Here is a 144,179-nt window from a genome sequence, read left to right as displayed (position 1 = left end):
GCCTTATTTACGAACATCGCAAATGATAAAGGCAAAGGATATTGTAATCTTTTGAATTCAAATGGCATATCAGTTGGAATCATAAAGATACTCGGTATTAAACACACTTCTCCTTTTAATTTACCAGTTAGGATTGTAGCTTCAATCAAATTTGGAAATATCTTTTACACTGCCAATCTGGTGCCATTACACAGTTTAATATAATAATATAATCAAAGAACCAGTTTTCAGATTCAAGCAATGTGGTGGTATACCAGCCGGTTCCAATGAATTTAAAAATTCAATTGGATAATTCATTGGTTCATCTTGATTCATAACACTGTCAATTGATTTATATGTCGTGACTACACTTGGAAGTATCGATTGAATTTGAAAATTAATGGCATTGATATGATTGTTTTTCGGTACTAAACTGGCGCGTTCTCTAAAACAATCATGATTTCTGTAATTCTGAAGAAAATTCGGATAAACACATTCAACCAACTCATCTATAGATTGCGCAATTGTACAAAAATTGTTCGGTAAAGTGATCAATCCGTTGGTACTGTCGATTGGTCTTTTGATATCACCAATTTCTAAAAATTGTTTTGATAACTCATGGGCAGTGCAGCATAATGTAAGTGAATACGCATATTAATGTTAAGTGTCAATTTTTGTACATATCTCCAAAGAACTGATGACTTCAAACAGGCGTTTATTTCATTAGCAGAATTTGTCGAAATATTGCAAGTTGGAGTTTCAATCACCCGTTTTCAATGGCAATTTTAATACAGAGTGTGCGGTCCGACCATAATGTTACAGCAATTCCCTAAGATGCAAGTGACAATGCAATTTTTTGTTCCGATCGAATAGTCGCTAAAATCAACGATACAACGAAAATTTTGCCTGTACCACCAGATGCATCCAAGAAATATAATCCACCTGTATTATTGGAAATGGCTTGCATGATTGTGTCATACACATGTTTTTGTTGAATATTTAATTTAGTTAAATCCGATTGTACAAATAAACGTAAATCACGTTGCAAGTCACAGTAAAAAAAAATCATGTATCTTACGACTTGGTGCGGTCATACCCAATTGTTCTAACGCCTTATTTACAATCGCTAAACTCATATCTTCAATTATTGTTACAGCTTCATTCTACATTTTCAAGGTAATCAACAAATCGGGATTTCTTTAAGTACAAAATGTTTGAATATGGGAATATAGAAAGATGTTGATTTTATACCTTTTTGAAGCTTTTTTTTGAATTTTCTCTACGTACAAACCTTCTCTAGACTTCCACGAATAATTCAAGACCAAAATTATCCAAATCGGTAAAGGCATTGTTGAGTTATAAAATTACAACGAAAAGTGGCATTGATTTTTATATATATAGATATAAATTGGATGAAGAAAATTAATTTAAAGTCAATGTCTTCTATTATTCACGAGATATAGAAGAGAACCGAACATCAATTTTTACCAAATTTTCGTACTATTTCTTGTAAAATTTATTTTTCTATGTACTGTTGGATTTTTATAACAAAAATATTGAAAATCAAAAACAACATTTTCTGTGAGATAAAATAAGTTTGAAGCCACTATTTTCAATTTTTGAAAAAATATTTGTGTCAAAAGTAAATGTTTACCAAACTTTGTGTATACCCCTAGCCTCTTAGCATGTCTTCCTATGAGGCTGTGTCTTGTTATTACTCCAATTGTAGAGCTTATACTTTGTCTGCTCAGGGATATCAAGCTTTTTGACCCTTTTAAGTCTATGCTTGGCCATATTTGCTTGGTTGCTAGGCAGGTGGTACTCTGTGACCATCTAGCATTTGTGGATTCTAGAGCATATTGTTTGAGAAGAAAATTGCATGTAGCAAGTGGTGTTCCTGTGTTATGTTTTTGTCTAACATTAGGCAGAAGTGTTCCGTGTTTGGTGAGCGCATCGGCTTTGCATTTCCCAGAATGTCTCTGAGACCCGGCAGCCAAATGAGGTGAATATTAAACTGTTTCGTCATCTCATTCAGAGATAATCGGCAATCGTGGACTATTTGAGAGTTTGTGGGGACAGACGCGAGAGATTTAAGAGCGGCTTGGATATCAGAGAAGATTCGTATATCCTTGCAGGATATAAAGTTTTCTTTGAGCCAGGATAATGTCTCTTTAATCACCATTACTTCTGCCTGGAATACACTACATTGATTGGGAAGTCTGTATGATAGACTGAGATTCAGTTGTTCCGTATAGATACCACTTCCAACTCCGTAATCCGTCTTTGAACCGTCTGTATAGAAGTGTACCGCATCGTCTTCCAGGGGTGTCTCTTCTTCCCAGGATGATCTTGAAGGGATGGACACATGGAAGCTTTTACCGAATACTTTTTTTTGCGGTGGTATAGTCTTAGCGATCTGCGATAGATCTGAAATTGTCTAGAATACTAGTATGTCCAGTATTGTTACTGTTCCATTGAGAGGTGGCTCTTAGCCTCACACATGAGTTGACTACCAAGATTTTGGAGAAGATGTCAAGAGGTGTTAGGTCTAAAAGCACTTCGAGTGCTGCGGTTGGTGTTGAGCGAAGTGCTCCTGTGATGCACATACCTGCTGACCGCTGGACTTTGATGAGCTTATTTAGATTTACCATCTTGTCCAGTGCGGTCCACCATACGACAGCTCCATAAATGAGTATCGGTCTAATTACCGAAAGTATATAGCCAGTGGGTTATTTTCGTGGTGAAGCCCCATTTTGACTCTATGGCCTTTTTACAAGCGCTACAGTAGCCTTTTTGACTCTTTCATCAATATTTGCCTTCCAATTTAGTTTTTTGTCTAAAATGAGGCCTAAATATTTAGCTTGGTCGGAAAAGCTTAATGGTATTCCTTTAATCTTGGGCGGGCTAATCTGAGGAATTTTGTACTTTCTCGAAAAGAGTATTAGTTCTGTTTTATGTAGATTGACGTTCAAGTCACATTATGCTAAGCCCATTTTGTTAGCCTATTTAAGGCATTTTGTAGGAGTTCCGAGAGAACTTGGGGGTGTTTACCAGATACGGATATTGCAACGTCGTCAGCATAGGCAATAACCTTGAAACCCTCTGCTTCCATTGATGTTAGTAGGTCGTTTACTACCATGTTCCATAAAAGAGGCGAAAGGACCCCACCTTGGGGAGTGCCTCGATTCACCGATCTGGTGGTAGTAAAACTTCTCATGCTAGAAGTTATTGTCCTGCTTTTTAACATGAGACTTATAAGATCTATGATTTCAAGGTACCTAGAGTCGAAATAAAAGATATTTATAGAGATGTCCGTGCGTGAGAGTGTAAGTTAACACCCTGTACCTCCGATCTGAAATTCAAATATGAATTATTTCGCAGATGACTTTTTTTGTCAACACATGACTGAAATGTGTGCATTGGGGTCTTAAGTCTGCAAAAGAAGAAAGATTAACACATCACTCATCATTTGTATGTTCATATACGATAGCTGGAAAAACTAAAATGCTGTGCTTGTATCAGTGATATAAATGACAGATTTAGCTGACCGTGAGAAAAAATAGTCTTGTCTTGTCCATCTTAAGTTGTTTAGTTTAGTGTTTTACAGGGCTAATAAAGAACTGTCATTTAGATGTTCGAAACTGGAACCGGCGAATTACAAAAAAACGCGACCTTCTTGAATTGAAATAGGTTATATCATTAAACAAGTATCATTAATACTAGTATCACAAGTAATTAACGTATTTTCACGGGTGTATAGTACTGCCTAGACCAAAGCGTGCAGAGAGCACTGTATGTCTTACCAACAATTAAATCGATGTAAGTATTCGGTTAAAAACTACACGACAACAATTTAAAATGATAGGGGGATGCTCTATCTTATTCCTAGAAATAACAACACATCAACACTGTTTGATTTATTTGAGTTTAGCACTAAACCATGATTCTGACCAACGCTTAATAACTTAAGGTCTTCTTTCAAAGTAACTGCAGTATGTTTGATGAGTCCCAACGGGCAACTTATGCATACGTATCTGACTGACTAAGATTGTGTAGTGTTTTACAATAGAACGAAGTTCATTGACATAAATTGAAAAAAAAACAGAGGACCGAGAGTAGATCTCTCTGGTACTCCACTACTATTTAATAAGGAATCGGAAAAAGCTTAATTGAGGCTATTGATTAAGCAAGAGTTTGTTAGCCCGACTGCACTAAAAGGAAGTCAAAACGAGCTTAAGAGTTTTTCACAAAGTAACAAATGGTCTTTCATATCAAAAGTCTAAGAGCTTGTAACTTGTAAAAACAATTGAATTAAATATGTGAGTTATGTATGGTAAAGCACTCGCAATAAAAGTTCAAGAAATGGGGAATGCATTTGATCAAGACCTACTGCGTTTGAATTATTAGAGAGACCAGCTATAGTGGCATTGAAAAGGCTGTAAGAGAAAGAGCTAGAAACGAATTTCCTGTTCAAGTTGATAATATCCAACTCAATGATTTATAATTTTGACCAAGCTGATGTTTATGTTTGATTTGAGAACAATTAAGTGGTTATTCTCATCGGCTTTGTTGATCTTTTTGATGGTTAAGAAAACAGTTTTCATCTGATTTTTCCCAACGTTTCGACGGTGATTGCCGTCTTCTTCAGGGGATCTATTTATTCACATAAATGATAAAAGTGTTTATTTAATACATACGAATATTATGTAAAGCGTACAAGTATGACTTACATTGATTTAAATATTACAAAAACATTAAAACAAAAACAATTTAAACAATTAAAACAAATAAAATTTAAAGCGCTTCCGACTTTGAAGACTTGTTACTGTTGAATTGTTTGTGTCTAAAACTAAGGAACAGTAAACGGCGCATATGTTTTGAGTGTCTTGTTTGCGGTTCATATTATTTTTGTTATTTATTATGTGAAGTGTTTCTAATGTATAGCGTTTGGATGTATGTTTCTCCGTTGCAAAAATTTGGACTCCTTCAAAGTCTGGTTGATGTCCTGTTTCGATGGTGTGGTATGCTAGTGCTGTCTTTTCCGGTTTTTTGTTTGCGAATGTCTGATTTATGGTTAGCCATTCTTTGTCGAAGGAGTTGTTTAGTTGTGCCAATGTAACAGAGATTGCATGATTCGTTCGGTTTTCCTTTGCAGTTTATTTTGTAAACTACGTCTGAGCGGCGATCCTTGACGGTTTTCGTCTTTAGGCATGTAAATAAAGATGCAACTGTCTGGTTTGACTTATATGCTAAGTTCACGTCAGGGTTGTTTTTGGCGACAACTTCTTTGAAATTTTTCGAGGGTTTGGGAACATACACAACACTTTTATAAACACCATTTTTCTCTTCCAACTTATTTCTATTTGCTTGAAGAATGTTTTAAACTAAACTACAGACCTAAGTTTATAGCAAAATACGTTGATGATATTTTCGCGATTGTTACAAGAGAAGAAATTGATAATGTGCTACGAAGCCTCAACCAATTCAACGAAAAGATCCAGTTTACTGTAGAGAAGAAAGAAAGTGAGTCAATAACATTCCTAGACGTTAAAATCTATCTGGTATCAGCAGGATACTCATTGACAAAAGCTTTCCGATAAAAATCATAAGAAACTTGATACTTCGTCAAAAACATCAAGTTTCTTATTAACTGCAACTTAATTGAATGCATTACCCACAAACTGCAGTCCTTACAACCCTGCTGTATAGGTGGTTTTAAACAAATTATTTGAGACCATATTCCTTTCATCAATCTCATGAGTCTTTGGTTTTGTTTTAAATAAATTGTTACATTTTTGTTTCAAATAAGTTTTTCAAATATTGAAAACAATGCTTTTTTAACTTAATTGATATCTGTCAGTGTTCTAGATAAAAGCGAGAGTTTTTCCGAAGCAAATATTAATAATTAGCTTCTGGATAACATATCAAAGTTTATAATTGTTTAATTTTATTAAAACATTCAAAATTAGTATCAAGTAATTGAAATAAATCAAGATAGACCCAGGATACCAAAAAGAGATCATTTTTAGAAATTATTAGTAGAGAATTTAGATTTTGACAAAATAGAGATGTGACTATCAAACGTCTCTTTACCTGCCTGGGCCCAATTGGGGTTGTAAAGATAGAAACAGAAATACCACATTTGTCAAACATTATGTCGTATTATGTTTTCTAGACACATTTTATAGCTTATTGTAGGAAAAGCTGTTTGTTTTATATCACTCTTAAATTTGGACATTTAATACTGGTGGGTTGTAGTTTCAAAAACCTCATATCGTCAGCAATTTTTCACGATAACTTAAGATTATTTTACGCGCACCACTCTCCTGTACATCGTACTTATTATTATAACACTTTTTTAAAATAATAATAACATTTTACGATCTTCTTTAATACTTTTGACAAATTATCCAAACACAAGACATCCCTTTATCAAACCTTTTACACTAAAAATGACTAATTAACTCTATGAGCTTGGTCACCTCTATAGAATAAACGAAGAACTTTCATCTATAAAAACGTTTAATAACGAACAACTGACTCATAAAACTTTTGTTGTTGTTGTTATTTCTACCATTTACTAACACATTATACTTAGTCGAAAAGTCGCGAAAAACTACCATCGTCACTTCATTTAATTAATAAGTTTTCTAATATTTTAGCATCAACATCAAAACATTTCCATCCAAATTAACACAAGGGCGCGGGCGGGTGGAAACGCGACGCATGACCCGCGAAGAACTTCGCATTTGACATCGCACTGGAACTTTTACTTTAACCCCAATCACTTTCAATCTCTGTTTATTCAGCTGAAAAACAAAATCTCTCCCAACCAAGTCCCAACAAAATCAGCACAAAATTTGTGATTTCTAACAAATAATTTAATTTCAAAATAAAGTAAAAAGTAAACGTAGTTTTTCGTTTGTTTCAAAAGAGTATAAGTTTCGTCTCGTTGAATAGTAAAGTTTCCATTCATTTTCCAATATAACTTCGAAGACGAATCTACCCTCCGTTTGTTTGTCTTATAGGGAAACTTCTTCTAATTTTCAATTTTTAAGTCAGCAGTCCGCAATTCAAGTGAATACGAAAGTATAACTTTTGTTTTGGCGGAATTGTGCAAACTAATTGGCCATTTAGTTGACATTTCAGTTTAATTTTCATTATCTTCCAGACGATAGAGTACCAAGTGAGATTTTATGTACTATACTGTCGCGAGCGAGGGTAAGGACTTAGGACATCGACCTGTCAAGCAAATTATCTGAAAAAATTCACTGGAAATTTTCGGGATAGGCAATATATTGCGTTGAATAAGGTTCCCAGATTAAGAGTAGCCTTAGAATTGTACCTTCTCTTAAAATGACCTTCATCGGCTAAGGATGGAATTTATGAATAAGTTACTGTGGCCCTGTCATATGTTTGAAGGGTAGGGTTTTTCCTTTGAGATTTATCGCTCAACCATATAAGAGAAAATCGGAACTAATTTCCGAGGAACCTTCGTCACATTCGCACTCCGACTCCACACATTATATTGTGTGTTGGTCTTTTAAGGATCATCATCGATTGGAAACAGAAAATAAAATAAAAAATACATACGAACGGATGGATTCGTCGGACGGACGGACGGAGGACACCACGCACAATATGCGACATCTTGAGAAGAAAATTTTTCAAATGCCACCATATCCATTCATCCTTTGGAATTCGAATTCGATGAAGGAAATTGGAACACTTATGATGCAGAAGCGTGTTTGGAATACATTTCATAGCTTGCGAAGGGTATTTCCTTTATTTATCTTATACGTTAAGAGTTAACACATTCAATTCTTTAGAGAGCGAGGGAAAGAAAAAGAAACTTGGACGCCAGAGACAGATGGGAAGCAATATGAGGTCAAAGGTTGATGCAGAAGTCAAATTTTGCATTCTTAGTGAAGGATGTAGGGGCATGTAATGGTAGGGTGCTCTTATTGCACGTAAGTTAAAACAATATGCACTTGAACTATTTTACGGAAACGGTTTAATAAGTGTGCATGATGTGGAAATAGAATTAGTGTTGGGATAAGTTTATATTAAAATTAATAAAGAGCCTGACGACGGGTGTGATCAACACTGGTAACTTTTTCTATTTATGCTCGTGAAAACCCTATGTTTTTTTGCTATACCAAAATAGCCAAAAGTTATCCGCAAGGATTTTATATTGAAAGTCCAAGTTGTTTATTATAAGTCATGAAAAAAATATATTGAGATAGGAAGACGAAAAAGTAGGTCTGGTGATTCTGTCTGTTTTGGGGTCAGAATAAACTGTGAGGCAATTTTTCTTACCGGTCAAGGTTTTAGGTTGTTTATGGGACCAATCCTTGCAAATGGTTTTATTTATAAGAATTTAGTTTGGCTTTATTTACTGTTGTGAGTCACAATATTCAATACACACATTTTAAAATAGTTATTATATTGTTTACTCTTTAATGACAAATTTGTTGGACTTAGATATTTAGAAAACTTCCTTAATTGATAAAATTAAAATGAGTCAATACAATGCCATTGTATTTGCTTTTGATATTTGTATTTAATTAATAATTTATTTTTTAACTTCAATTAGTAAGCTGTTGTAAACATTCTTATATCGAATTGAAAATATTGACGACGACGTTTCAAGGTCATAAAATCTAAATTCAAAGATTTATAAAGAGATGTCTGTGTTAACGGGATACCATTCTAACATATATGAAGATAATAACACAAAAGATTTAAAAAGCCTTTAGAAAAAATTGAGTTAGTAGCTTTTGTTATAGCAATTTAAAAAAAGTGAACATTTTTGTTTCGACAACGGATTCAGGATCATAGATTTTACTGCGGGATGAAGCGTCATGGTAGCCAGTACACGTTTTCCACACCTCAACATTCACATAGGAACTTGGAATTCTTCAGATCAATCTACCGTCAACCAGATTGACGATATTGCTATCGACGCCAGATACGCTTTCACGGACCACTACCTCATAGCACTTCGGGTTTTCAGACCCAAGGCAAAACAGGGAGATGATGCAAGTAGATACAACGTCAAACGGCTACAATCGCAATAGATCGCCAAATTATTTTCTGACCGAGCTACTAGTAACCTCTCTCGAAGTCTTGGAAACCAGTGGCAACATTGTGCTGGGTATCAAGAAACTACCAACAAGGAACCCCTGGTTTGATGTCGGCATGCAAATGCAGCCAAGCAACAGGCACGCAAAGCGGCGCAGCAGAGGCGAGAGCAACACCGACTTCTCAGAAGGAAAAAGAGAGGGAATATGGAAGGACCACTTCTGCAGACTGTATAACGGCGACCAAAAATCCCGTCCTCCCGACTTAGACGAAGTAAAGATTGCCATATCTAATCTTAAGTCTAATAAAACCGGTGGAGCAGATGCCTTGAATTTCGAGCTCTTCAAATCAGCTGAAGATAAGTTGGTTAGGAGCATGCACCAACTTATCTGTAAGATATAGTCGGAAGAAAGCTTGCCCGATGAATGGAACCTCAGTTTTTTCGCCTGATCCTGAAAAAAGGAGACTTTCTAAACTGCACCAACTATAGAGGAATCAGTCTACTAAACATCACTTACAAAATCTACTGTGCCCATCGTCAACAACCTGATGGGTCCTTATCAGTGTGGTTTTAGACCAGAAAAGTCCACGTCCGATCGAATATTCACATTTCAGCAGATCCTGGAAGAAACTCAAGAGCACCAAATCAACACCCACAATCTTTTCATCTATTTCAAGGCCACATATGACAGCATCTAAAGGAACGAGCTGTATAGAGCCATGTCTAGTTTTGGCATCTTTAAAAATTTGTTCTGTTTGTGCAGGATGACCATGGAGAATTTACACTGCTCCATTAAGGTTGGAAACAACTTAACAGACCCTTCCGATGTCAAAAAAGGTTTTAGACAAGGTGATGCGCTGTCATGCGAATTTTTTAATATCGTACTTGAAAGAGTAGTGCAGAGCTCACACATCAACACTAAAGGCACTATCTTTCAAAGGTCTGTCCAATTACAAGCATATGCTGATGACATTGACATAATCGGAAGAACTCAGCATGATGTCATTGGGGCTTTTGAGAGTACTGAGGCAGAGGGGTTAAAAATGGGTTTAACGGTTAATGAGGGAAAAACAAAGTACATGACGTCGTCAAGAAAGGGCCTACAACACCGACGTCTTGTTCAAAACGTCACCATCGACAGACGTAACTTTGAGGTAGTCAAGGACTTCGTCTACCTAGGCTCCGCTATTAACGCAGAAAACAACACCAGCGTTGAGATCAAACGAAGATAACCCTTGGTAGCCGCTATTTCTTTGGGCTAAGAAAGCTATTAAGTAGTAAGGTCCTCTCTCGAACGTACGAAATGTAGCTGTATAAGACCCTCATCATCTTTGTCCTGTTATACGGTGCAGAAGCATGGACTATGACAAAAGCAGATAACAGCACCTTGGGTCGTTTCGAGTGAAAAATTCTTCGTGTGATCTAGGGTCCCGTATGCATCGAAGGGGAGTGAAGGAGAATATGGAACGAAGGGTAAAAGTCCAACGACTAAGATCACGTAGAACGCATGGAAACCAATGATCCGGCCCGGAAAGTTGAATCCACACCCACAGAGCAGTGCAGTAGAGGAAAGTGGAAAGTAACCTCACCCAACTTGGAGCGCAAAAATATAGGAGCTAGATGGAGAAGTTTGTTTTTGGAGGCCTTATTTCACACAGGACTGTAGCGCCACCTAAAGTAAGTAAGTAAGTAGCATTACTTTTTGTCGGTTACTAAGCTAAGGAAATGTTTTTGTGAATTTAAAACAATTTTGTAATTTACTTTCTATTCACATTTTACAAAACTAAAAATAACCAGAAAGGCTCCTTAACTTTAAGTGAATTAATTCCGTATAACTCTAAAGTTTTTGATATTTCCAACTAAAATTTCCGTTAATCAGATTTAGGTTTTTTTTCATTTTTTAAAGTTGTTTAAACCTATCAAAATAAAAGGAAATTACTATTTTCCTAGTTAGCAAATAATTTTGGAATTTGCAGAAAAAATACTTTTCAATTTTTCAGACTTTATTTGAAAAGAGAATCTTAAAATAGAGCTATGATCGATAAATAGTGCACAGATTACTTTACCAATTAAAAGACGTCCGATTACTTTGATGATTCAAAAGAGAAGAAGGTTTATTATTTGACATAAGATTAAATGACATTTGTAATAAGCTTTTATTATAGTTATCCGGATAGTGCTATTAGACTAAGATAAAAGAGCTGTTCAATGATAAATCAGAATAGAACTAAATGGAACACTATTATATTATTTATTACAACAGAGAAAGAGTATAAGTGTTTCAACAATTTAAACTTTTCACTTATTGTAAAACATATACCATAATAGCTATGACGGTAGTCAACGCATTCAGCTACATAATGTAATCTTCCTTGAAAGCAAAATTCCGAGGCTACATCTGAACAATTTCGTGCCCGGCAAATAGTGTTAGAGAGAAATTCATCAATTATAAAACTTGACACTCAATAAACTATTCTGCAGAAAGTTGCTAAGCTCATTTAGTGCATGAACATTGCACATCTCGATATTTGGCTCCATTCCCAGCCCAATATAGTGTTCACAAAAGTTATTGCAAGGGACTTTAACACAAATTTCTTTTGACTGGTAGTTTATTTATAACTTAAGATCGCACAAACACGATGGTACTTTTTATTAATCGAAAATTATCCTTTGTCATAAAAACATTTCCGATATCGACGATAATTCTTAGTTTCATTACTCTTTTGTCATTATTTTTACCTTCTTCGTTTTATTTACAACAGCTTTTCAAAGAAAAATTTTTTCTATATAAACTGTCTAATTCCATTTTAGACCGGCTTAGATGTAGGTGGATTATAAAAACTTCTACAATAACAGACGTTTTTGGAAATTGAGATGAATCAAAACGTTGACCTTAAAATCCAAAATTCATTGTCTTTGGTAAGATCGTCAAAATACTCGTATACATACAAAAAAACCTATGTCCATTTCCATTGTATTATTAACTTTTACTTACTCAATAATTTTCAAAAAGGTTCAATAATTTTTGAAAATTGTAAGTAAAATCTGCGAAGTTTATTGTTTGGTGAAATGTGTTTCAATTCACCTTTTCATTTTCCAAGTACGGAAAGAATTTTCAAATAGCGATCAAATTACTAAATATTTGATAATTGCTAGTTTTTAAAATCATTTGCCTTCAAAAATACATTGTTAAACATGATTACTTGTAGTACCTGTAGCATGATGGTTAGTTGGGTACTGCCTCTTGCGAGGACTTGGCAAATCCTCCAAGAGTAATTCTTGTCATGAAAAAGTGCTTTCTCAAATTATCCGTTCGGATTCGGCATATAAACTGTAGGTCCCTTCCATCTCTGATAACATTACTTGCACACAGAAATGGTTGAGAGTTGTAAGTCATGGTCTGTTGCGCCACCTAATTTATTTATTTTTTTAAACATGTTTACGCAATTCTAAAATCAAAATAGAAAACCAAATAATGTCTTGTGAGAATTTCAGTCAGTAAAATCACAATTAAATGGCATAAGCTTTAAAAAATATAATAGACCTGTGTTAGATGGGCTAATCTTTACTTAAATCCTCAAACGTATCAATTTTTAAAACTCTTGTTCAGACATAACAATATTTTTTCCCGGCAGACGGCTTATAAAGCCATGCTTTGTATATCTTTTATCATGAAATATTGTACTTATAAGAAAATTGAAAAAATAAAGAACTTATCTATCTATCTATCTATCTATTTGCTAAATAGTATTAAGTAATAAGGTCTTAAGGTTAAAATGCAATTTTTACTGTCACAACTGTCGTTTTCAAGATAAATTCACTGAGTTAGTTTAATTTGCTACTTTGTTACTTACTTTGTTTTTATTGCTTTAAACCTATCTTAAAGCTAAAACTAGCCTAATTAACCATAACCTACGACTGACTTACTGGTCCCATACGGACACTCTAAACTATAACACTCAATACTAATGAATGTCGGCCCTAAGATCTATTTTACTTCAATTAAATTTTATTTATTTTTGTATTTATTAGAAAATTTGAAAAAAAACTAAGATCAATATCCTATTTTAATTTTTACTTAAAAACTACTTAAAATTAGGTCCTTAAATAAAACTTAAAACTAACTTAAACTACCTATTCTACCCATAAACTACTTAAAACTAGAACAACCACAGCAGCAAATTTTGTTTAATTATTTTTGTTGCAATATGAGAAACCACGTCTGACTTCTTTCACTTTTTTTTTAAAGAACTGTAATGTATTTTATTTAGAGTAAGCTTACAATGATGTATACTAAGATCGTAATTAAGCAAGTTTAGGTTTACATATTATAAGAGAAGAGAAAGTGGGAGATAAAAGAAACAAGGAAATAAGCAAAGTAATTATTCAACATATGGTTTACAGTTTTTTTACAAAAAATAAAAACCTAAAAAAATGTATAAAAGTTGGTAAAAATTGATTTTCGACTCAAATATCTCTTTAAAAATTTTAAGTATTGGCTTTAAAGTAATTTTATCTCATAAGAAATATTGTTGGTAAAATTTTTAAAAAATCGAATTGACAGTTTTTTTTACAAAAAATAAAACTCTAAAATAAAAACAATACTAAAACTTCGTAAAAATTTACTTTCGACTCAAATAGCTTTTCAAAACTTAAAAATATTGACTTGAAACTTATTTTATTTCACAGAAAATATTGTTTTCGATATTCAGTAATTTTTATATAAAAATCCAACAGTCCGTTTTTTCATATAAAAAATAAAATCTACAAAAAGAGTACGCAAATTTGGTAAAAATTGATATGAGTACATAAAGACAAACTTTTAAGCAAGACAAATCGACAGACGGGATGGGAAGTCATCAGTGTGGGTCGCATCCCAGCCTCTTTTTTATTTTGTTTTTGTAATCATTTTTTTTTTGTGCCACCATGCCTATTCTACTAAAAACTAAATCATAAAACTATAAAACAAGCATGTTAGCCGGCCAAGGCATAGAACCCTATCCCGACTACCCACTATCAAGTGCCGATTGAAGCCAACAAAACTGGTTCTCCTGCTTCACCCTATCAATTCGGTCCCATTCGGATATAGCCCTACTGAACCGAAGGCGCTCTGCTTCGCCTTGTGCCATGACGTCCCGATTGTACAGGAGTTGCCTATCCATTGTTCGTCGTCTGACGTGGTAGATTAACGGGACTGCCAATCTATCCTGTATCAGACCGCATCTATCTAAAAAGAGGAATGCCTCTGGTGGAATGAAGCCGCTTAAGCGTGCACTCTCTAAATACTCGTCGTTCGGATAGAACTCCCAGAAAATTGAATTGTTGGTCGAAGACATAGTTCTTATAATGTAACATCGAACAGTTTTTATCACGTAATTGTCAATTCTGTTGATTCGAACCCCGTTGTATAGGACCTCTTTGGAATAGTAATGCAAGTGAGAAGAATCGGCTGTTCGATATAAGGCGGTGAAGCGTCGTAAGCACTGCCGTTTGAACACCCGCAACTTCTCCATCTGGGAAGGGGCAACGTTGAACCACACAGGACAACCATAAATGATCATCGGCCGAATGAGTGCCATGTAGTAAATTACCTTCACTCTGGGGTCAAGCCGACTGCTGTAAAACAGCCGTTTCGTCAGAGCGAAGGGTCCTGTAGCCCTAGTCAGAGCAGTATTTATATGTCTGTCGAAATATAAATACTGATCTAACCAGATACCGAGGTACTTCACTACACTTTTGTTCGCTAATCGCTGCCCGTGAAGATCAACGATGACCATCTTGCGCCAATTCTTGCACGTATCCCTCGTAGCCCTAGCCAACGGAGTCCGGAACAGAATTGTCTCCGACTTCTGGACATTTGTTTTCAGTTTCCAGTCGTCGCAATATCGCTGAATCTTGTCGAAATCACGCTACAAGAGAATTCTAATAACCTCAACCTTTCGGAAGAAGACTTATCGACCGAAGATTTGACGGGAGATGATGAACCACAGCGGTCTTCCAATGCACTGGATAATATGCATTATTTAATGCTTTATTGAAGAGTGTGGTGTAAATGTCAATTACCTCCATCGGTTATTGTCTTAATACAATGTTGGAAAAAACCATCGACACCTGTTGACTTTTTGTTTTGTATTGAGTTGAAGATGAGATGAAGCTCAACCTTCACCACTAACAAGGGTCCCGTTGGCTCGGCGATTATGGCATTTGCCAAGGAATCGTCATTGAACCCCATGAAACCGCGGTTCTCAGATCGCCATTGTGTCATACCAGTCCAACACACTAACCATCATGCCACGGGTTCCACATATCCTACTACTACTTTAAGGTATTTTAATATTTTAAATAAAATTCGTTTTCGAATCCTAGACAAGAATATCAGTTGTTTTTTGCAAAAAGAAGGGCTAAGTCAGTTAAAGTTATTTTTGATATGTCCTAATAAAAATCAACAAATTTGGCCAAGGAAAGGTGATAATAACAAGTGATAGTTATTTAAACAGCTACTAAAACAAAAACATTTATTTCGTCAATATTTATTTAAATTCTTTAATTTGAATTGAATTGGGTTGAATCACATAACATAAAATACAAAAAACGTTACAATTACTTATCATCTTTTTTTTTTTTTTTTTTTTTTTTTTTATAATAAGCGCACACTCAAGGGGATATATTACCCTTATTATGTAGACACAGTGTGAGCACTAGGAAAGGGAGAGAGGGGTTGAAAGGAGATGTCGGTGCACATTGGTTTTGAATTCCTGAATATTGCAATAGCTGGGAAAGACAGAGTGTGGCAAGGCATTCCACATTCGCATAGTACGGCTAAAGAACGAATCTCTGTACTTGACAGTACGACCGAAGATGGGCTCGAGGGTATATTGATGAGCATTCCTAGAAGCGCGAGTATTACGGTTGAACTGTTTAAGGGGAGGAATGCAACTGGCTATTTCTCTAGAGCATAAACCATTAAAATAACGGTAAAACAGGGTGAGACAAGAAACATTTCGACGATGTTCAAGTGACGTAAATGATCTTATGATGGTAATATCACCAATCAATCTAAATGCTCTACGTTCAATACTATCCAAGAGGCTTAAGTAAGTTGTAGGAGCACCGGCCCAGATATGGGAGTTATACTCAAGCTTTGGACGTATATAAGTCTTGTAAATAACAGCCAGATCAGAGGGGGAGAAAAACTTCTTGCATCGCCTTAGAAAACCCAAACATCTTGCGGCATTTTTGGCGACATCGCGTAAGTGATCATTCCACAAAAGGTGGTTGGTTATACACATACCAAGAATATCGAGATTTCGCTTTAACGATACAAGACAGCATTGCGTTTTCGAAGCATTAAATTCCACGCGGTTTCTTATTCCCCATTGTACAATGCTGTTTAGGTCGGAATTTAATGAGCTTATCATATTTTGTCGTTGCAGTTCCACATCCGAAGAAGAGGGGTGTGAATCTGAAAACGAATATGAAAAGCTAAGAGTACTATCGTCAGCGAAACAATGTATTGGATTAGATGTTGCAGACAGGAGATCATTAATAAAAATGAGAAAGAGTGTTGGAGATAGAACAGAGCCCTGGGGCACACCAGCATTTATTTTGTGGTTTTCAGACTTGAATCCATCCAATACAACTTGTATTGAACGATTCGAAAGATAATTACTAATCCAATGAAGTAGGGATTCATGCAAACCGAAAGCACGCATTTTCGATAAGAGAGCCTGATGCCAAACCCTATCAAACGCTTTTGAAATATCTAGTGCAATAATCTTACTTTCTCCAAAACTATGTAAAGATTTGTTCCACTGTTCGGTGAGATGAACCATGAGATCACCAGTGGACCTATTGCTACGAAAGCCATACTGTCGGTCATTAAGAAGCTTCCGTTCTTCAAGATATTTCTTGAGCTGATAATTAATCAGCGTTTCCATGACCTTGGAAAGAAGGGACGTAAGTGCAATCGGTCGATAATTAGACGGTGAGGAAGATTCGCCTTTTTTAGGAATAGGCTGGACAAATGCCGTTTTCCATCCGCTCGGAACGAGACCTGAGGAGTAGGACAGATGAAAAAGCTTACGCAGTGGTTTTGCCAGCGATGAAGAACACCTCTTCAGAACAATAGCGGGGATACCATCCGGACCAGCAGATTTGTGTATGTTAAGATCTTTTAGGACTCTCGCTACAGTACGAGTGCGAAAAAAGATTTGCCCCATAGAATCATTAACTCGCTCAAGTACAGGCGGAGTCATAACACTCACTGGCAGAGTTGAATTGGCGGCGAACTGCCTAGCAAAGAGATTTGCTTTCTCTAAAGAGCTAACAAATGGAGTGTCATTCACAACGAGCGTAGGAACCGAGGAAGAGGAAGAATTCCTCATATTTTTTACAAATGACCAAAAATTTTTACTGCCTTTGGGACATTGCAGTATTTTTTGCCGTAATTGTTGGTCATGTAAAAATTTGGTCCGTCGAATATGAGCGTTGCAGGCCTTCCTGGCTTGCTTGAACTTATTCCGGTTTTCCTCAGTTGGATTGGCTTTAAAACAACGGAAACTTACCTTCTTAACCCTAATAACCTCTTTACAGCTCGCATCGAACCATGCGTTTTCCTTAGGTCTGATGCTTTTAACCCTATTCGGGATAAAAGTTCTCATTCCCAGGAGAATCAAACTTGTGATAATATCAGCGCTGGCGTCAACGTCACTATCGAGGAAGCATAGTGACCAGTTAAAGATCCTAAAGTAATTGTTGAGACCGTCCCAGTTGGCTTTCTCGTATTGCCAAACGGTTCTCATAGGAGCTCTTTCTTTAACTGGAGAGTTTTTACACGAGAAATTTGCTGATATGACACAATGGTCAGATGTGCCTAGAGGAGATAGAACATTAATAGTGTACTTACCAGGGTCAGAGGTAAGAAACAAGCCAAGAGTGTTTTCTGCTCGACCTACGACGTCCGATATTCGAGTGGGCTCGTTGACCAGCTGAGTTAGGTGGTTTAACTCAGCGAAGATCTCAGCACACACTCCTTCTGGTGTTGACTGGCCCGAATGTTGAAGCCATGAAGAATTGTGTACATTGAAATCGCCCGTAACAACGATTTCAGTGCGAGGATAGGACGAAACAATTCTTTGGATGGAATCAGACAAAGCATCAAATTCACGAGAAGTTGATACTCTGTCTAGATTTGGGCTTCGATAAAGGAAGCAATAGTGAATGATTTGCTTGTTCACGGAAAATTTAAACCACATGAAATTGAAAAAAGAATTGGTGCAGAGACCATATTGTGGCAAAAACTGATAAGCAACATCATTCCTAATGTATATGGCGAGACCATGGTGAGAAAAGAATAATAGCACCAAGTTATACCCTTGAATAAAGAATTCAGTGCGATCGGAATCCTCACCCACTTGGGTTTCACTTAGTGCCAAAACAGCTGGCCTGTTTAAAGCAGTATGGGAGTACACAGAAAGAAAATTCGCTCTAAGCCCACGAATATTACAATAATCTACCCTGAAATTTCCAGCCATTGCAAATAAAAGAATAACAAAAACCAAAACAGACGAAGACTTTAAGAAAAATATTACTGCGTTGAACCACAGAATGCTATTCGATACACGCCACTACCAGTGTTATGCCTTAGTAGTGACAAGAATAAAATCCGGCCCTGTTAGTACAAAACAGTAAAATTTTTGTTGTCAACAATCTGCTATCAACGATGACGTAGCTGTGTATCAATTGCATTAGTAATTAAACACAATGCAATTTGATACACATGCTAAGCCATGCGACTGTACGAGAGAAGGGGGAAAGTGAAGGATGGTACTCACTGTGCTATCGCTATGCTGAGTTGGCTTAACATGATATGTATTATTTTTTTGTTGGTTGTTTTTGTTTTATTGTAATTCATTTGGTGTGGCGTGATTTATTGTTTTTTTTTTATTTTTGTTGTTTTTTTTTTGTTTATCACTTTTAATATTTTGTTTGCTATTTTTTTTGTTTCGTTTTGTTTTTTGATTATTTGTTTTATTTAAATTTTTTTTTTATGTTAACATTAAGTTTTAAGGGAAAACAATTAGACAGATATCACGATAGGCACTAGACTCGAACAAGACGCGCATGCGCAACGGACGCACAACACAGGGGGACCTTCCCCAACGAAAGTTCACTGACATCTAAAGTGATTCTATGTTAATTTTTGAAGCTTTGAATTTTGACTGTATAAAAATCCTATGAATAACTAGACCTTTTATTTGCAATCCAATAGAATCAAACAACTTAATAATAGAAATTCTCATCTCAACAATATTTAATATGACAAAATGGATACAGACTTAGTAATTCTCCTATCGTGATAGGAATGTCATATACTTTATATATTTTTCTTCTTTAAAAATAAACAAATCCCTACATTTTTTATTAATTCAAAAAAAAAAAGTCTCAAAACTTTACGTATCCTCTAGATTTATTTTTCCAACATTTGATTGATAAAATCCCAGATTATTGTGAACATCAAGATAATATCAAAAGTTTTTCTTCTTTAAAAAATAAAAAAAAACCTTCTTTTTAAAGTCCTTGATGGGTAAATATAGGTTTTCTTGGAAAGTGGACTTTCAAGAGTTCACTGTCTCATGACATGGACTAATTAGAGCAGATACTTAAGACTTGAATAAATAATGATGTCCATAGTCCAGTTGTAGTCTAGTGCTAAGCTCATGTCTGATGTATAAGTCCTTCACTGAGAATCAGAAGTGGGATATCTTTACAATGGCGTAATGCTTCTTTTTAATGATGGTCAAGGATACTTCAAACTTCTACTGCAATATGGCAAAGATGAGTCAAGAAGTGCCATCGCGTACACATAAGTCGCACAGCCAGAATGAGAAGTGATGATAATAATTGTGATTATTAATCGTCGCATCATCAGAATCAGAATCTTTAGTCATAGACATCTAAGTCGTCGCCGTCGTCTTTCTCATAATCATCATGATATCAATATTTAAATCCACTCCAACGGTATTTATATTTATTTGAATATTTTCAGATGGAAAGTGCCCCCGATTACAATTAACATTACTCACGGGCAACAAGATTCCATTTAGACGGGGCCAAAAGTGTTTTTTCCTTTCTAGCGCCACGCCACCAAAAACCCCCATAGATAAAATGGTTTCTGCGCAAATGGCGAGGCATGTGTTCAACCATCCCTCTGGATAGGATATTGAGTTCCGAAAGATTGACAGATGGTTTCGATTTGAACTTGATTTAATATTATGGAATAAAAGCTTCAACACGCCAAGTGTTTTATTCTGCATATATACTCGTATTGTGATTGTTAATGAGAGTGTTGAAACAGCAGCGATTATATACTTGCGAGTATTTATATCCCATAGCAGTTATCGTTAGCCTTGAGTGACTAAAGATAAAATTGAGTGCTCACGAAGATACTCTAGCCTATAACAAAAACAACAAATTACGACTGAAATTATATAGAAAACCACTTAATGTTCGACCTAGTAGAACAAATGGTGCGTGGAGGTTTTCGAATGTAACTTATATGAATTTGTATGTTTAGAAGTAGGTAAAGTTGTAAGGTCTTTCGTCATTAATTGACAAAGGGCTCTTGAAAGCGTTGCATTTCTGAGTGCACAATTTGCACTTGAGGGTGCTCATATTATGTTGATAGACTGTTTTACCCGGGGACAGTTTGTTAAATAAATCAAAAAGTTGTTCCACTTAACTTTTGTTAACATAGAAATAAGTGTGTCATATGTTATCATATCAAAGTATTGTATTTTTGGAGAGTTTTAAAATTCAATGATTTTTAAATTTGAAAAAATTCGTATGGTATTTAGATAAATAATTTCGTGTCATTGGAACACTGATATAATTAAGTGGAGGATTTAATATTTTCTGTCTTTTTTATTTAAAAAAATATATTGACAATATTTAAAAAATTCGGAAAAAAATAAAAAATGATTATAATTTGTACATATACCGTTAAAAATACAAAATTAAATTGCGTTAATACTTTTGGAGGACATTGCCTTTTTGCAAATTTAAACAAAATTTAATTCTGAATACAAAATTATTAATATTGCTTACATTTTTAAAACTGAAATTGCTGGAGTCTGCACGTTTCGTAATTTTTAATAAATAGATATTTTAAATTTCTTAGGCTAGCTTAGATTTAATATAACGAACTTTATAAATTTATTTCAAAACAGAAAGTCAACAATTTTTAAAATCGTCATCTAGGTAAAATTTTTTCATAGTTTTAAGAAAACTCATTTTGAATAGAGTTTTAAAAGGTTGATATTGTTGAGACTTCAGGTAAAGTCTAAAGCCTAGCAAATACGTGGTGCGATGGTTAAGCGATCCATTTAAAATTATATTTAGAATTTTGAAAATCTTTCAGTAATATGCAAAGAGAAATTTTCATTTGCAAATAAGAGTTTGTTTAAAAGAGTTGTTGAAAACGTATAAAATAAAGTGAACTCATGAACTTGCTCTTGTATCCAACAACTTTATTTAAGAAAACAAATTATTTTACAAAATTTTAAAATTTACCAATAAAATGAGTTTGTCTTAAAAATTTAAATCTAAAATAAAAATTAGGTAATGCAACAGTCCGTTGAGAACAAGGGCGGATCCAGACTTTCAAAATGGGGGGGGGGGGGGGGTCACACACTTAGATGAGTTTTTACTCACCGCTTACAAATTTTCTCTAATGTTTTGTAAAGGAAGCTAACAAAATTTAAATAACATAATGTGTATATTAACCTTAGATTTACAGATTTCAATTGCTATGGTGCCAACTTTAGGTCTCAAAATCCAGAATTTCCAAAAATAAAATATACTTTTCTTGTTTCCAAACGGTACAAAAATTCAAAAATCCAGAAAATGAGAGAGGTATGATATGTAGAAATGTCGTTTTTTTTTAAAGTAGTTTTTTTCGAACTCAATGTTCAGGAGTCTCTTATTACTATCAACAAAACTTAAAAATTGTAAAGAGAAAAATATTTAGTTTTTGAATTCAAGGAAATAGGTTCATTCAATGAAAGTTCATAATTTCTCTGAAAAATTAAATTAAAACAAAATGAGGGACGTAAACGAATAAGTTGGGAAGAAACGTTTGTGTGGCACTCACAAATTACACGTTATAGAATCTCTTTTCACTTTAAATCTTAAGACTTTCAAAGCTTTTATATCAATAGATATTAAACATTTATTATGTTTTTCATTTAGCCATTAGTTTAACAAAAGTGTCTCTTTATTTTGTTCTATTGGAATTCGTGTTTAAATATCAGTTCCAAAGCATCCAAAGCAAATTCACTTCAAAAGTAGGTTCCTTTGCAGGAAAATACATTTTGAATGAAAAAAAATGCACGACTGGGTCGCTAGAACTTGCTAATTTCTTCTAAAAAGTCTGTTTTAAAATACTTCAAAATAAGTTTTTCTTGTAGAAAGAACGCAAATTAAGAACACAAAATTTAAAGAAAGTTTAAAAAATATTCACATATTTTAACCAACAAATTTTGTATTAATAAAATAAAAAAAATGCCTTACGCTGATGGGATAACAACCTTAATTTTAATCAACACAATTGTTTGGACTGTAGGGGCCAAGAAGAAAAAAGCAGACCTACGGAATCGGGGTACCCACTTTTTTCGACTTCTCTACCGTCGTAATGTAATGTTTGATTATAAGCTCTAGTTCGAGACTTTTTACTAATGCAAAACTTGCTATATAGTTCCAATATATTACAAGTAAAAATAACTTTACCGGTCACTATTTATGTGTGTCAACAAAAATTAATAATAAAATTGAAGGTTAATTTTGGGAACTTAAAGGCAACTCAATATAAAATTGATGATCTTTTATTGAAGGTTTCTTCTTAAGAACGTGAATATTTGCTCTTTTTCTTCGAAACAAATTTGATAAAAATAATTTAAGGCATGACTTAAGTTTTTTCAAATTCTAAATTAATTGAAAACAAAAATTTTAGTTCTTTTTGACAGCAAGCCACTTTTTTGTGAATGTCGTTAAAATACTTACAAATTTTTAGTTGAAATCTTTACTTATACAACTTAACTGTCCAAGCTCCAGGGGGGGTCATATGAGCCATAATAACCCCCCTGGATCGCTCACTGGTCAAAAGTTGATGAACTTGTGCTGTGTTTTGGGAATAGGGCTGAATATCCGATTCATTAAATGTTATTGGTCCAGTCTTCAGTTAAAAGTAGTACTTTTAGCAACAAAGTTTAAGGAAGTAAAATACAAATATTGTTTTTATATACACTAAAAAAATGATTCAAAATATAATGTGGGTCATATCTATTAACGCAATACGGATTCTTATGAAAAAATAAACAACTTATCTCCCAAGGGTGGGGGGTCATGGCCCCTGAGACCCCTCCTTTAGATCCGCCATAATTTGAGAACTAGGGCTTAGTGACTAACAACTCTCAATCATTCCCGTGTGTGCATAATGTTGCACTTATCATGACAGGAATTATTTTTGGGGGATTTTTTATTTGTTAATTCCTCGTATGATTTAAATGTTATTTGATTAATCAAACAAATCTGGACAAATTATTTTTTTTTTGAAAATCGTTGAAGCAGTTCTCTTTTTATCAATTTATACAATAATACAATTTTTCAATTTTAGTTTAATAATATTTTTAGTATACGGTTTTTTAGGACGTAGTAATATACAGGGTTGTCCATTTTGCGGTTTCAAAAGTAAACGTAAGTAAAACACATTTAAAATATTTTGTTCATATTTCTTTATTATTGTAAAGTTTGAGCTTTGACGTTATATATGAAACACTACATCATTCAAATGATAACCACTCGAATTGTACCAAGTATCTTTTTTTTTAAGTAATTTTCGACTACTGTTAACCACATATTGGGCGGTATCTCAGCCATAAATTGACGAATGGTGGTGCTCAAGAAGTGAAGGTTTTTCTGCGTAAACACGGTCTTTCGAGTAGTCCCACAAAAAAAAAGGCCAAAGGTGTCAAATTGCATGATCTTGGTGGCCAGTTAATATCGCCACGAAGTGAAATTACGCGTCCAAGAGTTGTGCGGCGTGTAGCACCGTAAAACTACGTATTTTCCAAGTCGTATATTCTTCAATAGCAGGCCAAAATAAACGGTTATCGTATGACTATAACGCTCTGAATTTTATTTTCGTTTTCGAAGAAGTACACACCTCCTGACCAAAGAGCGCACCAAACAGTGAATTTTTGAGGATGGCCTCTCATCAATTATTTGATAATTCTTAGAACCTCAATTATGAAAATTTTTTTTATTAACATACCCACCGAGTAAGAAATGTGCGTCGTGACTAAAGAAAATTTTGTTCAAAAATCGCTTTCCACATTTCGACATTTCTACGACGACGTTTTGAATGGTCATCTGGCTTCAGTTGTTGTGTGAGGTGGGCTTTATATGGATGTAAATAGATCCAAATGCAAAATACGATTTAGTGTGCCTTAAGAGAGTCGTAAATCCTGAGAACGACAAGGAATCTTTACATTCGGGTCTTCGGCAACACTTTCACTTACAATATTTGTAAGCATTACATTGACCAGAGACTTGACATATTCTATAAAAAAGAGGCTGGGATGCGACCCACACTGATAACTTCCCATCCCGTCTGTCGATTTGTCTTGCTTAAAAGTTTAGCTAATATATTTGCGTACTATTTTTTATGAAAAAAAGGACTGTTGGATTTTTATATAAAAATTCTTGAATATCGGAAACAATATTTTCTGTGAAATAAAATCAGTTTAGCGAATATTTCTAATTTTTGAAAAGCTATTTGAGTCAAAAATAAATTTTTACCAAGTTTTAGTATTGTTTTTATTTTTTTTTTTTTGTAGTACCGTGGCTTGATGGTTAGTGCGTTGAACTGCCCTGCAAGGGGTCTTGGTTTCAATCCCTGCCAGTGCCACCTTAATTTAAAAAAATAATTTTCGCGGGTACTGCCTCTTGCGAGGAATTGACAAATCCTTCAAGAGTAATTCTTGTCATGAAAAAGTGCTTTCTCAAACTAGCCGTTCGGATTCGGCCTAAAATTGTAGGTCCCTTCCATTCCTGACAACAGTGCTCGCACACAGGAATGATTGAGAGTTGTAAGTCACTAGGCATTGGTTTTTGAGTATTTTTTTTTTTAGAGTTATATATTTCTTTTAAAACTGTCAATTCGATTTTTTTCAAAATTTTACTGAATGTTGACAACAAAATTTTTTGAAAGATAAAAGTGAATTTAAGCCAATATCTAAAAGTTTTGAAAAGATATATGAGTCGAAAATCAATTTTTACCAACTTTTATTAATTTTTTTAGGTTATTTTGTGTTAAAAAAACTGTCAATTCGATAGTTCTCAACATTTTCCAGAATGTTAAAAACAATATTTCTTATAAGATAAAATAAATTTGAAGCCTGAATTTCAAGTTTTTGAAAAGATATTTGAATCGATATTAAATTTTTACCAACTTTGAGTATTGTTTTTTTTAGATTTTTATTTTGTATAAAAAAGTGTCGATTCGATTTTTCTCAAAATTTTATCAGATGTCAAAAACATTATTCTTCGGTGCACAAAATTGTTTTAGAGATGAAATCATATTTAAGTAGTAAAATTTTGGAGGTGACAAATTTTTTTTTCCAGTTTTTTCGATTTATAAAAAAAACCGTTGAATAGATTTTTCTCAAAAAATACACTTCTTTGATATCATGTTACAATATATTATATAAAATTTAATTTAAGTCTCTAGCGTTTTTGGTTCGTAAGATATTTAGGGTTAACCAAAATTTTGACCTTTTTTTCAAACTGCTATGGTAAAAAAAATTTAAAATACAAATTTATTTGAAGTCGATACCTCTTCTGGTTCTTGAGCTATGGAGGACGAAAAAATGTCGTGAACGTACGGACGTACGGTCTCTAATCTTTGTCAATCCTGGCTATGTCTTGTCTTGGCCTGCATAGAAGATCGTTTGTACGGGTTTTGTTATAGGTGGGCCATATCTTCCTAGATATAATGCAGTTGGGTAAATTGCTCCACCTTCGGTTTGATTCAGTTTGGTAGATAGAAAAGATTTTACCCTTCATAGCTTCAAGAGGAATGTTAACCGTTTCCACAATTGAGCTTTGAAGGGCCGATCCTTGCCTGGCTAGCTCGTCAGCCCGTTCATTTCCCACGATACCACTATGGCCCGGAACCCAGATCAGGGTGGCACCGAGGTTAATATTCAGGTTCGCAAGCTCATCGCGACATTGCTGGACCAATTAAGATGAGGATATGGCCAAGTTAATGGCTTTAACAGCTGCCTGACTGTCTGTAAAGATAGCCACATTCGGTTTTGGTTTGAGTTTTGTTTAAGTATCTTATATGCCGCCCTTATTGCCAGCAGTTCAGCCTGAAAAACGCTATCAAAGTCAGGAAGCATAAAGGATTTGGCTACATTTAGGGACTCAGAAAAGATCCCAGAACCAACTCCGCACTCCATCTTTGAGCCGTCGGTAAAGATGGTTGTGTCGAAACCTATCGACACGATGTCATCCTTCCAATCTTCTCTCGATGGGAAAATAACCTTAAAACCCTTACTAAGGTTTAAAGTAGGAGTGCAGTAGTCAGTGTCTACCGAGATAATATCTGAGGGAATTAATTTCGTAGTGTTGCTGTGACCTTAAGTTTTTAAACTTTAATTAGTTCTGTTTCTTATAGAAACTTTATGGTTTCAATGAACTGCACACTTCATTAATTTTTAATAATGCGTGCAGCGTTTTAAGATCAAACAAACGATTCCTTATTAATAAAAGTTTGAACCAAATTGTTTAGGTATGTTATTTAAGTGAATCTTTTAAATGTTTTTATAAATGCCAAGATAGCTTTTCACTTTTTTTTAGTGAACATTTGATAATTTAAAAAACTATATTAATATTATAAATGGCAACGTTAGTTTACTTGTTTGTTTGCTTGTTTGCCCACCCTCCACGTCTCAACGAAGCAATATTATGATATAATTTTTTTGGTGGAGGTATATGAAAAGCTAAAGAGTGTTTTAACCTATCTTTTACCTAGGTAATATATCTCATTCATAGCTCATTCCACTATATCAGCTGCTAAAACTTATAATTAGTTATTCCATATATTCCCTGCTTTTTGATCTTTCAACTTTGCCTATCACTAGGAGTTTCTAATAATGAAATTTACTCAGGAAACTATGCTAAAACTGTTTTGAAAAAAGCAAATGGGCTGTTAAAAACCGATACCAAGGCTTTGAAAAACCAACGAAAGACGTTTGCAATATAGTGCATAGCAATACTCAACGTATTGCAAGTGTTTAGCCTTATTTACAAATAACATACATGACGAACCACTTCTCTGTCAAATAACGATTCTAGCACCAAGAAACTTTGTTGTTTCGAAAATAAATTCAAACACATTGCATGAAGTCGCAGGAGATATGAAGTATTTGCCATGGACTCAGAACAGAGCACTTCATACCCAGTAGAGTTTACTGACTCACTTGAGCTTTTTGATGTGTCCTTACATACGTTAATATCTCGTCCATAATATAATGGTACAAGACTTCCTGTCACTCAACTTTATCGAAACATTATAAAGGCTAATAGCTTTACCGGCGGCCGGCGTTGGCGTTGAAATGGGTGAAAATGTAATTATTCCTTGAATCCCAATAATTCCTACGGATTCAAATTCAATGGCTTGAATTTCCCGTTAAAGTAAGTTTCGTTATGCCAATAAATAAGACACAAGGGTGAACATTTAAAGTAGCAGGGTGAAGCTAGAAAAGCCGTTCTTCATAACTTTCACAAAAAGCAACCACATTTTTGGTTCCACCTAAATCATGTTACTTGCCTCTAGAGTTTTTCTTTGTGATATTTTGATTTTCTTTTACTACTCGGGCAAAGACGCAGGTAACGACTAGTTTTATAAGCAAAAGTATACTGTTGGACAAACTTTTCAAAGTTTGACCTGCCTTAGAATATGTTTTTAAATAAAACTGATCTGATATAATATGATTTATTTGTGTATTATGTTTACTCTTTGTTGGACAAGAAATTATATTATTTAATTATAGAAAACTAAAACAATAAATCAAACCTCCTCATTATAACTTATCTACAATCTTAAATTATCCTTTTTCACTTTCATAACTTCCAACATCGCCGCAGAGACCGAAGCGTCGCGACCAACTGAACTATCAGGTTATTTAGTTCAAAAGAGCAATATATTTAACTTGACTCATCAATTGACTTTTAATTTGGCGCGAAAATGACTGGCGTTTTGATTTATTTTTATCTTAATCTTTTTCAAAATATATCTTAATTTATCCGCATTTTCTCAGAAAGTACACCCAACTCTATATGTATGTTCATTTGTTGTTGGGCCAAGTCATTCTTCCATTACGCTGCTCGACATCGTCGTTGCCATCGTCGCCACGCAGCTCTTTGCGAATCACCGGAACATTTTAATTGTGAGCTCAAAAAGTCCGTGAAAAACTTGTGTGTCTTCATTTGTTCCTCACGAGACGCGACGAGGTGAAAATACATTAAATTGTATCATTTTTTTCGAATATGGATGAAAAATGAGCGGGCGGTCAAGAGTTGGAAAATTCCGCCCAACAAATGGGCCGCATACAAAATTTTGCTACAGAATAAAAACAAACAATTACCACCAGATGTCTGATGTGTCTGTCTGTCTGTCAATCAACGGAATTGAAAAAACCATCCCACCCTCTTTTTGGCTCTACAAGATGACAGCTATAGCCCATAGCTCTGTACAGAGTATCTTTTGTAAAGCGCGTCATATTATATTGATGACGTTTAGTTTGTTTTATTTTATTCTGTTTGTTGTTCTGTTTTTGTTACGTATACGCCCTGGATGCCGGCCAATAAGTAAATATAAAAATTGCAATTCAAATTCAATTTGAAAAGTTTGTTTATGTAAATATAAATTCTAGAAGCAGAAAATTGATTTATAATTATTTTATAATGAAGATGTTTTTCTATGGGAGAATAATAATAAATTGTTTGTAATCCTTAGACACAAGTTGTTTACGCGAGCAAATGATACTCTTTTCAAAAACGAATTTTAGAAAATTAAAAAAATACAAAAATCAAAAAAAAACAATAAGAAACACGAAAAAGGAATTATGTGTGCACTAATTAGAAAAACGTATCTTCTTAATCCTGCAGAAGCATCTTCAGCTTCTATAGGACTTTTTTTCTTAGTCATTCTGTCAGACGGAATTGATGAGACACGTATTTGGTTTTTGTGCGCTAAAATCTGTGAATGACATGTCTTTTAACAAAAGAACATTGTTTTGGGTTTTCGGTTTTTGGGGGAAAATTAATTTGAAGAAGCTGTTATTAATTGTATGGATAGCTGCGAATGTGATGTGGATGACTGGTTTGTTTTTTTGAGATAGTCATTTAGATAGTTTTTTCGTTCTTGTTGTTGCTGTTGTTGTTGATTGATTGCAAGCCAAAAAGTTGTAATTTTGTTCTTGGATCAGTTTTTAAGTGTTCTACTTTTATAACATGGTTCCTTATATGTAGCCAAGAGTTAAGCTTTGTATAAGTTTGGACTTGAACAAAAAATAAAAACCAAAAGATGAGAAAACAAATAATTTCTTATAATGAATGTTAATTAATTTCATATGGGAAAGGATCTTTCTGTTTATATATTTCGCCTTGCTTTTTAGCACCCCGTGATAATAGAGAGTCACAACAACACATAGAGCTATTTTAGGGACAAGTATACATGAGTATGTTGGTAAGCTTTCCACAATGAAAAGCAACAAAGAGGAAACAAAAGTTTAACTGTCTATTCTTCAAGCAATGAAGCACGACTTTTTAGGTTCACACCCGCTACTCATTAATTTTCATAGCAAGACTTACTTGAAACCTTTTTTTGAATCAGAATGCTACATCTGGGGGAATAATAGAGATTTGAAGCAATGTCTGTTGGCAAGTCTATCTCATATCTCATGCGACTTCATCAAATATGATTGAATTTATTTTCAAAACAACATCGTTTCCTGGTTTTTGAATCGCTAGTTGACAGAAAAATTGATAGTCATGTATGTTATTTTGTGAATCGCGATACAAATTTACAATAAGTACAGAATTACTCTTTACTAAATTCCCAACATTTTTCGTTGGTGTCACATAGCCCTCGGCATTGGTTAAATCTTCCATCTATTATTTGTTTCGTGCGTAAATGTCACTATCAAAAACGCCCTATGATATGTAGCGACAGCATCTAATGATATACTAATAAAAAGTTTAAAAAATATAGGAATAACCTAATTGAAATGGTACCAGTAGATCTGTTCGAACAAGCCGATAATGAGATATTTTACCGCTGTAAAAAGTAACTTAAAACACTCTCCAGTCTTATAACTATCTCCAAACTAAAAGTATTGTTATTATATTGCTCCGTTGCGACGTGAAGGACGGACAAACAAGCAAACAAACAAACTGACTTTCCCATTTAAAATATTAGTAAAGATTTGTATTCTTCCATCAAATTTCAATATAATGTAGAATTTGGGGATTTTGAAAAAAAATTGTATAGGGTTTAAATTATACTGGATCCCAGCGATACGGGTTCACACACGTGGTAGAGCGATTGGATGCTATCTTTTTGGGTTCAAATCTTTTTTTTTCAATTTCTTGTAGTTTTGTTAATATTGAAAACTTTACGGTTCTTAAAGTAAACTCTGAGGATAAATATTACTATATTCTCCCTATCTATTTAAATTGGGAGCAGGATTTTTGTAGTTTAGAACGCTTTCTTAATTTTTCAAATATTAGCAATATAATGGTTATTGGAGATTTCAATGCTTGAGTAGCGGAACATCAGATAGAAAGTAATACAATACCTTTTCAAATCGGTTAGATTTTCGAAAGATAAAGTGTTGAATGGCAACGGTAAAAAACTATTAGAACTCCTTCAAATTTTTGATATCTTTTTACTTAATGGGTCAACTAGCGGGGATTTGTCCGGAGAAATGACTTTTGTTGGAGGACCAGGCGCATCAGTTGCTGATTATTGTGGCATCAGTGGTAAATGGTTTGAGAAAATAGATAGTTTTAATGTTGGTTCTTCTCATGGGAGAGTAATGAACTTAAACAAACCATTTCGTAATTGTAATAAAGTTAGAGAGACTTTTTGTGTCAATCGTTGCCAGTTCACTGGTGTTATCGAAGAAGGGATTACCGAGAAAGTTATTTCTTCTAATGGAGAGTGCTGGACATGTACATAGAAGATGTTGGACTGTTTCCTCTTCCTCCTCGTCCATGCAGCTTCTACAGAAGTTATTTGTGTAGACCCCAAGCCTCAGAGCATGTCTTCCTATGAGGCAGTGTCTTGTTATTACTCCCTTTGTATAGCTTATACTTTGTCTGCCTTTTGACCGTTTTAAGTCTATGCTTGGCCATATTTGCTTGGTTCCTAGGCAGGTGGTACTCTGTGACCATCTAGCATTTGTTGTTTCTAGAGCATATTGCTTGAGAATATATTTTGAAGTGTTCCGTTTTTGGCGAGTTCATCGGGTTTTCAATTTCCCGGAATGTCTCTGTGGCCCGGCACCCAAATGAGGTGAATATTAATCGGTTCCGTCATCTCATTCAGAGATGATCGACAATCGTGGACTGTTTGAGAGTTTGTGGAGACAGACGCGAGAGATTTAAGAGCGGCTTGGCTATCCGAGAAGATTCGTATATCCCTACAAGATATAACGTTTTCTTAAAAAAAAAGAGTATTAATTCTGTTTTATGTGGATTGACGTCTAAGCCACATTGCTTAGCCTATTTAATGCATTTTGTAGGAGTTCCGAGAGAACTTGGGGGTGCTTCCCAGATACGGTCTTTTACTACCATTTTCCATAAAAGAGACGAAAGGACCCCACCTTGGGGGGTGCCTCGATTCACCGACCTGGTGGTAGTAAAACTTCTCATGCTAAAAGTTATTGTCCTGCTTTTGAGCATGAGACTTTTAAGATCTATGAATGATTTCTCTAATTTCAACTTTTCCATTGCTGTTGTGATCGCCTGGTAACTGACGTTGTTGGAAGCTCCTTCAATATCTAGGAACGCTACTAAGTTATATTCTTTGTATTCGAGGGAATATTCAATAATACGTACCAGCGAGTGAAGTGCTGATTCTACTGATTTTCCCTTAGAGTAAGCATGTTGAGCTGTGGAAATGAGACATGGTTTTAAGTTATGTCTGATGTAAATTTCAATCAATCTTTCCAAGGTTTTAAGAAGGAAGGATGATAGGCTGATTGGTCGTAGATCTTTAGGGTTAACTTGTGTGACCCACTGTCTCCTTCTCAACCTTTGGTACTTTCTAGTCGTACGTAGGCAGTTTCGGATTACTTGCTCTGATCTGTTTCATGATCATATCTGGGCAGTTGTGTAGAGCCGGGACTATTATACGTGCTCTTGGCCGGCAAGGAATATTCTCCCTTGCAACAACCTCTAGCCTGGCACCCGGCCAGACTTCTGGCAAGCCATTGACAGCAGCCCTGTATAGATCGAAAGATCTCTGATCACCACAGGCGATGAGTTTGATACGATTTTGGTACCATCCTGCATCAGCTGTGTCTGGGAGAGGCCCCGGATTTTCCTCGACGACAGATAAAAATCTGAAACCGAAGTGAGCCTTGACTTCTGCCCAATGATCATGAGAGATGTTACCATCCACATGACTCCTGTCAATCACCGCGGCAATGATCTTGCCTTTGAGCGCATCGGTAGAGGAAAGATCTTTGTTGAAGGCTGTTGTGCTGTTGGAAAGCATCTTCTGCCTTTTTGGTTCAGGCTTGTAGCCCTCGAAAGACCTATTGCGCTTTGATGTTGAGTCGCCGCAGGTCGGTTTAGCTTTAGCTTTAGCCCACTCGAGTTTACGCGTTTGCTCTGGGGTTCTTTCCACCGCCGGTATGACACCGACTATGGCTAAAATCCTCTCAGCATTTCGTTGGTCTCGATTGGCCTGTGACTTCTTGGACTTCTTTTTGGCCGGCCCAGAGTTATGTCCGTGTGACACAGATGTGGGTCCACCTCCAGACTTAGTCGCTACCGATACCAATCCGGTAAGTCAATCAAGCACGAGCCACTAGATTGCTTCTTTAATCCAAGCCATAAAAAACTCGATCTCCTTTGCAGAAAGGAGAGATTTAGCTAAAGGCAAACAAAAGTGGTTTGACAAAAATTGCGAAAGAGCCAGAGCTAAATCCTTCTAACTGTTAAAACTAGCAAGAATGAGTTTTTTCCGTGAGGCTTATGTTCAGGCAAATAAAAAATTATAAAAAACTCTGCCAAATAAAGGGAAATGAATACTATTTAGGATAAGCGAATAATTTAAATAACTCCAAGGATTCTTCTGAATTTTGGAAAGTAGTGAAGGAACTATATGGAAAAAAAATTCAAAATTAGTAACAATTTGGATGCTTATATTTTTGAAAATCATTTTAAAAATCTACTTAATCCATTAGAGATTGAAGAACCAATACAATTCCCTGAAAATCTCATAATCGTTGATTTTTTAGATGGGGATATCACCTTAGAAGAAATTCACATTGTTTTACATAAAGCTAAGAATAGCAAAACCCCAGGTTATGATAGAGTTCCTTATGAATTTTTCAAAAACGCCCAAAAGGTTTTTTTGGAAAATTCAGCAATTTTCAAATATTTTGCACACTCTGAAGTACCTGAAACTTTTAGAAAGCCAATTGTATATCCACATAAAAGGGGACATAAATAATGTGGAAAATTATAGGCGCATATCTTTCCTAAATGTGATTTCGAAGATATTTACAAGAATTATAATGAAAAGGCTTGAGTTTTGGGTTAATGAAAACAAATTGTTGAACGAATTTCAAACAGGTTTCAGAGCAGGTTATTCAACAACGGATCACTTTCTCCATCCAAAATATCGTAGATTATTACGCAGAAAAAAGAACAAGTTGTATTCAATATTAATTGATTTCAAAGCTGCTTTCGATAGCATTGATCGAGGAGCATTGTTTTATCTTATCTGGGTTATCCTCTAAGATTTCAAAAGTAGTAAGAAAACTTTACGAGAACACAGTATCAGCTTGTATGGGACGGTGAACAATTATCAGAATGGTTTGAAACCAAAAGTGGAGTATGTCAAGGTTGTCTTTTATACCCCCTGTTGTTTGCTCTTTTTATCAACGCCATAGTTGACTCTTTGCCAAATGGTATTAAAGTTGCAGGACTTGTTATAAAATGCCTCCTATATGCTGATGATATCGTTTTGTTTGCAGACTCCCCAGAAAGTCTTCAGCTCATGATAAATAGGCTAGATAAATAGTGTAAAATGTGGAATCTGGTAATAAATACATCAAAATCGAAAGTTATGATATTTAGAACAGGTCAAGGACGACACAATAGAAATGAAAGGTGGTTTTTAAATGGTGAAAATATTGAAGTTGTGAATGAATTTACTTACTTGGGAATGATTCTCACACCCCAACTGAACCCTAAGAAAAACTTTCAAAGAAATCGTTATCTGCAATAAACTCAACCTGCAAAACTTGTTTAGGAACACAAATGTTGCACATGGTGTCAAGTTTAGAGTGTTTAAAGCGGCTGATGATGAGAACTATAATGACATATGGATGTCAGGTATGGGGATATCAGCAGTATGATGAGGTTGAAAAACTGAAACGACTCTTCTTAGAAAAACTATTTAGATTACCAAAATCAACACCTAATTACGTGCTGCTGCTTGAAACAGGTCTTCCTTCCATTTTTATTTTCACCTTAAAAATTGCACTTTCTTATGATGATGATCGATTAACAAAATTATTAGCAAAATACAGTATACAAAAAAATATGAGTTGGTTCAGAAAATGGGAGGATATAACCATATTAAACGGTATTTCAATGCATCCTGGGGATCTGGAAAAGAGAAGTATGAGAGAAAAGATCAATTGTATTCTGAAAAAGCTAGATGACGAAATAAGACTACAACTTTTTGCTCTCTCTGTAATTTGCAAGAATAAGAAAACTCTTATTTTATTTATCATTATGTTGAATTGTAAACATTTGTTTAAGGTTCAATAAATAACGCTATTATTATTATTATTAATGTGGAATTCTCAAAACATATGGTCGTAGTTAATGAGTCGAGAAATAAGCCGAACAATTTCATTAAAAAAAGTCTCTTTAAACACCCAGGAAACAAAGAAAGTCCAGTTTGTTTAAGTTTTTCACCTCAGCCAGTAAAGTCCACTTATTAATATTCGAACATGAATTTTGGTCGCCTCTCGTTTTTTATCTGACTAAATGGAATTTTATTTTTATAATTTATATTTTTATTATTTTTTGAATATCCCTTTACTCCAGCTTTATGTTTTTATGTCTATGTGTAGCAATAGCCGTTAAGGCAAGTATAATGGTTATTTGAATTTGTTTTTGATTGTTATCTTTTTTGTAAGCCTTTTCCTACATTAATGCTGGGTTTTATTATGGGGAGGAAGGGATAATATTGATTTGAATTGTTGGTTGATAGTAAAATTTCCTAAAACTTAGGGTAAACTAAAGAGGAAACCTTCAGTTTTTTAGTGCAATGTTCCTTATCAAACCATAATTTTGATATAAATTGTTTTGGGTTTTGAGTTTAACATATCAGTTATGACATTTTTATATTTACTAATATAAATTAAATGTAATTGAATGTACTTTTATATGACCATGTTGAAAAAAACTATGAAACTGAAAGGCTTGATATTTTTTTCTCCTCTTTGTTTGGATATTAAAATAATTAAGGTTGAAGTTTTTTCCCTTGATAACTTCAATAAAGTACATTTATTCAATAATACCAAAGTATTGCTTTAAGCTGAAATCAAAGATACCATCTTTATGCTGTAAATTTAAATTAGGTTTCCAAAGAGATGCTGTAAAAATGTATGAGAAACTATGTACTAAAATGAAAAATTCGAATCACCTCTAAGGTAGATCAAAGTCTCATCAAAATTTCAGTGGATATGGTGGTATCGGTGTTTTTTCGTTAGCCAGATTATAATTCAATATTTTATTTTTAAAAACGACATGGAACTAATTTTTTTACATTTGAAAAGTCATACCTGTTTGAGAGGCAGTAAAGAAGTATAAAGGACAACTATTTATACAGTACCTCTAAGAAGAAGTAAGATAAATAATAAATAAAGATGATTTTCAGAAACGATACAGCTATTTATTTCCAACTATTGGACCTTTTAGAATTCTTTAATTCTTCATTTAACAACCATGTGATACTTGAGACATCCAAAGGCATAGCAAGTCTATTAAAAAGAAACATAATTGTACTATGTTTAATAAAAAATGAGTAGTATTTGATGCATAATCGTTAGTGTGTCGGACTATAATGCAAGAGGTCTTGGATGCAATCTTTTCCTGAGTCATCTAAAGTTTTTTCATGGGTACTGTCTCCTACGAAGAATTGAAAAATCCTCCAAGATTAATTCTTGTCATGAATAGTGCTTTCTCAAATTAGCCGAACGGATTAATAATTACAAAGATTTTTTAACTTCCCTTAGGAAAATATTGTAATGGGTCCGATTTGTCAAATTCAAAATTTTGACATTTCTCGACATTTCCAGGTCCCTAGAGTTAAAATAAAAGATTTTAACCATAGCAGTTTGAAAAAAAGGTGAACATTTTGGTTAAACCTAAATATCTTACGAACCAAAAATGCTAGAGACTTGAATTAAATTGTATGTAATAAACTGTAACGTGATACCAAACAAGTACATTTTTTTTTTGAAAAATTCCATTTAAAGGTTTTTTTATAAATCAAAAAAACTGAAAAAAAAATTTTCAACTCCAAAATTTTACGATTATAATATGATTTCATCTCCAAAACAATTTTGTGCGACGAAGAATAATGTTTTTGACATCTGATAAAATTTTGAGAAAAATCGAATTGACAGTTTTTTTTTCAATCTTATTAAATTTTATAAGAAATATTGTTTTCAACATTGTGAAAAATTTTGAGAAAAATTGAATTGACAGTTTTCTTACAAAAAATAAAAACCTAAAAAAAATTTATAAAAGTTGGTAAAAATTGATTTTTGACTAAAATACCTTTTCAAAAATATGAGATAATAGCTTCTAACTAATTTGTACTTATAAGAAATATTGAAAAATATTGAAAAAAATCGAATTGACAGATTTTTTTACAAAAAATAGAAACCTAAAAAAATGTACAAAAGTTGGTAAAAATTGATTTTCGACTCAAATATCTTTTCAAAAATTTAAAATATTGGCTTCAAACTTATTTTATTTCACAGAAAATATTGTTTTCGATAATCAGTAGTTTTTATATAAAAATCCAGCAGTCCGTTTTTTTCATAAAAAAAAATCTACACAAATTTGGTAAAAATTGATACGAGTACATATAGACAAACTTTTAAGCAAGACAAATGGACAGACGGGATTTGAAGTTATCAGTGTGGGTCGCATCCCAGCGTCTTTTTTTGTATTTTTTTGTTGTAAAATCTATTGCATGGATATTTATCTCTTTTGGAATACCTCAAGAATATTAATGAAAGCACAGAAATTTGTAAAAATTTTACTATAAAATTTAGCAAATCTTATAGGACACTTTATTCTTTAAATCGTCTTCAGTTTTACTATCAGAATTGTTGTTTTTAAGACCGTTCATAAATTTCATAAGATTCTTAAAACACCATACAACCGAAGTGCGTTCCGAAAAAAGCTGTGTTTTGGTTTTTATATCTGAACAATGAACATGGTTTCAAATTTAACACTTTAGGATAAGCAAAACATTTAAAAGAGAAATAATTACAGGTGTGCTCGCAGAAGTGATGAAAAATAGAATATGTATTTATATTTTGTATTTCAATTCCCTGATCCAAATCAATAAAAATAGATGCTCTCCTTAAGGAGTAAGGATCAAACATTTAATCAAAAATAATTTGACCATTCTTGCTTGTAAAACTTATCGTTTTATTTTTATCAATATTCAAAACGAAACGAGTTGTTTTGCACCATTCCTAAATAATATTGATTCTTCTTGTAAAAGTAGGGAGTCAAATGCAGTGTTCATTATTTTGCCTAAAGCAGGACGAATTATTTATCATCGATACCAATTCATTTATAAATAAAATAAATAAGAATAGAAGTAGATGACTACCCTGAAAAACTCCAGAGCTAACAATTAATGCACTAGAACAATTATTACGAAATATTAAACATTACTGTCTACTTTTGTAAATATCATGAAATAGAATTTAACAAAGTTTCGTTAAAACGCTTACGAATCAATTTTTAATTAGTATTTTATGACTAGATGCGTGACTAGAATAAAAAAAATACAAAATCTACTTGTTCAGGTTACTCAAAAACATTTAAACAAAAGGCCAACAAATTAAATAAATTGGTAATAGTAGGAAGTTTACCAACAAAGCACAAATAATTAAACTACAATGAAAGGACTCTACATACGATAGACAATTAAACAGTTTAAAAATCACAGATGTCTTAACAATTGGCCAGTAGTTCAAAATTTAATTTTTAGGACCCTTCTTGTACACTCAAGAAATAAATGAAGTTTTTCAGATATCTGGGAACCGAAAACTTTTTAAAGATAGAGGGTACGACAAATAAGAAACGCATCCTTTTCAAAATAGAGGACTGCACACCATGAAGACTAGGACTAAATTACTCAAATAGTTTAAATATGTTTTAAGCAACAGTATGTTCACTTATTTCAAAATTAATGTTGTTTATTTGTTAAGCAGTAAAGGTCATGTGCCATAAATTAATTTTGAACATTAATTGACTTGAAATTTGTTAGCTAATAAATCCAACCTGTTCGTCATTCCATATAAATTCTCGTGTTTTATTTAAAAATAATTCCTTGCTTCTAAAGATATACAAATCTTACATTAATTTAAATTTTTAATTTTAATTGAATCATACAAAAAAATCAAAACACTGTATTTCTTATATTGAAGAGCTTTGAAGTGCATACAATTTTGTTCAAACAGAATTTTATAAGTGTTGTATGTCGAACTATATTAATTTCACCGTTTGATATTTTTTTTAATATTTATATTTATTTAAAATATAAGTTTAATATTTTTAAAGTTTTTATCGTCTGATTGTATAACAAGAATACATGTTTTAATAATATTGATTTCCATAAAATAAGACTACCTTTAAATGATATTCAAATCGAAAACCAATTTTGAGTAGTTTTAAATAATTTTTTTCTAAAAATATGAATTTTTTTTTTAAATTTACCACAAGCCAAAAACACGTATTTCGTAGTAGAAAATTATTTGACTGATCACATAATTTTGTGTTCTTAAAATATACAAGCTGAACAAACATTTTATTATTTTTTTATTTAAACAAAAATTCTATGTACAACGTATTATCGACGATATTCAGATTCTTGCTTTTGGAAGAAATCTGCACAGAAAGAAAAACTTTAAAAACTAAAATAATGAAGTATTTAATAAAATTATAATTTTATAAGACAGATAAAATAAATCAAGCATTAAGAGTTTACCTGGCTTTGAGATTTAAGTATTTTGTTGAATATTACGAGTATTACAAAGCAAATAGATTCCTGTATTTGTACTTTAAATTTCTAAGTGCAAGTATCAAAAATCGTGTTAAGCTTTATACGAAAAAAAATAATTCACTTCTGTTTTCAAAAATGATGCGTGCATTTCCCAAAGCTCAAACTCGAAGTGTGCAGTGAAATATTTTATATTCACGAACTGTGTTGGTGTATTCAACAGTTATTTGCTGATTTTTTTTCCTGAAGAGATTATCAACACCCTATATATTGATTCATTATTTTTCCCTAATGTACCTATATCAACTTAAACTTTACAAGAAACGTCTACAAATCTAGCAGTAATTTCCTATTTGAAAACAAAATCAACTTCGGTATACCATGGCGTAGACGCATTTTTCTTATTATTTGAATTATATTAATGCTATTGATTTTTGGTTAAATGTCCTTGTTTGCAGTAAAGTACATTAACCTACTTGCATATAAAAAAACTTGAAGTGATAAGAACATATCTACCAAATAATCTTCTTCTTCTTGTTCACAAAAACCGCAGAAACCTCTCAAGTCTTAAATTAAAAAAAAATCTTTTGTGGGTTTTTCAAGGCCAGGTTGTCAGAGCGAAACAAGGATATTTATAAGAAAAATGTGATTCGATGCGAATATTTTTTTTAATTAGAATTGAAAATTAATTGTTCTTAAAGTAATTTACATATAAACTGCAACCCGTCCTGTCACAATTAAGCTATTAAATTGAATGAGTTGCAAAAGAATCTAAAGAAAAAGTTTTCCGAGTCATAATTTGCCTACTTATTGACATTAACGAGAAAGCTTTTTTTCATTGTTTCCTACAGGTTTTTCTGCAAATTCACACATTCTACATTCACGCCACACACATCCCCTCATCATCACCACAATAACCGTGATGGCGCCAAAAATAGCACTGTCAAATATTAAACTAGGATTCATTTAAATATTATGTGTGTGTATGTTCTGTACTTTGCAGGTTCAATGAATTTTCAGAAAAAAATAAAAAACAAATGCTGTGCGGCATTACGAGGGGGTGTTTTTTAGGAAAAATATAAAACAACGAGAAAAATAAGGGTAGGAAGGCATAGAGACACGGTCGGTAGTTAAAAACGTAATGGAGACACATAAATTTAAAATGCAAGCGTATACAAAAAGAAAGACTGAGAAAAAAGGACGACAACGACTTGATGATGAAAATAAAAACATTAAAAACAGATTTTCACTTGATGATGGTGTAAAAATAAAATATTTTTAGGAAATTGTTTATAAATGTGTTTTCTTTGAAACTTCTTATTGCAAAGCATTAGATACTTTTAAGGATTTAATACCATTTGTTAACTTTATGTTAAATATTTGAGTGCTAAAACTAATTACAGTTGGTGAGAAAATAAATTAGGATTCTCTTCAAAATTTGAGGTAATTATAAATAATTACAGCAATCAAAGAAAAATTTAATGTTAAGGTATGCTAAGTTAAAAATTATTAAAAATTAACAAATTTAGGCCAGTTAGCTTTGATTATTTTGTTAAAGTTTTAAAAAATCAATTGACTAACTTAATTGTTTAAATAGATGGAAAAGATTCTGAACGAAATAATTGGCATCAATCAAAAGAAATCATCGGACTTCTTTGAAATAGGACAACAATTTCTTTTCTTTCCCTTATTGTAGTAGACGCATAATTTTAACGTGATTATTCAAATTCGTTTATTTGCATTTAACTGAGCTCGATAACACCCTTTATCAACGCTTTTTAATGGAAACTCAAGCCAATGTTTGTAAAAATTTTGATAAAGCAACAAAGGGCTGCGGTGTTTTTTTAATTCTATCCAAGGGTATTTAACTTGTTTTTGAGAATTGGCTCAGATATGAGAGTTATATATCGTCTGTCGATTTTTCTAAAACTCTTTAAAAATAAAATAACAATAATAATAAATATCTTTGTAGTCATAATACTTGAGTCAAAAGTAATTTCTTATCTGTTTTTGTTATTATGGTAGATTAGTATTTAGTCTTTTCGTAAAATAATTAAAGAGAATCATTTTTTTAATTTATTTTAAATTTGCTATAATAAAAAACACCTCCCAAAAAATTTTGAAAATCCCTTATGCATCTTTCTTTGTAGTTATCTGTATAACAAAATTTATTTGAAGTCAATATTTCTACAGGTTCCTTAGATATGGATAGCAAAACGTACGTTATCGTACGGACATACATACGTTCGTACACACCATACACAAATATCTCTTTAAAAGTCTTCGGTTTTGATTTTAGGGACCTTTAAGCATTGAGAAACGTCAACATTTTCAATTCGACAAGTCGGACTAATTACAATATCTTTATTTGAAACGTTAATAAACCAGGCTTGCCATTTTTCCTAAGAAGTAATAGATAGGTAGATAAATGATAGAAACTCTTTATTCTGTGATTACAATTTTGATGTTTTTATAACTTCTGAATAAATGTTCAAGACATGACATGGACTGTCGTCTGCTTGTGAGGCATACTTATTTACATTTTGTAATTAAGTAATTTAACATATTAAAACATAGTTATTATTATTTTAATTTTTTTTATAATTTGTATTTCCAAGGATTATAAGAAACAAATTGTAATGGAATAAGGACTTTTAGATTAGTTAAATCAAAATATTTTCCGGAATTTATTTCAATCCCAATGAATTTAATCAAAATAAGAACAACATTTGAGATGATTTTCAATATAGTCAAAAACATTTTTAAAGGACTTTTAGATTAGTCAAATCAAATTTATTTAAATTTAGTCGGTAAACGGATTCTTATGCCTGTTATTGGTTTGAATTAAAAATTTTCATTAATGATTCGGTCTCTTTATTTTATCGTTTCAATGATAGAATTGTTATATTCGCTGGTGAAATAGTTAATGTCGCTGAGATTAAGTACGCACTTTGAAAAATATTGCTTTTCCGTTAATGAGCGAGCTTTTTCAATATGCCCATTCCTTTCATTCTCATCAGTGACGGATATTACTTGGTAAAGCATCTTATTCAATTCAACATTCAGTTTAAGGGTTGAAATAAACAGTGACGGCAGACCAGTTTCCAAATAATACATATATGGAGGGGCATTTATCGACAGAAAGAATATTTTCCTGAAGAAAAAAACGTAATAGGCTTTCAACTAGCTCAACTTCTGTACTCCCCATACCTGCACACCATAAAACAGGATAGCTTGGGCAGTAGTATTAAACACTCTATATTTTAAGTCAGTCGCTATTAGTTTGTTATTATAAATTCTTTTACAATTTATATATATTGCCGATTTAGCCTTATTTAGTTTGCTTTTGAGATGTTTGTCTTATTTTGAATTGAAAATGACCTCCGTTCCAAATAAATATAAGACTTAACTACGTCTAAAGTTTTTTCGCCATATTTCCATTGCTCGTCTCTCGCCGTTCGTTCTGCCAGATCCATTCTTAAAAACCAGGACTTTTGGTTTTTCCGGATTAACTTCTAGATTCCACACTCGGCAATAATCTTCCAGTTTATTGATCAATGACAATGTCATCGGCATACATGATCACTTTGATCCATTTGTTAGCAAACTCCACTCCACAATTGAGATACTCAACCAAATCATCTAGAAAAAGTTAAAATAGCAAGGGGCTTAGATTACAGCCTTGTTTCAATTCTTGGTTCACTTCAATCCTCTCTGATTTTACCTTTCCATTACAAATGTTGACAAAATGAGTTGACAGTCCTAGGTTAAATAGCTTGTATAGTAAAGCGTTTCTATTGATAGAATCAAAGGCTGTTTTGAAATCGACAAAAAAGGCGTACAGTTTTTTATTTTGGTCGAGTTTCCACTGCTCAAGTAAACGAAGCACAAAGATATTATCCACTGTGAAATATCCTTTACGAAAACCACTTTGAAATTCGCTATGCTTGTTTTCATTTTGCACTCAACTGTTCGTAAAGAATGATTGTGAATATTTTTAAAGCTGCACTCAGAAACAATATTCCTTTATAATTTGCAGGGTCTCCTACATAACCCTACTTATGGATTGGCATTATTAGGGCTTCAAAGAAGTGATCGGGAAACGTTCCAAATTTAAGCATAATGTTAAGCACTTCTGTCAATTTAATCTTAAACAAAATTGTGCTATTTTTAAAGAACTCAGCTGGTATACCATATGAGCCAGCTGCCTTGCCATCTTTAAGAATTTGTAGAACACAATTAACTTTATTTTCTGTTATATTCGTATCGAGTTTCTCAATCCAAGTTGATGGTTGTGCATAACTCCAAGATACTTGTATTGGAGAATTTAAAAGCGGAGTAAAATGATAACTTAACGCCTGCAATGACAATTTTGCTGAAACTCTTACTGTAGAATTTCCATTAAGTTTCACGTTATATCCCAAAACTCGGCTGAATTTGTATTTCGACTCAAGGAAACCGTTTGATTTTCTTCATGCTTCTTTTTTTTGTAATCTAACCTCACACTTGGAATATCATGCCCTCTAAGAAGTGTTTGGATCTCTATCTTCCCCCCTCCACTTGTTTTTATCATTTTGTAGTTAAAGTCGAATTTCTTCATGTATGAAAAACCATTGTTGGAACTATGTATGTTCACAAAATAGGTCTGAAAAGTATATTATTAGAAACACAGTTTGCCTCTCCCAGATTCTTAAACTTATTGAAAAGCATCTCTTTCGATTTTTTGAGGTTCTATTAAGAATCTTTTATTTTCCTTTGGCCAAATGGCTTTCAATTTTTGTGAAGTTTGTGCCCGTTACACTCTCGGCGCTTAAAAAAGTAAACGGAGTTGAGGCTTTGTTCTCTAATTTTAGCAAGGCATTGTACAAAATATTCCACAGACTTATATTCATTGACTTTTCTACTTTTGACATCAAACCGATTTTGTTTCAATGTATTTCTTTTTACTTTAAACGCTGCATTTATAATTATCGCTTCAGGTGCGAACTAACCCTTTCCTGCTACTTCTAGAATGCCCCAAGATTAACGACATGAAATTAATTACTAAAAAAGAGGCTGGGATGCGACCCACACTGATAACTTCCCATCCCGTCTGTCGATTTGTCTTGCTTAAAAGTTTGTCTTTATGTACTCGTATCAATTTTTACCAAATTTGGATACTCTTTTTGTAGATTTTATTTTTTATATGAAAAAACGGACTGTTGGATTTTTATATAAAAATTACTGAATATCGAAAACAATATTTTCTGTGAAATAAAATAAATTTCAAGCCAATATTTTTAAGTTTTGAAAAGCTATTTGAGTCGAAAGTAAATTTTTACGAAGCTTTAGTATTGTTTTTTTTTTTTTTTGAGTTTTATTTTTTGTAAAAAAAAAACTGTCAATTCGATTTTTTTTAAATTTTACCAACAATATTTCTTATGAGATAAAATTACTTTAAAGCCAATACTTAAAATTTTTAAAGAGATATTTGAGTCAAAAATCAATTTTAACCAACTTTCATGCATTTTTTTTAGGTTTTTATTTTTTGTAAAAAAACTGTCAATTCGATTTTTTTCAAACTTTAATTGAATGTTGACAGCAAGATTTTTTGAAAGATAAAAGTAAATTAAAGCCAATATCTCAAAGTTTTGAAAAGATATTTGAGTCGAAAAACAATTTTTACCAACTTTTATAATTTTTTTTTTAGGTTTTTATTTTTTGTAAAAAAAACTGTCAATTCGATTTTTCTCAAAATTTTTCAGAATGTTGAAAACAATATTTCTTATAAGATAAAATAAGTTTGAAGCCTAAATTTAATGTTTTTGAAAAGATATTTGAATCGATATTCAATTTTTACGAACTTTGAGTAATGTTTTTTTTAGATTTTAATTTTTTATAAAAAAAAACTGTCAATTAGATTTTTCTCAAAATTTAATCAGATGTCGAAAACATTATTCTTTGTTGCACAAAATTGTTTTAGAGATAAAATCATATTTCAGTCGTAAAATTTTGGAGGTGACAAATTTTTTTTTTCAGTTTTATTGATTTAAAAAAAAAACCGTTATATTGATTTTTTTCAAAAAATATACCTGTTTGGTATCACATTACAGTCTATTATATAAAATTTAATTCAAGTCTCTAGCGTTTTTGGTTCGTAAGATATTTAGGGTTAACCAAAATTTTCACCTTTTTTTCAAACTGCTATGGTAAAAAAACCACCCACGCAATTTTCTTGAGAGCCCTTTCTGCATCTTTCTCTCTTATTATCTGTATAACAAAATTTATTTGAAGTCGATATCTCTTCTGGTTCTTGAGCTATGGACGACGAAAAAAACGTCGCGAACGTACGGACGTACGGACGTACGGACGTACAAACGTACGTACACACGCACGCACAGACATCTTTCTAAAAATCTTTTATATCGACTCTAGGGACCTTGAAACGTCGAGAAATGTCAAAATTTTCAATTTGACAAATCAGACCCATTACAATAACTTCCTATGGGAAGTTAATATTCTTATTATTAACTTTATGCTGACGACACCAGTTTTTTGAAGACGATTTCTATGCCTGTCTATGTATACCTGTGCTCAGAAATTTTAGCTCTTGGTCACATAAGAGCTCAAGAATGCGAAAACTTTCTCCCAACGTTACCTTGACTTGTCCTTGAATGCGTCTCCCAAGTATAGTCCCCTCATGAAAAGGTACATATTTCAAAAATGTACAGCATTCAAAGCCTTATCCTTGGATTTGCCCTTTCAGACTTAGCTTCACATAATCACCTCATTTCTTTCTTAAATTAAACTAAAAACGCTGAAAGAACGGGCTCCATTAATTGTCCCAAGCCTAACAACTTCATCTTTTTAACACTTAAACTTACAATTTAAGAAATTAATTATTCACTTTTTTCATCAATATGAAATTTAAAAATCTAAATCTATTATACTAAAGACCTCGTATCAAGTTGGTTAGTGCGTTGGACTGTCATGCCAGAGGTTCGATCCCTGCCTATGCCATCTAAAGTTTCTTTCACGGGTATTGCCTCTTGTCATGGAAAGTGCTTTCTCAAATTTGCCGTTCGGATTCGGCTTAAAACTGTAGATCCCTTCCAACCCTGACAACAGTACTCGCACACAGGAATGGTTGAAAGTTGTATGTCACTAGGCTTTGGTTTCAAAGGACTGTTGCATCACCCAATTTATTTATTTATGAATCAATTAAAATGAAAGTTCATTTTTCAAAGAAGATGTACTCAATTAAAAACTAAAATCAATAAAAATTACAATTAGGTTTGTTTCTTTGACACATCGAGATATAGTCCAATTTTTTTAGTGATTGACTACATGTGCACATAAACATATTAAAAAAAAGTTCTCGAAGTTGTCGCGATGGCTCATACAAATTTATTAAAGACAACAATAATGGGCATTTATTAACATAACAGAATACATTTTGCGTCTGTTTTCAAGTTATTGAATTCTTAAAAGTTGTCATCTACTTTTATTAGAAGAAGTTTTGATGTTTGCGCTGTAATTTCTGAATAGCAGCACTTGTAAACTGTTGTTCAAAAATTTCAACTCTCTTAGAATGAAAATTATAAAAAGGTTTTAAGATTAAACAGCTGTATTCTATTGGTTTTACTTATAATGTAAAATGCAATTTGAGGACAAGAAGGTCTTGAAGTCCATGATATTACGTTTGACGAAAACTAGCATGGAATTTGCTTTGCAATTTTCAACATATAGGTGCAAGCATTAACAAATTGGAATTGTTTCATATTTGCTGCTTATAGTTATACTTTTTCGTAAGGTAGGTAAGATTCAATAGATAAAATATAACTTTAAAAATAAAAATTTGTTAAGAATATAACATTCTCATTCCAAGTTGAAAAATGGGTTTGTTGCCTCCACCAAAAATCAAAATCAAATAATTTGTCTCTGTTTTTGATTAATTCACCACATTACATATCCATTATTTCTCAAGTAATTCCAAAAAAATATATTGAAATTCATAAAAGCAATCTCACTTAATGCCATTAATTTAGTATTAAGTCCATAATAATGAATCCATATTTTACTCGTATTCTTCCTTAATCGTCATTTATCCAAATCTCGTAGAAAAGAATTATATTGAAATATTTTTGTTTACCACAAAACATTGATTCTTCTTCATTAACAAAACCAAAACAAAAAAAACAAAAAATACATGAACTCAACATAATCTTATCAAAAGGTCAACACAACAAAATATGTATCAGCCCTTTAGGAAATAATTGTCTATATGGGTTTGAATATTGCTGACTTGGGCATTGTGTGTTGACAAGGTCATAGTAATATATTTAGTAGTTCTTTTGTATTCACAGATAAATATGTACTTCCTTTTCTCTCTTGGGGTTGCAATGATTTCATCTATTAATTTAATTTTTATATCTTTTTGATATTACCTTCGATAAGTGTAAGACTTGCTTCAAACGCCCAACAATCAACTCCATAAATACATACTTAGGTACAGTTGCTATCTTTAGGCTCTAGAGGATTACCACAATCCTCACGATAGTAATAAAAGCATAAACATAACCTTCAACAGCAATGTTATATTGGCAAAAAGCTTGGGCGTATATTTTGTAACGTGCTCGACTTAAAGTCCCATAGAAATTACCATGACATTTTTGTTAAGGCTTTTCAGTTTTTATTCAGCAATATTTGGATAAAGCCTACACATAAGTTGTATTCAGGAACACCTTGAATACAATAGGATTACTTGGCAGCGAAAAGAAAACTGTATCAAATTTTGTCACTAAAATCGCGCATAATGGACCATAAGCCATCTACAAAAAAAGAGACTGAACGAACTCATTGGTTAACAAACATAATTTTTAAATATTCTCAAGGAAATTTCAAAATTTAATAGCAACTTGTAAAAAGTGAGTTGAAATGGGTTAAACTTTGGCTACTACTCCTCTTGCAGTCTTTCAATTATGGCGTTAAAATCATTTGTAAATTTGTTTTCTATTTAGTAAATTTTTTACTTTCTATACACACATTTAAATCCCACAACAAAGTTAAGAAAATGCTGCAGATGTATCTTTAAAAAATCGATGGTGGTGGCGAATACTCAACTTTATTATTTTAATAAATTTTAACCTAAACATTTTCTTTTCAGAACCAAAAGGTTGGTATGTTCGATATTGTGAAAATATAGTTGATGTAATCCAACAAATAAAACACTGTCTTTTAGTTAATAAAGCGTAAAAGTAGGATTTCTCTTTAACATTGCTTTTTTCGGACTAATATCGGAAATCGCATGTAGTCTATCGAAATAAAAAACGAAAAAAGGTTGACATATACAAATATTTTGTTTGTTGTGATATTTAGGAAATAGATTTTCTAGAACTTCTTTTGTAGCGTTGGGGTCAAAGTACTGAATGTCATACTATAGTATTCAAAACAATGCAGGCGAAATACTGTGTTATAAAAGTTCTGTATATGTAACATGAAAAACATTATTTTTTAAAAATGTAATACAAAAAGAGGGGATCGAGTCAAAATTCTGGCTTCAAAATTCTGCTTTTCAGAATTCTGCTTTTTTAACGAAAATTCTGCTTTTCAAAATTCTGCTTTTTTTTGTCTGGTTTACAAAATTCTGCTTTTCAAAATTTTGGAAATTTGTATTAAAAAAACATCTGCTAATTCTGCTTTTTTTTAATAGTATATTAATTAACGGAAAAGTCAATTTAACATGGTTGACTAAGTTAAGAGAGCAAAAATTAATTGCGTCTAAACATTTCGCTTATGCAAGCGAGAGGATAATTTTACAAAATTCTGGAAATAATAAAAATAAGGTTTGTAAAATATTAAAAAGCGCTCGCTTTAAAAACAGAACAGAAAACAGAATTTTGAAAAACAGAATTGTGAAAAGCAGAATTTTGAAAAGCAGAATTTTGACCCCAACCCCAAAAAGAGACTTGGATGAGACCCACACTAAGTTCCTATTTCTTAAAATAAAATTTAATTCAAGAAGTATGCAATCAAAATTAAAAAGTTGAGTTGGTTTTAATGAAGGTAATAAGTTAAATTTATTAGGGTGTAGATTGTTTTTATTGTAAAGTTTGTCTTAAATTTGGTTTGATTTTACTAAATAATTGTGAATTTGAAATCAATATATTTCTTCGTTTTCAAGACATTTAAGTATATTATACACAATTTTTAAAATTTATTTTTGTCTTTTTTTGTGCATTAAAACTTTCAATATTTATTTCTTAAAATCCAAACAAGAACATTATTTATAGAAAGAAAGGAATAAGTGACAAAAATATTTATAAATAAAAAAGAGTTATTGTCACTCTTATTAAGTACAATAAAATTGCATAACGTACAAAAATTAAGATTAAATTCATGAAAACATTAGCTGAAACCATTCACTACCAAAACTAAGGAGCAAGGAAATAACTTGTTTTATAGAAAATGAGAAAATAACATAATGATAGAATTAGCTAGTCTATTAAATATTCGACACGAGGGAATATTAAACGAATTTTGAAATGCAATTGTTCGAAACACCGGTGTAGATACTCGATTCAAAAAATTATCACACATACTTTAATTATCAATAATTCGAAAATAATTATTACCTGATTTTCCAAAGAAAATTTTTAGAACTTTATAGCAATACATATATCGTACTGAAAGAATTTTCAAAGCCATAAATAGTGGGAAAATAGGTTTAACACAAAATAATTTCTTTAAAACACTCTTAACTAAGACGAGAAGAGACCGTACTTTGTTGTAATACGTATGGGAACTTCCCCAACAAGAAATTGTATATTCTAGTTGAATGAGAGTATCAAAACTGACTAAGATTTTCTGTACGGTTATAAACACTCATTCTAGAATCAATAATCAATTCCAAATACTAATATTCATTTAAAATATTTGTTCATCATAGGGCTGCAAGTACAGTGAACAAATTTAAATGTTTGACACTATTTAGTACGAAAAAAGAAATCAGCTACAACAATCTTTTGGCCAGACAAGCTTAGAAATATTACCTAAGTTTAAGAACCAATTAACTATAAGGAATTAAAATATGCCTAATACATATGTCCTTATATCACTCCTAATACCATAAAATTTCATTTTTTGAGTTCTTACATCTTAAGCAATTACTTATGAAACCTCGAAACCCAGCACTTTCAAGTTTGCTTATAAAAAATGCGTGATTGTTATTCCAACAAAACAAATAAGGTGGGTGTATTCCTTTTCTCATCAAGCCTTACAAATATTTGAGAACAGAAATGTAGCACGGCATCTTTGTTAGTTTTATTACTTTGAAAATCAAACTGAACATTTTCGTTATAGTTAAAAACCATTATATTTTGTACAACTAAAATATCAAGAGAAGATCTACAGAATTCAATACTTTTTAAACTATCTATACTTAAAAACCCCACAGTTAACAAATTATATGATTTCTCACAAAAAAGTTGTAAATATTTCCATAAAAACACACAGTGGTGGGCAAGAATTTAGCACAGGTGTTAAAGAAAATAAAAACCATTTAATTTTCAATTTGTTTTCTTATTATGAAATTAGTTATATTTTATTTATATTACAAATACAATATACATAGCACTATGTTTTCATAGTACATCATCATATATGTTTAACATCTGTAAGAAGAAAAAAATATGGAATTTAGAAACATCAATTTTTCGCCTGGACGCGAATTTAGCATATTCGACAGTTTCTTGATAAAATTTTACTTACCGTTATCAATTCTAAGTTTTTCTTAGTATTTGGTAGGGAACCCTTTATTTTTCAATACAGAAGCAATTATTCTTGGCAAATTTTCAACCAAAGCCTCACATCGTGACTTTGGAATTGCAAACCAAGCATTTTGATTCTCCTGAAACACTTGTGTTAAATTGGTTGTTTTTTTTTTGCTCAATGTTATATGCAACATCATTCCACAAATTCTCGATCGTGTTTAGATCGGGTGAATGTGTTGACCACACGTCGATTGTATTCACCTCTAAGGCACACTTCACTAACTTTGAAGTATGTTTAGGTTGTTTTCGTGAAACGCCATAATAACGGCAAATTGTCTTCTGCGTAGGGTATCATATGATCCACCAGGAAATCTCTGTACACCTTCTGGTCCATTTCAGTGTCAATTTTTACAACGGGGTCAACGCCGGCCGTGCCATGTAAAAGTAGCCCAGACCATAAAGTTGCCTCCACTGTGTTTTACCGTCTTTATGGTATGCCTTGGGTCATATTCAGTGTTTTTTGGACGCCATACATATTTTTTCCCATCCGATCCGAACCGGTAGAATTTAGATTCATCGCTCCAGAACACGTTTTTCCAAAAACTAATTGGTTCGTATAGGTGAGCTTTGGAAAACTGTAACCTAGATTTCAGATTTTTTTTTTGATGCAAGCGGTTTTCTCTGAGCAACACACCCACGTAGATTGTTTTCATTTTATCGGCGTCTTATGTTCTTGAGGAAACATTTACTCCATAGTTTGTTGAAAGTTCGCTTCGAATGGCACGTGCAGGTCTTAAACGGATCCTTGGTCGAAAACCTTTAAATAATTCTATCTTCAATTGTAGATGTCTTTCTGGACCGGGGGGGGGGGGGGGGGGATTTGTTTAACGTTTTCAATCACTCTAAACTTTTTTAAATGACGAAGGGCATTATAAACCATCTTCAAGGAGCATTCTTACAACCTAGAAATGTCTGGTACCGTCCGCCCTTTTGAATTAATTTTAAAGATCAGACTTCTTTTTTCCTTTGAGCACCATTTTCCTTTTTTTTTATTTACATAACTTACTTATAACTTACTTATATGTTATAACATAACTTACAATATTTACGATCTATATGGGGCAGGAAGCCTCATAATAACGGCAAATTGTCTTCTGCGTAGGTTATCATATGATCCACCAGGATATCTCTGTATACGTTCTAGTCCATTTTGGTGTCAATTTTTACGGTGGAGCCAACGCCGCGCCGCGCCGTCGCGCGGTGTCATGAAAAAGCAGCCCAGACTATAATGTGTACGGTGTACCTTTGATCATATTCCCTGTTTTTTGGACGCCGTACATATTTTAAACTTTCCATTGGAAGTTTTTTCCACTTCTGCTCTGAATTCTTATTGAAATTTAACACTACTAAACTTCAACCCAAATTAAAACCATTTTCTGTACATAAAATAATGTATCAAAAAATCATCCACTTGTAAAAAGATTCCTCGCTTAAAATATCAAAATTTAGGCCAACAAATAGGCCTATTGTGAAACCCACATCTTGCATCTTCTATATTGCATTTTATTAAATGTTACAAGTCTAATTAAAATTTCAAGTTCTGTCTTTATTTTACGAATCCATAGCACATGTAGCTATTTCAAGTCGAAAGTAAATATAAATGTTATCGTCAGATTCCATGTGGAATACCATACCCTACATAGAATTCCCCATCATATATTAAATTGTTGTCTTCAGATTTTACACAAATCTACTCCTAGAAATCCTTTTTCATAAACAAAATCTACTTCATCTTTTGAATGAAGCATCACGCAAATCTCATGACATCAAAACCCCGTTGAGAAGGAGCCTGCAGCGCCACAGAAAAGTATTCAAAAGTAGATTAAATTAAAAATTAAACAGCAAAACAAACTGCAATTAAATAACTCAAAGTGTTTAAAATTCAATTAAATTTTTGCAATAAACCTGTCAGCAACTTAAAGAAGCGCCATTAAAATCCATCACATCAACCGCACTCTGTCTTGACAGAGAATACACTTTTCCTTGCCAAATCGAATTAAGTGTGTCACATAAACATCTCTGAAATTTATTACCATTTTGTATACAACTCGTACAGTCGTTGTCTTCGTCGTCATCCGGTCCGGTTTATTCCGTCTGTACTCTATTTCGAGTTCTACGAGCTTATATCATCCACATCCTTTTTGCTTTCTCAAAAAATAATAAAAGCTATAAGCTACCGCACTGACCAGCATTTTCCTTCTGTATATTTCCAGATTCTACAACCGCATAGTTTAGAGCGGTGGCTTCGCCATTAAAATTGCACTTTCGCCAGCAACATCACAGTGCAACGTTATAGCAAAACTGGAGCAGTTTAAATCATTGACGTTCAAAAGTGAAACGATTTTCTAACTTAACAACAACAACTTTCAGAGTGAAACAAAAACCAACTGCAGCCCATCAGGACCCAGTAGTAACACAAAGTTAAGTGTGTAGCCACTTCTGCCCCCCGTGGTGGCTCTGAAAGTGTTGTACAACAAAACACTACTGTCCTGCCACACACAGGAACTCCATCATCATACAGTCATAACCCAATTATTATCGCCCCCGAAGAAGGATCAAAGGGAGGAGTAGAACACTCTATATCAGTTTCAGGAGTACGGCGCGGCGACCGACATCGAAACCGACTACGAGCAACAGCAGGCGCAAGTCGTTAGCTTTCAGGATAACAAAGTTACACAATAATGTTTCGGATGTTGTAATTGACCACCCCTATTCCGGATATTTAGTGTTAATAGCCCCCCAGGCTGTGGTTGAAGGTGAAGTCGAACAAGAAGTCGATTCGGTTCCACAATTGCAACAACAGAGACGCCTCTGCCGCCACCGGTGTGGTCTTCATCGTCGTCGTCGTCAAAGACAACAACTACTGTTGCCACATCGAGCATCGGAGAATGCCAGTTGTAGTTGGGTTAAATTACTCATCACAGCAACGACCTTGTTCAATGCAGCATCAGTGACTTCGACCAGAATACCATCATCGACATCAAGTTCTAGTTTCTACCGACATCAAGGTGCTGCGGTGGTGGAGAGTATCATCATCGCCGGCGGCAGCAGCATTACGTCGACTGCGATAATTCCCGGATATTCCTCCTCCTCCGATGGCGGTGGAATGGGCATTTCCGGGGGTGGCGTCGCCGCCACTGCCGTCCAGCTGGAGGGTGGATCTTCCAATGTCACCTCAAACGCAACCACATCCTCCGAGAATCACTTCAATAGCACAACGGAGATGCCACAAATTCCATCATACATACGGACAACGTCGATGTTTGTATGCATCTCAATTATGATCTTAGGAGTCATTGGTAACGTAATGGTGAGTAAAACTTAACTTAACTTAGCTTAAATGAGGTGAACTTTACCCCAGTTGTTATTTTTGTTGTGAAAAATGTGTATAAATGGTCATGAAACATATTTGATTTATGATGTACTCGTCCATAGATTAAAAAACTAGGGCAGTATTAAGGTTAAGGATATTTTAATAGGTTGAGCTACATAAAGTTGGCTGAGTAGAGCTTTTAGGACGTTGTAAGAGAAGTAGGTTATTATTTATATGTAAAATAAAAATGAAATTAGGTGGCGCAACAGCTCGTAGAGAACCAAGGCCTAAAGACATACATGATTCCATTAATGAAATTATTCTTACTGTCTCGTGTTCGGAGAAAAAAGTTGTTAATAAAATAATTCCAAACTATGTCTCAAGAAAATAGGTGGGGTTAAAATCCACCCCACAACTATTACTCTTGATTTGAGAGAGCAAAGTTTTATTGACTCCATAAAAACTTACATTTTTATACCAAGAATAAAATAGTAAATAAGCGAAGAAAGGAAATTGTTGTCTTAAAAAATATTAAGGGTGGTTAAATTTTAAGGGCCGATGTTGATTTTGAATTAAACACAAATTATTTAAAAAATGATTTTCATTCATTAATGTGCCTCATCACTGGAGATGAATTGCTTCGAAAATTGATTATCCACTGTTGCCATTTCTTTAACCCGTTCTGACCATTGACAACGGCGAAGCTTGTAATGGTCAAGACGCTTTAGTTCTTGAGTCAATCTTACCTTGTAAGTACAAAACGAACTGCACTATACGCATCAAAAGAAACATGAGTAACTTTAACGCGTTGCTTGATTGTGTATCTTTCCATGGTTTAAAATAAGTTTGTCTGAAATTGAGAAATGTCAAATGAAATGCAGATACAAACTTGACGTTTAGATGTGGTTCGCATTCAACATTATCTCTTAAAATTTTACCACCTTTTACATTGTGTTTAAGGATACATTCTTATCTAGTGACTTTCTTTCTTCTTGAATGTGAAATTCTTAAACAGAAAAAATGTTTATTATTCCAACAATTTTTAGCACCTAGACATTTGTGAGACTTAAAAGTTATTTTATAAAGCTTATGAATGCTTGGTTTTAAAAATTTAAACTAAATAAATTGAGAATGAATTTGTTGAAGCGATAAAATGTTTTTGTAAGAAGAATTCAAGTCTTAAAATTACCTCAACTATAAATTGTTAAGCTTTCAATAATGTCGTTTTCTCTGTGTGACATTTCATCTACATAGTTGTTCAAACCAAAGAGATATTATTGAAGAACGTTTAAATTTTCCAAACGTTAAATGCATTTAGCATCAAGTTGTGGATAACTTTGCCCAAATTAATCTTAGAAAATTATTTTCATAAAGAGTGGTTTAACAAAAGATTAATCAAATTCAGTTATAAAAAGAAATAAGACGATACGACCCATACTGATAACTTCCCATCCCGTCTGTCGATTTGTTTTGCTTAAAAGTTTGTAGGTTTTCGCGTTATGTTAAAAAAGTTTTCAATTGAATAATTCTTAAAAAAATTAAAATTACCAACAATGTTTTGCATGTATAGAAATAGGTTGAATTACAAATCTATTTTAGTTAACGAAATTTTCAGTCGAAAGCCAATTTTTAGCAGTTTTAGTAGCATTGCTTAAAAGCTTTTATTTCTTATATAAAAAAATACAAATTGGATAAATGAATTTAATTTGAAGTCAATATCTTCTATTGTTTGCGAGATATTGCGAACCGAACATCGATTTTTACCAATTTGCGTACTATTTTTTGTATATTTAATTTTTTTTTCAGGAAAAAGCGGTCTGTTGGATTTTTATAAAAAATTTACTGAATACCGAAAACAATATTTTCTATAAGATAAAATTAATTTAAAGTCGATATTTTTAATTTTTAAAGAGATATTTTAGTCGAAAGTAAATTTTAACCAAGTTTTACTATATTTTTTTTAAGTTTTATTATTTGTAAGAAAACTGTCGATCTGATTTTTCTCAAATGTTGAAAACAATATTTCTTATAAGATAACATTTGTTTTATTCTTTGATCTTAAATTTTTGAAAAAATAATTGATTCCAAAATCAATTTTAATCAAATTTTTCTCAAAATTTTAGCAGATGTCAAAAACATTATTAACACAATTATTTTGGAGATAAAATCATTTTTTGTTCGTCAGATATTTGAGCTGACAAATAGATGTTTTTGTTTTATTTTTTAAGATTTATAAGAAACCCGTTAGTTGGATTTTTTCAATTCTCGACCATTATTGGTTAGGTAAGTGAGATATTTTGAGTTAACCAAAATGGTCACCTTTTTTTGAAGTCATTTCTGCATCTTTCTGTATTATCATCTCTTTAATCAAATTTATTTGAAGTCGATATCTCTACTGGTTCTTGCGCTATGTACGACGCAACGAAACAAACTTCCCGAAAGTTCTGATCTACGACATCTCTCTAAAAATATTTTATTTAGACTCCAGGGACATTGGCACGTCGAGAAATGTCAAAATTTTCCATTCTACAAACCGTATCGATCCGTTTACTTAATTACTACTCCAATTATACTTCTAGGTGATCAATTTAATTATTCCGATATCTATTTTAATATTTGAAGTTTAAAAATTTCAACTTGGTAAATTGATCACGCCTTATCTGCAATTAGAGTTGAAACAAGACCTATCATGGATAAAGTATTTGCAGTATCTTTGGGATTAATTTTTAATTGTTTCCTTTAATGGTGAGTTTTTAAGTACATAAAAAAGTTCTTTCATTACATCAGTTCATAAATCACTCCATAATCAGGAAGTTTCTAACTATCGCCCTATTTGTAAAAAAAACTACAATATCAAAAGTTTTTGAAAAATTATTTCTTTAAGGCATTTTTCTCCATGCAAACATAGTTTTGTTGATGGTAGATCTAATAGTACAAACCTTAAATTTTTTTCTAATCATGTATTAAATGGATTTGAATAACGTATATCTAAAGTATTTGATCTGTTCAATCGTAAATTATTTCTTATAAAGTTTCAAAATAAAAATGTCCACTCTGATTTCTTAAACAGGACATATGCATACTTCAATTATCGTATTCAATATATACATATTCGTAACTTTCTCTCTTAACCTATCACCACTACCTTAAGAGTGCCTCAGGGAAGCCACCTTGGACCTATGTTGTTTTTATTTTTTATCAAGGACATTCCCAACGTATATTTGAAAGTCTTTTGTTGTAAAAAAATAAAACACGATTGCATTTTATTGCAAGAACATCTTAAGAGATTGTCGAATTGGTGTTTGATTACCTAATCATACCTAAATATTGCAAAATGTCAAAGTTAAACTTTTTTACAAAATCGTTTATCAATTAACTTATCTTAGAAAATAAACAATACAATTCTCTAAGACCATGAGTAATCCTAAAATCTCATAAAGCCCAAAGTTCAAAAAGTTAAAAAAAAACGAAGCGAATGTTGTTACGTCCAAATTTTTTGTTGGCAATTTTTAGAAAATAATTTGTATGTTTTATTTTGGGTTTTGTGATAAAGGGGCTTTATGGATTTTATTTTGGGTATTACGACGATTATGATTTCTATCATTTCTTAAGTCTTATCACAGAACGACATAAGGCCCAAATCATAAAATAACATAAAGCCCAAAAAGAGAAACGTCGCAAAAATATCACAAAGAAAACTTTACAAAGCCCAAAATGTCATATAAGGTATATTACCTAAACCGACTTTTTATGTCGTATTGTCCAAACTTAGAAATGTTATAACGCCCAAAATTTTGTACTTAGCAAACATTTTGTGAGGTTGCAGGATCTGAGACGCTTATAAACAGTGAGGTATGAATGTATAAAGCCCCTGCTTTGAACACTATCAAATTTCGGGCGTTATGATATGTTAAAATTGGTTTGCGAAAAACAACATTAAAATTGAGATTTGTGGCATGTTCTTTTAAAACAGTTTTTGGACGATATCGCCATTGCCATTTTTTGAGCGATATTACATTTTGAATATTTTGGCGTTATTTTATTGGGCAATAAGACAGAGGACTTTATTAACTTCTCTTAGGAGATTATTGTAATGGATCCGATTTGTCGAATTGAAATTTTTGACATTTCTCGACGTTTTAATGCCCCTAGATTCAAATTAAAAGATTTTTAGAAAGATGTCTGTGCGTGCATGTGTACGTACGTTCGTACGTCCGTACGTCCGTCCGTTCGCGACGTTTTTCCGTCGTCCATAGCTTAAGAACCAGAAGAGATATCGACTTCAAATAAATTTTATTATACAGATAATAACGCAGGAAGATCCAGAAAGGGCTCCCAAAAAATTGTGTTAGGGATTTTTTACCTTGGCAGTTTAAAAAAAGGTGAACATTTTTTGTTAACCCTAAATATCTCTCGAACCAATGAGACTTGAATTAAATTTTATAAACAATTATTTTTTTTGAAAAAATTCCAAGTTTTCTTTTATAAACCAAAACAAAATTTCACTTCGAAAATTTTACGAATAAAAAATGATTTTATCTCCAAAACAATTTTGTGTAACGAAAAATAACGTTTTTAAGATCTGGTAAAATTCTAAGGAAAATCAAATGGACAGTTTTTTTATAAATAATGAAAACCTAAAAACACATTACTCAAAGTTGGTAAAAATTGAATTTCGACTCAAATATCTTTTCAAAAACTTGAGATTATGGTTTCAAACTTATTTATATTATAAGAAAAACGGATTTCAACATTAAGCCAAAATCTAATTGACAGTTATTACTCAAAAAAATAAAACCCTAAAAAAAATAATACTAAAACTTAGTAAAAATTTACTTTTAACTCAAATAGCTTTTCAAAAATTAAAAAAAATGTCTTCAAACTTTATATTTCACAGAAAATATTGTTGTCGATACTCAGCAGTTTTTTTATAAAAATCGAACAGTCGGTTTTTTCATAAAAAAATAAAATCTACAAAAAATAGTAAGCGAATTTGGTAAAATTAATGTTCAGTCCTTGATATCTCTCAAATTTTTGTAATTTTAAAATTTTTAAGAATAATTCAACTGGCAACTTTTTTAACCCAACACGAAAACCAACAAACTTTTAAGTAAAACAAATCTACAACCGGTATGGGAAGTTATCAATGTGGGTCGCATCCCAGCCTCTTTTTTTGTTTTTATTTTAAGAAAAGCGTTAATTGATTTTTTTTTTCGAAATTATACCATACAAAACAAATTTAAATGAATTTGATAGGATTTTGGTTCGTGAAATATTTGTTGGGTCGAAAAACACCCTTTCAATTTATCTGGAAGTCTTTTCTGAATCCTCTGTGTTATTTGTGTATAACAACATTTATTTCAATTCGATATCTCTACTGGTTCTTGAGGTATGGATGATGAAAAATGGTAACCCGGGAGCACGGACATACCGATGCGTAAGAACGAACTCAAGAATTACAATAACTTTCCATGAAAAGTTAAAAAGTACGTTAACAAAATCTAAGTACATAATTTTCTTAAGCTTAAAACTTAAAAACAATTTTTTCAACGCTCGCAATGTCGATGCATAAATCGTTGACTATCATACAAATGACACTCTCTGGTCAATGAAACCTGAATTTTGCACTTAAAAAACTTTATACTAAATCAAAGAATTTAATGAGAACCCATAAATGAAATAGCAAAACAAATCGAAGTGAATATTAACCTTATCGAATTTGAAGGCTGCGTTAACTCATGCAAAGGCAACACTCCTGGCTTTGATCGAATATCATACACCATGATCAAAAACTGCCCAATTATACTTAATCTTTACAACGGGATTCTTCCTAAAGGGGTTATACCACAAATAGGAAAATTGCGACAGTAGTTCCTATTCCCAAACAAACAAAGATATTATAAATCTATCAGGCTTTAGACTAATATCCTTCATACGGTGCCTTAGCAAAGTCGTGGAAAAAATTATATCGGGTAGACTATCTTGGTTCCTCGAAAGAAACAACCTGGTAGATATAAACCAAGTTGAATTTAAAAAGGCAAAGGTACAATCGATTCACTTTTACACGTCGACGAATTTATTGCTTCAGGCTTATCGTCAAAAAATCAAGTTTTGCTATTTTCCATTGACTTCAAAAAATGGAAAGTATGTAGGTCTTAAAATAATCACATTTGTTAAAGCATTTTTAACTCATAGGAAATTTTGCAATGAAAATAAAAAATACATTTTCTTCCGTGTAGAATCTTGATAACGGTATTCTACCTCACTACCAGGATTAATATGGTTTTGGGCGAAAAGACCTTGGTGTAATTTTTCACCAAAAACTCGATTCTTAAAAGCATATTGATTTCTTAGTAGCAAAATTTAACTCAGTGTTGGAATTTATCTTGCGGAATTCAAAAGAGTTCTGTGATCCACACACTTTGAAATGTCTGTTTTACGCGTACGTTAGATCTACTCTTTATATACAATTTGATGGCCTGAAGTTCACTCGTTTATGATTAACAAAGATTAACTAAAATATAAGTTAAAGAGCGTCATTGGTAGCACTCGGTAGTTTCTAAATCTTTTCGAAACAAATTTCGACAAATGACGCAAAAAGCTTGCAACTGCAACAAACAGTTAATTTTAATGGATACGTTAATCAATGGAGGATTTTTTTTCTGATTATTGACAAAGCCATTCAACCATACATACATTTATCGCATCATCACTAAACACAATTCTTTGGACAATTACAAATTAAAATTCCATTGTTTTGAATTGTTCTTCTGGGGTAAGCGATTTATGATGAATTAAAAAATCTTTCTGAACAGAAATGCCAATAAACTTTGGCATTCTCTTTCGAACCAGAGTAATAAAAATGAAATCGTAATATACAATAAAGGCAGAACTCAAAACTTGAGGATACAAAATATTGTTATAATTATCCTATACCAGAGATTTTCCACTTTAAGCCCTGATTTTTCGTATTTCTAGTTGAACATTTACGTAAGTGCTATTTTCCTTAGTGTTGCGTTAGCAATTAAGTCCAAAACAAAATTCTCAGATTTGTATTTACAAGTTTTGGCTAAATAATCAATTAGATGGAAAACGGTTATAATTTGAACATTAAACGATCATGCCTCTTAAAATATAAAATCCATAAAATATGTTCACTTAAATGTCATCGTCACCGACCAGAGTACTATAATATCTACTAAATTGTATATAATTAATTAATCGCCAAAATGCTAATAAAAAAATGGCATAAAAGAAAAACATTTTAAATGTAAACATTTAAATGTCACATCCTTTGAATTCAAGCCAATTTAAGATTCTTTCCTTTTTATAAAACATACCATGATTCATTTTAGTCTTCGATATTTGTTTTTAAGAACATATCAAGTAATATGTTTTTTGGCAACAGTTCTTGTTCACTTTTCAACTCCATTTAGAGCTTGTATTGTGTAAAATTGTATATGCAGTGCTATAAACCAAGGTTATGATGTTTGCAAAAACTAAGAAAAACTTCTATCAGCCCATTTTTAAGGATTGTTGTCTTTAGTTTTCTTTGATGAATCTTAAACAACAGGAAATAGCCAAACATAATGTGAAGGTAGATGCTGATGATGGCTTTGAAAGTAATTACACTTTTGTTAAGGTATATAAATTGTGTATTACGAGTAATTCTCATTTAAAATAATGAATATTTTATTCATAATACTAAACAATAAAATTCAGCTTTCGACAGATTAGTTCATATAATATGTCTATCTTAATTTGATTAAATAAACAACAAATTGATACAAAAATAGGACTTCACCGTATGAAAAAAATGTTGTTATAGTTTGTATGCGCCAACATTTTTACAAAAGTAATTTCATCTCAGAAATATACCTTTTTATTAACTAAATGTCATTATTACAGGTACCGTGAAATAAAGCCAAGTGAAATAAGACCAGCAGCCTATTTTACCCAACACTTTTCACTTTGCAAAAAAAGAATATCCTGCAAAGTAAAGTGAAAAGTGATTTACAATTTTTCAGACTTCAATTGAAAAGTGAAAAGTTAAGGTGTTTTACTAATTTAAAATACAACTGTGAAATTAATTCGTATTTTAAAAGTTACAAGGTAAATCTTGGATTGTATTTATTAAGATCAAATATGCAATGACGAAAATTGGTCAATGATCTCTCCTAAATGATAGTATTTGATATTTGATGAACCACTCTGCAGACGGTTATATTGCTCAATTTGTGCATAAATGGATAATCGTGATATTGGGCTCCTTTCCCAGCCCAATGCAGTGTTCACAAAAGACGTTGCAAGGGACTTCAACAAAAATTCCTTTGGCTATTGAATTTTTGTTTATTTATAATTTGTTCAAAAACCATCAAAGCTAATTCTTAGTTACACTACTTTTGGGTCACTATTTCAAACTGCTTCGTTTTTTTTGCTATAAACTGTCTAATTCAATTCAAGGATGGCTACGATGTCGATGGATTAAAAAACCTCAAGAAATCAAACATTCGAAATTGATGTTCTTTGGTACATTCGTCAAAATCTAAAAACAATAGCCTATGTCTTGATATTTCTTTATTAGTTTTTGACAACTATTCAAACCAAACTAATTTGCAAATGCAAAATTATATTTTCATATTACTGACAAACTTTCCAAAATTTTAAGTTTATTGTTGGCTGAAACAGAAAGAATACATATTTTGCCTGCACTTTGAAAATTTTAGTTTGGTTAAAAGTAATTTAAAATGAGGAAAACTTTTCAATTCAATAAATTACTCTTTGCAAATTTACTTTCAGGCAAACTTGAAAGGGTAAAGTAGCTAAGTGAAAAGTGTTTGGTGAAACAGGTCTAAGCTTTCAAAAATAATTTTGAGCAATAAGACCAACTTTTTAAAAATGTGAAAGCATCCAACAATACGAAAAGTGTAAAGTATGAGAAATATAATATGGAGGTACGAAATATACCAATCTCTATCCGACGAAAAATTTCATAGTTTTAAAAAATAAGTTTTCGGAGTTTAGTTCAATACATTTCAAAAATTGTATGTGATAGACATTACAAGACAACGCACGGATTCGTTAAAAAAACAAAAAATAATTCCAAACCTTTTTGCTTTTTAACTCTAGATAGGAAATTGTTGTAATCGGTCCGATTTTTCGAACTGAAAATTTTGACATTTCCTGACGTTTGAAGGTTCCTTGAATCGAAATTATAATTCAAAACAATGAATACATAAACATTTTTTGACACCTCGAAAAAATAAAAATAATATTAATTGCAAAATAATTATACGAATAACGTTCTAAATATCTGGTAAAATATTTTGAAAATTCGACAGTTTTTTTTACAAAAAATAAAAAAAATAAAAAATGACTACTAAAAACTGGTCAAAAATGATTTTCGTCTCGAATACCTCGAAAACAGATGAGAGTATTAATATCCAAATTTGTTGATTCTGCATTTTGTGCATTGTTCACATTATTTAATTTTTGGGAAAAATCGATTGAAAAAAAACGAAAACTTTTTTTTTAATTTCTTCTTAAAAGAGGTAAAATCTGCCATTTTTTGTGGGTTTTTCGAAAATATTATGAACATTTAAAATACATTTCTAAGATAAGGATTATGGGTAGATAAGGAAAACCAGCACAAATTTTACTGACAAAAATCTAGTTCATGAATTTATGTGGCCTTAAAAACCTTTACATATATGTATTTTAATAAAATAGTGCTCAAATACCTGATCTTGCAATAAAAAAATTAAGCAATTTATTTGCCAGAAGTGTTATTATCCAGCTTCTAACAATAAACTGTACGAATACAAAATATAGAAGTCATAAGCGTTTCAAAACAGATAAATGTCAATGTTTTAATTTACCAAGCCCTCAATTTCTATTTACATAAAGTGTTTCACTAATTAACTTAAATTTATATGAAATTTTGTCAAGACTTTTAAGTCAACACCTCATAAATTGTTCATACATAAAAACAAATTGGGTAAAATTCAACTTTTACATTTATGATTAAAATTGCTGATGAATAAATTAAATCATACTCGTATACAATGCTTTATTCTCTTACTACATTATTTTTTAGGTGCCAATCGTAATCTTAAAGACGAAGGACATGAGGAATTCAACAAACATATTCCTAACAAATCTCAGCATAGCCGACTTGCTTGTGCTGCTCGTATGTACACCAACAGTATTAGTCGAAGTTAACACACGTCCCGAAACATGGGTTCTTGGCCAGGAAATGTGTAAGTTGTACCTTCATCTATTTATGTACATCTATTATAAGAATGAATGTCCGAAGTTTTTCGGTGCTCAGATTTATAAGTTAACTTTTGTCATGTGGCTAGTGGCGTGTGGCATGTGACGTGCTGTATGGGTGTTGGTAAAACTGACAAATAATTCTTCTAAGTTCAAAGATTCACTTTTTTATAGCAATCAACCCAATGATAGGACTTTTCGTGCTGCTTGAAATTTCAATTTTTTCGTTGGTCTTCGGTAAACTGGATGCTTCCGAAAAGGAGAGTATCCATACCTCACCAAATAAAGGAAGCATAGAGCATATCGTAAAAACGAAATTGTCCTTTTTCCTACTTAATATGCAGCGAACAACTTCATAATCAGAGCTGAGGCATCATCGCAACAAGATTACGACCATAGATACAAACAGCTATGGCCGATATTATAGGAGCAACACTTAATTTTTCTAATAATATGTTAGAACTCAGGCATTGCAAGTTTTGTGGTAGTGTTTCTTGATTGGTTTAAAAACCAATATTAGTTTTAAGGATTTTAACGGAGGAAATGGGTAGATTATGGAAAGAGCATTAACGGAGTGAAGTAATGGAAAATTTTGGACGTAGTAAAGGAAAATGCTCGTAACCCAACCCTGAAGATCTGCGACCTGTTTTAGTCTATCATCATTATTTCTAAGGACCTTAGATCCATTTAAGGAGTATAAGTATTGAATGAATTAATTCGTTAAAGGCTGACTAGCAGTATAATTAACTCAAGATCTGACTTCTGCTAGAAGAATAGTTAGTAGGGGGACACTGCAAGATGGTGTTCTATCCCCTCTAATCTGAAATCTAGTGGCAAGTGAAATCCTAACTAGTTTGGATGCGGAGGGTTTCAGAGTGATTTTCTATGCAGATGAAGTTGCAATAGCGGCTTCAGGAAAGCATCTTTAAACCCTAAAAGAACTCTTAAAAAAAGCGTTGAACAAACTAATGCTTTGGACTGATCGCTGTGAACTGCGTGCTAACCCACATAAAAGCGAAATAGTGCTATTTTCGAGGATATACAAAATTCCACTAATTAAACCGAATCAAATGAACGATGTGGAAGGATGTTCGATTGCTCTAAAAAAAAGCTATAAACCGCGACAAACTAATAAAGTAAAACGCTTAGCGGATCGCTTGGCATTACCCCATCTGTGGCACTGGATACCTTACAGTACCTAACACCTCATGCTATACTTAACAAACAAATAGATGCAAGCTCTTCTGTTTGCCTCAATGCTTCATCGCAGTAGGTTAACAAGAACATTGGCCAATCCGTAATTGTTAAGTTTGTAAAATCAATTCCAAAGCACACAGACTACACCAGTCCCCAACTGCAATTCGACAGAAATGTCCAGATTTCTATACCTTCCAGATCTTTTTGGCAGGATAAGGCATTCCTGGAAAACGATTCAGTCCACTTTTATACAGAAGGATCAAAAAAAATAAAAATAATAGAAAATAAGTCTCTCATTCCGACTTCCCATTCATTGTAGCGCGTTCCAGGCCGAACTTTTGGTGATAAAAGGAGTCTTGTCCTGGCTTAAAGAAAACGTGATATCAACAACTGACATCCGTATTTTCTCAGATTGTCAGGCCCTTTAACAGTTCATGGCTGTCGATCATCGCTTATGAAGATGGCACAACTGTTTAACATTCACCTTTGCTGAGTGCCGGGCTATAAAGACATGAACTCGTTGAAAGGGTACAGCAAAGCTTACATTTGGTAAATAATGGCATACCAATCGTTACATAATAATAACATCACCACTAGATTTTAAGCGCTCAAGGTGCTTGCTATATTTAAGCAGATCGCATATAAGCTCGATAATCGGTGTCATAACCGGGCACTGTCTAAGAAAAAAGCACGCCACAAAGTTAGGCGTATTTTCATATAACTTTTTTTTTTTTTCCAAATTCATTTTTATTTATTCAATCCTTAACCTATCTTAAAGCTAGACAAAAATTCATAAAACTAGCCTAATTATCCATAACTTACAACTAACTTAATGGTCCCATACGGACACTCTAAGCTAAACTATAACACTAATTACTAATGCCTTTCGGCCTTAAGATCTATTTTACTTCAATTTAAATTTTATTTGTTTTGTTTTTATTAGAAAATTTTGAAAAAACTAATATCAATAACCTTTTTTATTTATTTTTACTTACAAACTACTTAAAATAAGGTCCTTAAATAAAACTTAAAAACTAACTTAAACTACCTATTCTACCTATAAACTACTTAAAACTAGAACAACCACAGCAGCAAATCTAACTATCTAACATTTTTGTTTTTCATATTTCGTTGTCTTTTTTTTTTTTTTTTTTATTTTTATTTATTTTTTTTTTAATGTTTTGTAATGTTTTTTTTTTTTTTGTTTTTTTTTATTTTTTTGTTTTTTTTTTTTTTTTTTTTAATTTTTTTTTTTTTTTTCGTGCCACCATGCCTTTCATATAACTTTAGCAGAAGCTGTATGGATGAAGAAGAGCAAAAAACTGTTTATCACCTGAGTCATTAAACTGTCCTAAGGTTTTTCTACTCCATAATGGACAACCACTTTAACCTTACCTAACCGTAGGTTTCAGAAGAAGTTCTTAACAGTTCTTTTTACAATAGACTGAGAAACAATCAAGGTCTAGCTGAATAGTTAAGAATCATACATCACCTTAAAGATCGTCAAATATTTGGTGTCGTCAGTGTAAAGTGATGTATTGTAATATTCCGTAATCAATTTCTCTTTATTATTGGTGAGGTTAAAAAGAAGGGGACCTACGTGGCTACCTTGGGGTACGCCAGAGATAGAAAGAAATAAAATGAAGCGTAGCTTAAATTCATCATTAAGTACAATAAATTTTTTGATAAAGTAATTAACCGATTCAAAAATTGTTTGAGAATATATAACTTTTTTATGAAGTTTTAGTTTCACTTAATTGAAAAAATGTTTAACTGAAAACTAAGAAATGTTCCTATTAATTTGGCCATTACTGTATGTTCTGTATCTTTTATGTTTTATAACTACATGTGCCAATTTGCTCTGCATTTCAGAGATCAGAATCTCTTTAGATGACAGTAAAATATTTGTAAATTGAAAATGTTTTTGAAGGGAGATGCACCACACTGGTAACTGAGAAGATGTTAAAATATTGTTCGTACGTGCAGGGTTATAATATTGTACACATTACGAGCGTGTACTACGGTCTACATAGTGTGTACATATAGATAGTATATCGCTACGCTCTGCCCTGAGTGACATTGCAGTTGGAACTTGGAAGCATTGCATAGAGTTCAGTTCAGTTCTTGGATATTTTTATATGGTGGAGAGAGTGGATTAGATAAAATTGATTTTTTCTAAGACCTTACAATCACTAATAGAATTGGCAAGCAGAGCATGAAGGGGATTAAAATGTGCTACACAATGTCAATCGCCGACGATGACGATGACGATGACGACGACAAGCGACGTTCTTTGAGTTTACCCTTAAATGTAATTCATTAAAGTCACATAACTTAAGTAATTTTTATCATTCACATATGAATAGAGTAATAAGTAGTGTTGCCAAACAGAAAGGAACAACATACAAAAGAGTGAAATGAAATATGACAGATTATCTCAGGATAAATTTAAACCTTCTTAAAGAGAGGAATGATAGCGTTCAGGAGTTTTTATAATTTTAATTACATTTATAGTAATTCTTCCGAACTAGAGGCACCTCAAAATTAACCCAATGCTTTAAATTATTGCCATTTATAAAGTGATGAGTTGGCAACTTTAAAATAAAAAGAATTATTTGACAGCTTTTCACGAAAATAAAACGTATTTTTATAATTAAACTACATTATGTATACAAAAAAAAACATAGAGTTTTTTAAGAAAACCTTCAGATTTTTTAAGCTTTTAAGTGCAATAAAAAAATGTAATTGTAAGTTCTTGTGTTAACTGAACTGTAAAAATCATAATACCTAAGTGTGTATACAAAATTTGAGCCTTCGAAATGTCAGAAAATCATTGTAGAAAACAAATTTGAAAATTAGGTCCAGTGTTGACTTCTCAAATTATCAAGAAACTGAATGCAGATTTTCAACTCCTCGTGAATTCCATCATCTAGAATACATCAACAAAATGTAATATAGACTGATTGGGAATCTCAGACGTTTATTCCAAATTATAAACATTAAATGTAAGTCCATTGGATTTTTCTAAAAATAAAATTACTTGATATGACATCTACCAACTTTTAAACAAAACTTTTGTCCTTATTTTTCAAATAAAGTAATTATCATCAAGAACAAGACTATATTTTGTTTGATTACTTAAAAACCTCCTTTACCCAAATCGAAAAAAGTGATGATATTGTTGACAAAAAATTAAGTCTACTTAAAGAAGACTTCTCTTCTATTAAACAAGCATGCTACCTCCATATGCAAACCTGTTTCAGAACTTTTTTTGTCTTACCATTTGTCAAGCTATCTTCCCAAAACCTTGAAAGGATTCATTTATTTTTCCTGATCATAAGAAAGAAACAAAAAATGATGTTATGAACATTGGCAAGCTTTCTTCAATTCCCAAGCTTTTTGATAGGATTGAACACGTCTCTCTATGTTTTCATTGTAGACCTATTTTTTCTTCCCTACAACAAGGTGACTTAAAGAGCAGTTCGGCAATCCTACTGATTTGTTGGCCAAAACTATAAACGAATTAGAGAAAGTGAATGAAGTGGACGTTATTTCTAGAGACTATATTAAATCCTTTGATAAAATCAGGTACCAAATCATTTATCTTAAACTTCGAGTTCTTGATTTCAATTTTTTTTTATTTCATGGCTCAGATGTTCTCAATCTCCGATCCCAGTTATGCAAAACACAGGAATCCCTCAAGGGAGCCACTTTGGTCCTTTGTTATTTGTCTTAACTATCAACCGACGTTATTAATGTTATTGATAATTCAACTGCCTATATTTAAGTTGATGGCATGAAAATAATAATGGCCATTCTACTACATCTAGTCTGACTTTCAGACTTGATGCGACGAAAATTTCTTAAAACTCAATTCTGTCTAATGTCAAATCATAACATTCACATATTCCCTCCTGAACTAACAGTTTGCACGATTTTGACATTCATTCTGTTATTTGCAGTGTTATTTGCGACAATCGAGCCCATTTTGATCATATCATTGCCAAAGCCTCAAGAATTTTCAAACCCCTATGGCACTAGACCCCTATACATCACCTTTGTTAGCCCTCTCCTTGAATGCGTTAGTCAAGACTGGTCTTCTCATTAGAATTCTCACTCTCAAAAAATTCAATCTGTTCAACGCAGATTTCTTCCATCTTCATTGGGGTTCTAATCACCTAATGAAGATTTTTTAAAACTTGTTAATTTATACAAACTAATACAAGGTCGTTGATATTCTCTTTCTAAAATAGCTTTTAGCAGGAATCTTAGAATCGCCGACATTCTTATATTGGCTTCAGAGAAATGTATACCTACACTTTGTGAACCTCTACAATTGGTCCACTATATGTAAGTGTGGACTTAACGTCAAAACTTTTCAATGGACTGCCCAGCTATTAATAGTGCTTCTCTTGACATTACTGGTAAGTTAAAATATCTTGGACTGGTTCTCGATCGTTAATTGAACTGGAAAGTAAACATCAAAGAAAGAGAGAGAAAAATATCAGTTGCCTTCTAAGCTTGTAGTAAAATATTTGGTAGAAGATGGGGGTTAAAGCCCTGAAACAATTATGTGGATGTGCAATGGCATTTTAAGGCCAATATTAACATACGCATGTTTGGTATGGTAGTCAGAGCTTGAAAGGGCTACCAATCTTAAAAATATAACAAAAATATAAAGAATTACAGGCATAGGTGCTACAGGTGCCTTGAAGACTACATTAACTGCAGCCCTGGAGACTTTGCTCGCTCTAGCCCCGCAAAATACATTCGTAAAGAAACTGGCAGCCAAAGCGCATAACATCAATTACAAAGTAATAACTGGAAAAGGACTTCCTTCGATTAAACGAACATACAAAATACTATTAACATAGACATTGACGCTAAGGCAGACTGTTTACAGCCGTGCATAGATTTTATAGCTCAGTATGGCAAACAGAATTTCCGACAAGGAAAGATTGGCATCTTTTCAATGGATTCTTTCCCTAGAAAGATCAATAAAGCTTCAAAATGACTGCAGTGTATTTCATCCAGAAGTATTGAATGTTTCTAAAGCCGCTAAGGATTTTTCTTTCCATAATTTGGGTTATATCTGCTACTGTCACAAAGTAGCAGACATGACTGGTACAGCGATGCCGTTGATAACTTAATTTACTCAGTGAAACCAACATGGTTACGCTCTGTGGGTCTCAGTATATATATACTATGACATTGATGTCAATCAAACATCAGACAAATTGGTCAAAAACCGATCAATACTCAGTCCAAACCATATGTTATCAATGATATAAAGGGTAATAGAGGAGGTAAATGAAGAAATCCACCCAAGTTTAATTGAAATCCCATCAGCAGGTGGACAGGTCTTGACACTTGCAGAGTGTCTAAGAATGAATGGCTAAATTTTTCTAACGTAAAACAAAATTCCTTTTAAAACGGGTCACAACTCATTGGGGACACACATGAACTGAATGGGTATCAGCTCATCTGATTTATGTAGATTATGTCAGGACGAAGAGATGCGGAGGAAAATACCTTCCATTTTCTATGCGAATGCCCAAACCTAGCCAAAAGAAGAATGACAATATTAGGAAATTACTTTTTCGACGACTTATGCAATTTATCGTCCTTACACCTAGAGACATTTTTAAATTAACCCAGAAATCAACATGGTTCAGAGAGTAACCCTCAACCAGAATCCTAATCAACCTTCTCTTATTTTATCTTCCCATAATTCTTAATCCTTTTCCTTTTCTAGGGAGCACAAAGGCTCCAAAGAGACCCAAGTGGGATGTTTTCTCGAACTTTACAGATGCATCATCCCATACAACCTAGTCTATAGACTTACCGATTCTTCTAGAAACGTTCCACGGACCGCCAGACAAGTCACTATCTTTCGCCTTCCTCGTCACTAGCTTTAAGTTTTTTTTGTTACTAGCTTGCATTATGCGTATAATAATAATGTGGTTTATGAAATATCCGATTTCAAAAATCGACGAAGAACACAAACCTGGTTTTTCGCAAAGCTATAGACTACACTAGCAATATACAAAAAAGGTTCTTTAACGACTTACATGGTTTCAATTCTTCATATCGCAAACTTGTCCCAGCAATGTGGGTAATGTGCTTTTGACGACCCAAAGGCGCTTAAATTTTGTGAAAAATTACAATTTCTTTAAAACCCTGATCACAGCTTTCCCTTTCTTCTTCTCACAAGTCTATAAATATAATGAAATGCCAAAATGAACTTTAATAAGATGTGTTGGAGTTTTCTTTAACAAAAATAGACACGTGAATGAGCCTTAAGCAAATATGTAGATAAGCATTAAAAATCTCTTAAAAGCAAAAACAACTTGTGACCTAAGGTAAAAAAGAAACATAATTATATTTTCCAAAAATTCACCTTACAATGTTCTCTTTTTTATCTCTAATATCACCTCTTCAGAGATTTATAAGTCATATGTGAACGTTATTTGACAAATTTTGTGAAGGCGGTGGTTGAGTATCTATTTTATGTGTATTTTATTTGACCACAACGGATATAAACTTAACAATCGAAACATTCCCAACGACAGGCATTTCCGATGAACTCAATTGATAACCTTGTCAAACTATTTTCCTTTCACAAAACTTATTCCATACTTCATCAATAAATAAAAACACCAAAATTTATAGATGACAAATCGATTATCGCTTGACAGAACACACAAGTACTTACATATGTATGTTGTCCAATAGAAAAATCTGATGATGGACCCTTTCCATAGTCTTTCAACAATTGCCTAAGACCAATTCTATCCAGCTCTTTCATATCGATAAAAAATTATCCTTTCTTAACTACATCTTAAATTCTATGGATAAGAGTATTTATTGAAACTATACTTTAAAACATCTCAAGCAATACGTTTTAATGACGTACTGACTGATGTACATATAATCTCAAACTTTCTCAAAGGCTCATTATTAAAATCAACCCTTTAAATAGGGATTGTCAGTTTAAACTCAAATAATCCTTCCAACCAAAAGATATACCAAACCTCTGAAAGCGAACGTTTACCATCTTACGTATTTGTGTTGTTCTTTTTCTATTCTGTCAACTCAACGACAACAACTTAATGTTATATCAACCTCTTTATCCTTTTTGGCTCATAAGAAGCGCAAAAGATGTTTTGAGGGCATTTTCGTTATTGCCTCTGGGAAATAAATCTTTCCGTTCAATTTCCTAATTTTATAACTTATAAGATACCAAAAACCAACAACTATACTAACTTATAGTATACTCATAGTTTGCTAGAAACGATAACAACTGACTTAATGTTCTATATAACCCCGAAAGAAAAGAGCGTTACAAACTATAAATCCTTTTCGGTTGATAAAATAGATAAATTCCGTTCTTACAAAAAAAACCTAAAAAAAGACCAGCACAAACCTTTATGTATTGTATAAACATAGTATCTATGTGTCTAATGGGTTTTGGGCTTATTATTATGAGGCCGTCTACCTATACCTTATATGGAGGCTTGTTGTGCGGTGCTGTAGTATCTATTTGGCATAATATCAAACGATTTTCGGCCTTAACACCTTTAAGGGCCATCACACAATTGTCCTAAAGTAGTCAGAAAGAAAGCTGAACTTCCAAGTTCTCTTTAATGGAGGTTTTTTGTGTCCCTAATTTGTATTTTTCTTAAAGACAAACTGCATTAAATTTATGCAACATTTAAACCTCAGTAATCATTAAATAACAAAACTTCTCTCATAATTTACGGTTGTGTTAATATTTTCTTAATTTAAAGTATTGGATATTGAACCTTCAAAAACTATTTAAAGTCCTCGGCAACTTTGGGATGTCATATTTTTTACGGCTGGTTTTTATGAAGACTGATGGTGTATTTTATCGATTATGTGTTTTAGACCTAATATTGAAAGTTTGATATTTTGAATTTTCTTTATTGTATCGTAGGATTGAACTTACGCGCAAATTTACTTCCAAACTGCTCAAGACAACTCCTGGTATGAGAAAAAAATGGACTGATGGAGCGATTGGTGTGAAATAAAAATATTGCTATTGATTTTGAACCTAGGTCCGTATTTTAATCCGAATAATTATTAGTTCTTAAACTTAATAAATGATGTTAATTGATTTTGTTTTGTTGATTGTTGTTGTGAGATCGCCAGATCCTTCACAAGTTACCTCTCTCGAAGTTCTCTGCCGCTAACAAAATGTATCGAGAACCAGCAGTGGCAACATTGCTAAAATGCAATCAGAGAAGCCGCCTCTGACGTGCTGGGTGTCAGCAGCCATCAACAAGGAACTCCTGGTTTGATAAGGAATGTTGGCAAGTAAATCCAACCAAATAACAGGCAAGCAAAGTGGTCGTAGGTGCTGAATATAAGGACGAGAGCTGTGGTCAAAGATGTTGAAAGGTTTAAAAGCAGGAATGCAGTTCGAAAGTTTTATGAATAGGTGAAACGAATTTTCCAAGTACATAAACCTAGACCCAAAGGCTGCAAAGACGAAAGTGGAAACATCATAGTGGAACCGCAATGCTGATGATATGAAGGGACCACTTCTGCAGACTGTATAACTGCGACGACGAACTGAACTCCGCTGTCAGGCAGGATGATCCATTCAACATAGACGACGAGAGCCAACAATCCCGTCCTCCCGACTTAGAAGAAGTAAAGATTGCCATATCTAAGCTAAAGTCTAATAAAACCGTTGGAGCGGATGGCTTGAATGCAGAGCTCTTTAAAGCAGCTGGAGATAAGCGGTTAGGAGCGTACACCAGCTTATGTGTAAGATATGTTTGGAAGAAAGCGTACCTCAATCAAATCGACACCCATCATCTTTTAATCGATTTCAAGGCCGCGAATGACAGTATCTACAGTGACGAACTGTATAGAGCAATGTCTAGGTTTGGCAAACTCGTCCCTTTGTGCAGGATGACTATCGAGAATTCGCGCGGCTCCAAAAAGGTTGGAAACAACTTAACAGAACTTTTCGATGTCAAAAAAGACCTTAGACAAGGGGATGCGCTGTTATGCGATTATTTTAAAAACGTCCTTAAATGAATAGTGCAGAGATCCCACGTCAAAACAAAAGGCACAATTTTTCAGAAGTTTGTCCAATTATTAGAATATGCTAATGACATTGAGATAATCGGAAAAACTCAGCGTGGTGTCAATGGGGCTTTTGTAAGTGTTGACGCAGAGGCGGCAAAAATGGGTTTAGCGGTTAATGAGGGCAAAACAAAGTACATGCTTTCGTAAAAAATGGATTTCATACACCGACGTCTCAGCTAAAACGTCAATATCGACAGTTAAGGACTTCGTTAACCTTGGCTCTACTATGAACGCAGAAAACAACATCAGTGCTAAGATCCAATGAAGATTAACTCTTGCTTACCGCCCTTTCATTGGGCTAAGAAAGCAATTGAGTGGCAAAGCTCTCTCTCTGGTGACCAAAGTGTCGCTATATAAGAACCTCATCATCCCTGTCATGTTATACGGTGTTCACGCAGATTACAGTTCCGTATGCATAGAAGGGGAATGGAGAACATGGACCGACGAGCTGTACAGCGATGTATACTTTACAAACGTATAAAATGGCTGGGTCAATTAGAGCCGATGCTATGGCCCGGAAAGTTTCCGAATCCAGACCTACTGGACAGCGTAGTAGAGGAAGAGCGAGGATCAGTGTGGTGCGTATAAGCGGAAAGTGACCTAACTTAACTTGGAGCGCGAAAGACATCTAGCTAGGGACCGAGCTGGATGCAGAAGTTTGTTGAGTGAGGCCCTAGTTCATACAGGACTGCAGCGCCACGTTAAGTAAGTAAGTAAGTACAATATTATTTTATTAAAAGTGCCGGAAAATCTCGTCTTTTTCAAATCTGTATTAGAATTCTCCCCTCCTCATTTGATTCTCTAATAGATGTGAATTTAAACTATATTCTTAAGTATGCGAGAAATGCTCAAAACCTTAACAGACACTTCAATTCCTGTCTAGCACAGTTTTCAATTGTATAAAAGCCAGAAATCAAAATGGAAAAAAGAGGCTGGGATGCGACTCACACTGATAACTTCCCATCCTGTCTATCGATTTGTCTTGCTTAAAAGTTTGTCTACATGTACTCGTATCAATTTTTACAAAATTGCGTACTATAGAAAAAAACGGACTGTTGGATTTTTATATAAAAATTACTGAATATCGAAAACAATATTTTTTGTGAAATAAAATAAGTTTGAAGCCAATATTTTTAATTTTTGAAAAGCTGTTTGAGCCGAAAGTACATTTTTACCAAGTTTTAGTATTGTTTTTTTTTTTAGATTTTTTTTTCAAAATTTTATCGAATGTTGAAAACAATATTTCTTATAAGATAAAATTAGTTTGAAGCTAATATTTCAAATTTTTGAAAAGATATTTGAGTCGAAAATCAATTTTTACCAACTTTTGTTAAGTTTTGTTTAGGTTTTTCATTTTTTTGTACAAAAACTGTCAATTCGATTTTTTTCAAAATTTTACTGAATGTTGACAACAATATTTTTTTAATGATAAAAGTAAATTAAAGCCAATTTTTTAAAATTTTGAAAGGATATTTGGGTCGAAAATCAATTTTTACCAAATTTTACCAACAAAAAAACTGTTAATTCGATTTTTCTCAACATTTTTCAGAATGTTGAAAACAATATTTCTTATAAGATAAAATAAGTTTGAAGCCTTAACTTCAAGTTTTTAAAAAGATATTTAAATCGATATTAAATTTTTACCAACTTTGAGTAATGTTTTTTTTATATTTTTATTTTTTATAAAAAAAAATGATATCAAAAACATCATTCTTCGTTACACAAAATTTTTTTAGAGATAAAATCATATTTTGTAAAATTTTGGAGGTGACAAATTTTTTTTTCAGGTTTTTTGTTTTAATAAAAAACCGTCAAATGGATTCTTTTTTCAAAAAATATACTTCTTTTATCTTGTTACAATATATTATATAAAATTTAATTCAAGTCTCTAGCGTTTTTGGTTCGTAAGATATTTAAGATTAACCAAAATGTTCATCTTTTTTTCAAACTGCTATGGTAAAAAACCCACCCACGTAATTTTCTTGAGAGCCCTTTCTGCATCTTTCTGCCTTATTATCTGTATAACAAAATTTATTTGAAGTCGATATCTCTTCTGGTTCTTGAGCTATGGACGACGAAAAACCGTCGCGAACTTACGGACGTACGAACGTACGGATGATGTATCATGAATCTCTTAACGCCAGAACAAGGCTTTTAAATTATGGAAATTTACTTTTTACAAAAATAAATCTCAACTATAGAAATCTCCCTTAAATTCTTAATGATGTACTTTAACTTTCTTGTTTCATCGAGCGTGTCACAAAATGGTTTGGCACATCGAAAGGTGTTCCCCAAGGCTGCATTTTACGTCCATTACTTTTTGCATTATTTTTTAATGAAATATTTGATGTACTCGCAGAAATACCTTTTGCCGAGATACAAGTGAAAGTACTTCCTTACCCTGATGACCTAGTATTACTGGTTGACCAATAACAGAATACCTTTTCGTGAGAAATGGGGGTTGGTCTTCAATACGAACAAGACTAATGTGATGATTTTTGTAGCGCGTACAAAGAGAAGGCAGCCCGAAGAATATCGATCACTCAATAATGTTAATATAGAAGTTGGGTAAGATAATCTTAATTTTCCAAAGCATGCTAAACAAAAAAGCAGTGAGGCCAAACTGCCTTTAAGTATAATATGGCCCAAGTTCTTTGCTAACCAGGGCATCAATTTTGCGTCAAAATACAGTGTTTTGCATGCAACGGTTAACCCATGCATGACATATGGTCCCCAGATGTTAAGTTATGTGTTCTTTGAGGTCTTTAGAACGTTGCAGGGAAATTTTTTTAATCGCTTATTTAAATTAGTGAAACAAGTCTCTACAAGTGTATCATGGTAAGTCTCTTGCAAACAAACGCTTCTTCATTCAATAAATGGAATGAAATAGCCAATTCGCATGAAATCGTATTTTGATTACTCTTACTTTATGAACTATTAAACTTTCTAAAAGTATTACAAACACATCTTTACTTTTCGCAACAGTTTTGAAGCTTAATACTTTAGTTTACATATGTAGTTACTGTAGTCCAAAACACCCTTTTTTGTGTTTATAATCACTTTAAAATTGGAAAAATATAAAAATTGGTATTTAAATGCGACGAAAACTATTAAACATTTATGTTTCAAATCATCTTAAAATTGGAATCCTTTTGTATTTCAAAATATTTTTAAATTCATAACCTTTTGTTATGAAAATTGTGGTAAGTCTTTTAATTATTTGGAAGAAAATATTAAACCTATTAATATTAATTTATTATAATTTTATTATTATTTCTTTATTCATCAATGGATACATAATCTGTTGACTACAATTAAATTATAATTTATCATTATACATCATTAAAAAAGTTTAAAGCAATACTCTTAAACATATCCCTATTCATTTGAAGGTCGACTTCACTATGAATTAAATTAAAAAGAAACAAATTACGAGTTATGGGTTATGGGTTCATTAAGTCCATAGTTCGTCCTGTGACTAGAAATCAAAAAGAGAACGTCCCTGTTTCTTAGATGTCTCTCAGGAACATAAAAAGATATAAGAGCTAGTAAGTCCGGAGATTTTATTTTACCATTGAGTATGTCCTTGATAAAAAGAACCCCAAGGGTTTCTCTACGGCTTTTTAAAGATTTTAAAGCTATCAGTGCGCACCTAGAGCCATAATTGGGAAAATAATCTGACAACCTGAAATTCCTTTTTCGATCCTGTCTGAAGAATTTTGATAAAAAGGAGACCAAATAACACAACAGTATTCAAGTATGGGTAATATTAAAGATATGAAAATCGTTTTCAGAGTATAACTATCTTTAAATACCCCCGTGTTGCGTTTTAAAAAACCTAGCAATGAATTCGCTTTTGAAATAATAAAATGTATGTGTTCAGAAAAAGAAAACTTAGTGTTAAAAATAACACCAAGGTCCTTTATTTCACTCACGGTTGAAAGACTTTCATTGCCAAGACTGTAACTGAAGAGCACTTTAGGTGTTGTACGAGAAGCTCTAAATATTTTACATTTAGAGATATTAAGCTCAAGATGATTATATTTACACTAATTAAAAAACGCATCTATATCTTTTTGAAAATTAACACAGTTTTCAACTGAAGAAATTTGGGAATATAGTTTCAAGTCATCTGCGAACATCAAACAATTAGAGAATTGCAGACAGTTCGGAATGTCATTGACGAAAAGATTGAAAAGGAGGGGTCCGAAATGACTTCCCTGAGGCAGTCCTGATAAGACTTCAATAAAAAAGGATTGATTGCCTTCGATTTTAACAACCTGTTTTCGATTTGACAAATAAGATTCTAAGCATTTAACTTCCAACTTTCTTAATAGAAGTCTATGATGGACTCTATCGAACGATTTCACAAAATTCGTGTACAAAACATCGACCTGCATTCTTTTTTCCAAAGCAGATAAACAAAAAGTTGTAAACAGACAAAAATTCGTAGTAGTGGAGCGACCACTACAAAATCCATGCTGTCCCGAAGATATTATGTCTTTCACCGTGAAACTAAGTCTATTGAACACCAACTTTTCAAAAGGTTTTGAAATCGCTGAAAGTTTTGAGATTGGTCTATAGTTTTTAATTAAGTGCTTGAGACCACTTTTATAAATAGGGCTGATGAATGATATTTTCCACTCTTCTAGAAAAACCCCAGAATGGAGCGATTTATTAAAAATAAGTTCTAGTCCTTTACAAAGCGAAACAGCACATGCCGATATCAAAAGAGGAGGAATCAAATCTACTCCAGCTTTTATATTAACATCAAGAGAAACTAAGCCTTCAAATACCTCTTGATCAGATAGAGAAACCACATTGAAATCAACTTGAGAACTTATATCATTATACAGGTTTTCACTATTAGGTATAATATCTATATTATAATTCGCTTGAAAAAACTTAGCAAAAAGATTGCATGTAGCTTCAGTACTATGGGAGGTCTCTCCATCAAGCTCCATAGAGCTAGGAAAAGCAGAACTTTTGCGTTTAGAATTTAATAAAACCAAAAAGATTTCGAGTTGCATTTGCATATCCTTTTTAACTAAACTCATATATTGTGAATATAGAAATCTACTCAAAAAATCAAATTCCCGTCGCAGTTGCATAAAACGAATTCTATTTTCAGATTTGCCTGTTACCTTACATCTTCTTAAAGCCTTGTTTTTTACATTTTCTAAATTCTTAAGTCTTTTATTGAACCAGGGAGATTTAAAAGACGATCTCTTTCGAACTACCGGAACTCCTTGTTTAACTAATTTTATTTTACAATTTGTGTTTAAGTTTATTTAACATTATTATGAAATGTCACATCAGGCAGACGGCAATGCTTTTGTTCTTAAGAGATAATATTTTTGTTGAAAATAATTGCATTATTCATTTAAACATCTATTTATCTATCTAGGAAGATACACTAGTTACGAAAAGTCACGGCTAAACGAGCATTATCATATTTGAAAAATTAATGCAACGAAATTAATTTCAACAATATTTCTGCCTTGTATTTTTATTTAAATTTCTCAACCTCTTAAAATAACTCCCAATATGTCATATTTACATTAGCTGCATCAATTTTAAATACAAAAACATTAGAAAATTAAAAAAACAAAATTCCAGAAATTCTCAGGAGTTTTTGTATTGTTTTTAAGAAACAACATGATTCAAATTATAGAACCATTTCCAGATAGAGTAAAATAGAAGACTATTAAAAGATATGCAACAATACATTTATTTTCATTTGTGTACATGAACATTTCCATGGACATTGTTTATTTTATTGAATAAATGAACACATTCAATTCAGGATCCATAAAATTGATTGAATATTTGAGTAAACGCACTTGAAAAATGCACAAAATGATTGAAATAGCTATCCAAGTGCTTCAGAGAGCATACATCATCAATGTTTTCATTTAGGAGATTCAAATGGAAATTAATTTAAAAATTTATTTGTCAATATACGATTCATTAAGAATATTTGTCGTTTTAAAAAGCAACGGAAGCGCTTTAAACATTTTGTCTGAAAAAAAAAAACAATTTTCAATTTGAGCTGATGGGAAATTTTTTAAGAGCTGATTGGTGATACAAAACAAACATGGGAGAGCTAAAATAGAAGGATTTACTTAAGGTGGCGCTGAAATATAGTGTGAACTAGGGCCTCAACTAACAAACTTCTCTGGGTAGGTAACTAGCTAAGGAGTAGCGAACTTCAAGCTGGGTGAGATCACTTTCCTTTCCACTTGTGCGAGCCAACTGATTCGCGGTCTTCCTTTACAGCGCTGTCCAGTGAGTCTGGTCCGGAGAATTTGTTTCCATGCTCTCTACTTTAATCAGCCATCTCAATCGTTGGACTTTTATCATTCTGGCGAAGTCTACATCACTGTACAGCTCGTCGTTCCATCTTCTTCTTAACTCTCCGAAAACGCATAGAACTCCAAATAATTCTAGTTACTTTCATCCGTTTTTGACATAGCCCAGCTTCTGCACCATAAAGCAGGGTGGAGATGATAAGGGTCTTATTAAGCGACACATTGGTTGCTCGAGAAAGGCCTTTACTACTCATTTGCTTCCTCAGCCCAAAGAAACGGCGGTAAGCAAGAGTAACACTTCGTTTGATCTAAGCACTCGTGTTGCTTTCTGCGTTCATTGCGGGGCCTAGGTTGACAAACTTCTTAACTTCCTCAAAATGTATGTTCCTCCAATAAGCGATGCACACATTTTTGCCACCTCTGTCCCAATACTCATAGAAAAACCCCATTCACATTACGTTGAGTTCTTCCAATTATGTCAATGTCGTCAACAACTTTTGAAGAATAGTGCCTCTAGTGTTGACGTGTGAACTCATTTCTTTCAAGCACAATGTTAAAGAGATCGCATGACCTTGTCTAGAGCGTCGAAATATTCGGTTAAGTTGCTTCCAAACTTAATGGTCACCCTGCACAAACGGATGACTTTGGCAGTGTTACCAAAGCTAGACATGGTTCTATACAGTTCGGCCTTGTAGATGCTGTCAAAGGCGCCCTTGAAATCGATGAAGATATGTCAAGCATCAAGGTCTTGGTTTTTTTCCAGGATCGCCCGTAATGTGAATAAAGAAGGCCTTAGTTGTACTATGTAATCTTCGAAAACTGTCACCTTCATACGATTGTATTTTGCGCTTTAACATGTACATATGTTTTATTTCAGGTAACTTACTTAGAATTTGTCTTGTGGTTAATGTTGCTTGCCTGAAATTAAATCTCACCTAAACGGTTTGAACTTAAATTCGATTTTTGAAATCAGCAATTTCTATCCTGTAACACTGGAAGAAGAAAATTAAGCTTTTTACTACAATATCACGAAGTATTTGGAACAGACAAAACAACCTTTTCATTACTCAGTTAACAAAATAAGGTATGTGTTTCCACTTGGCACACTAAAACAATTCTGTTCTCTATTGCGGATGACCTTTTATACTATAAGACCACTTCGGCTCTAATTGATAAAAGCAATTTCTTGCAGCTTTAACTTCACACAAATGTTGTGTCATTAGCCACCACAACAACAAAAAAAAAGAAAGCCTAATCCAGCCCTGTTATTAACAATTCAGTTTTCACATTTTCCAATTGTCAACGTAACAAAATTACAAGCCAACAATCCTGCCCATATTAACCCAGATACTTGAAATTCCCATCTACAATCACAGGCTACAATCACAACCATTGGGACTATTATCCTAAAATAATCGTCAGCTACATCGTTATCGTCTATTTTTGGATCATCCCTCTTATCCTTGTTACAAGTGTTCGGTCCGCACTTAAATCTATGCCGACAAATATGCGATGGCATAGCTCGAGTAGGTGGATGGGAGGAGTTGGAGTGTGATGTACGTTGACATCTTCACCATATCCCTGATTTATGCCAGTTTGCTGCTCTCTCACGAATTATTCTCGAGTGTTGTTCTGTTTCTATATATAAACAGGGTGCGTCAAAAGTGACTGTCTAATTATTTAAAAGGATAATTAAGCACTTAAAGTTTTATTTATAATTTAATTTGAAATCACGAAGTATGCCCCTAAACTGTCAATGTTTCATGACTCTCAAAAATTGTAAAAAGTGTACCAACTCAATTAGAACACCTTGTTGACGAAATCGTGCCACAATGTTCACTTAGTTTTATACTCTCCAAAGCGTGTAGTCCACTTTAATGAACCTCCCAAGTTTATTTTGTAAATTCCTTAAAAAATAAAACACCTTTGAAACACCCTATACAAGAACATATCGTATACTCAAACCGACTCTTAGGATAGCTTATGTTAAATCTTATGCAAGGACCTCGTCTATATAATATGTCGATTTGTGTCTATTTACAGGTAAAGCAGTGCCATTTGTTGAACTGACTGTCGCCCATGCCAGTGTCCTTACTATTTTGGCGATATCCTTTGAAAGGTATTACGCCATCTGTGAGCCACTCAAGGCCGGCTACGTGTGCACAAAGACTCGCGCTTTTCTCATATGTGTTTTCGCATGGGGGGTGGCTGCTCTCTTCACCAGGTAAGAAAGGATAAGTGTTCGTTTCGTGACGTTGTTTAAGTTTAGTGCAAATTTGTCTTATTTTGCCTTTATATATTTTTATGTTCATGTTTGTTTTTTGTTTGTTGTGTGTCATGTTTAATTAAAGCATTCATGTTTTTTAGAGCTTTTAATTTAGAAGGTATTTGCAAGTTGAAAGTTTTTGTCTTACTTTGTATTATATAAATATTCGTCCTTCATAAGTTTTTGTTTAAGAATCCTTAAATCTTATAGTTTGCTTATATACACAAAGGATTTGTAAATTATTTTTTGTTTTTGTTGTTGTTTTGCCATCATGAATAATAAATCAATCGCATTTGTTTTTGATAATAAACATTTTATATAGTGTTCCAAAGAGATAACTATACGACTATCGAGGAAAAGATTTTTGATAGGCCGTTTAATGGTGTCTCTAAGGGATAAAAAGAAATCTCCTAAGCAATAAAAATTTCCGGAGAAAGTCCTTGGTAGGTATATGTATATAGGCGCTTCTTCAATTTAAAAAGAAATCAAGGAACTGGCCTTTTTCGAAAACATTTTTTCTTCTCAATTAAATTGGTTTATAGTGGTTATTTTATGGGGCTGTACAAAATACATTCCTACATATACGTAGTTTAATTTTCATGGCATTTAAAGGATGTCTTCTTTAAATATTATTTTATATACAGGAAGGAAGTTTTCTGGAAGTTGAAGATAAAAAGTTTTGAATTCGTTTTGTTTGGATTCGCTTTGACTTATGAGACTAATTAGTAAAATAAATTAGTAAAGCCATTTTTGAGAATTGAGCTTCAATTAAAACTTTACTGCTTACATATTAAATCTAGGCAAAATAATTGAGTCAGAAAGTTTTTAAATTCTTTTTGAGATTTTAACAAGATTTATTTTAAAGTCTTAATGTTATTTGTCTAGCTAGCTGTCTCCAATTTCACACACCAAGTTGGTTGAGGTCTTCACCCACCTGCGTGCGCCACCTGAGTCGTGGTCGTCCTCTACTGCGCTGTCCCACGGGATTGGATTCAAAGACCGTCCGGGCTGGAGCGTTGATGTCCATTCGCTCCACATGACCCAGCCATCTAAGCCGTTGGACTTTAATTCTGCTAACTTGGTCAGTGTCGCTGTACAGCCCGTACAGTTCATCGTTATGTCTTTTCCTCCATTTTCCATCTATGCGTACGGGACCAAAAACAACCTGAAGAATTTGTCTCTCGACGCATTCTAAGACGCTCTCATCTTTCTTTGACAGGGTCCAGGCATCAGCGCCATAAATGAGAACCGGGTTGATGAGTGTCTTATGGATGGTGATTTTAGATGCTCGAGATAGGGCTTTACTTCTCAATTGCCTTCTAAGTCCAAAGAAGCAGCGATTTGCAAGAGTTATTCTTCGTTTGATTTCAGTGCTGGTGTCGTCGTCTGTGTTAATAGCGGTGCCTTAAAGTTATAGTTGTCTATGGTAACGTTTTGTCCTAGACGTCGTCGTTCAGTGTCCTTTTTTGATGACTTATACTTGGTCTTGCCCTCATTGACCACTAAACCCATCTTCTTCGCTTCCGTCGCTATGCTCAAAAACGCTCCACTGACATCACGCTTTGATCCTCCAATTATGTCAATATCATCTGCGTATCCGAGTAATTGGATGGACCTTTGGAAGATTGTGCCTCTAGTTTTGACGGTTAAGTTTTGCACAATTTTTTCCAGAACGATGTTGAAGAAGTCGCATGACAGTGCATCGCCTTGTCTAAAACCTTTTTTGACATCAAGTGTATCGGTAAGATCTTTTCCGACCTTGATAGAGCAGTGTGCATTCTCCATCGTCATTCTGCACAAACGGATAAGTTTGACAGGGATGCCAAAACTAGACATTGCTCGGTAGAGCTCTTCCCTGTAGATGCTGTCATACGAGGCTTTAAAATCGATAAAGAGGTGTTGGGTATCGATTTGAAGTTCCTGGGTTTTTTCCTAGATCTGCCGTAGTGTGAATATGTGGTGGATAGTGGACTTGTCTGGTCTGAAGCCACACTGATAAGGACCAATCAGGTTGTTGACGAACGGCTACATACGTTCACATAAAACGGCAAAGAGGATCTTATATGCAATGTTAAGAAGACTGATGCCTCTGTAGTTGGCGCCGTTTAGAGGGTCTCCTTTCTTATGTATCGGGCACACTATGCTGAGATTTCACTCATCGGGCATGCTTTCTTCCGACCATATTTTGCAGAAGAGTTAGTGCATGCCACCTACCAAGTCATCGCGTGCAACTTTGAATAGTTCGGCAGCGATGCCGTCAGCTCCAGTAGCTTTGTTTGTCTTAAATTTTAGATATAGCTTTCTTCATTTCGTCAAGGTCGGGTAGGCGGAATTGTTGATCTGCATCGCCGAGGTTGAGTGGTTTTATCTCCCTTACAGCGGAGTTCGGTTCGTCATCGCCGTTATATAATTTTGAGAAGTGATCTTTCCATATTCTCAGCATCGACTGCGGTTCTACAACAATGTTCCCCTGATTGTCTTTACAGGCTTCGGTTCGTGACTGGTACCCTTGGGAGAAGAAGCCCTATAAGGTGTTCACTAAGTAGATCAACCTTACTGGAACTGTATACGCCACCGTTGGTTCCGTCTCGAGTATTCGTCCGCTGCCATCTGGATAAGGAGAGATGGCTTAGTGGAAACACCTCTCCCCCTTTCTCCCGTTTGCTGCCCCCAAAAACTTTGAACTGAGGTTACAACCCAATCTCCAGTTGAGGTATTAGGCATCCGATGTTCACTGCGGGGAGGTAAAAGTAGGAGTTGGAAGATAGAGGTGGGTTTTGAGAAAAAGCAGTGGACGCTTTGTTCTCTTGAATGCACATGTCTACCATTTGACTCGATTGGCCACAAATTTTTTATAATAGATATTAAGTAAAAAATATTGGTTATGATTTTCTGCTAATATCTCACGTCCAGTAGATTGCACAGTTACAGTAAAAAACACCATCGTTTTGTTAACACATACTATTAAGCCGGATTTAGAGGTCCAGAGGCCTCGCGGCAATAAAGGAGCGGAGGCCACTCGGCCGAAATTATTTTCAAAATAAAGTAAACCATTTTTTCACTCCAGTTTTTTAATAAATAATTTATTGTGAAACCAAGTAGATTCCTTTAGAATTGAACAAAACACATATAAATATAAACGGAAACAAGAATTATCCTTTCGAGCTTTTTTTGCCAAAAAATCGTTAATGATTTCGGAGTAAATCGTTTTCAATGCTCAGGAGAGTAAGCTTCGATAGACGGTTTTGTCCCATCGTTGTTCAAAGCCTATTTGTTATTATTTTCATTTTTGAAAATTAGCTCTCTCCTCTCCAGTGCAATTTTTTACCATCTAAACCAAATACATTCTCAATGCAATATCGAGGTTTGGGAATGTAGCTCTGAAATTTTGATTTTCCAGAATTTGGTAGTAGAATAGTTACGCCGATTGATCTGTTCCATAGTCCTTTTCCTTTTTGTATGAGGCAATTAAAGACACAAATTGAACCAACTCATTACCAAGACTAGGGTCTAAATCATCCGGATACACTTTCACCAATGACTCTGTTGCAGCGTGCAAATTTTCAGCATTCATCTTCTGGATGTGATTCCAGGAATCCAAATCCCGAACGTACAGCTTAATAGGCATACAATCTTTCAGTAGGAAAAACGTAAAGCTGGTCAATTACTGGTATGAAGGCGGATACCATGTATGTTTCCTTGGGTGACAGATTTTCGTCTTGTGCTTTCTCGTAATCAAGCGTATTCAAGCTCACATTTCTCGTTCTGTTGCGGGTGCGTGATTGTACATCTTCATCAGTATGGGATATTTTTTTGGCTGCTTCCTCGTATTTATCAAAATCATTTCGTTTTGATTCCACGAATCATTTCAATGGGTCTAGTGTACGCATTGCGGATTCAAGAATGATTTTCGGGTCTTGCAACATCTTGTTTGTAGCGTTGAATCGCTCCAAGATATCGTTCCAAAATGTTGCAAACAAAGACGTTTGAGACAACTCATCTTATGTAGAATGTGCGTTTCTTTATTGCTCACGATGTATTTTGCTCTTTATTGGAAGATATACTGGTTAGAGCTTCTTCGATTTCCGAACAGCCGTTGACTAAGGCTTTCGTAGCTTCAGTTCGACAAGACCAACGAGTGTCGCTGAGCTTTTTCAAGACTAAAAACTGGCTGCTTTTCTTCTCCGATAATTTCTCAATCAGAATTCGATGCTGCTCTGTATTGGCTGTAAAAAAAGTGAACAAATTCTGCACGAAATCAAAGGATTGGGATTTTGATATTTCACTAATTGAATGATTGGAGTAAACAAATATAAATCAATGATTTCTGCTATTTAAGATTAGATCATGTATGAACTGTAGGCTGTAGGTAAGGGTAAAAGAGCAACAAAAATACTTGTCAAAGGAAAAGATGTTTACTAGTGTTTACTAGTTGGAATTTGGCACTAAAATTTTCTATTTCTATTGTGGGGTCACCTTGTTTGTAGAGGCCCCGGTTGCCCTCCCCTCAATCCGGCCTTGCATACTATCAAACAAATGCACACTTTCAACAATTATTTTGCTTTTTACTTTCATTGTACTGTCAACTTATTGTAAGAGAATAGATTAACCTCTACGACCAGTAGGACTTTACTCCAAAAAGACAATTCTGCTTGAAAGAAATCGCTTAAGCTGACTCGAAATCTGGTTAAATACTGTTATAAGCAAAACACACTTCATATTACAAAATTTAAAATAATAATCAGTTTTAAAATAGTCTTAGACTATTAGCCACCTTAATACGTATCCTCTTCTTTAACGTTTTAGCGATGTACTGTTACTTTATCTAGGGAATAAAAGTTTATTTGCTCACAAAAGTTTAGTTTACATTTCAATGAACATTAAGAAAGGGAAGACCTAAATATTGCATTTTAAAGTTTCTTTATTATTCAAACAATTGAAAAAGAAGTAACAACTATTTTATTTAGGTAAACTTCAATCATGAAGTTCTCAAACATTTTTCACTTCCAATTGTACTTCCATCTTCTTTATCAGTCTTTTTCTGAATCAGCCTTCATTTCCTTTTTCTTTTGTCATTAATCCTTTGAAGATGTATATCTTTCTGGTATCATCATCAATTACATAGAAATTCAATTAAATGCCATTTTATTTATATCCGATGCTTTTAAGTCCTTTTATTCCAGGATATGTACATAATGTTCAAAAGATATATGTATTGATTTGCATGTTCTATAAATGTATAGTTGCCTATTTTCCATTGTTAATTATATGCTTCTATCTGTGCTTCTGCTTCTATCCTAATTTGATAATACCTTCCCCAAACCAAAAGGATATAAATTCATTTCCTGCAACATTTCCACAACAAAATAATATAAAAAGACATTATTCATCTTAATTTGTGTACAGAGTGTTCCATTAGTAATGGTTCGAACAGAATATGATAAAATTTGGTAACTTGCCTCATCCGGATCTGAATCCTTTTGCTTAGTTTTCACACATCCTATCCACAAATGGTTTTAAAATAACACAATATAACCATACTAATGGAACACCCTGTTCGTGCCTATAGGAACCTAATACAAAACCTTAATGTAAACATGATTGTCTTTCGTTTGATTTATTATTTATTATTTATAAAACAACAACAAAACCAACAGCAGTAGAAAAGTGTGCTCTTTTGTGTGTCCTTATTGTCTTTTTCTGTGTCTAAATGTATTCGAGATGGTGTTCCATATTGTATTTTTCTGTTGTGGTGTAACTAATGATCCTTTGAATTTCTCCAAGTGCGGTGTGATATTATGTTTTGTTTGGACATCGTAGTAAAAATAGAAAATATACAAAACAAAAAGGACGACACTTGTTAAAATAAAAATAAAATATTATAATCCTCTATACACTTAAGTTTATGCAAACACAAAAACCATCATCGAATCATATAGCATCCTTTTTCTGTGTGTGTCTTTGTTTTTGTAAAAGTGTAAACAAATGTTGTTTCCTGATATCCTGACGATGATGATGATGATGAGAAGATGTCCTTCGCATGAATAGGCTGGAGAACTCGAATGAACTTTTAAAAGAGATAGAGAAAGGGGTTTTGTTTTGTTATTTTTATATCCTAATCGAGCAGCAAAAGTTTTATCATTATATCATTAAATCACTTCTTGGCAACCCATTTTATTATTATTATTGTAATAGCTGCTTCCAAATATTTGAATGTTTATTATGTCCTCCTCTTCTCAAATATAGCACACTCTATTCTCATGTAGTCCAAAAAACTGGATGGTAAACGTTTTTGAAATGTCATTTATCAAAAGAAATTAACGGTTTTTGTTTGTTTTGTTTTTGGTTTAATTTGATTTTTGAAACTGAAAAGTCAACGTAAATCAAAGGATTTTGATAGAGAGGGGCTTGAGTGCCTAAAAATAAGCTTATTTTTTAAATTTGTGATTAATGTATAGCTACTAGTGTTTTCCCCAAACTTCTTTGAAAGTGAATTTTATTTTCAACCGAAATGGGGACTTAAATTCTTTCGAATTAATTTTTTGGCTGAAGGTTTTTCTGGAAACCTGAAGATTGGTCTACTATTTTAAATTGAATCTGATGGTGGTCGGGTATTATAAAATGGTTTTTTTTTTTTTATATCAGCCCTCTCTCAAAAAGGGGGGATTTTTAAAGTGTTCATTATGATATCCTTACTTACTTACTTAGGTTCTCAGACCTGTTAAGTCCGTTGAGGACCCCTTTAGGGTAATAGAGCCTCTACTGCGCCTACGCGCCATCGTGTACTGTTTCCTGTGCCATGTGCTTCTCGGTCGTTCAGCTCTTCTTCCTTCTTATGTCAGCGGATTCCACTGCATTGCTTGGCCTGCAAAGTAGTCGTTACCTTTTCGAAGCGTTTGTCCAATCCATTGCCACGTATTATATATTCTATAGTTTCCTGACCTTTCCTTCTATGAAGGACCTCATAAGAAATACGGTTTGGCCAGAAAATCCTTAGGATGATACGAAGACATCTACTTACGAAGGTTTGCATCTTTCTTGTTATGGCTGAAGTAACCTTCCAAGTGGTACACCCATAAAGAAGCAGAGATTCGACATTTGTGCGAAACAGTGGTACCTCTGTTCTTTAGCTGATAGAGTTATTCCTCCAAAATTCTGACAGCATACCGAAAGCTGCTTTTGCTTTGCCGATGTGGCAGATGACCTCTTGTTCGGTTCCGCATTCGATGGAAACAATGCTTTCAAGGTATTGGAAGCTCTTCACTTTTTCACCGGTTGCGAGAAAATATTTATTTGACAAGATAGTCGGGTTCCGAGGCTGATCATTTTCGTTTTGCCGGAATTAATTTTCAACCCAACAACTTCTGCTTCTCTCTCCACACTTGTTGTCATTTGATGGAGATCCATGATCCTATGAGAGAGTAATCAAACATCGTCCGCGTAATCCAAATGCTTTAAATAGGATGTCAAAGTCCATTGGATCCCTTCGTTACCTGACAGAGCTGAGCGCAGTACATCGCTTATCACCAAAAAAAACAATATTGGCCACAGAATACAGCCCTGTCTGACTCCGCTTCGGATTTCAAAATCATCTGACAATCTACCAATCTGCAGAACGTGACACTTGGATCCATCATAATATGCTGCTTTAATAATAGCAATTAATTTTTCGGAAATGCCTCCCCTCCGTTAAGCTAACCAGATATACTCCCTGTTAACGCTATTAAAGGCCTTCTCGAAGTCGATGAACAGCAGGTGAAGTGGTGATCGATATTCAGCACTGTTCAATAATAATCTGCAGGGTGTTAATGTGATTAATACAGGAGGATCCAGCGCGGAATCCTGCTTGTTCGGCATGAAGTGTGGCCTCAAGGTGTTTTCTGATGCGTTCCAGTATAACTTTTGCTTATATTTTGGCAAGGGCTGGTAGAACGCAAACTCCTCTCTAGTTTTCGCCCTTTGTAAGATCTCCTATTTTGGGACATGACGATAATTCCCCTTTTCCACTCATCGCGGAAGCTTTCGGTGGTCCAGGCTTCTTTTATGAGCGGATGAGGCAGTTCACTTGATGACTTTGGCCCTGCTTGTAAAAGCTCTGCCGGAACTCCATCAAGTCCTACCGCTTTGTTGTTCTTAAGTACTTTAATTGCGGCAACGATCTCATCTTTACCGGTGGTGATTCGGGGATTAGTTTGTTCAGGCGCTTCAGAAGGTTGCACGTTTTTTGCAAACACCGAGGAAAAGTGTTCTTTCCACCTTATGACTTGCTCGTCCACCGAACTTATCACAGTACCCATTACTTCTTTCGCTAGGTGTTGCTTTGAGCTGTGTGTACCTGTCAGCTCATTGGTTATTCTATAAACGGTCCTGCTGTCGCACCTGTTTGGAGCATCTTCTGCTTCTTGCGCCAATGCGTTGATGTAGTTACGCTTTTTGCGGCGCACACTGCGGTGAACCTCTCTCTTTTTGATGTGATACGAGGACTCCAGCTCGTTTTCTTTCTTCCTCTTGTGCAGCAGTTCTTCGAGCCTTTAACTGTTTGCGTTCATTGATCCTTGCCCAAGATTCTTCTAAAAGTCAAATGTTGTTGCTTCCTTTTTTGCGACCAACTATTCTGTCAGAACCTGAAATGAAAACATTTTTCATAGCATTCCAATGGTGTTCGATGTCGTCGTGTACTGTGCTGCTGATTGTTCTCATTTCGTGTGACAGGTGGTCCCTTAACTGTTGACGAGTCGTGGGATCCTTTAGTCTGGCGACGTTGAATTTGGGGGCTCTTGTTTTTCCTTTAGATCTTCGAACTGTAGCTGTACATAATCTAAGGGTAGCTATCATAAAGTGGTGGTCACGGGCAAGTATTATATAGGCACTTCATCTGTTTCGTACATCCAAGAGACTGCTTGTAAAGCGTCGACCAATCGTGAATTGGTCAATTTGGTTGGCAGACGCTTGCCTGTCCGTCAACACCCAGCTAATTTTATGACAAAGTTTGTGCTCAAACATAGTGCCACCAATCACAATTCTATTGGCGTTGCAGAAGTCAATGAACCTCTCATCATTATCATTGCCATTGCCGAATCCGTGAGCAACCATCACATACCTTAGCCCGTTGTTGTTACTGCTAACCTTAGCGGGGAGTGTTGTTGTAGGCGGATCCTAGTTGACTATAAAAGTATTCTTTTTCTTCCTCAGATGCAAACTTCGTCGTTGCATAACACTCTATAATGGTGACGGTTCGTGCTCTACTCTGAAACTAGCTTTGATAAGCCTTTCCCCAAGGAGCATCCACGAAATAAGGCTTCTGGTTGCCGTTTTTGTAAAGAGTAACCCAACTCCAGCTTCTCGAGCGTTTCCTGGGCCATGGCCAAAATAGAGCGTCCTCACATTCCAGAAACCAATCTTTGTCTGAGTACAATAGCCAAAAGTCGTCAACGAGTTATCATTAATTATTCGAGGCGTAACTTCTGTTTATGTAGCGGAATGGTGTTCAATTAGGAAGCGCGGTAATCTCTCTAGCCCTTGCAATTCTTGCTAACTTATGTATATTGGGATACACAAATCATTTTCCGGGGGCCACCACGAGGAGGTAAAGCAAGAACTTCGACGTGGCAAGAAAATTGCAGTTGATCTGCCATGCTGCAGGCATGATATCCAAAGATATCCTTGCTTTAAGGCAATACAGTGGAAAGTGCAATTTAAGTAATTCAAGTCACTATCAAAAACATTTATTAAATCAGTTTTGATGTTTTAAATTCTAAGAATTGCGTGGAGAGTTCGTGAATTATTCGCATCAACACGGTCCTGCGTGTAGCCGCACGGAGAAAAAATCTACCAGTTTCAAATCTCAAAATATTGGCAAAAGAATAGTTTTGCCTCTTCTTGTTGATCTTCAATTATTTCGATAAATCGATAAATTTATCAGCATTAAACGAATCTTCTTTCGCATTCGTGCAAGAGTTGCAAGAGTACTGAGAGAGCTAGACATACACAAAACCGACATACACAAAACCGCTGATAGGTGTTCTTTAATGCTGGCAAAACCACTGCGCAAGCTTTTCCATCTTTTCTGCTATACAGGTCTCTTTCTGAGCTATTAAAAAGCCGAATCCTTCAACCACTCCAAATATCTATCGTCCAATAGCACTTACGTCCCCTCTTTCCAAGTTCATGGAAACGATGAACCTCAGCTTTTCATATTCGTTTCTTCTAATGTGGAACTTCAACGGCAGCATTTTCAAATGAGGAATTACTAACCGTGTAGAATTTAGTACTTTATAAACTCAATACTGTCTTCTGTCGTTAAAGCGTAACCCACCTCAGATGCTACTATTCATGAGTGGCACTTGCATCCAGGAAACTAATTAACTTTCAGTACTCGGTATTCCTCTACCTGATCACCTCTTATGGAATGATTCCATATTCAACATTGCCAAAAAAGCTGCTAGGAACTTACGATTTCTCCTACGGTGCAAGAAATTTGTACACCCCCTCCGATCAGGCTGTAATTTACAAAGCTTTCATTTGCATTTTTGGACAAGTGCCCAAAAACGAGTTTAAATCACTGTGATAGGATTCAAAAAAGGGCTTTGATGGCAATATATAATATCAATAACTGACTGTATAACTGTGTTATACATATTTTAACGAACAATGTTCTTGCGAATTAGCCAGTTGGAATCCATCCCTTAAACATTTCAGCGGTAATACTCGAACGTTTAGGAATGTTTATCAGCGTACCCTTGAGCTCAACTTCGGGCGTACTGTCAAGTATTGAGATTATTTCTTTAACCGCACATCCAGAATGTGTAATGCTTTGCCTAATTCTGTTTTTCGATTCCATTTTATTGTTTAGAACTTTAAGACAAATGTACTCCAATATCCTCTCTTAAATCCTTCCCTATTTTACTAAAGCTCGCACTGTGTTTAATAAAATACATTTTAGGGGTACTAATAACCCCTTGAGTGCGTGACCGTAATCATCTCGAAAATTGACTACGTTTGACTTACAACTTTAGTATACAGTTTTAATCGATAAATAATCATAAATGACAGAAATTCAACTAATATTAAAAAGCTTCCGATGACATCTAAGTTTGAACGGATTCAAATAATAGCTCTATTAACATGAAACCACGGTATGAATGACTCATTGTGTTCAAATGTTATGAAGGTTTAGTCCGGTTTGTTTTTAAAAATGAACAAAATATCAAGTCAGAATAATTGTTTTGGGAATTTGTATGGATTCTTTCAAATGATGTACGTCATCGAAGAATGAGCGCACCAAGCCTTCAAAAACGTTTCTACTCATCATTTTTAGCATAAACAAAGTTTTGGAATTTTGTTTGTATCACCATCTTTTCCAAAATCAAACAATTGACATACTTTAAATTTATACAAATCTTATTAAAGTCAAATTGGCAACATGTGATGTTGAATGAAAAGTCACAAAAATGTGTAAAAACTCAATCAAATGTTCACATAGCTTATTGAAATCACGTGGAGAATAAGATTACTCTAAGAAAATGTTCTTAAAAGATCTCAAAACAAGGATATCTGACCTTCAAAATTTTTGTATAAACCTCCACATAACCATATTTCACTTAAAAAAATATCCCAGCACTGTATTAAGATAAACTTTATAGGATAATTCACCATCGATAATTTTGGAAAACTGTCTTTCTTTGCACATTTCCTAGAAATCACATACCGTATTTAAGATCATTTTAGCTTTTTTGCACTGTTTTAAATTTTTTTTAAAGAAATCAAAACTACAAAAACTAGAAGAATTTCTTTTGCTTAGAGATTACATTTCAAAAACTTTAACCACCATTTTTAAATCAGTCAAAATTTTATCAACTTATTCATAAACTAGCTTGTTTAGCCATTTTTAACCTACATAATTTGATCATCGGTGTGTTTCAAAAAATAAAAAAAAAATCATAGGCCACACTTCGGGGCCAAGTTCGATGCCTTTTATTTTTGACCCTCAATATTTACACTTACATTTGTAGTCCAATCCTCTGGGTGGCCGAGTACAAGTTCGTGGAGTACTTTGACGGATCATATGTTGCCGCCTGCCTCACTCAAGCCGTCACCACATGGACGATAGCCTTCTTCCTGATGACAATTTCGATATTCTTCGTCATTCCCCTAATAATCCTCATCATCTTATACGGAATCATCGCCAAGAACCTAATATCCAAGGACGGCCCCATGATGAAAATACGACCAACTAAACCCGAGTTCAGTTACAAAGCTCGCAAGCAAGTTGTGATGATGCTGGGTGCAGTAGTCTTATCGTTTTTCCTCTGTTTGCTGCCCTTCCGAGTACTCACTCTGTGGATTATCCTTAGCTCGGATCAAGCTCTCTTTGCCGTTGGCGTCGAGCGGTACTACAACTTGTTGTACTTCTCCCGCATCATGCTCTACCTTAACTCAGCCATAAATCCCATTCTTTATAATTTAATGTCAACAAAGTTTCGCAAGGGATTCCTTAAATTGTGCATCTGCTGCAAGCCATTCGCCAAGACATTCCAATTCCGTCATCGTACACCCACCCTCACCACCAACACCACATCGTCGAGTTTCCTATCGCGGAGCTCCAATCGTCGCCCCTCGGACGACCTGCGGAATCGAGTTGGCCTTAAAATTGATTTGCAACAGAAGGAGTGCGAAGTGGGAATGCTGTCGTCGAAGTCAAAGTGTGACTCGTCAACTGTTATCGACGAGTGCAGAAAGCTTTCTCTGGCAAACAACCGCCGGAAGTTGAGTTCCTTAGATAACGAAGATGAAGACGAAGTCATTGCCATTGGAGTCACGATGGCAGAACCAGATGAGGGAAACGCCAACAGCAACATCAAAGACCATCCGGACGAGGCGAGAGGGAAGTTATTAAATTGTCGCAAGAAGTGCAAGAGACAAATAAGTTTCGATGAAAATGTCATTGTGAATAGTGAACGCGGAGTCAATGGGGAGAGAATTGTTTATCAAACAAGCCTTGAAGATAAGATTTGTGGCAGTGGCAAGAAGGATACTAGTGTTATAAATTTTCTACCAACTCAAAGCCTACGGAATAGTTTACAAAAATAACAAACACACAAACCAACTGCCCACTGCATCAGAAAAAAAAATATTTACAACGACAAAAGACGACCACGATTACTTTTTGAAGAAAAGAAGGAAATGGGTTTCGGGTAAAATATTGAGATTGAAATAGAATTACATGTAGGTATTTAGGTACACTACACATAAACCGAGTGCTGGAGGTGTTATTGTTTGGAAAATGAGTTGACTTAACAGGGATTGAGAATTCAATTCAATGAAATTCTATTTTTTGATATAAAGATTTTTAAACAGGGTTTTCCAATTAGAGGTTTCATTTTAATATAGAAAAAAAAGGAAAATTTAAATATTTTGTCTTTACTTGCAAAAAAGATAAAACCACAAAATAAAATGCTTTAATGTTGCACACGGTCACTTGAAAATTGTAACCATTTTTGTTGTAAATTTTACTCAAGTTTCATTAATAGCGTAGTTTCAATTGTTAACTGTCAAAAGATGACATTTTCAAAAGTGACTACTGCTCAAATTTCTGCGTATATTATTAATCATTCATGACAATAGTTGGAAAAAAATTGATTAAACAACTTACTGATCATGTTTAATTAGAAGTTCGATAATTGATTAGTTTTGAAAGTCTTGATGATGTCGTTCTATGTACTTTTGGTAGCGTTGCTAACTTATTATCAATCAGCAAGGTAGCACATTTCAAAATTGGTTTTATGACAAAAAAAAGTTGCAAGCTATAATGATGACTTTTAGTTTATACTTTTGCAAAATTTGTATATTAATAAACTTTGACAGGGCAGAGCACAAAATTCTATCCTTTTTTTTAGTAATATTGAGCCCTTCCCTCCATTTTATCGTAAGCGACATTTTCAATAAAAAAGAAAACTTAATTTTTAAAATTTGCCAGTAACACTTATAGTCTTCAAGGCTATTGCCATGTCTTAACTTAAGCATAATTAATAATTTCCAATACTGACTATGGGTACAAGTTGTATCAAGGGCCAACAGTAAGCTTTTGATTTGTCGTTTACGAAATAACTTATTTTGTCGCTTACGATAAATTGGCGGGAAGGGCTCGGCGCTTAGTAGTAAATATTTTACAGAAAACCATCGGTTTAAGAACGTTTTTTTAAGTTTGATAAAATCAACAAAAACAAAACAAAGCACATCATTTAAGCTTTGTTTATTAACATTGGTATATTATGTAAAGCAATAATGAAAACAATACATTCAAAATCTTCTACAAGCTAAATACGTCAAACCATGTAAGGAACGTTCCCGAAATCAAAGTTCACGAAATGACTATTTCAAATAAGCGAGCTCTTTGATTATTCGGCGGGCATCTTGATTGCGATCTGTCTTTGACAAAAGGAAAATATTTGATGTAACTTTGTTAGTTCGTGTTGTAAAAAAGAATTGCATCAATATTTAAATTTAATAAATACGTTCACGTATTATTGATGACAGACTATTGATGTGCGTTCTAAGAATAATGAATACAAAGGTACTTACCATTTAGATATAATTTATCTGAAGATTAATACTCTGATAGTCGGCTTTGTTATTGTTCTCTTCCTCGACTGACGTTTGAATCCCAATGGCTGCGTTCAATCCCGTGTTGGATAGGGTATCTTGGATAGTTGGATTTTTAGGTAACTTGTTGAACAAGTTGGATAGATTTATTGAGATAGCTGTACAAAAATAAAAACAACTTTCAGCTGTTCACAAAAAGCAGAGAAACATTTAAGCTTCGAAGTCAAAATTGTTGTAAGATAAAAGATTTATTGGATAATTCAACAGGTTCGTCGGATGATGATGAATTGATAGGTGCTTAACAATAATAATAAGAGATAAACTTAATCTGTAGTCCATGTTAAATTTCCTCTTAGCTCAATTGGAATTCTATAGATTAATAATTTACTTGCGAAATCTGAGGTTTTAAACGATTTACGATTAACAGAAAACTATCCTAGCGAAAACGAGGACTATTATGAAGTAAAAATACCTAGATATAGTTTGGAAGAATTTCGTTCTCATTTCCGAAAGAGCAGAAGTTGTTGTTGTTGTGCGGTAAGATTTTGAGTTGGTTTGTTCACAGTAGATAAGGTTTAAGCTTAATGGTAGGACCATTTAGCTAAGAGTTCTGCTCATTTTGCATTTTTCGAAATTCTCCAAGTGGTATACAAAGAGCAGAAATCAATTTTCATCTTCTTGACATTATTCAACCATGTGTTTAATAATATGTGTCATATGTCAGATACCTATGTTCATAAACCAGAAATTCTTAAGATTACTTTTTCGACATCTCAGCTGTTATTTTACAAGTAAAACACTAACAAAAAGGTATCCGGATACCCTCTCTGTCTGATATTGAACGCAGCTATTTACTTGCAATTATTTTTGATCGATTATCGATATTTTCATTGAATGGTTCCCGGAATGGTTTTCTATGATTTCATTTTAATTTTACTTTATTAATAAATTATATTGTTTAATGGACACACAAAATAGGTTAATTTTAGTATTTTTATATTTTTTTTTCTGAATTAAGTCAATATTTCAGACATTAAATTGATAACAAAGTCAATTCTATACCTTACTGATTTTAGCCATTTAAACCAGATGAAAACTCATTGTTGTTTTGCTTAACGTAGAAGGGCTCAATTTTTATTTTTTCAGAAGACCAATTAACGGTTACAGAATATTTTTTACCGCATTTTTGAGAGTACTTCGGAATGAATATAGTTTATAGTTTAAAACAGTGTTTTTCAACAAGTGGGCCGCGACCCCTTAGGCCTTATAAGGGGTTCGCGTAGATTCTTAAGAAGAATTCCTAAAGGTTGAGAAAGTACTGCAGTTAAAAACAAAAAACAATACAGTTTTAAGATTTATTAAGAAAAATGATAATTAAAACAGTATTCACATGAGCGCGACCAACAAATGACGAATGAATTACAAAATGTGAGTTTATATACGTTTGAAGACATATTTTCACACAAATTTTTAACAAAATGATAGCAATATAGAGTCTATTTGATTTATGGTGAATACTTTATATTAATATCATATATTAATAAATTTAAGAAAACAAATTTATTCTTCGTGAAAAAAATTGTAGTTGATACGAACTGTCAAACTTTATTCGTGTTCCATATTATCCACACTAGGAACGAATACAAATTTCCTTCATACAATTATACAAGCTAAGCAAGGTGTTGCCACATTATTTTAATTAAACAAAATTCGAGCTATCGTAGTTCGACGGTACGAAAAAAAGCATTGGATAGGGGGGTAGCGAAATATTGGTTCGTACTAAAGGGTCCGTTTCATGTAAAAGCTTGAAAAACACTGGTTTAAACAAAAAGACATCACGAAATAGAAATTATTAACTTGTTGAAAATGTTGAAATGTCTCGCCATTTCAAGGTACAATATAATTAGAAGGTTTCTAGAGAGATGTCTATGAAAATTCAATAGTAAAATTGTTCATAAAAATTAAAATCTACGTCAAATTGAACACAATATTAATGTTTGATTCTCGATATCTTGTGAATAAATGAAGGCATTGACTTCAAAATGATTTCATCCTGTGCTAAATTTTCTTCGAAAAAAAACATTATATTTTTGTTTATATAAAAATAAAAACTTTTAAGAAATGCTACTAACATTTTTAAAACTTGGTTTTCCAATAAAAATCTCCTTTCCAAAAATAGATTTGAAATCAAATTATTTTATCATATACCAAATGTAGTTGGTAATTTTTAGTTATGTTTTTAGAAAAAATTAGCTGACAACTTTTTTAACGAACCACAAAAACCTAATAAGAAAGAGTTTTCGACTCAAGTATTAGGAGAACAAAGATAGAAATTGACTTCAAATTTTGTATCTCACACAAAATATTGTTATGTGGGTTTTGTAAAAGTTTTAAACCTTGTTTTGAACATAGTTTAGGGAACAACAAAACATAGACAACTAGCAGTTACAAAACTTTATTCGTCACATTCAATCAACGGGTATTTACGACTTACCATTCCTGACAACATTACTCGCAGACAGGAATAGTTGAGATTTGTAAGTCACTAGGGCCTAGTTCGCAAAGGACTGTTGCGCCACCCAATTTAATTTATTTACGACTTACGGCATTCATTTGTTTTTTACTTACTTTTATCCACGATACATCAAGAAATTATTTATTTTACAAAACTATAAAACTTTTATGGATTCAAAAGACAGAAGTTTGTCTATTAAGATGTAATTTTGAGGATTTCTAAATGCTTCTTCCCGAAAATAAAAAAATCCTTGGGAGTCATTCGGTAATTTCCGAAACGATATTCGTCAAAACGATTATCATTAACGATGTCGTCAATAATTTGCTTAACGTAACTTTATTACTATCGTCTCGTTCAATCGTTTTCAATATAAGTTCGTTGAGTATATTCCAAATATGTACTCTTATACTATGACTGAAATGTCAAAATGAACTCAACGAAAGATAATGCTTGTTCAATAACTTGAAAATCTTATTTAACTTGGTTTTTCTCTATGGGAAATTTTTAAAAATTTGCAAAACATGTGTTTTCATTTGTTGTCGCCGAAGATAAAACTATAATATCAAAATGTTTGTTTAATGTCTGATATTTTTGTAAATCAGCTGCACAGGGAACATAACTTGGCTTTAAAAATATTTGTTGTTTCCAAAACTACTATGGATTAGTGCTTTATTGTTTATAATATCATTATGATGTCCTCTTTTGCAATTCCAAAACTACAATTTTTGTATTTATTTAACAAGAATTAAGAGAGATTACTTATGTTTTGTATATAAAAAAATGCTTACATATAGGTTAGAATAGATAAAAGGTCCCATGTATCTCTTAATTTTCTTCGTAACCGAATTCATTGTATTTTTTGTGTATTTGTTTTCATTTTTTACTTCAATTTGCAATGAAAATTAATAGCAGACCATACCTACTAGTCGTGCAAACGCACGACTATCGTCAAAACGCTATCGTCTAACGATTATCGTTTTAAGAAATGAAAACCTTGTATCTAATTTTTGAACGCTGTAGTCCCTTCGCAAATGTCACTTCAAAATTTCAAAAGTAAAAGGAGAATGGCAACTTTGCCCAGTGCGTTCACAAATGAAATTGGTACCAAATGAAAGCTGTTGTTTTGCTTAAAAATGAATGTTTTCAAAATCGGTTTTGGATATTTAGTGACACTTACACTTAAAGTTAGGGTAGTAAAAATCAAGAAAATCAGTGATAAAAATCAAAGATTTTCTTAATTTTTACTACTCCAACTCTTAAATCAAATACATATATCGAAATTTCTAAAGCCAAACATTAGCTTTCATCTGGTACAAATATCTTGTATATGAAAGCATAAGCCAAAAAATGGTCAGTGCTTTTTTCAAATTTTTTTTTGCTTCGTCCAGCAAAAAAATAAACATTTTTTTACAGTTAGCTGCACATTTTGTTTTTGATTATTATATAGTGTGTTCCACACCTAGATTCAAACAGTTTCAGACTGCGAGTTTTGGTAATTTTTAGTCCAAAGTCGTTCCACACTCGAAAAGTTGTGGTAATTCTTACAAAAGAAATTTAATCTACCAAATTTCATCTGGGCTGGCTGTCAAATTCGATTTCACTTTCACGGAAACTAATGACAGAAGAAAAAAAAAGGATTGACTAAGGGTTGCCCAAGTAATTTTAGTTTTGTTTAATGTGAATATTGTTCAGATTGTTCATATCGTCTATTTCCTTTAACTAATCAAAAAAATTTCATAAAATTAATATCTTTTCATAAAACTGTAAAGCACTATTCACATGTGCACGACCAACGACTAACGAATGAACGAATATTTATCGATTTTGACATTTCTGTCACATGGGAGTTTTTAATTCGTCGCGAATGAAGTTTGACTTTGACAATTGATTTGTTTGACAATGATTTATTAGGTTAAGTGCGCGTGATTATTTTATTCGTTGCGAGTGTGGATGTATAAACTCACAATTTGTAATTCATTCGTCGTTCATTGGTCGCGCTCATGTGAATACTGCTTTACTGAAGAAGAAATTTGTAGTTACAAAAATATATAGAATTGTCAATACTTATAGAAAATTGTAGTGAATTTTTTAGGAAATAAATCATTTAAATTTCGCAACTTAACGAATAATTTTAATTTTATTTTAAATAAATATTAATTTACTTATGTTGATATTTATTTTAATGGATTCTTATTAATAATTAAGTGGATTGAAATTCATCAATAATCTTCGGTAACTCTGCTAGAGTATATTTTTTGACGTTAAAAAGTAATCCAAACTCATGCAAATTGATGCGAAAAACGTTCCAGAAATTTTGACAGTTTTGTTTCTATCATCCCCACTCCTCAATTTGGACATTTGGTCAACTTTTAGTGCGAGAAATGACTGGAACAGACCTATAGTTTAACCACAACCACGCGTTCGGTCGTACTTTATGTGACGCTTTTACAGCTGACAACTGTATTGTCATTGAAATGTTGTTTATTTTATTTCGGAATATATGCGTAGCAGATTTGTTTTCCCTTCTATTGTTAAATTTATAAAAAAAAAATTAACATAATTAAAAGAGTAAATAAACTTAAGTAAACTTTGTTCTCAAAGCCTGAGATTTGAAGCTACATTACGTTTTGCAAATACTTATGTTGCACTTTATGACAAATGATATCGTAAAATATCGTTCAGTCCATAACAGTTCTGCCAAAATTCCGACCATTTCTGAACTTTTTCCGAATACAATTACAGAAGAAGTTTCTGTTCAAAATAGAGGAAAATCTTTTATATACCAATAGCAAACGTCAATTCAATTATCTTAAATGTCATCGTGAGAAGAACTTAAAAATGAATGTATGAATGTAGCAAAAAAAGAAGCATCGGAAATAGAATTTTTCCTTTAAAAATCCCTTCTAGTCCATTTGGTGTTAAAATTTCTCTTCAAAATCAATTTAATTTAGAGAACATTTTAAAATTGAAAATGTTGTTTTTTTTATGACAGTTAAATTGACAACTCCTTAGCTGTTTTTGGGTTGACATTTATAGTTTACCATAAAAGGATCATATAACCAACCATAATTCCTGTAAGAAATCGTTATTAAGCCTAATTTTGATAACAAAGAGTAATTACATAATGATAGGTGACGATAACAACATTCTTTAGTAATATGAGAGTGAATTATTAATTTCATACGAAAATGTTACCCAATTTGTTTAATTTTATAGCTTAAGGGTCTTCATTTAATGTGTCGGTACAAACTTATTTCAACTTACTTTTCGTCTATTTATCTAACAAAAAGGAATTATTATGCCATGAACAGGTGCGATTAAAATTTTATCTCCAATTACTGACTTAATCTCCTTGTTGGACTATATTCAACAACCTTAATAATTCCGAAGCAACCTTGAATAAAATTTGAATGAACCTAAAGGACATGTTATTGGCTTAGTAGAATACGAAAAAATAACACTAAGGTTAAATTGCGTGTAAACAAACAAAATCAATAATAACTTCACAAAAACATTAAGCAAACGTAATAAAGATGCTACATTTCAGAAAGGCTTAAACTTCTCATTTTAATTATTAAGAATTTGCAAAGAAAGGTTTAAAAATAAATCTCTGACTTTTGACACTATAAAGTGCGGTAGGTAAACGTTTAAATCAAAGAAGAGGAACATCATCACTCTCAAACTAAGTTCGTCAAACTTTTATTTATTTTGTTTAGAAATATTTCTGAGCAATGGAAACTTGTTTTTATCTCGTCTAATTTTTTATTATATCTTACCCTTAACTGACAGCTGTCAAATTGTTTTTTTTTTTAAATTTAGGGTTAAATTTGAGATATTTTTTGCAAATATTGTGTTAATGGAAAAGGATTGTGAAACATTACTTAAAGTTTTCAAAAAACATTCTTGTCACTCGGAATAGTACCCTTAATAATTTTTTGTTTTACAAAAATGTTGTGGTGTTCTTTTGGGAAACTTGCCACAGATTTTTTTAATTGGCAATTAAAAATTTATTATACTTATGTTGTATCATATTCTTTAGAATGTTTTTCAAATAATATAACCTCCTTCAACTCTCAGCACTAATAGGAAATGCTTGTTTACAGTACAGTGGCCTTAGGGATAAGAAATTTAAGAGTAAATAAAAATACAAAAAAATTAAAAATAAAAGCACAAAAATGTGAAGGTAGCGATACAATAAATCTTTATAAAATACAGTTAAAAGTTAATGTAGTATATATAATTAATGTATTTATATATGTATACGAACAATATATATTGTTAACCAAATAAAAACAAACAAAAGAAGATGGATATGGAAATTGCTTTGAATAAGTAATCTTTGTCGTCGGTTTTATTCCATTTTATAAAATATATTATACAAACTTGTTATATTTTTTAGAATTAACAAAACAAAAATAATAAAAGATTTTATATTTATTAAATTAAAATGAGAGACATGTAAGTTCAAATAATAATAAAACAAAAAAACTCAACATAAAAATAAAAATTATTATTTAAGAAATTATAGTAATTGTTGTTGCCAAATATCAATGTGCTCAAATATTTATATTTATTTATTATAAACAAATACAAAATTAAAAATCTATAATGTTAGCTTTATTTATTATATATTATATTATATTATATACCTATAATTGTAAATGTATATGTACAGAATATTTATTGTAGCTTTAATTGTTAAAAATTTAAAAACAAAACCGAGAAAAGAAAACCTAAAAACAAAATTAAAAAGACTTAAAAAATTAAACAATTTTGGAATAGTCAATAAAATACAAAAAACATAACAAATTTAATATCGTTTTTCAATCTTTTTGGAATGTAGTCGTATGCCCCATAAGATGATGGCTTCAGTCGGAAATTGATTGGATTTTTTCAGTTGAATGAGTGTGGAGTGCCCCGACCTGCCCTCTTCTGTCAAAATGTCAACATCAACGACCACGACTTACATCAAAGGCATATTTGAGTGGCAGGTTAGCAAACTTATGGGCGGAAAAGATAATTTTTGTTGTTTTCATTTTTATTTGGATAAGTAGTGTGATGTGATTGTGGTTTAAAAATAACAACAATTGATTTTCTAAAGTTCAGTGTTCACTGGGTTTATTTTTTTATTATTGAAAATGGTATTTATGAGTTGTTCATCTGCAGTAATTGGAGCATTTGAAGACTCGAGTCTTTTGAAATTTCGGTTTTTAGAGCTAAGCACTACAACAGAAAGTTTTAAAGATTTATATATTTGGGGAATTATAGGAAAGGACATATAGCTTTCCTACCAATGACAGGGTAAATTTATTTGCATGTCCTTTATTCTTTATATATTTAAAACTTAATTTTATGGGTCGTGACATTAATAATGTTATTGTAGCTTTTATTGTTTTTGAATGTATGACAAGGGTATTGAAGTGTTCAATTAATATACACGACCATTTTTATTTCTCTTGAGAGCTACAGTTTGCCTGTTTTAAAAATGTAATGACAATTCAAATTTGAAGGTGGACATTTTGGGGACATATTTTAAAGTTCCATTATTTTTTTATTAAAAGAATTGAGATAAAATAATATAACATGAAATTTAGTGAAACGATCAAAATCAGGGAGATGAAAGGGATGAACTAGTCGATAAAATATATAGGGTTTCACAATAAGAGGTTTCACTAGTAAAGCTGTCATCTATTGACATTTAACAAGCTAAAACTAATTCATTACGAAAACTGGAACAAAACCCACCTGAAATTATTTTTGCAGATTTGGGTCATGTCGGGAAGCACCTTTTCTGTCAGCAATAATGAAACTGTGGGAATATTAACTTTTAGGTCTTTTAACCCAAAACCATAATGTCCAAATTTTAAAATGTAATGAATTCAAACTAAAAAACTAAAGTGAATATCGTTACGCCTAAATAAATGTTTAATAAAAGAACGCCCAACATTTTGGTTGTCATGTCTTATCAATCAACGATATTGTTTCCTCCATCTCAGCACGTGTTTACTTCTGACATAGAAAAGATTTACCGCCAAATCGAACTGCACAAAGAACACCAAGAAAATTCAGAGAATTTTGTGGAGGAGTTCTAATGATCGATCCATTAAAGAGTATAAGCTAACCACTGTCACTTATGGAACGGCATCTGCCCCATACTTGGCCATTCAGACTCTTCAACAACTGGACTGTAGTTCCATAGGTCGCTGGTTCAAATTCGGCTCGAAGGACCAATGTTTATTCGACAATTCGTAAATTAAAAACTAACCTAACCTAAATCATAAAAGAGAATCGTAGTAAGAAATGGTAGGTTCAGACGATATGAGGGACTTGAAAGTAAGTAACGTTTCCAGCAGCTGGCAAAAAATTTAATATCCAATTAAGGCTGGAAAGTCAATCAAGAAAAATGTCCCTAACTAGCAAGTCTTGTCAACTTATGTAAGAATGACAATTGATCATGTTTTTTTCAATTAACTGAAAGTTGAACTTTATTATTCTACGATTTATTTATTTTTCCCACAATTGCATTCAATGATTTTTGTAATAAGGTTTCTCGTTAAATTGAAAAAAGAAATCAGTAATATTCCTTTACTATACGAAATGCAAATTTTGATGGATTTGTAGATTGCTTGAGGACTGTTTTGTAAACAATAATGTTTTTGCACCATTAACTAAAGGTGAGCGAAGTGAAGTTCTAACTACCTGGTTGACTTGGTCAAAATGTTCGTTCAGGGAATGCGCTTGACTGCAAATGAAGCCCATAATGTTGTCTGAACCTGCCCAATATCACTAAAAAAACATCATAAAGCTAAAAAATATGTCATATCATCCAACCCAACTTCCAACCTCCAATGTCGTAACGCCCAAAATTTATAAATGTCATAACGCTCGAAAAAATATGGGTTTGTTTGTGGCGCTACAGTCGGGGGCGGACCTGGGCTTTAACCAACATGTGTCTCCAGCCAGCTCGGTCCCTAGATAGCTGTCTCCTGTTTCGCACGTCAAGTTGGTTGAAGTCTTCCCCACTTGAGTGCGCAACCTGATTCGCGGTCTTCCTCTACTGCGGCGTCCCTCGGGATTGGATTCGAAGACCTTCCGGGCTGGAGCGTTGATGTCCATTCGCTCTACATGACCTAGCCATCTAAGCTGTTGGACTTTAATTCTGCTAACTAGGTCAGTGTTGCTGTACAGCCCGTACAGTTCGTCGTTATATCTTCTCCTCCATTCTCCATCTATGCCTACGGGACCAAAATTCACCCGAAGAATTTTTCTCTCGAAGCATCCTAAGACGCTCTCATCTTTCTTTGACAGGGTCCAGGCCTCAGCGCCATAAATGAGAACCGGGATGATGAGTGTCTTATAGATGGTGATTTTACATGCTCGAGAGAGGACTTTACTTCTCAGTTGCCTTCTAAGTCCAAAGAAGCAGCGATTTTCGAGAGTTATTATTCGTTTGATTTCAGCGCTGGTGTCGTTGTCTGTGTTAATAGCCGTGCCTTGGTAGACAAAATCCTTAACTACTTCAAAGTTATAGCTGTCCATGGTGACGTTTTATCCAAGACGTCCTTGTTGAAAGTCCTTTTTGATTACAGCACATACTTGGTCTTGCCCTCATTGACCACTAAACCCATCTTCTTCGCTTCCGTCGCAATGCTCAAAAACGCTCCACTGACATCACGCTTTGATCTTCCAATTATGTCAATATCATCTGCGTATCCGAGTAATTGGATGTACCTTTGGAAGATTGTGCCTCTAGTGTTGACGGTTAAGTTTTGCACAATTCTTTCCAGAACGATGTTGAAGAAGTCGCATGACAGTGCATCGCCTTGTCTAAAACCTTTTTTTACATCAAATGCTTCGGTGGGATCTTTTCCGACCTTGATAGAGCAGTGTGCATTCTCCATCGTCATTCTGCACAAACGGTTAAGTTTGACAGGGATGCCACGAATAGACATTGCTCTTTAGAGCTCTCCCTATAGATGCTGTCATACGCGGTTTTAAAATCGATAAAGAGATGGTGGGTATCGATTTAAAGTTAGTGGGTTTTTCCAAGATCTGCCGTTAGCAAGCAGAATTGTTTGGACCCGAAAAATCAAAGAATATGTGTTGTAAAATCTCTCTATTCACAACTTTTCACGGTTTGGTGCCCGATGAATGGCACTGTGATCGACCCCTACTTATTCGAAATAACGCTACTGCAACTGTAACGGTCAATGGTTTGCCCTACTGAACTATGTGTGATCAATAATTTGTAATGGCTGAAAATGAACACCACCGTCCTATTTGTCATATATTTGATTTATAATAAGCGCATTTTGAATTCTTGAACATTACTTTGATAGGGAAAGATGAAGCGTAGCATTCAACATTCGCATGGTACTGCTAAAAAATTTATCTTTCTGCCTTATAATACAGCTGCTCATGGGCTAAAGGATATACTGATAGTGATGGTAGCGCCATATGTAACGAAACAGCAGACAAACTTAATGCAACGAAATCTTCTGACTAAACATCTTTAGACCATATTTTTTAGAGTAACGCGAAACAAAAGGTGAAGGCCAAGGCTCCACAATTGATTGAAGAGCTTACAAATGGAATTCCTGAAGTCATTGTATAATATGTGCTATTGTCAATCGTCAATTGCAAGTAGTGAAAACTCATGTTCGAAGAAAAATGGCATTAAAATAGCCATTGGGCTACGTGGTAGTATCTGTTTATTTTGACTTTCAATATCATTCTGTAAAAAGAAAAACTGTATAAATTCAAAAAGAAATTTTAATAAATCCATACCAAAAAGAACTCATTTTTCCTTTCATTTTCAAAAATGTTCTTCTCTCATGAAAGACATAAACTTTAAGGGGGTATTAACTTTGCACTTAGTATTAAAACACAATTAGTTATCTTTTAAGTCAAAATAAACCAAAAACACAAAATCATTGATTCATTCGATTTCTGTTAAAATTCTCTGCATCAATGTGTTTTTAAAACCCTCCGTTAAAAAACACACATAATCCTATTAACTACGAGTTCACCCAACCTTCCACTTTTTTGATAAACTCTTAAGTTAAATCCAATATGACAATCATGTGAGTTTTTTTTTATATTAAGAGCAACGTGATAAAATAATGAAATATTAAAATGAGTCAATTTCAAATGAATCACGTTGACTTTCAATTCCAACCAAAATTGGTGAGTTGGAATTGATGAACCAATAGTGTTTTGCAATAAGAGGTTTCATTTTAAATATACATCTATTTTAGCAAATGTTACATGTGAAGCTGTGATCTTTTGACATTTGACAAGTTGAAACAAATTAATTTAAAAAAACATGGAACGATATTACATTTCAATAAAAGCATTGAAATTATTTTTGCAGTTTTGGATCATTTCGGGAAGCACATTTTCTGTCAGCAATAATAAAACAGTGAAGATATTAAAAGTTATGTAGGTGTTTTTACAAACCATAACTACCAAATCTTTAAATGTGTCACAAAAAATCGTTAAAAACCCCAAAGCGAATGTAGTAACGCCTTAATAGATTTTAAATAAAAGAACGCCAATTGCTAGTTGTTACTTTGTCCAAAAGAATTTTAAATTTTATATTTTAAACATGGTTGTGTGAATTTATTTTGGGCATTACGACGATTACGATTACTTTCATTTCTTATGCCTTATCACCCAACAACATATAAATTAAATCACAAAATTAAAAATGGTCCAAAAACGGAAATATCGTAAGAAATGTCAGCTAAAATAATATATCATATCATCCAAACCAACTTTCAACGCCGTAATGCCAATATTTTGAAATGCCATAATGCACAAAAAACATTTTGGGTAGTTGGGCTTTGAGACGCGAATAGATAGTGAACTTTTTATGCAACCTAAACCCGCCAAATTGGACTCACTGTATAGAATTTAGATAAGGTGTTCGGTGTTTGGTTCGATGTATTGAAAGTTTCTTTGCATTTAAAGAACCTGGTTTTAAGGAAACTTAGTACCTTCCCAAAATTATACAGTGAGCCCAAGCAGTGAAGTTGCAAGTTGTTTGCATAAAGGTTGCAGGGTTTTAGCATGTCCCCTTATACACTGCCAACTACTAGGATGGGGCCATACATTTTTGAACCGATTTTAGCTTTTTATAGCTGGCGGAAGTGTTGTACCCAGAAACTTGTACTACTTTTAGATAGGTACATATTACGCCATTACAAATGTATAAAATAAGAGGGTAAATTGGAAACGAGCGTTGAAATTCCCCAAGATCAAAAAATAAACTACTCAAAAAGAGTTTAAAAAAGTGTGTCACTAGGATGAGGCCACATGCAACATGTCAAAAAAAAACGAAAAACTATAGAAAGTAGAATTATCGGGACCCAAAAAATCCAAGAATGTTTATTATAAAACCTCTCCATTCACAATGTGCCACGGTTTAGTGCGCCGATGGATGGCAGTTAAGTCGGTCCATAGTTATTCTAAATGAGGCTAGTACAATTGCTACGGTTACCTACCGAACTACGTATGACTTATAATTTTAAAAGGCTAAAAATGAACTTCACGGGCCTACGTATCATATATTTTTTGCTTTTTATAGCTTTAATATACCAAAAACACGATATATGAATATGGAAAAGTGTTGTTCGTGTGCATTGATTTTTAACTCTTGAATATTGCTATGATAGGGAAAAAAAGAGCGTGGCATTTACATTCGCGCAGTACGGCCGAAACATAAATCTATCTACTTCATGGACGGCTGAAGTTATGCTCAATGGTTTACTGATATGCTCCCAAGAAATGCCATATAGAACGAAGCAGCTGCAAATTTTTAATATTGTTTCTAGATTGATCGCAACGAGATCTTCTAACTAAACATCTTTAGACCTTCTCTTTTAGAGTAAAAAAGAGAACGTGTATACCAATGTTCAACAATCGATTGAAGACCTTAAAGATAGAATTCCTGAAGTAATAAGTTCATAACAACAAATGAAAATGTACGGCCAAGGAAGATTTTATTAAAGTAATAATTTTATTAAATAATTGCAAAAAGCTTATGAGTATTTAAATGCCTTTACCTTAAATTTTTGACTCAAGTGCCTTGAGAAAAACTGAGAGCGTTGACTTTAAAACCAACCGATGGTTTTTTCATAAAAAATATAAACCTACGAAAAATATTGGTAAGAATTTGTAAACGTTAAAATTTTATTAAAATATATCTTGCACAAGATGTTGTAATTATATAGTGTTCTTTACACATTCATTTTGAGGTTTCAAAAGTAAACTTAAATAAAACAGATACTATAAATATTTTTGTTTTATAAAGTGTGAAAAACTACATCATTCAAATGACCACCATGCGAATTGTTGCAAGCATCAACTCCTTTGACCCAATTTTGGACTACTTTTTGATACATATGTTCAAGAGTTAAAGATTTATCTGCACGAACACGGTCTTTTCCGTAGCCCCACAAAAATGTACATCGGTGTCAAATCGCATGATGACGTAAGAACGCTGGAGTAATGCTTTGATTTGTATGGAAAATTTTTTCCTGCAGAGCCTGAATTATCCAAAAAAAGAATAATATTTAACCATTTATTAAGAGGTATTTCCATAGAAAGAGGTCTGTCGACCGAGGTGGCCATGGAATGTCTCCGTACTTGCTATTCACTGTCCTTAGCTTTTCTATCGACACCCTATCTGTGCGTGGAGTGGCAACGTCCTGTTGAAGTTGACCTTCCACAATTTTCCTTTTGGATTTGCGTGGATTATGAACAACTGAGACATATGTATGTATGTTCTGGCGCTAAGCTAATAAAATAAATAATCTTTTTGAAAATAAAGATGGAAATAATTGTTAAAGAAACAATGGACGTAGGCTCTCTTGTTTTAAATTAAATTAAATATACCAAAGAACATTAATTTTGAATTTAAGGGTTAAACCGTTGACATAATTTCAAAAATACCGTTTTTTTTATAAGTTTTTAATCCATGGATATCGTTGCTATACTTCAATGGAATTTGAGAGTTTATAGCAACAAAAAGTTTATTTTAAAAAACTATTTTTAAATACATCTACGAAAAGTTTCTTGTCTCACCCTTAAATGGACTATGTTCTAGTGACATAGCCAGTTGCATTCCTCCGCTCAAACAATTTAACCGTAATACCCGCGCTTCTAAGAATACCCATCAGTTAACCCTTGAGCCCAACTTCGGCCGAACTATTAAGTACAGAGATTCATTTTTTAGCAGTACTACGCGAGTGTGGAATGCATTCCCACGCTCTATCTTTCCCTGTCATTGCAATGCTCAGGAATTCAAAATCAATGTATACCGACACCTTCTATCCAACCCTTCCCTCTTTTACTAATACTCACACTATGTCTTTGGCATATTGAAGGTATACAAAACCTATTAGTGTTCGCTAATTATTAAAATAAAATCGATATCGTTGCCATCCTTCAATTGAATTTGAGAGTTTATAGCAACAAAAAATGTATTTAAAAAAAATTGTTTTGAATAAAACGAGGAAGTAAAAAATAGTGAAACTAAGAATTAACTTCGATATCGAAAATGAAGGCAAGCGAAAGGGCCAAATACATTTAAGATGAAAAAACAACTGCATTTTAAAATAAAATGTCATATCACCCAAAGCGACTTTCAATATCATTCTGTAAAAAAAAATGTATCAATTTTAAAAGGAATTTTAATAAATCCAAACCAAAAAGCACTCATTTTTGCTCAAATTTTCAAAAACTTACTTCTTTCATGAAAAACATAAGCTTTCAGGGGGTATTATCTATGTACTCAGTTTTAAAACACATTTAGTTATCTTTTAAATCAAAATGTTAACCGAAAACACAGAATCATTGATTCGTCTGGATTTCTGTTAAAATTCTCTGCATCAATGGTTTTTTTTAAAACCATCCATTAAAAACACACATAATCCTATTAACTACGACCCAACTTTGCTTCATCTCTTAACTCTTTGCTATATTTGAAACATTTAACAGAAGATAAACTTTTTTGATAAACTCTTAAGTTAAATCCAATATGACAATGATGTGAGTTGCTTTTAATTAAAGTGGTTTTGAGGTTCATATATAGGATTATATTTTAAAATAAAGTTAATTCAGTCCTTATTCAGACGCCTAATTTTATCTTTCATTCGAGTGAGTTGCTTTCTGTTTGCGAATATCAAGAGCACAACTCAGTGAACTTTTTAAAACAATAATAAATTAATTATATTTCAACATTCTGAATTAAACGGAAAAACAACGCTTGACGCTTCTATTTATTCCCAATTGCATTCACATGGTGTATATTAATTCACAAATATAGGAAGAAGAGTTCATATCCTCAAAGGACATGAAATTTAACACATCCTGACACACTTTCATTTTATGCTTCCCAGCTCTATATGGGAAATAATATTGAAAACATTTGCAGTTCATGTCGTTCATTGAAACCGAAATTGAAACCCAGCGCGAAAAATCCTCACAAGGATATACGAAGCATATAATATAATATAATAAAGAATTGTGAAACCCTTTTCTAAGCACTGACATTATTGAAAAATTATCTTCACTCTACAGACATCACATTGTTTTCGTTTTATGTTTGGTCCATCTACACTTACATATGTTGTATATCCTTTGAAGCCAAGCAACAAATTCCTTCTTTGCTCCTTTTATCTAAATTTAATTGAAAAGAGTATATGTAGAGAGCTTTCCAGGATATTATTATACCAATTTCACACTCACAAGACGCTGTAAAATAATTTTTGTTATTGCATTCATACCGAGATATTCGAGATTGAAAAAATGTATAAGGAGTAATAAAAACGCATGAATGGAACTTCTCACGATTAATTGTTTTTACGGAATTAAAAATTCATCGAAGATGTGGTCGTTGTCCTTCTCCAGATCGTCAGTCATTCCATCCTAGATAAACAAGAGCCTACATTTATTGTTTATTTATCAACCCAAAGCCATCATCACATAAAATATAAATGACCCATCAGCATCACATCAGCGTCTACTATCTAGCCATCAGGAGCCTAAACGAAGCCCCATGTATACAAAATCTAATTAAAAGGATATCAATTATTATGGCGGCTACTCGTGATTCAAATTGACATTTCCGGTCGACATCAATTTAAAACCATTAATATTTTATGTTTGGGACTAGAATTTAATTAAAAAATAATTAAAATTCCTTTTGAGTGTTGACTCAAGTTGTGGTGTAATTTTTCTTGTTTTTGTTTATTTTTGTATATTTTATAATTTTTATTCAAACAAAGCTAAATCGAAAAACATCACAATACAAATACAAATAATTTGAGATGTCTGACAACTGTTTTGATGATTACACTCATAAAAACATCAAGGACTTCTTGTCCTCAAGAGTAGCACTGAAAGTGAACAGTATCATTCTTCTTCTTCTCAGGACGACGACGACGATGAGGATGACCACCCCCATCACAATTTTGTTTGGGTTATTTATTGTTCCATTTATACGGTACAAGTCGAACAAGACATAAAATATACAACACTTGTGTTTAGCTTAAGTGATGGCGGTGTGGTCATGTTATGGGCTGTCATAAAAGAAAGTTAATTTTGGTGAAATAAAATTTAAGAAGATGTTTGAGTTGGATGTACGAAGACTTATACCTAACATACGAGTATATATTTGGTCAATGAACGAAATCTTCGACAAAAGCGGATGGCGAAAAGATTTAAGGGCGCAAAATTCTTAATTTTAAGTCAAAATTTGTTGGAAAGTACAATTGCTCAACCAAAAGACTAAATTAAAATACTTACTTTTGATTTTGCCAGGATGGTATCTAAAAGCTTGTCAATTTGAATTTTGAGAAAATCTATCCCATCTTGAGTGTGTGGCTTTCAAGGAAAAATAAACAAATCAATATTTAACTTAAGATGTTAACTTAAAGTGCATATATTTTTTACTGCTAGAATTACAATTTAGTTTTACCCAATTTTAACCTTCTGCATTCTGATAGGCCCTGGAGACAGTAATATATTCTTGTTAGATTGACGTAGAATGTGGATAGTACAAGTAAGGGACAGATTGGCAAATTTTTAGACGAGAATTACTGATATTCCTCAGGAGTCCATTGTTGGACCTCTGTTGTTTTCAATTTAAATCAATATTCTCAATTGTTCAGTGGTAACTTAGCTTAATCTTTGTTCCCCCATACTTGAGCACAGTAATACATAATGGATCTGGCGGCTGAGTCATGGACTTTGAACTTTGAAGAATGTGGCACTAACTTAGTTGCTAAATAAGGCATGAAAGATTGAAAATCTGATCAATGGTACTATAACCTTTCCGATGGTATTGATATATTGTTATTTTCGATCCAAGTAAAGAGGCGGTTTGATAGAACTGAGGTGAATAATTTGTAGAGGGTATCTAAAAATGAAAGCAAACGATAATTAGACACAAGACTAGCGTCACCTTTTTTGAAGTGCGGAAAGGTAATTGATTTTTTGAAGGATGTTGGTATTGTTTCTGTTTCGTAGATTCTTTTCAGCAAAGCATGAAGTTCATCAAATTTGCTGATGTATTGAACGCGTCTATTGGTAAACCACTTAAGTCTTGGAAGCAACAATTAACCGGGGGAACTTTGAGTTTCTTCAAAAGCTAAAATATCTAAAACTAGCGACATGTGGTCCGAAAAGGTTGTACTTTCAATTGAGAAACTCTTAATCATTTCCAATGCACTGTATGAAGCGCAGCAGTAGTCAATAACTGAGGATCCTCTAGTTGCCACAAATGTTAACTCTTCAGTTTAATTGCCAAAGCCTCTCTAAATGCAGAGATGTCTTCCAAGAGCTCACAAAACATATTGCTGATGGTATCACTTACAGTATCTTTTGAAATTCTCACTTAAGTGATAAGCTGTGATATCCGTGAATCAACTGTTCCTTTCATTCCTGTTCAGACGTTAAGATCTCCCATAATAATAAAGTGCTCTGATTGAAATTCTTCAATTAATGTTTTTAATTTTACGAAATTACGCGTCCAATGATTGCAGTTTAAATAGCTTGGGCCCAAATTTAGAATAGATCCCGAAAAGTTGCATTGCAAGAAGACATTATCATGTGCATGAAAGAATTTCAGTTGGAATGTGGATTCAATAGATTTACGGAATCCATATAAGCATCCCGCACTAGCTCTGCCAAATTTAGATGTTTTTGTTGCCCCAATCCAGTATAGTTTAAATTCCTTAAAATAAATTTCATAATGACGTATATGCTCTGATAAAACAAAAGTTTCATACAAAACGAATATATAAAATTTACTAACGTATTTAAAAAAGTTACATAAGATAGTAACAAGAACAGCTACATTATAAGACAAGACCTGACAGACTTTTGTTAGCTAATGGTTATTTGGGTTGTTTTCGTTTGGGCGTTGTATGTTTGTAGGAGTATCCAGGATGACAGTGTAATTTGTCTCCTTTCCCAAAAACTGACCCAGAAATTGTCTGTTTTTTTCGTTAAAGGCTCTTACAACGCCATCTTTGCTGCATTGAAACCGACGTCGTCCATCAATCAAAAGAGTAAAGCGTTTGGTCTCAATGCGGAGGTTGCTATCAGCTTTATGAATGCATCTTTTTATCTGGCGAAGGTGGTACTGCTCAGTTCTTTTACTTGAAGTAAGATCTTTATTAATGGAAATCTGGGAGTCCGAGAGTGTTTTTGTTGCAGACTTGTTGAACTTCATCGGTATTAGCAAACTCAAAAACATAGGCAGGTCTGACGTTTTTGGATGAAGTTAATTTTCGGGCACTATTAGCTGTTGCAGTGACACGAAGGGTTGTGCCGCATGCTTGTTAAAATTGTTGTTTCGCTTCTCCAATGTGTTCTGCATTTAATCCATTAACCATCACGTTCAGCCTCTAACTAACTTATTCGGCATCTTTCATTCTTTTATAAAGCACATGTTCACCATTTTTTAGTTTTTCTATTTTTTAAATATTAAATAGTTTCTGCTCCAAGAGCCTATCTATTTCATCAATAAGGGTAGCTAATTGGAATGATTCAGGCATATCGGACGAGTTGCATGTCTTTGTACGGACATTCCCCAGGAATCCATGTTTGGTCCTTTAGTGCTTTCAATTTAAATTTATATTCTGAATTGTTCAGTCGGAACTTAGGGTAGCTGCCTACTTTTATTTATTAGACATGGAGCTTATAAAGAGTTTTTCAATAAGGGCGGGTAGATGGGTAGATGTCAATCGTGGCTTTTGGGCCATAACAAATTATTAATAATCGAAATGTAGCGTTCGCGAGGGATAGACTGCCTCGGGTACTGATGTACGCTTTTACGGGCCGCGGCGATGTTCTCGGCCAATCGTGCTTTCCTTTAACGCTCTAATACTATACCGGTCGTCTCAAATTTTGCCACCAAACGTTGAAGAATCAACTGTGAAGGGCAACCACGTTAACGAACACTCATTGTGATAATAATGTTTTATCATTTGAACATGTTGTTCAATCGTGTAACTTGCCATGTTGATTTGGCATAAGCAACTGAATAATAAACAAAAGATCTGACAGATGTCACCAAATCAAAATGGCCACCACGGGGCAACAAAATCTTCTCGCACCAATCGAAAAACCCTTTATATTACCTAAATATGAGCTTGACAATTATTAGTTGTTCTAAATTCAAGTTTAAAGGGTTAATGATTGCGCATGAGTATCTCGGTTGGATTCCCAGGATTTTATCAGGAATTTAGTAGGTGGAGAGTATGTAGGATGAAAGAAGAAAGAGGTTAAGGTTGCGTTTATATAAGGAGGAAGTGATAGTATTCTTCAAATACTTTTTGTTCTCACCGTCTAAATAAATCAAACGAGCTAATATCCATTCTGGACATTAAGGGTCTTACTAAGTTGAAGGAGAAACTTAAAACCTTACAATAGTCATGGGCCATAAGTTCTTTGCAGATTCTAGAAAACTTTGGTGGATATTAAGGACATTTTTTAGGACCCCATTGAAGACCAATTTTTCTTTCTAGACAATGGAAGGTATGACTTATCAATGCACACATCTAATTTTCAACTAATTTAAAGCAAAAGATTAAGTAAGAAAAATCTTATTTTTCTAAATTTCATCGGTCGTTGGAATCTTATCCCGACTATGATTTCAATTGAAATATAAACTTTCCTTAATTTTGTAACGGTACATGCGTAGGACTATTTAGGTAAAGGTCTTGGATTTGTTCCCTGCCTGCGCAACCTGAGGTTTTTTTTCACGAGTACTGCTTCTTGCTAGAAATTGACTAATCCTCGAAGAGTAATTTTTGTCATGAAAAGTTCTTTCTCAAATTATCCGTTCGGATTTGGCTTAAAATTGTAGGTCCCCTCCATCTCTGACAACAGTACTAGCACACAGGAATGGTTGAGAGTTCCTAGTTCTCAACGGACTGTTGCACCACTTCATTTATTTATTTATCTGATATCTATTCTGAACTTGAGAGGGCTTGCTTAGTTAAAGAAGGTACTTTTTCCTGGATATATTTTTGTTTGTAACAATTGTCAAGAGCGGACCACCAGTTCTTTGCAGTCTCGAGAAAACTTAAATGTATATAAAAGCCACTTTTTAAATGGTTTATAAACATAATTACCCTTTGGTTTATGCATTGTGTTTATCCACTGAGTCAAAGCAACTTCCCAAGACAATGATTTACCAGTTTTTCTTTATAGACAATACAGGAAATGAATTATAAATATAAACAACTAATTTTTAACAAATTCTAAGACGAAAGATTTTTAGCAGGTGTAGAGAACTGAGGGACCTCTGATTAAAAGAAACTGTAGTAATTTTAACAATTGATCGATCTCTTGAAGGATGGATTAGATGAAACGATACCAGACTCTTTCGTAGAGACCGATTTGTTCTTCAAACCGTCGAATGGTATTATGAGCTCCAATATCTGTTTCTAAACTCCACCGGTCATAAGAATCTTAACCACATTGTAATTTATATTGAAATATGAACTTTCCATAATTTGGTATCAAAGTATCGAGTATTTGATAGAATCGGTTCTGGACGAAGTTCTGATGGATTTTTTTACCATTTTTTACTTTTTCAGCTGCCACGTAAACATCAGTTAATATTTATTCTTTAGATGACTTCTTCAAATGCAGCAAAACTTTGTTAACTTTCAATCTTTTTTATATGATGAAAACCCGTTGCTTTACTTTTAGAGCTAAAATATTCAAAAACATAAACAAATATTTGAAATCCAGATAAAAACTAACCTCAAAAATAAAGATGAAGTTAACTTTTGGAGCCAAGGCAAATTTCTTCAGAGTTTTAATAGTTTATTATGAATATTTTAAAATCAACGTAGTTTTACTTTTACTACATTTTAAAAAGAAGGAATATTCATATCTATTTTCAAATAGGTGCATTTTACATATTTCCTGAAATATTTAGTAAGCATTTTTTTTCGTTAACAGAAAAAAGTTGTCTCAAAAGGAAATGATATTAGTGTTTTTTTTGTACTCTTAACCTTTCCTTCAGGCTTATCAGGGCTTGTCTCAGTTCTCTGGTTCTATGAATATTATATTCGTTAAAATATTCAGAGAATTTTTTTTTTTATTTTAAATTAATTCAAAGGAAAATGAAAGAATCGGTGCCGATTGTGTATACCTAATGGAAACTTTAAACTTTACATTGTTTCAGGTCAATTTTATTCAGAGTATTTGCATTTACCTATATTTTAATATAAACCTATACCTAGTTGTTTTAACCCAAACAAATATTAACATATCTTGTCTTTGTTTCTGAATCAATACAAAACTCGAATATTAAAGCTGATGATAAAAGATTAAAGATTTAATTAAAAAGGTTCACAATTTCTCTAAGAATAAAATAAATACAAATAAGATAAACATTTAAGTTTGATAGAAACTTTGCTGTGTGGGACTCATAAACTACACGTTGCAGAATTTCATTTCACTACAGTTCTCCATTCTTATTTAATTTTTTAGGATCTAAATTGTGTTTGTGTTAAATAGATAAATAATTTTAAATGACAAAAAAAACACTTTTGGGAAAGCTTTACAATCTTTATGCACGTCAAAAAATAAAATGGACGAGTTTCAGGAACTTAAAGATAACTTCAGTTTGTACTAAGAAAATACGAAATGCAGTGTTATCACAATTGAATACCAAATTGGTCATCGTCTCAATGTTGTCTTTTTCTCTTAGAGAACAGCTTATGAAAATAATTTGAAGCATTAGTCCGCCTTTTTACGAGACAATATAATTGCCCAAATCGTTATTTTACGCAGGTCAGTTTTTTTTTTTTTTTTTTTGAGACAAGTTAACTGTAAAGTTTAAAATTTTAAAAAAGTTTCCTTTAAGAGAACATTGAAAAGAAAAAAAAAACAAAAATTGTTCAAAAAAAAGGAAACATATGAATTTAAAAAGACAAAAACTTGGCCAAACAATATTTTAAAATATAAGAATTAACTCTTGATTAAGATTTAAAAAAATTATGCACACACAGAAAAGCGTGCTTTTGAACAACATCTGTGCTTCTGACTAAAGTGCCATCACTTAACGAAAAAAAAGATACTGTAATGAAAAAGCAATATCTGCTTATAATCGTTCATCGTTAACTTTATGGTTTTTGACCAGCGGAAACAGCTATGAAGATTTTAAATTCTTGACAGTTATTTCTCCGCAAAATAATTGATCAAATAGTCGTATGAGAAAGCGTTGATAAATACCACAACGACTATTTATTAATATCTTCTGCTCCAGGATTTCTCCAATAGCTGACTTCTAACTGCTTTAAGATTTATTGATCTCTTCCCTGTAATTTTCCCGGAAAAATTGGATTATTTTAACAGTTGTCTTACGGTCACCATTTTTATATTCTTCTTTTAATTTCTTAATTAAACGGTCATATTCTTTTATCGTCATGTCGCTATTATCTGGAATCTTTACTTTCTAAAGAGCCTGATATTTCCTGTATAACTCCAGAAATTTGCCCTCGATATTTTTGCTCTCCATTTATTATTATTGTACAAAAGACCGCAAATTAATGTAAACCTAAGAAATGTTGTTTTTCAAAGTAAATGTTATAAAGATTTCCATATTAACGTCACAAAATATCTGATTTGATTGATATTTTAAATGCCCTTACCTTCTATTTTTTTCGCATTTTAAAGTTTGTGAAAAAAATTGTCTTGGTTTGACGGACAAACCTCTCTTTTGGTGAATATCGTTTTTGTTAACAAATCTGTAGATGGAATCTCTGCTTAGTGCTTATACAACTAAACTGTATGAGATTTATGGCTTATTTGACCCCCACTGAAAAATTCGTTGGTGAATTTGTGCGGAGCGGTTGGTATAGGTTTGATTTTTATTTAATTTTTTGGATAGTTACAAAAAAAATTATAATTTTTCATTAACTATAACAGTTTTGAAGATTTAATTCATTTGAAAATATGACTTTATATGGAAGTTTAAAAATGTTGATCAAAAGTTGTGGTTTATCAAAGAAAATGTTAGTGAATGTTAACAAATTCTTGGTTCTTTCAAGTTTTGAACTTGTCATCTTTTTGACTTCCCATAAAAGTTATAGTGATGATTCCGATCTGTCAAATTAAAAATGTTGACATTTCTTGACATTTCAAGGTGCCTAGAGTCGAAATAAAAGATTTTCAGAAAGATGTCTGTGCGTACGTACGTTCGTGGCGTTTTTTTGTTGTCTATAGCTCAAGAACCGTAATAGATATCGGCTTCAAATAAATTTTGTTATACAGATAAAAAGGCAGAAAGATGCAGAAAGGGCTCTCAAGAAAATTGGGAGTTAGTTTTTTTTACCATAGCAGTTTCAAAAAAGGTGAAAATTTTGGTTAACCCTAAGTATCTTACGAACCTAAAACGCTAGAGACTTGAATCTGGAAATAAAAGTAAACAATGATTTAAGTTTGTAAATAATGATTTTACATATTTTGTTTTTAAAAAACAACACAAATGCTAATACTTAAAATAAGAAGAATGATTTACATTCATCTAACCCATATGCCGCCGTTATCTAACTTCTCATAGAAATCATAATTGATGGCAGGATTCCTTTCATCTTTTCATCATTTCTGGAGCATCTTTGATGGTTTCTGGAGTGAGGTGCCCTTTTATGAAATTTCTGTAACACTCTTCCTCTGGCTTAAAGTCTTTAAATGGAATCCTAAAATTGTTAGTAGCCTCGTATTGGGATATCACTTCTTGAATCTCTTCCTTATCGCAGAAGAAGAACGCTTAAGGATGTACTTAACAATTTAGTTATCGACTTCAGGTGTTAATACATTTTGACTGCCTTGTTCAATCCTATTTATTTATTTATTCGTCTTAAAAGTCTATTTAGACTAATAAATATGATACATAACATAAAAATAAAATACATAATTTACTTTCTATTAATATTAAAATCAATTGTAAAATCGTATTCATTAAAATCCATACAAGCGCTTGTGATAGGATTATACTAAGCATAGCTAGTACTGTTGTAAGGAACATTTAAAAATCACAGTCACAAGGGCGCAAGTTTCTAGAAGCCGTATAAATAAAAAACATAGATGAAAAAACTGGACAGTCAATATTAAAATTCAAGACCTCAAAAGCAAAAAGTATTGAGTTTAATTTTCTTTTCTGAGCAAGAGGTTTTAGATCAATTAAAATACACCTCGTCTTTGAATAACCGAACATTTTTCGTAATGCAAACTTTGTGAACCTTTTTTGAACGTTTTCTATACGACAAATCTAAACGCGATAAAGGGACTCCATATAACAGTACAATATTCTAAATGTGATGAAAAGAGGGTAGAATGAAGAGCTTTTAATGGGCGCAGGGTCAGAAGTCCAGAGGCCAAAAGTCCATCACCCACTTGGGTGGGTTAAAAGTCCATAATTCCATTATGATATTTTGACCGACCCTAGTGAGTCAAAAGTCCAGAAGAAATTCTTGTGGACTAATAACCCCTTGATTATGAATTTTTGACTCACTTGACTCACACAAGGAAAACAAGGTCAAAGCAAGTTTTTGACCAGAAAAGAATGAATGAATGAAGACAACGGACTCCGCACATTTAGTCCACTACAAGACCCTTAAAAGGACTCTCAACAGAATAAAAAGTAGTACTCTTCCTCAAACCACGAAAACCTTTTCGGAAGTTTAAGAAATATTCCTTAAAAAAAATGTCTGTCTTAGATATGGTATGTCACGTTACAATAGTAATAATACTTTCTATAAAGGTACAGTTTTGGAAACAGAGTTTTCATATTCAATATTTATGGCAACAGAAATAGTGAAAGAAATTAACATGTTGCCAGAATCAGACAGAAAGTATGTCATTGACGGTACATTCGGCGTACTTCCATTAGGCGAGTGGAAGCAATTAATAATTTTGTGTATCGTATCTTCTGAACATGTAAGTACCTAATTCAAAACTTCAATCGCGAAATTTGTGATTATAATTGAATTTTTCGAATTATTATTTTAGATTGAATAAAAATAATATTTTTATTGTGTTTTATTAGGCTCTTTTGGTCAATTATAATGTGATTGAATACAAGTATTGAATAAAGAACAAAAAAATCCCCTGAAGAAGTAAGGAATCCTTACGAAACGTTGGGTAAAAGAAAGAAATAGTTTTTTTATTTATTCGCATTCCAAAAAACAAAAAGACCAAAAGAGCCTAATAAAACACAATAAATAAGTATTAAAAAAGAATTGGTCAAACACATACAACAATATAAAAATAATATTTTTTTGAAAAACTTTTAACTTTTGAATCAGAGCAGCACTCTATAAATTAATTTATCGAGCGGAAATTTTTTTGCCAAACAGAGAAACCATTTGGGGAGTGAAAATAAAAAAAATCGCGCGAATTATGGACTTTTGGCCTCTGGACTTCTGACCCTGCGCCCTTTTAATGTATAGGGGTCTTTAAAATATATTTAATTTTAAAAAACAAACCTAGCATAGAGTTGTTTGCTTTTGAGATCGCATGGTCTATGTGATTTGAGAAATTCATTTTAGAATCGAATATTACACCTAGATCCTTAAAGCTATCAAGTCTTTGTAACATATCGTTTTTAAGTTTATACTTAAAAACGATACTGCGATTTCTAAAAAATTTCACATCGATACATTTCTTATTGTTAAAATATAGCCCATTGATATTACACCATTTAATTAAATTATTTAAATCAATTTGAACTTTTTTTGCATCGTTCAAATCATCAGCAAATAGAAACATTTAGAAAAAGTAAGATGCAATAGTAAGTCGTTAATAAAAATGATAAAAAGAAGTGGTCCAAGGTGATTACCTTGAAGAACACCCGAAAATTTTATAATTTCCTTAGAAGAGGCATTATCAATTTATACCATCTGTTTTCTACCTCTTTATCCACATTAGGAGCTGAGAGTGGAATTCATATGTAGTGAATCTACCTTTTAAGAAACCATTTTGGTAAACTGAAATGTTATTGTGTATAAGATTATACAATTTGCTTTTTACTACAGCTTCGAAAACCTTAGAATTGCAGTTTTGGAATTGGTCCGTCATTTTTTGTACCTGATTTATGAAGCGGAGTTATTATAGAGTTTTTCCATTCATTTAAGAACTCACCATTACTTAAAGAAAGGTGAAGCAAGTATATTAGCACAAGTTTTCAAAACAAATTGGTGGAATATTGTCTGGAGAAATAGAAAAACTTTTTTCAAGAGACAGAAACATTGTAAGACATTAGACATAGGAACTGAATTTATTGTGTAAGCATAATATAATTTGAGATTAATAACATTTGATTGAAAAAACTACCTGAAGTTATTGCAAATTATATTAATAATATCGGACAACATATTATTATGAGCCATGCTAGATGGAATCCCAGTTGAGTATCTTTTCATGTTAATAAATTACTAAAAACTCTTAGGGTTATTGTTAATATTCGATTCAAGAGACGAGATATATTGCTTGTATACTATTTTTTTCAAAAACTCATACTCCCTTCTAATTTCTTTGAACTGTTTATTTAAATGAATTGAAGATTTTTTAATTTTATTAAGCTTATTTACGACATTTTTCAGTCTTGATATACTTTTGTTGAATCAAATAGGTTTATTTGAACTTTTAAAATAAGTTTTTTTAGGAACGTAAGAAGAAACCGCTGAATCTAAAATGTTCTGAAACAGAGTAAAAGCTTGTTTAGTATCTTTACTGCTCAAGTATGTTGCCAATTTACTGTGTTTAAATAAGATTTTATGGAATCATAATCAGTTTTTTTTTAAATCATACAATTGTGAATTATTTTTCGATTTAGATTCATTCAAAACGGAAAAATCAAAATCTATTTCAACTGCATTGTGATGAACGCTATTTTGTAACATTTTATAAGATGGTTCATTCCATTGAGTTTAATCCAAAATATGACCAATAGAATTAGGAATATTATTGATTTGATACATGTTTAAGGCTGATAAACTATCAATAACATTATATTCATAATCTTTGACAATATTATATGGAAACATTTGCTTTTCATCGTCTGAGAATTTCCAATTAATATTAGGTAAGTTAAAATCACCAACAACTACAAAATAACATTTCATCTTTATCATTGGCAATATCTACAATATTTTTAATCTGAGACTCTTACAAAATATTTTGAGATGAAGGTGGGATATATGATACGAAATATATAAATGAAAACATTTAAAAGATTGAATTAATAGATTTTCAGAAACACAAATCTGATCAATTTCTAAAGAATTATAAGGTAGTCTAATTTCTCTACTTGTAAAATTTGACTGAACAGCCAACAAAACTCCTGCTCCTCTAGTTTGACCAGTTTGGCGAATGTTTTTGTTTCCTTTCCTTACTAGTACCTGCATTATTGTTCGCTGTAACATTATTGCTTATAATAGCGTCAGCAACACGATCATTAGTCGCAACAAGTTTTTCACTTTCGCACGCATCACAATCATTAACAGGAACAAGTTTTACTCTATCAACATTAACATCAGTAATATCATCAATCCTTTAAAGTGAGGTTATTCTACCACTGATTCTATGGTAAATAAGTAATACTTTAACTCCGTAAGTTTCCTGAGCTGCCTTGAAGGAAAAATGTTTCTTTTGAACACCACCTACTGCTCTGGCTATATCATCTTTTGTGTAAAACCCAGAAATCACGAAAGCCTTTGTTTACGAAGTCCTTGACTTGAAATTGTCTACCAGCTTCATAAACTTTACCAGAAATCCATGGTCAAACGTTTTTAATTATGGAAAAAGTTACACGTCTTCTGATTTAATTTAACTACTGACAAGTGTGAATGTCGCACTGTCTTTAATAGTTGTTAGCGTTGAAAGCAGATTGTAGCTTCTCACACCATTAAACCTGATGTACGGCTATGATGTCTTTCCAAAACTAGCTCGTGTTTTTTCAGATTATGGAAATACAACCAACCTGTCAAGGTTAAACTTTTTTCACCTTACTGAAACTTAGCTTTTTGCCCTTATGTTAGTCCCTGGAAAAGTGGAATTTGAGAACTACCAGCTTCTTTCATGATGTTCTTGTTTCTGTTGTTTAAATTTGTTCTATATTTTTGTAGATCAGCAACATGATTGCTTACAACTTTCTTGATTTTTGTAAGTCTTCATGCTATTTCACGTCCGAAGATCACTTAACCCTTCAAAACATCTATTTTGTTACTTTTCTGTTGCTGTCAAACTCATTCCGAAACCCATGTATGTTTCTGATATTCAAAAAAAAAAGTTTTTGAAAGATCATACTCCTTCAAGGAAATATTCACTATGGCCTTACCCAAGTTGAGCACTTTTTATGCGCTTTTTAAATAGTTCGTTATTCATTATTTGATATAGGGAAATTCCAATCCTCTTTTTTAATGTTCCCTATTATTGCACAAATTTTTAATGGGTACAACATTTCCACCCTCTAAAAGAAGCGGACATCTATTATAAAGTGTGTGACTCCATTCTAGTATTTCAGAGGCATGGTTTTAACTAAGATTATTTTAAATACCATAATCTTTAATAAAAAAGAAATATTTGAATAGAAATTAATGTTTATTTTTACACTCAACTTCATATTTCTTTGGGGTATTATATGTATTTGCAATTTTAAAAAGAAAAAATATTCAAATGTGTTTAATAATAATAAATCTTTCTTTAAGCCTTTAAAAAAATTATAAAATACTTTTATTTTAAAGAGTTCACCAAAAGCATCAATTAACAATTATAAACTGAAAACACCCAAATATGTAAAAAGTATATGACAGACGCATCATTTCATTTAGTGGATGTGTTCAAAAATACATTATTTAAAAGAAATTTGAGCTCTGTTTACATAAACCCACATTGACCCTCATTAGTTTTGTTTGTGATATTTGTATTTGACTCACGACTATCAATTAATTAATCAAAACGAATAATGCTAACTAGATTCCCTTTGTAAACACCCTAGAATGATAAAAATCATCATATAATAATTTATTTTTCATTTCGCCTTCCAACCATCTAACCTAAATCCATTTAGAAAGGGCTCAAAATTTGTAAATCCATCCTTGTAAATTGTTCTCATATCGGTGCTGGCTGTCGCTAAAAGATATAAATTCTCGTAAGAACATAAAACCCAAAAAAAATATTCTCTTTTTTTCCTTTTATTTATGCCGTTTCTGTTTTTTGACAAATTATATACGCTCTTAAAAATCAGTCATTGAACACGCAACATATGTCACATCACTCTCATAAAACGATTTCAATCCAAGAATCCTTAAATGGGAGATTCTCAAAATTGTGTAAATAATAAAAAAGAAACAAACTCTTTATTCTGCTGCTTATCCTGCACATTTTCATTATGTAAATAAAAATTGAATATCCATACATTTAAAACGTAGTATACAGATTCGTTTTTAGCTCTGCAAAATTTGTAAATTGTAAATTATATACTATACATAAATAAATTATATTATAAAACTAAATCATATTGTTGAATTAACGACTTGCCCTTCTTTGGAAATGTGTATAAATAGAAAACACGAGAATGTGATGCATGCTATTATATAAAGTAGTGTTTTGTAGTGATGGATGTAATAAACCCAAAATAAAAAAAAATTAAAATTTAAAATAAAATAACTTAAATAAAAAAGAAAAATAATGTTTCGCTATATTTTGTAAATACGATAAATAATTTTAAACAAAAGACAAAAAAGAAACAAATGCAAAAACATGGCTAATAAAATTTTGTAGAATGATTTTTATGTACATTTTGATTAATAGACTCGTAAATGATTTATATGTTTAGCATATGTTTATGATACCGTATTAGAGGATGTGCTGCCCGCTCTTGGCATAGTAATTCGATACCAGAAAAGCAAAATGCTGACGAAACATCTTCACTTTCAACAAAACACGAAATGGGCACATCGGACAATGGGCAGTTCGTGATTTATTTTTCATTTGATGGCTTTTCTTCAATCGTTTTGCTCATCGATACACATTTTAGGAGTATTGTTTTAAAAATCGGAAATAAAGAAAACAATTTGTAAACACTTTTGACCTATAACTTGCCAGGGTCTAGAAATAAAGAAAAGAGAGAAACACTCGCAACATAAAAAGCTTCCCTTAAAGTCCACCAACGAAATGGTCGTAATTTAAGAAACGGCCTTTCTAATCACATTTTCTTTTCCTCGAATCTGGAGGAATTCTCTGGTAGTTTATCTTATCGTAACTGTAAGTGGAATTTAAGAAAATAAAAAGACTACAAAATAGGACACGCAGATAGAAGAGTCATTAATCGTCATGAAATAATGAATCCTTGTATAATTTATGGACTATTTGGGTCCCTAACAATTTTAAATTGTGTTTAAACGTTTTTAAATCATTCCATTCGTCCGCGTGAGTCGTTACCCAACTTTTGCCCAGTTTGTGTAGGCATCACGGAGGACCTACATACATAAATACAAATATCTTGGACAAAAGGGGAGAAATTAAATTGTGAGCCTATAATGGCCCAATCCTTGTTGTGAATAATTTATAGACAAATTATTACTTATCCTCTTCATGATATATGTACTTGGTTTTATTTTTGTTTGACAATGAACAAAAAGGACTTTTTATTTCAATTACTTAAAAATTTAATTTAAAATCTATAAATTTGTCGTTATTGACCTAGTGAAGTTTTTTCTTGTTTTTCTTTTTCTTATTGAAGACGTGCCAAAAGTCATTTCAAATATTATTTTAAAAATTAATGCAATCGAACTTGAAAAACTTAAAAGAAGGAAAACAAAATAAAAACTGAACAAATAAGTTTTAATTTTTTTGTTATTAAAGGTCACTTGAAAATTTAAGAACTTTTCCTAGATAAACAAAAACGTGAGTGAAAAGGAAACTTACATATGAAATTCGAGCTTGTTAGGTAGGTCGGGGACATTGAACTATGTTTAAGATAAATTATTGCGGTGTAAGATTAATGTAAGAAAAATCGTTTTTTTTTTCTTTTAAAAAATAAGAAATTAATTTTTTTCTTTCAAAATAAGTGGTTTGTTTTGGCTTAGTGGCACTTTAATGAAAATTTTCTAATTTTTACTTTTATTTCAGCTTGGAATGATATTTGAAAAAACTTTTTGAAGAAAGAAAGAAAACTTTTTCTTAGTGATATTAAAGAATAAAAAAGTTTTGTATCCTTAGGCTGTTATTAAGCAAACATTTCATAACTTTGCCGACGCGACGAGCGACGCACTTTTCGATGGGAATTACCATCTCCTTCAGATGATATTTAACAAATATTTTGTGCTGACTTTAAATTGCACAAAATATTAAAATAACCTTATTTTTGACATGACAACTGAATATGAAAAAACATTTTCTAGAATACTTAGTAATTTTTGTCATAATACTAAAGATTTGTGTGCCATCTGTTGATGTTAACAGGTATTAAGAAAAAAAATAAAATAGTGCGTTGGGCTGACTGATCAGAGGTATTGGGTTCCATCCATACCTAAGCTTTTTTTACGGGCACTGCCTTTTTCGAGGTATTAACAAATCCTCCAAGAGTAATTCTTGTCATAAAGAGGGCTTTTTCAATTTAGTCGTTAGGAATTGGCTTAAAACTGTAGGTACTCGTAGGTCCCTTTATCCCTGACAAGAGTACTCTTACACAGGAATGGTTAAGAGTTTTACGTTACTAGGCGCTAGTTCTGAACGGACTTTTTGCGCCAACTAATTTATTTATTAACTTCCTATAGGAACTTATTGTAGTCGATCCGATGTATCGAATTGACATTTTATCAAGTAAATGTTGCTATACAGGTAATAATGAAGAAAGATGCAGAAAGGACTCTCAAGAAAATTGAGTGGGTGGTTTTTTACCATAGCAATTCAAAAAAAGGTGAAAATGTTGGTTAACCATAAGTATCACGAACCAATCACGCTAGAGACTTAAACTAAATTTTGTATTATTAATTGTAACGTGACAACAGACAAATATATTTTTTGAAAAAACAATGCAACTGAAGGTTTTTTTATAAATCAAAAAACTGAAAAAAATATTCGTCACCTCGAACATTTTACGAAGAAACAATGATTTTACATCCAAGATAATTTTGTGCAACAAAAAATAACGTTTTTAACATTTAAAAATATCTTTTCAAAACTTTGAGATATTGGATCTAAATTAATTTTATTTAAAAAAAAATTCTTGAGCAAAATTAAACTGACGTTTTTTTTTACAAAAAGCAGGAATCTAAACAAAACATTAAAGGTTTTAATAAATATGATTTAAAATCATGAAAACGAAAATAAATATAAACCAGCATAAAATTGTTCATTTACACGTTTCGCCCCGATATAATGAATGGGCTCATCAGAAGATGACCATTACACCTTGAGAGACTTATTATATACTAGTTTTTACCCGCGACTTCGTTCGCATTAGATAGTTTTTTTTGAATAATAGTGTGAAAAAACCAGAGCTGTACTTTTTTGTAGGCTATACTAAGTGTATTTGTCATAGGTCAGGTTAGGTTAATACATTTTAAGGAGGAGATAGGTTACTAAAATACATTTGTATATACGAAGTTTTTTGTTTCCTTCCTTGGCCAGAACGTAAAGATTTTGTGGGTTTGAGACTCGTGAGCATGTTACATATAACTGTCCATGGGAAATATTTTTGTTTTTTTTTTTCAAATTTACAGCGTTTGACCCTGAGCTTTATTTATTGTTATTGCAAATGCTGCTTTCAGAAGAAACTGCACTCTTTTAAACTGAACCGGCAAATCGGTTGGAATTATCGGAATGCGGGGAATTAAGAAATTTTTTCTTTTTACTATTCTAGTCATGATTATAGCTTTTATATTATTTCGTCCTAGTTGAGTAATCTGTAGCCGTGTATCATTACATAAGTTTGGTGCATCAAGATGTCTCATTAACAGGACTGGAACACCAACCTTTAATCTCAATTTATGAGAAGGCACCCTTGATAATTCTACTCTATATGGCATGATGTTAATTACTCCGTGTCCATAAAGTTGTATTCTGAGAGGTACTCGACTATATTTTCCTCTACGTCTGACATAATTTGTTTGTTTACCTGGCTAACTATCTCATTAGTTGGAGCTAAAATTGCCCTTTCACACAACCACTCCCGATTGCATATATTTATATGCAGGTTTGGATATACATTACTTTTTAATTCATCTGTTGTACAGACAATGTGACAGAATGCATGACTCAACGTAATCGAGCCGTTGAGGTCAAAAGTAACTCATGCCCTTTCTGTAGTCTCAAACTATCTCCTCACCAAATTGCATTTAAATCTGTTCAGTAGTTTAGGCGTAAAAGCGAACGACCCACCTGAATTTTCCCATGGGAATGCGTCATTTTCCCAGAGGAAAAAGTAGTCTATGTCCTTTCTCGGCTATCAAATTATCTCCATTCCAAATTTCATGCAAATTGGTTCAGTAGTTTAGGGTTGATTTAGTAACAGACAGACAGACAGAGTTACAGTTACTATCGCATATTTATAATATTAGTATGATTACAAATATATTAAAATAATACTGCGAACGCGTATTTTAAAAATATGAGCCAACAGTTAAAAACGAAGTTCAAACTGAAAAGCAGCACTCAAAATTAATGACGTTAAATTTCACATAAATCTACCTGTGATGTTAAATTATGAAAAAGGAAATACCACACTTTAGAAGTTTGATATGGAAATAGAAATAAATGTCGCAAAATCCAAACCCTTCCAAAGGGCCACAATACATGGGTGTTACTTGCATCGAGGAGACTAATCTAAACAGCTTCCAGTTAAAGGTATGTGGCTATAATTTACAAAGCTTTTAATCGTCCTAAACTCGAGTATAATTCTTAAATTTGGCATTGTTGCACAAAAACTAACTTTAGTCTTTTAAATAGATTTGAAAGGAAAGCTCTAAAAATGATAAGATGTCGTTCTAAGTATACTTGGACATTTGATTGTCTAGAAAAACACCGCAAGATTTCAAGCCTATATGCAATTCTATTTTACCCCTCAAAAAATTCAACCTAAAACCCGTATTTCTAGCAATGCTTATCAGTTTCCTTAAGCCTCACTTCGAACGTACTGTTAATAAAAAAGATTCTTTCTTTAGCCGAACACCACGAATATGGAACGCTTCACCACACGGAATATTTCCATTCATTGCAATGTGCAGACATCCAAGACTAACGTGCATTAGCATCTCCTTTCTTATCATTTCCTTCTTCGCCCTGTGTTTTTTTTTTCATTCATTTGTATTAATTCATTCTTAAACCTATCTTAAAGCTAGACAAAAATTCATAAAACTAGCCTAATTATCCATGCATTAGCATCTCCTTTCTTATCATTTCCTTCTTCGCCCTGTGTTTTTTTTTTTATTCATTTGTATTAATTCATTCTTAAACCTATCTTAAAGCTAGACAAAAATTCATAAAACTAGCCTAATTATCCATAACATACAACTAACTTAATGGTCCCATACGGACACTCTAAGTTAAACTATAAAACTTAAAACTAATGCCTTTCGGCCCTAAGATCTATTTTACTTCATTTAAATTTTATTTATTTTTGTATTTATTAGAAAATTTGAAGAAAAAAAACTTGAAAAAAAAATCATTAACGACTTTTGTCAGACAACATTAAACTCCTCCCTTAATGTTTTACCTTTCTCAGAGCTTTGCACTTAGGGAAATAAACAAATCTTTACTGACCAAATAACATAAAATACAATTCTTTTGCCAAAGATCAAAAATTCGAATTTCCTTAAAAACGAACTGATAGATTTGCTTAGGCCCGTAAAGATTGAAACACCACAATCGAATTTCGAAATTCTAATCATGGGATGATTTTAAGCTCTTTTTGTGCTAATTAAGTTCTCTAATCCCGACTTGGTTCAAAATCCCTTCTTCCTCAAACTTGTGGTGTTCCCAGCTTGACGTCTTGAAACGACCCTCCTTTAGGTTCGTAATATAAAAAAACTGATGATGAGGGAATTCAAGGCTCTTTTTGGGCTCCTAAGTTAGTGAAACTCCAAATTAGTACTTCCACCCCTTACCCCCTAAATTGAGTTTTAAAGTTGAAATTTTTGGAAACTTTCTAAAGCAAACAATATTTTAAAAAGCTAATGATGAGGTAATTTAGGGCTCATTTTATGCTAGTTAAGTGCTCTTATCCCGGATTGGTTCAAAAATCTCTTCCCTTTAAAAATTAATTGCAAAAGTTCAAACATGTTTTATTGCATTACCCTGATAAAATTTGAATAACTTTTAAATTTGAAACTCAAAATAAAATGTCTCTTTAGAAAATTGTTCCCACAATTTGTATCTCAATGTGCGTAAATTCAAATTTGACGTAAAGCTGGGAACACCACAAGTTTGAGGGGGAAGGGATTTTTGAACCAATCCTAGATAGGAGCACGCTTAACGATTTTCGAAAAATAAGAATACTAAATCAAGGGTAGGTATATAGTGTATTATAAGTTCATGCACTATATTTGATTGGCTCCCAAACTCTCTTTCCCAAAATTGCATATTTTAGTACATTCCAATTTGTTCCGATCAGTTTATCCGACTTACCTGTCCAACTATCTTTAAACGTTTGAAATTGAATTCTTCTTTCTAAACGTAGTGTTTTTTTTCCTTGTCCTTAGCTGTGTATGTGACACTTCATTTAGATAATAATTTCCTTTCTTTCAAATATACAAAGAAAAAGGTTTAACAAAAATGTATTCAATAAAATAACCCGTGGCGTGTTTGTGGAATATTTTTGTAATACGATACCTAGTCCTCATTTCAAAACTCAAAAACGTATTTTTTGTCTTACCATTTCTTATTTTTCTAGTTCCTTGTGAAAAGTCAGTCAGGACAGACTCTTCAATTCCTGTAAAAGAATCAATGCAATTCCTTTTAAAAGAGTATTTCTTTCTTGTCAACCTCGTTTAAAAGTTGTTTCATAGATCAAAAAATTTTAAACTTTTGTATGAATTTTCATGAAATCAATAAAATGTTTGACGTTCACTTTCACCTGTTGTTGCGTTAAAACAGTAGTTTTCGTTTGATATAATAAAGTGGCATAACCATTGATGGTTTTTATAACAGAATTCAAAGTTTGGATTCGAAAATTCAGTCTTAATCTATTAGAGTACGACTTTCAACTATTCTCGTACAGCGTCTTATATCTTCTCGTCAATTAATTTCGACTTCAGCTGTTTTAAACTGCCACATCAAAAGTGTTAAAATACATTTATAGATCGAAAGAACATAGATTTAATTAATTTTATTTAAATAAAAATAAAACAGACATTTTCCTTAAAAAGCTTTCGATAAGTAAGTCATTCATTGCGAACTTAGGAAAAATAAAGCGTTTCTTTTTTCCCATGTTTACAAATTCAGCATTTTAGGTTCTAGAAGCCTGAATAGCTGAACTCACTTTTTTCGCGTCATATAACATCGTATTTTTAATTCCAATAGGAACTCCAAATTTGGTACAATTAAACCTAATGCAGTATTCATTCGCATTTACCTTAAAAACTATTAAAAACATCGCAATCAAAAATCATGCATTAATATGAATACAGTTTTAAAACCTTTTTCAAATTAAATTAGATTCTCCCTAAAAAATATACACCTACATAAATCCATCTAACACAGTTCATTGCCTCTTCATACAAAACTAATACGATAGGTGAGCTCATGTTCCCCAGCTCCTTTTTGTTTAACGAACACAAAGTCATTCCTATTTTTAGACTTTAATTTCAAACCCATTTATTACCGAACACAGAAGCTGTCATCGATTAAAAATGCCTCCAATTTCGTCATCATAATGTTTGTACTATGCCAAGAGTGTACACACAATTATCTCCTACACAATATATAATTCGAAGTATTGATTAAATAAATTATAAAAATAAAATCAAAAAACATTTCATACAAAAACTAAACACACAAATAAAACAACACAGCCCAATATTGGTAATCGCCTCATACCAAATGGAAACTTATATTGATGGATCCGAAGTCGCCGTTTGCCTCACTTCGGCTGACACTTTTTGGACGGAATTTTATTTCATCGGAAGTATTACGCTGTTCTTTTTGCTTCCGTTTCTCATCCTGCTTATACTGTATACGATTATTGCCTGGAATCTTATGGGTAATCCCGGAGTAATAATACAACACCGCAATCAACCATCACCACCACCACCAATCCCGACATCGACATCGGCATCGTCATCGGTACCGCCACCAGCATCAAAAAAATCACATACACATCCGCTTCCGCTAAAACATCAACATCACCAACATCAGCTCCAGCTCCAGCATCACCATCACCATCATCATCCAAATCAACCTCACTCACATCGTACGAACGTCCTGAAATACCGCAAACAAGTTATTTTTATGCTTGTCGCCGTTGTGCTAAGCTTCTTCCTGTGTCTGCTGCCGTTTCGCGCCTTTACACTCTGGATAATCCTAATGCCACCGGAAAGCATTGTCGCCCTGGGGATTGAAGGATATTACAATCTTTTATATTTCTGCCGAATTATGTTGTACTTGAATTCGGCACTGAATCCGATTCTCTACAATTTGATGTCATCAAAATTCCGTAATGGTTTTCTGAGATTACTGGGATGCCGAAGCAGCAGAAGGGTAGTCCTCAAATCGTTGGATGGCATGCGGAAAGGTACTTTCCATACCAACTCCACCAATCTCAGTACTTCTAGTTCGACGAGCATGCGACGGGAGGCGCTGCGAGTGAGTAGTGTTCGATCATCGCGTGGTGAAAGTTTAACTGGGTCCTTCGAAGGTGAAATCGAGGTCACGAGAGACAATAGTTCGGGTAATGGAATTCAAATGAATGTCTGCGAGGATACAGCTGTGGGGGTCGTTGTCGTCGCTGTTGCCGTTGTCAAGAAGAAGAGTGCCAGAAGGCAAAAGAGCTTCGATGACATCGATGAGGAGCTGGAGGAAATTGAAGAAGTCATCACGAGCACTCAATCTGCATGTGATGCCTGTTAGGAGAACTCGCATAGATGACATGGCCTTGTCTGGTGAGCGGAATTGGAATCATTGATATCACTTCTAGATACAATGGTTACCCATATTAACAAAAAACATGGAAGGTACAGTAGTAGTACAGTATACTCAGATGCAAATTAAGCCACCCATCTTTTAATGAATTTTAAAATTATTTGGTAACTAAATGCATAAATGCAAAAGTATTTTGCTGTATGGGAAATGGTTTAAAAGATTAGAAACTTATTGAAATTAAACTGTCATATTAAAAACAGCAAAACGAATACATCAATTTTTCAATAAGTTGTGACAAAAAAACTGAGAGCTGTCAAAGCTTGTTTGAGTTGCCATCATTTGACTTCTGAAGGCCTCGAATTAAAATCTTGTAATAATTTTGGGATACATCATTTTTTTATGTACACTTACAATGATAAATGATGATGAGAAAAAATAGTCTATACAGGGTTATCCATTTTGCGGTTCAATAGTAAACTTGAATGAAATACACATAAAATATTTTTTTTTCCATGACCGTCTACCAGACGACATTTTTTTTTTAAATATATCTGTACGAAAAAAGCAAAACAAAACTTTAAAACCTTACAAATTTTCCTCAACTATTCTGGTTTTATAGCGAAGAGCGTTCAATGAGTATTTATACAGAATGTCCTAACCTAGTTTTCCATTCAAGATGTTGATCGTTTCTTCTAAACCGAGTATAGGTATTCCAAAATAGCGCTTTCGGAACTCCTTGAGTATTGAACAAACTCCCAGGAAATGAAATACTTCTTCGCGTTTTTTGCGATTGCATAAATCGCACAACAGTTCAAATGAATGAGTTCACCTCTTACTTTAAATAACAAGCTGATTTTTCGTGTACTGTTTTTGGCCAAGAAGTAGGTGTTATGGTTCAAGAAATGGTTAACTTTACTTAAGTAAGATCTTTAAATAGATGCTTCAGCTTCACTTATAAACTTATAATACATCATGTTGCCGATTTTTTTCAGCAAGTTATCAAAATTCAACTTAAGCACCTTGGTACATTCGTCTGCTGGTCTTGAAAAAGTAGTTCAGCCTTCAATTGCCCAGTTTTTTCCACTCTATAACACACGAAACTTCAGAATTATTAGCTTATGTGAGTACTATTTGCGGCATTCTTTCGTCGCCCATAGCCAAAACTCTTGACACGTAGTTGAAATGTAATTTAAGTATGTCTAAAAAGAGGGGTCCTATTCATGTTTCAAGATGTAACATATATGTAGTTAGGCGTCGTACTTGGCAACTTGAAAGTACTTAAAAAAACAACCTAGGAACTTTTCCACAGCTTCAAACGATCAAAACCCCCAGACTTGCGCTCCGTAAAACAGTATTGCAATTGTGGTACCTCGAAATACTTCGTGTTTAGCTATGTGCGAAATGCTATTTCCTAGAATGCAACTTCTCCACACAAAACACATAGCACGCTTTGCTTCCGATAATTTGGATTGTAAATGTTTTTCTAGATTCAAGTTAGATGCAATCAAAACTCCCAGATACTTGTATTCCTTTACTATTTCTATCGGTTCCTCGTCAAACGCCTACTTCTCCCTCGTGGAATATCTCCCACCACCGTTTCTGAGTATCATCATTTTTTATTTAGAAAGATTTACTTCCAGATTCCATGTTTTGCAATAAAGTTGAAGCTGCATCCCATCTATAGTTACAGATAGGAAAACTATATCGTCCGCGAACATCAGTCCTGGAAAATTTTGTCCTCTTATATCAATACCACCTTTCAAGGATCAGTTATGTCATTTATGTGTAAGATAAAGAGAGGTGTACTTAAAACGCATCCTTGCTTAACGCCAATTGACGTACCAAACTCATTTGAAAGAATTTCCATCCTAAACTTGTGCAACATTTTCTTCGTACATGACTCTAATGTGAGATATAAGTTTAGTTGAGTTCTAAATCTTGTAAAATAGTGCTTCCCAGGGAATTGAATCGAAGACTACTCGAAAAACTACAAAAAAAGCATAAAGCTTTTTTCCTTTACTTTTATAAATATCAGCAATATTTATTATTGAACAAATTTGGTGAATTGTCGAGTAGTTTTTCCTAAAGGCAGCTTTGAATTCGTTTAATATTTGCTCAGATTCGAGCCACTTCTTGAGTCTATTATATAATACAGAGCCAAGGATCCTTACTGCTGTATTTAAAAATGACATGTCTCTATAATTTGGTGGATCTTCAAATTACCTTTTTATGTAGCGGAAAAATAATTGTCTTTCGAAAACTCTCGGGAACGTCAGCGGTGTCGAAAATTCTGTTGTACTCCAAAGTTAGAAGCCATAAGAAATCTGGTGTAATATTATTAAAACATTCGTACGGTATTCTATCTTCCAATGGTGCTTTATCTTTTATTGCTTTTTCAATAGCTATTTTTACCTCATTTTGGGATATAGGCTCATCTAGAAACTCAGTTATTAAAGGTGGTGCATATTGAAACGTTGAAGCTATGTGTGAAGTGTTGAGCAAACTTGTAAAATGGATTTTCAATTCTTTAATGTGCAGTACTGTAGCCATTTCAATCTTTTTCCACTCACAAGGCTGATTGCTTCCCAGAACTCCATTGATTTTTTCGCGCTGTTTACCATTTCGATGTTTTTTTCATCAAAATTTCTCTTTTTTACTTTACAAAGAAATTATGTGTGAAACACTACATCATTTAAATTACCACCACGTGAATAATTGTAAGCATCGATTCTTGTGAGCTCTCAAGAGTTTAAACGAGAAATGACGCGTTCAGAAAACGTCTTTTTCAATAAAGCCATATGCGCCTGAGTTGTGTGGCATGAGACACCACCTTGTTAAAACCACATTTTCTCCAAGTCGTATGCTTCAATAGCAGACAAAAAAAGTCTGTTTACATTATGAAAATAAAGCTCCGAATTGACGAGTGGTAGTCGTCGTTTACGAATAATTAAGATCAAATCAAACCTATCGACCAATTGGAGCACCAAACAGTGACTTTTTGTGGTTGTAATGGCCCCTGTTCAATTACTTGATGATTGTCAGTACCTCAAACAAGACAGTTTTGTTTATTTTTTGGTGTGAAAAATGTGCTTTGTCACTGAAGAAAATTGTGCTCAAAAAGTCGCCGTCCACCGCCTGTTGTTTAAGCACCCACTAAAAGTATCTACGACGACGTTGTGATAGGTCAGCTGGCTTCTGTTGTTGTGTGAGCTGGACTTTATATGGATAAAGGTGTAGATCCAAATGCAAAATACGCCATAGTGTGCCATAAGACAGTCTTTATTCCTAAACGACGAGGAATCGACACATTCGGGTATTCGGCAACCCTTTCACTTACAGCAGCGATATTTTCAGTGGTGCAAGCGAAACCTAAATTCACAGGATTTACAATTTCTGTAAATTTTGGCAATTGCTTGCGTAGTTGGGCGATTATGTAAACCATAATCTCGCCTTAGAGCACGATATGTGCTTATGGCAGAATCACCATGTTTGTAGTAGATTTTAAAAAATTGTATGTGTTGTTCAATAGTAAAGCGATCAAATTTTTTAAATGTCAGACTTTCAACTGAAACAAAACTTATTTTAACAACTTAGTCTAACAGATGTCAAATATACTTTTGAAACAGCGAAATGGATAACCCGTTATAACCAGACTTGAAAAAAGTTCTTTATTCTTATTTTAAATAATGTTTTAGCTTTATTTTTTATAGAGTGGGTGGTTTAATTTGCACGTGAGTATAATCTCAATTGACAATACAATTTTTATTGAAGTTTATATTATGAGAATAATAATTTGATTTTTCATTTTGCATTCAATCACATTATAGGTTTTAACTACAATTTTGGAATCTGAATTGTTTGGCAACATGACAACAATACAAATCACTTCAAAGAAATGTTCTGATGGTGTAAAACGGAAGAAAACCTAAAATGTTGTGCGAATATCTAAGACTGAAGGAAAAAGGGACTAAAATAAATAAAATATTAACTACATTTTAGATGCTGAGCTTTTGAGTACGAGAACATCTTAAAAATAAACAAAAATAAAAGCGTTTTATAAAATTAATACCTAATAAAAAACAAAATATATACATACGAGTATATATTTTTGACGTATCCATTAAAATATGGCTGGCTATGAGATTATAGAATAATATGTTTATCCTTAGGAAAATTACAATAAATGTAAATTTTTTAGCAAAATTATACCTTACTTAAATAACAAAAAGAAAAAGAACAAAATAAAAAAAAACAATAGAAATGAGTGTGAATATAAATATAAAATTGTCATTTACATTTTTGTCTTTTATGGATTTATGTATGGATTTCTATGTTTTATATATTTTTCTGGAAATGGCCTTCAAGCTAAGGATAAGTAAGTAAATGGATGTGGAGGAGCTTCACATTCCTAGGTGATGATGACTGAATGCTTTCTATTGGATTATGGTTGAATAAATGAGTAAGTACCTAACATATATACGTAAGTATAGCAAAAATAACTTTCAAACAATGTATAAACATTAAATATAGTATCTCAAGAGCAGACTGCGAACAGTGCAAGAAATAGGCTAATATTCTTAATGAAATTGTAACTATAGATATTAAATAAATAATAGTTAAAAGTCAATAAATACGACCAGGACCATCTGTTTAAGAATACATTTATTTTGTATATATTAGCCTTATAATAAATTTAAATAGATATTTGTATTTTTTTTAGAAAAAAAATGTTATCCTTATCAATAAATTGATAAATCCATCTTTTATTAAAAAAAAAAGGTCCTGTAAAAAACCACATCTTCAAGAATTTGGATTGTCGTTATACAATTTGTATTACTAAAATAGTGATGAGAGAACTCAACTTTTAACTAAACTGTTCTTTTAACTTCAAATAGTGGATTCTTGAAAAAATCTGGGTTGGAATCGGCTAAGCTATCATATTTTTAACTTCCCATAGGAAGTTATTGTAATGGGCCCGATTTGACAAATTGAAAATGTTCACATTTCTCGACGTTTCAAGGTCTCTAGAGTCGAAATAAAAGATTTTTATAAAGATGTCGTGACGTACGTTCGTGACGTTCTTTTCGGCCCCGATGGCTCAAGAAACAGAAAAGATATCGACTTCAAATAATTTTTTTTATACAGATAATAATGCAAAATGATGCAGAAAGGGCTCTCAGGAAAATTACGTGGGTGGTTTTTTTACCATAGCAGTTTAAAATAAAATGCAAAGTACCTTTATAAGATTTAAAATTATACCTGTTAAATAAGTTTGTCTTCAAAGATATAAACGTCATTTGACTTGTCATCAAAACCGCACGATTCATTACAAGACACAACTCATCCTAGAACATTTCATCCTGGAAATGAAAAATACTTGTAAGCATACTTAACGAAAACAATTGTTTGTGTATTCAACTAGTTCGTTCAAAGCTTTTTCCTTCACATAGCTTTATTTTAGTTTAATATTAGAAGAAACAGGATGGAAGGTAAATTATCTGAAGATAAGAAAGAGGAAAAACATGTATGTTAAAATTGTTAAGCGATCACCTATTGGTTGTGTTGTTAGACAGGTGTCTTAAACAAATACAAAATAGTTCATTGGCGTGCTCAGCCATTTTATGATGATAATGACGTAATGTTATTAGTACGTAGAGGGTACTTACTACAATCCAATCACATTCCCTCTTTTCTACAAACATGGAGTTATTACGTTCAGTTTATTTATTTCGTTAAAGTACAAGAAATTGCTATTCATGTGTTGGTTACAGTCAGGCTCTTATGCGTTTTGGATTTAAGTTATGAAGTGACACGTAAGCAATAGTTTTAGAGGTTGTACGTAACACCTGTACAGGTATAATGTGTATACATACTAGGGTGATTCATTTCCGCAAAAAAATTTTTTTTCTCGGTGCTCAAGCAAAATATTAATCTACCTGTAGAAAAAAAAAATTTCACCAAGGTAGAGCTCTTAATATCAATTTTAAGTACTTGCAGTTTAAATTTAAAGTTTTCCCATTTAAAATCCATGTAAAAAATATTTTTTTTTTCAAATTTCTAATGCTCGCCCGCTTTTTACAGTATTGTGAATCGGTTTTATGGACCTTATAGGGAATTTCACGCCCTTTAAAATTGTCCTTATGTTTTTTTGTGTAACTCGTAGTGGTTCGCCAGTAGGAGTCATCAAAGTTCAATTTTTTGAATAAACATTTTTTTTTGCAATTTTTTTTTCAACAATTCGCAAAAAATAGTGAAAAAAAGAGCTGAATCGTAAAAAAAAGCCTTTTAACAAATATTTGATGAATTTACGGCCATTTTTATATCTTAAAACGTAAGTAATTGATAAATATTAAATAATTATGCTATTTAAATTAATTTTTCTTATTTATAATAGTATACTATCGATATAATTCTCTACAACAAAAACTTTTCCAGAGTTATTATTATTTTTAACTTATAATAAATATAAA

General features: G+C 32.9%; 1 protein-coding gene across 2 annotated transcripts; it reads left to right on the top strand.

The window, feature by feature from the left end:
* Window positions 1-54,050: 54,050 nt before the first annotated feature.
* Window positions 54,051-141,968, top strand: LOC129938650 (growth hormone secretagogue receptor type 1). 2 transcript variants are annotated; one of them, XR_008780479.1, is made up of 5 exons: window positions 54,471-54,812; window positions 64,912-65,074; window positions 83,759-83,939; window positions 136,644-137,801; window positions 141,537-141,968. XR_008780479.1 is itself a non-coding variant. In XM_056046322.1 (4 exons), exons 1-4 carry the CDS (start codon window positions 54,609-54,611, stop codon window positions 97,068-97,070), a joined length of 1,626 nt encoding a protein of 541 aa, XP_055902297.1. In that variant the 5' UTR covers window positions 54,051-54,608; the 3' UTR covers window positions 97,071-97,466. The 2 variants fall into 2 exon arrangements, 1 of the variants encoding a protein (XP_055902297.1); XM_056046322.1 differs by lacking the exons at window positions 136,644-137,801; window positions 141,537-141,968 and adding an exon at window positions 95,993-97,466 and having other exon boundaries at window positions 54,051-54,812.
* Window positions 141,969-144,179: the final 2,211 nt, after the last annotated feature.

The sequence above is a fragment of the Eupeodes corollae genome, chromosome 1, assembly GCF_945859685.1.
Source record: "Eupeodes corollae chromosome 1, idEupCoro1.1, whole genome shotgun sequence".
Classification (NCBI taxonomy): domain Eukaryota; kingdom Metazoa; phylum Arthropoda; class Insecta; order Diptera; family Syrphidae; genus Eupeodes; species Eupeodes corollae.
Note: the sequence above shows the minus strand (reverse complement) of the source record. Positions and strands in the feature narration are given on the sequence as shown.

Bases quoted from the DNA above. Each gene is read 5' to 3' on its own strand.
- LOC129938650 (XM_056046322.1), top strand. From the start codon at position 54,609: ATGGGCATTTCCGGGGGTGGCGTCGCCGCCACTGCCGTCCAGCTGGAG. The intron at 54,813-64,911 runs GTGAGTAAAACT...ATTATTTTTTAG, and splicing joins GAGTCATTGGTAACGTAATG to GTGCCAATCGTAATCTTAAA. The intron at 83,940-95,992 runs GTAAGAAAGGAT...TTACATTTGTAG, and splicing joins GTGGCTGCTCTCTTCACCAG to TCCAATCCTCTGGGTGGCCG.